The sequence below is a fragment of the Gossypium raimondii genome, chromosome 9 (assembly GCF_025698545.1).
Source record: "Gossypium raimondii isolate GPD5lz chromosome 9, ASM2569854v1, whole genome shotgun sequence".
Taxonomy (NCBI): domain Eukaryota; kingdom Viridiplantae; phylum Streptophyta; class Magnoliopsida; order Malvales; family Malvaceae; genus Gossypium; species Gossypium raimondii.
Genome location: NC_068573.1, coordinates 6216039 through 6355611, shown reverse-complemented (window position 1 = coordinate 6355611; position 139573 = coordinate 6216039). Strand labels below are relative to the sequence as shown.

Sequence of the window (139573 nt, the reverse complement as noted above, 5' to 3'; positions counted from 1 at the left end):
AAGTAAAAGCCTGAGTTCAAATAGATAAGGAACTGAAAGCTGGTGCGATGGGTATACGAATTCTGCAATATGTAGTATCATTCACAATAGTGGAATTCATAGCCCAAGAAATGGGAAAATGATATCTTCTCATTAATATTACATGATAAATGACTTAATTACTATTTGATAGTAATTGACTTTTCATGAAGGAAGATGTAATGATTACAATGAGATAAATATGATCATATTGGGAGAACGAATTTATCCCAAAGAGATTAAGGATATGCTATGAGGGTAACACACTTATAACAAGGTCATTGGACAAGCATGTTATAGTATGCCCAAAGACCAATCATGAGATGATTGTAATTACATACTTATTTTACCTTGTTTATTAATATAAAGCATTACCATTATTATTTCAGTTTTTTTTTGTGTATATAAATAAATTGAATTGTAATAAAGTCCTAAGAAAATATGTTTATTCTTAAAAGGTCCTTAGTCAAGTATTATTGTGGGTTTGGACAATAATAATGCATTGAGACTAATGTGTAGTTGATTGATGATAAAGTGTTGTCATTGACATAGGGATGTCAAAATCAATACATGAGTATGTGTTAGAGAACAACATATTGGATTGACCCATTATAAGTATGTTTCTTGGATTATTATGTAATAGTCACAACATTATTCAAAGTGATAACTATGTATATGATCCTCAGACTTGAGATCATCATTGTTCTAACATCGTGAGTTGTATATTTTGACACAGTCAAATGTCTATTGTCGAAACAAATTTTATTTTTGAAAAAAAAAATTAGTTGTCCTTTTTTAAAAAACAAAAATTGGGAGTCGCCACCAATCTTTTATTAAGGTGTGATTGGATCACTTGAAAAATAGCTTTGGTCTACGAGTTTTAGAAAAACGAATTCGGGAGTCAGTTACGTACGAGAAAGGATTAGCACCCTCGTAACGCCCAAAAATTGGTACCAAATTGATTAATTAATGTTTTGAAGTCGAGAGTTAAAAAAAATGCGATCCTTAATTAAATTAAATTATTTATTAAGACCTTCTCATTTTGAAAAAGGAAAAATATCACACCCAATGTGTTAGGGCACAATATTTTATTCTCTTCATGATGAGTTAGCCAAAAACTCATGTAATAAAATTTAAGAAAATATCTAAAATTTATGAAGCTCTCAACCTCTCCCCTCTCCTCTGGGCAACAGCCTAAGGCCTGGTCATCGGCCGGTCACCGGCCACCGCGCCGGCCGCCGATCTCCGTATTAGCCTTTCTATCCCTTTAAGCCCCAAATTTGGGTTCAAATCTTTTGAAATATGGCCGGAAAAGCCCCAAACTTCGAGAAACTTTTCTGCTTCCGATTGTATATCCTCGGAGACGAGCCTCGGCTGCCTCAACGACGTTTCAGAAGTAAATAAAGATAAGTTTTTTTACCTTTTATTTTGTTTTATTTTATTTTAATAACAAAAAAAGAAAGAAAATAACAAAACGAAAAAAAACCTTTTAATCTTGATTGATCTTTGCTCTTTGATATTCTGCTCTTTTTGCTGTAAAAGTATTTGTTTTTTTATTGATTTTTGAATCTGGCCTTTATTACAGTGTATCAATGGCTTTTTTACAGCCATAATAAAATAAAAATAAAGAAACAAATCGCTTCTGATTTGAAATCTTTGATTTCTTTCCTTTTTTGCTGCTTCTTGTTATGCAGGTGAAGATCGGGGACGCGGGTCGTGTGGATCTTGGCTACGGCACTGGAGGTTGCATGCTGCTAGGGTTTCGGCAGTTTGGTGTTGGGTTAGGGTTATTTGGGTTTTGGGTCATTAGCTTAGGTTTGGTACTACTGGGCTGATGTAATTTGGGCCGTTTTGGGTTTTAGGTTTAGTTGGGTTATCAATGGATTAACAGTTTGTAAATGAACTGGACACTTATTTGGTTTTATTTGGCCTTAATGGGCTGGGCGAAAATTGGGTATTACAGCTGCCCCTCTTTGCTCGTTGTCGTGAAACGAGAATTAATCAAAGACTTTAAAAATAACCAATTTTGCCCAGTCGTGCTGGACCTTGGTGCTCTTTTTAAAGTAGCCTCATTCCTTCCTACTGCATCTTCAGGGGTATAAGGCTTTGCTTACTTAGTCTGCTCCACTGTAACTTCAGGGAGATAAGACTAGATGCGATCTGCTCTCTGCAACTTCAGAGAGATAGGATCTAAGGTTTTAATCCGCTCTACTGCAACCTTAGAGAGATAGGATTATCGGCTTTAATCTGCTCCACTGCCACTTCAGGGAGATAAGATTTGCCATCTTTAGTCTGCCTCACTGCAACTTCAAGAGGATAAGACTTGCTTACTTAGTCTGCTCCACTGCAACTTCAGGGAGATAAGACTAGATGCGATCTGCTCTCTACAACTTCAGAGAGATAAGATCTAAGGTTTTAATCCGCTCCACTGCAACCTCAGGGAGATAGGATTATCGGTTTTAATCTGCTCTACTGCAACTTCAAGGAGATAAGATTTGCCATCTTTAGTCTGCCTAATTGCAACTTCAAGAGGATAAGACTTGCTTACTTTGTCTGCTCCACTGCAACTTCCGGGAGATAAGACTAGATGCAATCTGCTCTCTGCAACTTCAGAGAGATAAGATCCAAGGTTTTAATCCGCTCCACTGCAACTTTAAGGAGATAGGATTATCGGATTTAATCTGCTCCAATGCAACTTCAGGAAGATAAGACTTGCCATCTTCAGTCTGCCTTACTGCAACTTCAGGAGGATAAGACTTGCTTACTTAGTTTGCTCCACTACAACTTTCGGGAGATAAGACTAGATGCGATCTACTCTCTGCAACTTCAGAGAGATAAGATTCCAAGGTTTTAATTCGCTCCATTGCAACTTCAGGGAGATAGGATTATCGACTACCGATCTGTTCTCTAGGGAACATGACCTTTTAATCTATTCTATGAACTTAATTATGCTTAGTGATTAGGATGTTATGATCAAAATGAATTCAATGCTCCTAACTAGACATGTATGAATGACATTTGAATGAATGCAGAATGTCATTTTTTGAGATTTATCATTCAATTTATCATTTCTTAAAGTTTATTAAGGTTTTATCACTGACGCCTTCTACTTGGCTGACATCTCCAAAGAAACACTTAATCAAATTGACCCCCATTGTGAACTTCAAAGCTCAATCCACTAGGACGCAGAATTTGTACCATCTTTTTTCCACTGTGACCCAAGGGTTGGAAAATTTGAATCTTCTTAATCCTCTCCTATCGTAATTCAAGGATGCAGATCATGAAACTCCTTTACACCATTCCCAGGGTGTCCTACCAAATGCTCATGCCCAAATAAAGAGTTTTCTTTCCATAGGGGACTTCTTCCTACTCAATCAAGACTTCTTGCCATCTCATTTGATATTTAGACAACCAAATCTGTAAAAGCAGTCTTAATTTAGACTTTTTCCTTCTTAGGCTCTTAAAATTTTAAACTTGGTGCGTTCTAAACAATAGTCCTGTTTCAGGTTACTAAATTATTTAGAAATTCCCAGAGTAATATGCAAAACTCCTTTTGTGAAAGTTTATTAGTTCATCAATCATTATTCTAATGCGACATGTTTTCACAAAGATAAAAAAAACTGAGTAAGAGATGAATTAATTCAGGTCATAACTCGAATAATGGAAAATGAATTTATTGATAGCAAGTGTCTTGAAAAGAAAAACTATTCAAGAATAGCAAAGAATGAAGTATTTACAAGAATAAACAAACTCGGTACAAGTTATATGAAGACTAGGTGCATTGGATATCGCATCTTGAACTTCTCCGTGCAAACTAAGAACCATTTTGAATTTAACATGTGTTTAGGGGATCTACAGTACTTTGTCGATACCCCAAGACGTCGTATATCCTTTTCTTGTTGATTTAGGTGTAGCAGGATCACCACATGCCCCAATCTGACAGTGTTTGAGCTGTCCTTTTCGGGTTTTCAACTCAAGTCCCCTTTGGTCTCAAGGTGCCCTTTCCGGGTTTTCACCTTGGCCTCTCCTTATCTTTTTTTTTTGGAATCAAAGCGCCCTTTGCGGGTTTTCACTTTGACTCCTCCTTTTTCTTCAAGTGAAATATTTCTTGACTAAATCCGAATTTACAGGATTCAGTAAGTTGTTACCATCCATTTCACTCAAAATCAAAGCACCTCTAGAAAAAGACTTTTTTACAACATAAGGTCCTTCCCAGTTTGGCATCCGTTTCCCTCTGAAATCCTTTTGTAAAGGGAGGATTTTCTTCAGCACCAAGTTTCCTTCATGAAATTCTCTAGGACAGACCTTTTTGTTATATGCTCTCATCATTCGTTTCTAGTACATTTGACCGTGACGAATAGCTTTTAGTCCTTTTTCTTCTATCAGATTTAACTGATCATACCAAGATTGGATCATTCAGCCTCATCCAACTTTAGCTCAGCCAATACCCGGAGAGAAGGAATTTCAACTTTAATGGGTAAAATTGCCTCCATTCCATAAACCAAAGAAAAATGTGTTGCCCCAGTAGAAGTCCTGACAGATGTTCGGTAAGCAAGAAGAGCGAATGGTAACTTCTCATGCCAATCTTTGTAAGTTTCAGCCATTTTTGCCACAATTTTCTTGATATTTTTGTTGGCCGCCTCCACTGCACCATTCATTTTTGGGCGATACGGTGATGAATTATGATGTCTAATGTTGAACTGACTGCAGACTTCCGCTATTGTGCAGTTATTCAAAAACTTACTGACTGCTGACTTCGTGACATTAGCATATGAGGTTGCTTCTACCCATTTAGTGAAGTAGTCAATAACCACAAAAATGAAACGATGTCTGTTAGAAGCTTTTGGCGATATTGGCCCAATGACATCCATTCCTCACATGGAGAAATGCCATGGAGAAGTCATAACATGAAGAGGTGAGGGAGGCGCGTGCATTTTATCTCCGTAAATTTGGCATTTATGGCACTTCTTGGCATAATTGATGCAATCTCCTTCCATGGCAGACCAGTAATATCCGAATCTCATTATCTGTCTAGCCATGGTGAATCCATTGGCGTGTGTTCCACAAATACCCTCATGGACTTCTTCTAAAATTTCCTTAGCCTCCACAGCATTCACGCATCTCAACAGTACTCGATCCTTTCCCTTTTTGTATAGAATCTCTCCATCTAGGACATAGTCAATAGCTAATCTCCTCAATGTCCTCTTATCATTCTCCGTTGCCTGATCAGGATATTTGTGATTCTTCACATATAGCAATATATCTTGGTACCAGGGACGATCATCATTCTCCACTTCTTTAATACTGTAGCAGTGGGCCGGGATCTCATAAATACTAATTTGAATGGGCTTCATGTCCTCTAATCTGTTCACTTTAATCATGGAGGCTAAAGTGGAAGAGCATCAGCCATCTGATTTTCTTCCCGTGGGAGATAACAGAATGTAATGTTGTCAAATTCTTCGATCAATTCCAGAACAAATCTCCGGTAACGGATCAACTTAGGGTCTTTTGTCTCCCATTCCCCTCTTAGTTGGTATATTACCAATGCTGAGTCTCCGTATACTTCTAGTGTTTTAATTTTTCACTCTATGGCTACCCGGATACCCATGATGCAAGCTTCGTACTCAGCATTTGGAGATACCAAGATTGCCCCAATCCCATTGCCTAACGCATTCGATGCTCGGTCAAAATTTAATCTCCAAGAATAATTTTCTTGGGGATTGTCTTCAGCATTTGCCACATACATCAAATCTTCATTCGAGAAATCAAAGTCCAGAGCTCATAATCTTCTAAAGCTCTGCTAGCCAAGAAATCTGCTATCGCACTCCCCTTGATGGCCTTCTGACTTACATATACTATATCGAACTCAGAGAGCAAGATTTGCCATCTAGCCATTCCCCCATTCAATGCCGTTGACTCCATCATATACTTTAAAGGGTCTAATTTTGAAATTAGCCAAGTCATATGATAGAGTAAGTATTGCCTCCACCTCTTGGTCGTCCAAATCAAGGCGCAACATAATTTTTCGATAGGCGAATATCTCATTTCACAATCAGTGAACTTCTTACTGAGATAGTATATCGCCTTTTCCTTCTTTCCAGTCGCATCATGTTGACCTAACACACATCCCATGGAATTGTCGAACATCGTTAAATACAAAATCAAGGGTCTATTTGGGCTAGGTGGTGACAGCACCGGAGTATTGGATAAGTATTGCTTTATCTTCTCAAAAGCTTTCTGGAATTCTTCATTCCAAACCCCTGGATTATGTTTTTTCAAAAGACGAAATATGGGGTCACATTTCTCGGTCAACTATGAAATGAACCGAGCAATATAATTCAGTCTTCCTAAGAAACCTCGAACTTCTTTCTGAGTATGTGGTGGCAGTAAATCCCGTATTGCCTTAACCTTGTCTGGGTCAATCTCGATTCCTTTCACACTGACTACGAAGCCCAACAGCTTTCCTGACCTGGCTCTAAAAGTACATTTTGTTGGATTGAGTTTGAGCTGAAACTTTCTTAGTCTTAAGAACAATTTTCTTAGGACCTGCACATGTTTATCCTCTGTTCTGGATTTGGCAATCATATCATCAACATAAGCCTCAACCTTTTTATGCATCATGTCGTGGAACAAGGCTACCATGGCTCTCTGATATGTTGCTGCCGCATTCTTTAGTCCGAATGGCATTACTTTGTAGCAAAATGTTCCCCACAAAGTAATGAATGTAGTCTTTCCCATATCTTCAGGGTGAATCTTTATCTGATTGTACCCTGAGAAACCATCCATGAAGGAAAACAATGAATATCCCGCCATATTGTCAACCAAAGTATCGATATGCGGTAATGGGAAATTGTCTTTTGGGCTCGCTTTGTTCAAATATCCGTAATCCACGCACATTCGCACTTTTCCATCTTTTTTAGGAACTGGAACGATGTTGGCTACCCATTCAGAATATTTGACCTCCTGTAAAAACCCCACATCAAACTGTTTCTTGACTTCCTCTTTTATTTTAAGCACAATATCAGGCCTCATTCTTCTTAGTTTCTGCTGATTTGGCTTACAATCCTCTCTTATAGGTAGGCGATGTACTACAATGTCAGTACTCAATCCGGGCATATCCTGGTATGACCATGCAAAAACATCTTTGAATTCTTGGAGTAATTCAATGAAGTCTCGTCTTATCTTTACGGCAATCTCAGTTCCAGTTTTCACCTATTTTCCTTCTTCCAAGCTCACAATTTCTACTAATTCTTTGTGAGGTAGGATTTGTTTTTCTTCTTGTTCTACCATCCTCAACAAGTCCAAAGATAAATCACAATCTTCATCACCTTCAAAGTCGTGTGATCCCTCTAAACACATGTTTCGTTCAAAAGGACACTCCGAGTTCGTAGCGGCGTCATTCACGTCGTTGATATACAGGGATCTACTATGGTTACAAAAGAATGTATGAATTTATGTACAATTAATTGTTCAATATGATTATAAATGAAAGAATGTATTTACTTGTATGGAAAGAATAAAAGAATATTTACTCGAAAGAATTGAAAAGATGTATTTTATTGAAATAATGATATTTAAACATAAGCCTTTTTTACAAAAGAGTTCTTATTATTTCTAGGCTAAAACAACAAGTTTGTTCTGAATATTACTCTGAGACAGTTCTAAAGACTTTAGGTATTTCTTCCGCAGTCCAATTGTCTAGAACACTCCCAGGCTCATAAGGATGAATATCTAATAAACTTCCTTCTTTATTTGCGTCATCACTTATGGCGTTGATATGCATGTTTCCCAACGTCTCTTCGATGCTTTCCTCAACCGGTATCTTTCTCTCAGAATGAATAACCCCTCCAGATACGAAAGTTTTGGATACGTGGGGAATTATTATTGGCTCCCATTTAGTTTCCTCCCCACTTAGACGCGCCCTTCTACTTTTCTGCCTTTTTTCTAACTCATTCTTTCTCTGTCATCTGTCTGGCTTGTATCCTAAGCCAAAGTGATCTTACTTTTCTTTTAGCACTGGAACCTCAGTCCTCCCTTGAAGATGTCTCCCTAGCCCTTTTTCGGGTAAAACTTTTTTTCCTACCAACAACTGCAAACCCATCTCTGTAGTTTTGGATAATTTAGGCACCAAAATTTTGCTCCATTCATGAACAAATGTTGCATTTACAAACTCCAAAGATCGAAATGAGCATTCCATTGACTCGTCATTAGTCTCTACGTACGGCATCTCATCGGATACAGCTGCTATAATATCCTCTTCGGCGTTTATTGTCACTAGCCGACCTTCTGACACTAACTTTAGCTTCTGATGTAATGATGACGGTACTGCCTCCGCCGAATGTATACATGGTCTTCCTAATAAATAATTGTAGGAAGGTTTGATATCCATCACAATAAAATCTACCTCATAAACTGTTGGGTCAATCAGTAGGGGTATCTCAATTCTTCCCATGACCTTTCTTTCTGTACCGTCAAACGCCCTCACTATATTTTGGCATGTTTTCATGTGCGAACTGTCTATGGGAAGCCTGTTAAGTGTGAATAATGGCAACACGTTCAAAGCTGATCTATTGTCAATCAACACTATTGGAAAAATATGCCCCTTGCATCGTGTAGTGATATGCAAAGCCTTAGTAGATCCTATACCCCAGGAGGTATTTCATCATCATTAAAGAATATGAAATTATCAGCACTGATATTATTGACCAACCGATCTAATTTGCTGACAGAAATATCATTGGCCACATAGGTCTCGTTTAGCATCTTCATCAATGCATTTCGATGTACTTCTGAGTTCAAGAGTAAGGCTAGTACAGATATACGAGCCAGTTGTTTATGCAACTGCTCGACGACATTATACTTACTAAGCTTCAAAAATTTGAGGAATTCCACAGCTTCTTCCTCCTTCACCGGCTTATTGATAGATAGCACAGGCTCGACTATTTTCCCTTTTTGTTCTACTATTACGGCCCTTTTCACAGGTTCTAGATTGGCACTCACACCCTGGTCCTTTGTAGTTTCCTTTCCAGGGACAGTTGTATTGCACTCATAGTTCCACGGAACCTTCCTACTATCTTGGCAAGAAAAGGCTGCAGGTTTCTTTATTATGATTCTTGGCATTACTGGCATTCTCACATCATCATTCTTTGGTCGCGAAATGATGACCATAGGCTGCGCTACTCTTGGAACCTTCGTGGATTCAGATGTGCAGATACTCTCCTCCTCCTTAACTTCTTCATAAAACTCTATTTCCTTGTTATCCATCAGGCCTTGAACCAAGGCTCTGAATTCTATGCATTCTTGAATTTCATGTCTTTCCTCATGATGGAACTCACAGTAGTTTTCCACCATTTCAAAGCTTCTCTCTGAATCCAAAACAAACAACCCTCTTTCTATCATCTTCTTCCAGATCCATCTCAAAGGAATCTTCACTTCTGTAATATTTTCCTTGATTTTTCTACCCGTGTTCCCTCCTATCATGTTCACTCTATTTTCATTATGATTAGGTAACAGATTCTCTGTACTGGGCGAATCATCCAATTTAACAACGCTCATGCTTATGAGTCTTTCTACCAGCTTCTTGAACGCCGTACAATGTTCTATAGAATACTCCACAATTCCCGCGTGATAGTCGCATTGTGCGTTTGCATCGTACCACTTGGGGTATGGAGGCTGCAGAGGTTTCAAGTGGTAAGGGGAAACCACGTGTGCATTGAATAGATTCTGATATAGCTCCTTATACGACATTGGAATTGGCATAAATTGAAGCTTTTCCAAATTTTGTCTTGTGTCAGATCCCTGTTTTGATGATCCTTGCTGGTTAACAGCCATTTTTCCAAGTTGATTCACCGTAATTGTCTTTGAATATGAGCTTGTGTTGTTGACCTCATTCTCTTTCTTCTTCGAGGCCGACCTTCTGTTACTTTCTCTAGCATCTATTTTCTCGCTTTTGATAGCATTTTCTATCATTTCACCATTCATAATTATGTCGGAAAAGCTTTTAGTAGCACTTCCTAACATATGTGTAATAAATGGGGCCTTCAATGTGTTAACGAAAAGCATCGTCATCTCTCTTTCTAGAAGAGATGGCTGAACTTGGACGGCAACCTCCCTCCATCTTTGTGTGTATTGCCTAAAACTTTCACCAGACTTCTTTTCCATGTTCTGTAGAGTGATTCTATTAGGTACCATGTCAGTTACGTGATTATACTGATTTATGAATGCATGTGCTAGATCTCTCTATGAATTAATCTGGGTACGGCTCAATTGATTGTACCACTTGGATGCAGGCTCTCCTAGAAGCAATGTATTAGCAACTGGTCGTTATTAACATACCCAATTATCCTTCTGCAGAACATAGTAATATGGGCTTCGGGGCTACTAGTTCCGTTGTACTTCTCAAACTTTGACATTTTGAATTTGTGAGGGAGTACTAAACCCGAAACCAAGCTTAATTCTCTAGCGTCAATTCCATGGTAACTCTCAGTACTTTCTATCACTCTAAGTTTTTCCTCCAACCATTTATACTTTTCTTCAAGCTGTTTTGGCAATTCATCCTTCATTTTCTCAATTGTTTCGTCGAAGTCAGCGATAGCGGGATTAGCAAGGCTGTCTCCGAGGTTAGAGCCTGATCTAGCTTGAAAGTTCATTGGTGTTACAGCACCGTCCTGAGACTGCTGAGGCTTGATGGTGATGGAGGATTTGTGCGGATATACCTCCATTTGCTGAGGGGTAAGGTCTGTGGGATAAACAGGTCCCTCACTATCTCCTTCTTCAATATTGAGTACAGAGTCCTTCCCTTTATCAACTCCTCCAGTCAACAACTGAGTCAACTTAGCCATCATACTCCCCTGAGATTCTATCATTTTATCCATCATTTTTTGTTGAACCTTCTCAAGCTGCTCATTCATTTGTTGTTGAAGCTGATCTTGCATTTCCTTCTGGAACTGTTCTAGCTTTTGATCCATGTCTTTAGTTTTCGAACGAATACCGTAGCGGTGTTTGGTAGGTTGATTGGTTTCCAAATTAATTGAGGAGTGATTTAAATTAATTAGAATCTTTTGATAAATTTTTAATGCATATTAAGCAATGCAATGCATGAAATGAATGCAAAAAGACGTCAATTTTGATTCAATTCCATTTAAGAAAATTTTACTAGAAATTAAATTCCTTTACATAAAATGCATTACAAATAAGACTTTGCCCTAGTACCCAGAACTCTAATCTTTCTAAGTAACAAAACTAATTCTTGCCCCTGATCCGATTCTAATTCATACTTCATACTTCACACTCAGAATGTCAGTCTGTACTGCCAAAGTCTGTATATGATCAGCTACTTCTCGAATCTGGACCACAGCTTCCTCCATAAGATGATCTCTGCTCCTAACTTAACTCTGAAAGTAGTGGAGCTGTTCATTATTACGACTTTCATTTGCTTTCAAGTACTTGATCTGGATCTCACAATTTTGCAGCGCCGTTTCTAGCTCTTCGATTCTTTTCTTCATTTCTTCAATCTTGCTCAAGCTTGCTTTCAACTCTATCCTGAGATTTCGATTTCGATACTAACGAAGATATCCTTCCAACACGATCACCCTATCCTTTAACTCGCCTTTTTCCTTTTGCCTTTCTGACAAACTCTTTTCTAAAGCCTCGTTTCCCCTCTGCATCTCTTGGAATTTTTGTTCCCATCTATCAGCTTTGTCCTTTTCTTCTCGAATTTCTGCTCGCCACAGTTCTGAAGTTTTTCCCAGCCCGACAGTTCTCATTGACAGACGCAACTTTTTATAATCCGTCTTCAAACTACCCAGCTCCTCCTCAGCCTTGTTTTTCTACTTCTTTAATTTCTCAGTTTCAAACTTCTGAACGTCTATATCCAATCTCAATTTCGTCTTTTCTTCCTCCATTTGCTTTATCTTCTTTTCTAAATCTGCATTTTTTCTCTCAAAATCTTGTCTTATGATTTTCAACTTAGAAGGGATGACTCGCAAATGCTCTTCTATTGACTGGCGACTTTCTTGACTTACCTTGCATATATTGTCGTTGATTCTCCTGCTCCACCATCCATTATACTTAGGAGTTGTCATCGGACCCACAGCTAACCCCTTTATTCGGTGAGTCTGTTTCCACGCAGTAGACATCTCTTGAATTTTCTTTCTATAACCATTATCTCTGTACGAAAATTCACAATCAGCTATCCCTTGGGTCACAGGTATAAATTGCCTTAACCTATATTGCCTTAGCACCAATAATGGGGCATATCCAATAGCTCCCCAAACTCCAAGCAGTGGAACCCAATCGAAATTACCGCACCTATACAAGATCTCATCTGGTAACAACCAAGGGGCTCTCCACTCAACGTTCTCCTCCTGAAGATTCTGAAGAATGACCATCCATTTCTTTTCTGAAATGTCATCTCTCCTGGACGTAGCTGCTATTTCCTTTAGTGGTGAATAACTTTAAGAGAAAACCCGATACGAAACCTTATCCACCTTCCAAAAGTAACTGTGAAACCATGCGAGTAGAAGCTGTGCACATCCAATAAATCTACCCTCACCCGTTTTTCGGCATGCACTCAATGACCTAAAGGTTTCTGCCAAAATCGTAGAATTCGGCATAACCTTCTTATCAAGTCGGTCGAATAAATCGGTGACTGCTTCATCCACATACCCCAAGGCTTCGGGGAAGACAACCAAACCGTATATACTTAAAGCAAAGACATCTAACCTCTTTCTCACGTCTGGGTATGTTAGAATTGCATCTTTCAAACTTCTCCAAGGAACGCATTTACTATCCCCCTTTTCCTCAATCCGTGCAGCAACCCACTGCTCACTCATTCCTGTTATACTCATCAGCTTCTTTGAAAAGGTTGGCACATTTACCGCTCTTGAGTAGACCCTGTCCACTTGAAACTTTGAACATCGGAGTAAAGCCATATATTCCTCTATCGTAGGCACCAAATCGACCTTCCCAAATGTAAAGCAACTGTAAGCAGGATTCCAGAACTGGGCGAGAGCTTGAAACAATGCTTGTCTACCTTTACATAAGAAAATAAAGCAGATCCCCATAATTATTATAAAATAGCTGTCTAACCTCCTCACTCCACTGACCCCAAACTTCCTTCAATTCTTGCAAATTGTTTTGAGTTACACTGATGCGCGTAAAGTCCCATAATTCCGATACATGCCCGTCAGCCAAACTATCACCCTTTCCTTGATGTGTTGTTTCAGACCGAGTTCGAATAGCTGCATTATCCTCTACTTTATCAAGAAATCCTTTTTCCATGATAAGCTTTCTATCTAGCAACTGAATATGAACTGACGCCTTTTATGATGAAATGAAATGCCATGTCATGCAATCAAAATAAAACACAAAAAGTCAGTGTCATATAACAACATAAAATATAATAGTAAAACACCTAATCGGATATCTACTAGGGTTCAGTACAGTTCTACCTAGGGTGGATTTCTAAGTTTCATTATATGAAGTTCGACTTCTAGGGTAAAGGTACTCGAACTAGCAAATTCCTTGATCATCACCCATTATAGGCTCATATAGATCAAGTTCAGTTCAGGGGAATACATTTCCCTATGGCTGCACGGAGATGAAAATCTCACGAAGACATAGGCACGGATGTATCCCGAAGCGGTCTACTACCCTGCACGGAGGTGAAAACCTCACGAAGGACTAGTTTCTCGCTCCCACTTAAAAGGGTAAAATCATTCAACTCATGTAATGCGTAATGCAAACGATACTTAAATACATGAATGCAAAAAGATATCATGAATTTTTTAAAAAATACTTTCTCGACCATAAGACAAAAACAATCAACTTTGTGGCTCGACTTTCTTTTTTTTTGGAAAAAAAATGTTCCCCAGCGGAGTCGCCAAGCTTTCGAAACCAATTTTATTTTTGAAAACAAAACAAAAATCAGTTGTCGATTTTTAAAAAACAAAAATTGGGAGTCGCCACCAATCTTTTATTAAGGTGTGATTGGATCACCTGAAAAATAGCTTTGGTCTACGAGTTTTAGAAAAACGGATTCGGGAGTCAGTTACGTACGAGGAAGGATTAGCACCTTCGTAACGCCCAAAAATTGATACCAAATTGATTAATTAATGTTTTGAAGTCGAGAGTTAAAAAAAATGTGATCCTTAATTAAATTAAATTATTTATTAAGACCTTCTCATTTTCAAAAAGGAAAAATATCACACCCAATGCGTTAGGGCACAACATTTTATTCTCTTCATGATGAGTTAGCCAAAAACTCGTGTAATAAAATTTAAGAAAATATCTAAAATTTATGAAGAAATTGCAGCCCAATACGTTAGGGCACGATTTCTTAAAATTCCAAACATTCAATATTTCCTTTATTTTTTTAAAAAAAATCTCTATCTCGAGAAATCAACGTGTCACATCCAATACGTTAGGACACAACATATTGAATTCCCGATGGTAAATTTTATTTTTTTTGATTAAAGAGCAATCCTCGATTGTTAGATTTTACAAAAAAAATCGGAAGCCAATACGTTAGGGCTCAATTTTCTTGAAAATCCTAAATACAAGTATTATCCCTATTTTGAAAAGTTATATTTTTAAAATCGAGTAAAAAGATGATGTAATGTTATGTTGTATGTATAAATGTCACAATAACTAATACAACAATAATAAATACAATAATGGCATAGAAATAATATAAACAAATAAATAAACGAAACAAATATACATAAGGAAAAAAAAGAGTCAATGACATGCAAAGTATTAAATAAACGAGCAAGATAAAAAATAATATAAATGAAAACACAAATAAGTAAACAAATAAAAAATAAACAAAAAATATAAAAATAAAAGGTACATGACATATACATTAAAACTATGAAGAATACATATGAATTTATATATAAAATTCAGATTATAAAATTTATATAAACAAAATACATAATGCATTTGTGAAAATAAAGAAAAGTATGAAAAATATATATACATATAAATTATAATATATATTAAAATAAGTAGGTATTTAAGCATTTTCGAAAATAAAAAAAACATGGATATATACGTGTTTATAAATATAAAAGAATAATTTGTTTTTAAAATATATATATATAGAGAGAGATTTAAAAATAAATTAATACATTATCGAAAATAAATATCTATATATATATATATATATATATATAAGAAAAAATATTAGTTTGAAAAAATATGTACATAAAAATAAATATACATATATATATATAAATATAGATTTTAAAAAGAAATAATTACATGTAAAAGTTACAAAAATAAAAAATAGTGATTACATTATTAGAATTAATTAATTAAAAAAAGGACTAAATTAAACTCGAAATGGAAATCAAGGGAAAAATCGGTAAATAAATGAAGTTTAAAGAACTAAATTGAACGCACGAATTACATAGAGGGGCTGGAAGGGAAATTTTCTCTTCTCCTCTAAAACGGCGTTGTTCAATCTGGATCAAATTGAATTTTAAGATAAATAAAAGGGTAAAATTTAAAAATAAAAAACTTAATTGTAAAAATATTAAAAGGCGGAGTGGCTAAAAGCGCAATTTACCCCTCCGCTCAAAAACACGCGGATCCTAGGCCGGGTCGAGTTGGAGTCGGGTCGGTCTCCCCAAAACGACGCTGTTTTGGCACCTGGGGAGGCCAAGTGAAACGGCGCCGTTTCACTAGGCTATTTAAGCCAAACAACCTTCAAAAAATTTCATTTTCCCGTTTCTTTTAAAAAAAACCTAAAAAAAGCTTTCAACCTCTCCCCTCTCTTCTGGGCACCGGCCTAAGGCCTAGTCATTGGCCGGTCACCGGCCACCGCGCCGGCTGCCGATCTCCAGCACCAGCACCGCCATATGCGGTGGTCAGAAAAGGGGAAAATTCCCTTCTTGGCCCTTCTATCCCTTTAAACCCCAAATATGGGTTCAAATCTTTTGAAATATGACCGGAAAAGCCCCAAACTTCGAGAAACTCTTCGGTATCTGGTCGTCTATCCTCGGAGACGAGCCTCGGCCGCCTCAACAGCGTTTCAGAAGCAAATAAAGATAAGTTTTTTTACCTTTTATTTTGTTTTATTTTATTTTAATAACAAAAAAATAAAAGAAAGAAAATAACAAAACGAAAAAAAACCTTTTCATCTTGATTGATCTTTGCTCTTTGATATTCTGCTCTTTTTGCTGTAAAAGTATTTGTTTTTTTATTGGTTTCTGAATTCGGCCTTTATTACAGTGTATCAATGGCTTTTATATAGCCATAATAAAATAAAAATAAAGAAACAAATCGCTTCTGATTCGAAATCTTTGATTTCTTTCCTTTTTTGCTGCTTCTTGCTATGCAGGTGAAGATCGGAGATGCGGGTCGTGTGGATCTTGGCTGCGGCGCTGGAGGTTGCATGCTGCTAGGGTTTTGGCAGTTTGGTGTTGGGTTAGGGTTATTTGGGTTTTGGGTCATTAGCTTAGGTTTGGTATTACTGGGCTGATGTAATTTGGGCCGTTTTGGGTTTTAGGTTTAGTTGGGTTATCAATGGATTAACAGTTTGTAAATGGATTGGACACTTATTTGGTTTTATTTGGCCTTAATGGGCTGGGCGAAAATTGGATATTACATCTATCATAATAGGTGATGCGGAAACCCGGATCTAGACACAAGAGAAACACAAATTAGAAATAAAACGAGAATAAATAAAATTAGTTAAATAATAATAATAATAATAATAAAGAAAAAAAAAGATAGATTTGCCCTATGGAACCCTTGGTTAACTTGTAACAAAAAAGGCCAATGATTGAGCGGCTCCCTACGAAACCCTTAGAAGAACCTCTAGAAACACCGATGAACGGGAAAGAAATTTGAATACTTGTAACTCCGAAATACCCTCGAAAGTAACAAACTCCAAACTGAATAGAAAGAGAAGAATCACTCTACTCTCAAAAATTTGCCTCACACAAATTTGGAAGAAAACAAATACTCTCTTTTTATTCGACCTCCCTCAATGTGTAGAAAGCAAGCCTATTTATAGGAAAAATATAAGAGTAATTGAACCCTAATAAAACTCTTTAAAATTATCTAAGAAAATAAATAAATAATAACCTAACCAATAAAACTACTTAACTCATAAGTGATGTGTCCCAACCAATGAGAATTAAGTAAATAATAATAATAAGATACATAAAAGATTAATCCACCAATTTATGGGCTTTTACTATTCCAAGATTGGTCTAGTGAATTGCATTCCCGTATTTGTTAACGTCACGAACATGATGAATTAAATTTGTAGCAACAAAGTCTTGGGCAAAAACATTCATCTTTGATTTTAATTGTCGTGCCTTGCTTCGAGTGATTGGACCACTAGGAAAAACAACCCCTTGAGTGTCACCTCCTTGGCTCGTATCATTCTCCCCCTCTTCAAGAAGATTCGTCCTCAAATCTGAACCTACATCAAATTCAAAAGGAGAAAGATCAGAAACATTGAAAGTAGCACTAACACTATACTCACCAGGAAGATCAATGCGATAATCATTGTCATTTATTTTCTCGAGTACTTGGAATGGTCCATCTCCTCGTGCATCATTCTTTCTCTTAGAAGGAAATCGTTCCTTCCTCATATGCACCCATACCCAATCTCCAGGTTCAAACAAGACTTGCTTTCGCCCTTTATTAGCTCGATGTGCATTGGACTCATTCATTTTCTCAATGGCTTTACGTGTCTTCTCATGGATCTCTTTCACTAAATCAGCTTTCCTTTCACCATCTAAATTAGCAATCTCATTCAAAGGTAAAGGAAGCAAATCTAAAACAGTAAGTGGATTAAAGCCATATACAATCTCAAAAGGAGTAAAACCTGTGGAAGAATGAATAGAACAATTATAAACAAACTCAACATAGGGTATCCATTCTTCCCAAGATTTAACATTCTTACCTATTATGGCTCTAAGCAAAGATCCCAAAACTCGATTTACCACCTTGGTTTGACCATCAGTTTGAGGGTGGCATGTAGTAGAGTAAAGTAGTTTAGTACCTAACTTACCCCATAACACCTTCCAAAAGTGACTAAGAAATTTTGCATCTCTATCGAAAACGATAGTCCTTGGGATTCCATGTAATCTCACAACTTCACGGAAAAATAGATCGGAAACATGGGTTGCATCATCAGTCTTATGGCAAGGAATGAAATGAGCCATTTTAGAAAATCGATCCACAACCACAAAGATGTTATCTCGTCCATGCTTTTTCCTTGGTAAACCTCTTACAAAATCCATTGAAATGTCAGTCCAAGGTGAACTAGGAACAGGAAGAGGAGTATATAGACCATGAGGCATCACAGTGGATTTAGCTTGTTTACAAGTAATGCAAGTAGAGCAAATATTCTCAACAAGTTTTCGCATGTTAGGCCAATAAAAATGCTCATGTAAAACATCATAAGTCTTAGTAACTCCAAAATGACCCATAAGACCACCACTATGAGCCTTTCGAACCAACAATTCTCGCATTGAACACTTTGGTAAACATAGTCTATTATTTCGAAAAAGATAGCCATCATGCTTATAAAATTTGTGAAATGCACCATGTTCACATGCGTCATAAATGCGTGCAAAATCAGAATCAGTGGCATATAAATCTTTGAGATGCTCAAAACCTAATAACTTAGTATGCAAAGTACTAAGTAAAATGTACCTCCTTGATAGAGCATCAGCCACAATATTATCTTTACCTTTCTTATACCTTATAACATAAGGAAAAGATTCAATGAATTCAACCCACCTCGCATGTCACTTGTTCAACTTACCTTGTCCCTTTAAGTGCTTAAGTGATTCATGGTCAGTGTGAATCACAAACTCCTTTGGTAAAAGGTAATGTTGCCAAACTTCTAATGCCCTTACCAATGCATACAACTCTTTATCATAGGTCGAATAGTTCAAATGTGCTCCACCAAGTTTCTCACTAAAGTAGGCTAGTGGTTTACTATCTTGCATGAGGACGGCACCTATACCTACACCAGAAGCATCACATTCAATCTCAAAGGTTTTTTCAAAATTAGGTAAAACAAGAATAGGAGCATTACACAATTTATCTTTAAGTTCATTAAATGCTAATTCTTGCTTATCTGTCCAATGAAAAGATACATCCTTTTTAATAAGTGCAGTCAAAGGCGAAGCAATTGTGGAAAAGTTACGAACAAACCTGCGGTAGAAACCGGCTAACCCAAGGAAAGACCTTACCTCAGAAACAGTTTTAGGGATAGGCCATTCTTTAATTGCCTTTATCTTCTCCTTATCCACATGGATTCTTGTAGAACTTATCACAAAACCCAAAAAAATAAGCTTATCCATACAAAAGGTGCATTTTCCAAGATTAGCAAAGAGTCGTTCATGCCTTAACACATCCAATACTAATTTAACATGCCCAACATGATCATTCAAAGTTTTGCTATAAATCAGTATGTCATCAAAATACACAACGACAAATTTTCCTAAAAAAGGTCTAAGTATGTGGTTCATTAATCTCATGAATGTGCTAGGAGCATTAGTTAAGTCAAATAGCATGACTAACCACTCATACAGGCCATACTTAGTCTTAAAAGCAGTTTTCCATTCATCGCCTTGTTTCATTCTTATTTGATGGTAACCACTTTTTAAGTCAATTTTATAGAAAATGCATGCACCATTAAGCTTATCCAACATATCATCTAATCGAGGAATTGGATATCGATACTTTACCGTAATCTTGTTGACAGCACGACAATCAACGCACAAGGGCTTAGACTCTCACGAATCAACCCTTTCTCTAAGAGATCTTCAACTTGCCTTTGCAACTCCTTAGTTTCTTTAGGATTGCTTCGATAGACTGGTCTATTTGGAATACTCGAACCAGGTACAAAGTCAATTTGATGTTCAATCCCTCGTAAAGGAGGTAATCCCTTAGGCATTTCAGAAGGAAATACATCCTCAAAATCCTACAAAAGATCAACAAAACAACTAGGCAAATGTGTATTAGGGTTAGTCAAAACAAAGTTATCCCTAAACCTAATAATTACAAATGTTTGTTTTGTACAAAGAGCAAATTTGATATCTCGAAACCTAGCGAATAGGCTCACTCTCTCATCTCGTGACTTGTGTGTGCAATCACTCACCAATGTTGGGCCTTTAAGTTGGCTTTTAACACTAAGGGTCTTTTTACTCTCAGCCTTTTCAATGATTTTACCTCACTTCCCTTACCCATCTCACTAGCAAGTTTGAGTTGATCATTGTAGACTTCTTGAGGAGGAAGTGGAGCCAAAGTAAACTTCTTTCCAAGGAACATAAAGGTATATTGGTTAAGGAAACCATCATGATTTACTCGTCGATCAAACTGCCATGGCCGTCCAAGTAATATGTGTCCAGCTTGCATTGGAACAACATCACACAAAACTTTATCAGAGTATCTACCAATGGAAAATGAAACTAAGCATTGTTTAGATACTTTTACCTCCCCACTATCATTCAGCCATTGCAAGCGGTATGGCCTTGGATGCTTCACACAAGGTAGGCCAAGTTTCTCAACAAGGGAAGAACTCACCACATTGGTGCAACTTCCACTATCGATGATCAATGAACTAGGTTGTCCACCAATGTCAAATTGGTGGCAGAATGATCCTAATTCCTTTCTACATTGATATCTTTCTTTCTTGAGTTGTTTTTGTAATTTTAAATCTTGACAAATTTGTAATCCTTCTTTTTGGGTGAAGCTAATTAGTTCACCATATGTAAGCTTTTCATACGGAATAATACCTTTGTAATTTTCTCTTATTTGATTCCTAACTTTTTCTCCTAATAAAGTGTAATGTATTTACTGAATATTGGGTTTGTATTGGGGTATCAGGGGCAATTAATTCAGACTTGTAATTTTCTAAAGCATTAAGTCTATTTTGGATTTCTGTTAGGAAATCATTTTGGGATTTTTGGAAAGCTTTTGGAATCTCATAAGGTGTGAATATTGGTTCTTTGGAACTTTTTTCGATTATCTCTTTTACTGGTTCTTTCTTGATTGGTTGACATTCTACCAGATTCTCAATATAATCTAATTGTTTTCCTATTGTATGAAGGTTAATATTTGTATAATTGTTTTGTTCTACTATCATTTTGATATCTTTTGATGAGATTTGTTCTCCTGCATCAGGAGCTCTCATTCTTAAAGGGTTTGCTTTTATTCCAGTATTCTTATGAAGATATTGAACCTCCATTAAAGGGGGATGTCGAGATTCAACTTCTCCTTTATTAGTCTGCCATCTAGTATTATGTCTTATTGTATTAACAGATCCTAAATAATATTCTTCAAACCATTCAAAGAATTTTATATGGACTTTATGAGTATTCATAAATCCATAATATTCTTGAAGAATGCTTTCTTTTTTATCATTATAATTTTTAAAGTAATCTTCTCTTTTTTGCTTATTTTTGTTTGGAATAGAAGTGCTTTTTACATCATTCTTTATTTATTTCAAACAATTTTTCTAAAACAAATATTTTTGAATTTTCTCTTTGTCTTGCATTATTAGTCATTGATGAATAAGTTGGTGACATGTTAGGTGAATTTTGGGGACTCTCTTCCTGTCTGGCATAGAGAGGTTGAGCTATATTTGAGGAATTATCTATTCCTTGTAAATTGGTCCTAAATGTTGTTGGGACCAAGAAATTTTCATTTAATTTAATTTAATTTAATAATAATTTCGGTCAAAATATAAAGGACATGGAAAATTATATTCTTTTGGAAAAAATATAATTCTCTTGCATGAAATTTTCTTTAACTAAGAATTCTCATGTAGGAGGAAAAATATAGATACTCAAATTTGATTACGAACATTTTACCTTTTTCTTGAAATAAAAAAAATTATATTTCATAAATTTTATTACCAATCATATCTCTTCCGGAGCGACAACTATTGTTTAGAATAATTGTTGTTCAAAACAACTATTGTTCAAAGAATAATTAAGAACTTAAAAAATGGCAGAGATAACCTTAAGTAATTATGGTAGTTGAGCACCCCATAGTAGTGTCTATCTATCGCAGTTGCATCTAGTTACCCATTAGGCCTTCAAATACCACCAAAAGAAGCCGCAAAATTAGCCACTTTCCATTAATCTAATAGTTGATATGGGCAAAACCATGACAACATGTTTTATAGGGTGTCCCAAAATGAAAAGTCCAAACAACAACACTATCATATAGAAATTGAAATTAAAAGAAAAGGGAACCACTGACCTACCTTACGGGCCCTAAATCCTCCTCCATTTATGTTATTGCATGCAATGCAATACCCTTTAATCACCCTTTATTTCGATTGATGGAGTCAATCAGTCAGTGAGACAATAGGAGATGGAGCATTTTTTTTAGTTGAAGCTATCTCCCATCAGAGCCCATTTTGAAATAATATTGCACACACAAACTCCAAAGTAACCATCCCTCAACATTCCTTCCTACCTACAACTACAATTCAGTTTTCTTTTCTTTATATAAGAAAAAGCTCAATCCTTATCTTATTATTTCAACCCACCCAACAACAGGTAAAATCCACTAACATCTCCAATATGGCTTGCCTATTTTATTAATCTTATTCTTAAATATTTACGGAGTGAGGATTTTTAAAAAAAATTAAATTATAAATTTATATATTTTTATTAAAAAAACTTAAGAAGACCTCTCTGGTCCCTCTCAATTTTGATATTAAGCAAATTAGTCACTCTCAAAAACTTTAATCCCTGTCAATTTCGAAAGTGAGCAATTAAGGACAATTAATCATGGTGTTAATGCTTGCAAAATGAGCACCCATGTTATAAAGTTTGATCATTTTGATCATTCAGGTTAAAATTACAAACAAAAATCTTACATGGCATTCCAACATTTTTTTTATTTTCCACCTTGAATATTAATATCTACCTCATTATTTTACATTCAAATATCTACCAAGAAGATGGACATTGATATTGATGTTGTGCTACAAAAAAGCTAATACAGTCTGAAACTGCAACCTTACTCACAAGTTCTTCTTGGTGTGAGGCTAAACTTGGGGACGACCCATCATTATTTGCTATTAAACTCTCTGGACCATTCGAGTTAAGGCTTAGATCATGAGAGGGTTCAATGCTATTACCTTCTTCATGGGAATTTGTCTGCTTTGATTCATTGTCCCTGAAATAATCCATTGCAAGTGTTTATGATCCAATACAACATTTAAAGGAAAACAAAAAAACAAGGGAAGGAAGGGCAGGGAATGATACAAACATTGGTTTTGGTCTTGGTGTAAAACATTGAATTTTCATGTGCATATCAGAATTATAAGTGTAACATTCTTTAGAAAAACATTCTTTCATTTAAATTATAAAAAAAAGCCCACTTTAATTGAATTAGTTCATGTAATTAAATTTGCATTAAAAAGAAAATCCAAATTACTTAGGAGGTAACCATCTTCCTAAGATATCTCTTTCGCTTTTTTATTTGTTTCAACAAAACTTGAATACTCTAACAACTTGCAACTACTAAATCCATAGATAACTATTCTCTTCACTAAATCCAGTTACCAAAAGACCAAAAGAAGTTCAGCAGATAAACCAGTAGGAAGCAATATATACATCAGATTTTATATAGACCAATTAAACAAATTAAATTCATTGTCATCTTCTCCTTCATCAATCATACAAAAACATATACATCATATTTCATATGGATGAATTATATATAGCAAATGAAGAAATTGCCTCAAAACAAATTCGTCTTTCGCAGAGTGCGTTTGCAAAGATTTCCACTTTTATTTAACAAATTTAAAGAAAAAATAAAAAGAAAAGGAACTATTATTATTGAATGAACATAATTTCTAATTCAATTAGTTCAACCCTTTTGTTCAGACAAGTATATCAATCGGTTCCATAAATATATCTATTTTTTATAAAAAAATTCTTGGTAAAAAGATCTTTTTGGTCCCTCTTAATTTTGATATTAAGCAAATTGGTCCCTCTAAAAAACCTTAATCCCTGTCAATTTTGAATGTGAACAATTAAAGACAACTAATCATGGCGTTAATTCTCGCAAAATGAGCACCCATGTTACAAAGTTTGTTCATTTTGATCATCCCTGTTAAAATTGCAAACAAAAATCTTACATGCCATTTCAATTAATTTTTTTTTTGTTTTCCACTTGGATATTAATATTTACCTCATTATTTACATTCAAATAATTTATTTTCCTTTACTTTCAACCTAGCAATTCCTCCAACGTCGCCTCATCTAGAACAAAAATAACACACAACTCTGCTTTCTATGTTCTACATGTCTATCCATTGCAATTAACACTTTTTTCATTTTTTATTATTATTTTATTTTACCTTTATACACTTCAAGGAGTAAGTTATTTGAATGAATGAGGTGAATATTAATATCCAACTAGAAAATAACAATAATTAACTGGAATGGCAGGTAGGATTTCCGTTTGCAATTTTAACAAGAGCAATCAAAATGAACAAACTTCATAATATGAGTGCCCATTTTGTTAACTTTTTATGCTTAAAATGAATTTTTTGAAATACTACTTATCTAGTTTACCCTAGAATCTACACTATTTTATAGAAATTTCTTAAAATGAATTTTTGTGCCTTCCTTTCATGATATTTGTCCTTTTTTCTCTACATGAGAAGATGATGGTTAAATTTCAATTTTAATCCTCTACTTTTGTAAGATTATATAAGAAAGGTTAAATTCCATTTTTAACTCTATATTTCGCTCAAATTTAAAATTTTATCACTATACTTTAATTTTGACATAATTTGCTACCTCAAGTCTTATAATGTCATTAGTTAGTCTAAATATTTTATTTTGAGTAAAATATTTATGTGAATTTTAAGAAATTTTAACACCATTAAAATTCTCTATTAAATTTAGGCCCATTACAATGTCCACTTTTTGTTACATGGATATCAAGTGAGTACTTTTTTTAAATTTTAAAATGTCACACCAGCAAATTTAATGGAAAAACTATAACGGTGATAACAAAGGAACCTAAATTTTTAATTCAAAGAGTAAAGGATCTAAACTCTTGAAAATAAAAGTATGGAGATTAAATTTAACAATTTGTGAAAAGTATAAGAACTTTGAGCTTATTGTAACCTTTTAATTTTTATTCTATAATTTAACAAAAAATAAATAATGAACCCAACTCGAAGATTAGGTAAAAATAATATAATGTAACAAATTAAGGAAATTTTAGAATTTGCAGGGAAGAAAGAGATTTCTATAAACTTGCACCAAAAAGAAAAAAACTTAAGGCAATTTCTTTTCTGAGTAATGAACTATAAAAGTGAAAAGGGTACAAAGAAGGGGGATGTAGCTCAGATGGTAGAGCACTTGCTTAGCATGCGAGAGGTACGGGGATTGATACCTCGCATCTCCACTTTTTGTTTCCTTTAGCTTTTAAAACATGTTTCTATTCCCTATTTGCATTGGTGATGAAGTTTTAAAGTGATGTAGCAGAGTTTCTATGAAACACACCTCCTCTGCTAAATCAACTGTTTATGATAATCACCGACGCTTTATCAGGTACCCAATTAATGGAATTTTTGCTGTTACAAACTGTGCTTGCCATAATAGAGTACACCTTTTCTTTGCATTCCATTGTTGGGTTCTGATGGAGATAATAAGTGGATATTTCACCCCACCTCTGCTGGTTTGGTCTTCAACTCTTGAGTTTGCTACTTATATTCATATTCAAATTGTCATTAACTATCATATGCCTTGAACAAATTTAAAATTACAAGCTCTCAAGTTCCGGTTTTACTTGCTTTCCTCATTAAATTGATAGATATGGCTTTCCCAAGCTATGCGTATGAATAAAGAATAAAATAAAATTGATAGAGATCTTCCGGGAATTAAACATTTTCTGGACCTGGCACAACATCCCTTATAAGTTTGTTGCCATTAATGATCACTTTACTACTTGGTGTAGAAACTCCGACCACTTTGATTCTAAGTGTACAGTAAGAGTTAGTAGATTGATGGGGATCGCAATTATGGACCAAGTATAAGAAGAAGAGGAAATAACTGGTAGAAACTGCAGCACCAAACATAAAAACTTTATGCAATACATGAGACCCAAATAACCAAAGTAAACCATAACTATGAAACCCACTATGGGAAAGTCACCATGGGTGTAGGCCTGGTACATTGTGGAGATGCAACTGAATGTCAGATGGTTACGGTTATATCTAAAGGCACACTTCATATGAGCTTTCCCGAGTATCCCAGGAAATTCTAGATGGTTCAACGGGTATGAAAAGGAATGAAATGGTAAGTGTTCAAATGGAATGTATCATGAACTTATGAAAAGGAATTATGAACTAAATGATGAGATTATATGTGCAAATCTACTTGTTATTGGATGAATTCATTTGAACCATGTACAAGAGTACTAACTTGTGATTTTGATGATGTTGTATAGGCTTATGCCAATCTTATGGTTTTGGTTGATTTTATACTTAAGGCTTTATATTATGCAAATGAAATGGTAAGTTATGTTTTAGTTTATATGAGCTTACTAAGAATTCATTGCTTACGTAGTTGTTTTCCTTTGTTTTATAGATTATCGGAAGCTCGATTTGGTTGAAAGCGTATCGGAGATTTATCACACTATCCAGCAGTTAATTCGGTAGCTTTTGAACATTTTGGCCAAGGTTTATAATGGCATGTATAAGGTGTGTGTATTGGTATTTTGATGAATGAGTTAATTGTTTGGTATGAATAAGTTTTGAAAGTTATGTTGGTTTGGTACCATTTGATGCTTTGTCAAAATATGCCATTTTGGTTACCTTATTATGCATGTTTGCAAAGCTCTTTATGGTATGTTTGGAAAGGTTTGATAATGGACACTTTGTGGTATGTTTTGGTAACTAATTGAACTAGGTTATGATGCTTGAAATAAGGAATTGTTGATTTGTTTTGACATGTTATGTTTGGATGTTAATTGTGGTGCCTTTGAATGGCATATTGGTTAATTGAATTAGGATCTTGAAATGGCATTTTTATGTGTGTTTAGGTGGTGTTTAGGTCCCTTTAAAGTATGCTTAAATGGGTTGAAATGTTATGTATGAAGTGGTTTGAAATTCTTTGATTATAGGTAAATTTTTGGTTCACACGGTCTAAGACAAAGGCGTGTGACTTAGCAGTGTGAGGCGCACGACCTGGCGACACGGTCATGTGTCATTTGAGAATTTCAAAGGGTACAAGTTAGTGAGTTACACGGCCTAGCACATGGCCTAGCACACGAGCGTGAAGGGCAACTCAAAGAGTTACAAGGCCATGTGACCTTACTCAGAGAGTTACACGGGTAAGGACACGGGCTGGGACATAGTCGTGTGTCCATTGTTCAAAAGTTACACGGCCTGGGGTGATTCCACACGGCCTTGTGACCCCTGTTTCCAATTTTTGCAACTTTTTCCTAAACTTCCTGTTTTGTTTCAAATTAGTCCCAAATTGCTCCTAAGCTATTTTTAGGGCCTTGAGGGCTCGATTTAGAGACTATGTATGTAAATGGATGGTTTAGGATATTATTAACATGTTGAATGATATGATGCTTAAATGTTTTTGATTGTACAGTAATGCTTCGTAACCCTAATCCAGCGATAGAGACGGGTCAGGGGTGTTACACATTGATTTACTTACCAAATTGTTGCCAAGAACTAGAAACCAAGCTAACCCTAATGAGATCAGAAGGGTTAACCAATATCATGAGAATCTTCATTGAAATATCATGTCCAAGCAATTCTATAAAATCACCAAAATAATCCATTTTTGGATCCTTTGTATAGCTTTAGCAATAACTGTAAAATATCAGAAACCCCAATTCACAATTATCTATAATAAGAGAAAAAAGATTTAAAAAAATCTTTATTCTGGATTTTCATTGAAGATCAATACAAAATAGTTACCCTAAACTGAAAACATATTAAAAACTACTCAAAAGACAAATTAAGCGAGCATACGAAATACCCAATACTAAAATAAAAATATAGGGACTAGTTTTAACAAATGGAAAACATAGAAAAACTATATTAAAAGAAATGGGAAGAGAGGAAAATAGAGCGAGAAGCAAAAGATAATGGAAAATAAAGAAAAAAAGTTAAAAACATAAAAGAAAAAATTAAATTGCTCAAAACGAAAAAATATAGGGACTAATTGTATAATTTAACTTAAAATTTTCATTTAAAATGACGATTTAACGTGCCACATAGCTTACCGTTATACTATTAAAGACAATTAACAACTTAATGACTAAAATGTTACAATATGATAACGTAAGTGACTAAAACGTAAAATTTCAAACATAAGTGACTAAAATGTAACCTGATGTAAACAAAAGTGACTATTTTAGTAGTTTACCCTAAAAAATTTCTTGGTTAAAAGACCTTTTGGGTCCCTCTCAATTTTGATATTAAGCAAATTGGTTCCTCTCAAAAACCTTAATCTTTGTCAATTTTGAAAGTGAACAATTAAGGACAATTAATCATAGCGTTAATTCTCGCAAAATGAGCACCCACATTACAAAGTTTCTTCATTTTGATCATCCCGATTAATATTGCAAACAAAAATCTTAGCATTCCAACTAAATTTTTTTATTTTCCACCTTGGATATTAATATCTACCTCGTTAATTTACATTCAAATAATTTATTTTCCTTTGTTTTCAACCTAGCAATTCCTCTAATGCCACCTCATCTAGAACAGAAATAACATACAGCTCTGCTTTTTATGTTCTACATATCCATCCATTGAAACTAACACTTTCTTCATTTTTTTTTATTTTGCCTTTATACACTTTAAGGAGTAAGCTATTTAAATGCATGAGATGGATATTACTATCCAGCTGGAAAATAACAAAAATTAACTGGAATGGCAAGTAGGATTTTCGCTTGCAATTTTAACAAGAGCGATCAAAATGAACAAATTTCATAATATGAATGCCCATTTTGTTAACTTTTTTTGTACTTAAAATGAACATTTTTGAAAGTTGAGTGACTATTTGTCTAGTTTACCCTAGAATCTATACTACTTTATATAAATTTCTTAAAATGAAATTTTTGTGCCTTCCTTACATGATATTTGTCCTTTTCTTGTCTTTTTTTTACATGAGAAGATGATGGTTAAATTTCAGATTTAATCCATCTACTTTTGTGAGATTATATAAGAAAGGTTAAATTTCAATTTTGATCTTTATATTTCGCTCAAATTTAAAATCTTATCTTTATGCTTTAGTTTTGACATAATTTTCTACCTCAATTCTTAAAATGTCATTAGTTAGTTTAAATACTTTACTTTGAGTAAAATGTTTATATGAGTTTTAAGAAATTGTTACACCGTTAAAATTATCTATTAAATTTAGGTCCATTATAGTGTCATCTTTTTGTTACATAGATATCAAATGAGTAATTTTATTTAATTTAAAATGTTACACTAACAAATTTAACGGAAAAATTATAACATAAAAGTATAGAGATTAAATTTTAAACACAAAAAACTTATTGTAGCCTTTTAATTTTTACTCTATAATTTAACCAAAAATAAATAATTAACTAAACCCAAACCTCCGATAAACCCTAAAAACCATACTAGTATAATATAATGTAACAAATTAAGGAAAGTTTAGAATTCGAGGGGAGGAAAGCGATTTCTGGGCCAAAAAGGATAAAAACTTGAGGTAATTTCTATTTTGGGTAATGAACTATAAAAGTGAAAAGGGAACAAGGAAAGGGGATGTAGCTCAGATGGTAGAGCGCTCGCTTAGCATGCGAGAGGTACGGGGATCGATACCCCGCATCTCCACTTTTTGTTTCCAAGCTTTTAAAACATGTTTCTATTCCCCATTTGCATTGGTGATGAAGTTTTAAAGTGATGTAGTAGAGTTTCTATGAAACACACCTCCTCTGCTAAATAAGCTGTTAATGACAATCACCAACGCTTTATCAGGTTGGGTTATTCCCACGCCAAATGTGACCTTAAAAAGGTTGGGATAGACAGATTCTAAGGCAACCTTAAAAGGGTTGGGATAGACATGTCTAAGGTAATTTTTTTCTATTTTTTATTATTTCAATATTAATATATTTTCATAAACATTTCTAGTGAATAATGATATAAATTGTGCTTTAAATACAACTAAAAAAATATAAAATTAAAATAAATGTTGAATATTCACTACAAAAATTGATCCAACAATAAAAATACACTAACATTTAGTCGAAATGTATACCACCAACATTCAACCCAATGTACAAAAGTAAACAAATAAAAAAAGTACTTAAGACGATGGTCATTGATATTGATGTTGTACTGCATAAAAGCTAATACAGTCTGAAACTGCAACCTTACTCACAAGTTCTTCTTGGCATAGGGCTAAACTTGGGGACGACCCATCATTATTTGTTATTAAACTCTCTGGACCATTCGAGTTAAGGCTTAGATCATGAGAGTGTTCAGTGCTATTACCTTTTTCATGGGAATTTGTCTGCTTTGATTCATTGTCCCTAAAATAATCCATTGCAAGTGTTTATGATCCAATACAACATTTAAAGGAAAACAAAAAGCAAGGGAAGGAAGGGCAGGGAATGATACAAACATTGGTTTTGGTCTTGGTGTCCAGCATTGAATTTTCATGTGCATATCAGATTTTATATAGATGAATTAAACAAATTAAACTCATCGCCATTTTCTCCTTCACTAATCATACAAAAACATATACATCAGATTTCATATGGATGAATTATATATAGCAAATGAAGAAATTGCCTCAAAACAAATTCGTCTTTCGCAGAGTGCGTTTGCAAAGATTTCCACTTTTATTTAAGAAATTTAAAGAAAAAAAATAAAAAGGAAAGAAACTATTATTATTGAATGAACATAATTTCTAATTCAATTAGTTCAACCCTTTTGTTCAGACAGGTATATCAATCGATTCCATAAATATATCTATTTTTATAAAAAAATTCTTGGTAAAAAGACCTTTTTGGTCCCTCTCAATTTTGATATTAAGCAAATTGGTCCCTCTAAAAAACCTTAATTCCTGTCAATTTTGAAAGTGAACAATTAAGGACAATTAATCATGGCATTAATTCTCGCAAAATGAGCACCCATGTTACAAAGTTTATTCATTTTGATCATCCCTGCTAAATTTGCAAACAAAAATCTTACATGGCATTCCAATTAATGTTTTTTTATTTTCCACTTTGGATATTAATATTTACCTCATTATTTTACATTCAAATAATTTATTTTCCTTTGTTTTCAACCTAGCAATTCCTCCATCGTCGCCTCATCTAGAACAAAAATAACACATTCTTCATTTTCTTTTTATTATTATTATTTTATTTTACCTTTATACACTTCAAGGAGTAAGTTATTTGAATGAATAAGGTGAATATTAATATCCACTAGAAAATAACAATAATTAACTGGAATGGCAGGTAGTATTTCTTTGCAATTTTAACAAGGGCGATCAAAATGAACAAACTTCATAATATGAGTGCCCATTTTGTTAACTTTTTATGCTTAAAATGAAATTTTTGAAAGTTAAGTGACTACTTATCTAGTTTAGCCTAGAATCTATACTATTTTATATAAATTTCTTACAAATTTGTCGTTTTTTTTCTACATGAGAAAATGATGGTTAAATTTCAATTTTAATCCTCTACTTTTGTAAGATTATATAAGAAAGGTTAAATTCCATTTTGATCTCTATATTTCGCTCAAATTTAAAATTTTATCACTATGCTTTAGTTTTGACATAATTTGCTACCTCAATTCTTATAATGTCATTAGTTAGTCTAAATATTTTATTTTGAGTAAAATATTTATGTGAATTTTAAGAAAGTTTAACACCATTAAAATTCTCTATTAAATTTAGGTCCATTATAATGTCAACTTTTGTTACATGGATACCAAGTGAGTACTTTTTTTTAATTTCAAAATGTCACACCAAAGAAATTTAATGGAAAAACTATAACGGTGATAACAAAGGGACCTAAATTTTTTATTTCAAAAGTAAAGGAACTAGACTCTTGAAAATAAAAGTATGGAGAATAAATTTAAAAATTTATGAAAAGTATAAGAACTTTGAGCTTATTGTAGCCTTTTAATTTTTACTCTATAGTTTAACAAAAAATAAATAATGAACCCAACTCAAGATCAGGTAAAAATAATATAATGTAACAAATTAAGGAAAATTTAGAATTTGCAAGAAGGAAAGAGATTTCTATAAACTTGCACCAAAAGGAAAAAAACTTAAGGCAATTTTGTTTTTGAGTAATGAACTATAAAAGTGAAAATAGTACAAGCAAAGGGGATGTAGCTCAGATGGTAGAGTGCTCGCTTAGCATGTGAGAGGTATAGGGATTGATACCTTGCATCTCCAATTTTTGTTGGTTTTTTTTTCCATATGTTAATGAATAATAAACACCTAAATTTTATAATGTTTACTGAAAGAGATGCACCTAATAACTAAATTAAAATCAAATCCCAAATCACGGTTCATAATAAAAAGAAAACGGAAATAATTCAACTTCCTAAGTAAATAAAAATAGTAATCATTAATGAAATAAAAGAAAAAAAACCAAAGCCGAGACTCTCCCAGTGTCGTGTCTACGTCTTAGCCTAATGGATTGTTTTTAAAGATGGAAATTAGGGGGAGTGAGCTATGGAAACTCAATGTGACTCCCTTTACAATAAACCAAATCATACAGTTATACTATTAAAACATTAAACACACATCATATATCATTACCAAAAATAGCAATCGGTTATAAATATCTAGGAATTTCAAATACGGTAATTTAGTGCGGCTGCTTTAGTCAAGCAATAATAATATTTTCAAACATAGGCAATCAAACGAATCAATTTCAAAGTTATTCACGCTATTCATGCAAGATATATGCTCATAAATCATCTCAATTGTTTCATCAAGTAACTTATTCATGCATGCATAAATTGTCAAATATACCATACAAATATACCATCACTCCAATTTTGTGGACCTAATACCATATTTGAATTCGGGTAATTGCAGATAAAAGCTGCTAGTATAAGGCGTACCTTAATACTCGACAGTCTCCCTAAAGTACGGTTAATTTTTTTTCTGCCAAACCATTTTGTTGCAGAGTATAAGGCACGAAACACTCATGTACCACACCTTGTTCCTCACAAAATACATTAAATTCATTTAAAAAATATTCACCACCTCTATCACTACGAAGCACTTTGATTTTCTTATTAAACAAATTGTCAACCTCATTTTTAAAACGTTTAAACATATCAAACGCCTCGTCTTTACTTCTCATGAGATACATATAAGTAAATCTAGAGAAGTCATCTATAAAAGTGATAAAATATCATTTTCCACCTTTTGTTAGAGTTCCATTTAATTCACAAACATTTGAATGAATTAAATCTAACACTTGCGAATTCCTTTCACACTTATTAGGAAATGGCTTCTTGGTAATTTTTGATTGAATAAAAATTTCACATTTATCCACAAACCCATCATTACTTAGACATATATAACCATTCTTTTGCATATATTGTAAAGTTTAAAAATTAAAATATGCTAAACGCGCATGCCACAAAAGATAAAATTCAACAATATAAGTAGAAGAATTAAATTTATTCATATCAATGCTCAACTTGAACATACCCTCATTACAATATCCTTTTCCTACATATATATCACCCTTAAGAAAGACAAACTTATCAGATTCCAAGATAATCTTGAACCTCTTGTTACACAGAATACTTGCGGACACTAAATTCTTTCTTACATCGGGAACATGCAACATATTGGTGAAAGTCAATTTCTTCCCAGATGTGAAGTTGAGTTCCACCGTCCCTTGACCAAGCACCTTAGCCAATTGATAGTTGTCCATAAGCACTTCACAATTTGCCACTAGTTCATAACTCTTGAATTGTTGTTGGTCATTACACACATGGATAGTAGCTCCGGACTCGAGCCACCAATTATAAGACTTATCAGTCATGGCTATGTTGAGTTCAGCAATCATACCAATCTCCAAACTCTTTATCCCTTCCGTAACCATGGCCACTAAGTTCATGTCCTCCACCATATTAGCTTTAGAAGTTGTGGCATCTTGCTTCTTTTTGAGAAGTCTACAATTCTTAATATAGTATCCTTTCTTATTGAAATTATAACAATTGCGATGTTTTTTTTTCTTCTTTTCTTGCACGTCCTTAGTCTTGGATGTGACCTTTCGCTTACTATTTCGAGAGTTTTTGGACTCGCTCACATGGATCAGTTTAAAACTTTGGGGAAGATACATTGCATCACGCTCTCAAGTTTCCTCTTCAATACGCAAATGCCTAAGTATTTTCTCCATAGTGAAGTCCTCTACCATATGCAGAAGTTTCTTCTGATAATTGTTCCAAGACGAGGGCAACTTCGAGATGATAGCCTCGACTTGTAACAATTCTGGAATAACAACTTTCAAGTCATGAAGCCTACTTACAAGGACTTGTAATTCATGAACTTGATCCATGATCGGGATGCTATAGAGCATTTTGAATTTGAGATACTTCATCATTAAAAATTTATTAGTACCTTGTTGTTCGATATTGTATTTCTCTTCAAGAGCTTTCCATATTTCCACCGGGGATTGCATCGACATGTAGAGATCATACAATTGATTAGACAAGGTGTTGAGAATGTGTCCTCTTGACATGTGAAATTGTCTTCTTCATGCTTCTTCTTGAGTTCGACCATTTTTTTCAATTTTCTTAGGGTTTGCATTGGGGGCGGGATCCTCCACAGGTTGTAGGTTTGGATCCAGAACGTACGGCACATTTAAGACAGTAAGAAGGAACAACATCTTGTCCTTCTAATTATTGAAGTTTGAACCATCAAATCGGTCAAGTTCACAAACTCTTGGTTCATCGCTTTGAATGTGGTGGTAGCCTTCATTGCCATCTCCAAAATTAGTTCTCTTTGATCGTTGGAAATATAGAATGGAGAAGATAGATTCGAAGACGATATTGAAATAAACAGTAGACTTCGAGGTGCGGGTGATGCTTTCCAAAAAGAACTATTTACCCCCACAGTTGCTAGAAGGTTAAGACAAAGGTCCTCCTGGGATACAATAAAGCTTTTGAATTTCTTTTGATTAGCAAAATCAAGGAATTCGCTAACTCTTACTTTAATTTTTGAAAAATAGGATTGATTGTATTTGTGATTTGTGAGCACCATAGACCCTCTATTTATATACACTCAATAGACACTATTTTGAAGAGTCACAATCCTTTATGTTTGATTTCCATTGGACATACTTCTTAGAAAAACATGTCTCCTGGAATCAAATGTATCTTTTGAATAAATCATCACTTTCTAATAAGTGCTCATGAATAATTATGAATTTGCAATCTACAATTTCCAACAATTAACATTTTTTCTTTTTCTTTTTTCTTTTACCTTTACACACTTCAAGGAGTAAGTTATTTGAATGCATGAGGTGGATCAATATTAATATCTAGCTGGAAAATAACAAAATTAGTTGGAATGTCATGTAAGCTTTCCACTTGCAATTTTAACACGAGCAATAAAATGAACAAACTTTATAATATGAGTGCTCATTTTGTTAACTTCTTTAAAATTAAAATTTTTGAAAGTTAAGTGACTATTTGTCTAGTTTACCCTAAAATATATAGTATTATATATAAATTTCTTAAAATGATTTTTTGTGCCTTCCTTACATGGCACTTGTCCTTTTCTTTCTTTCTTTTTTCTACATGAGAAGATAATGGCTAATTTTCAATTTTGATCCCTCTACTTTTGTGAGATTATATAAGAAAGGCAAAATTTCAGTTTTGATCTCTATATTTCACAAATTTAAAAATTTATCTCTACGCTTTTAGTTTTGATTAAATGTAACGGAATATTATAATATTATTAACAAATAGACCTAAATTTTTAATTCAAAAGTAAAGGAATTAAACTCTTGAAAATAAAAGTATGGAGATTAAATTTAAAATTTACAAAAAGTATAAGAACTTTAAGCTTATTATAACCTTTTAATTTTTATTCTATAATTTAACAAAAACAAATAATTAACCCAACTCGAAGCTGAAGTAAAGTTAATATAACGTAACAAATTAAGGAAAGTTAAGAATTTACAGGGAGGAAAGAGATTTCTATAAACTTGCGCCAAAAGGAAAAAAGCTTGAGGCAATTTCTTTTCTACGTAATAAATCAGAAAAGTGAAAAGGTTACACTGAAGGGGGATGTAGCTCAGATGGTAGAGCGCTCGCTTAGCATGCGAGAGGTACGGGGATCGATACCCCGCATCTCCACTTTTTGTTTCCTTTAGCTTTTTTAACATGTTTCTATTCCCCATTTGCATTGGTGATGTAGCAGAGTTTCTATGAAACACACCTCTGCTAAATCAACTGTTTATGACAATCACCGACGCTTTATCAGGTACCCAATTAATGGAATTTTTGCTGTTACAAACTGTGCTTTCCATAACAGAGCACACCTCTTCTTTGCATTCCATTGTTGGGTCCTGATGGAGATAATAAGTGGATATTTGATATTTCACCCCACCTTTGCTGGTTTGGTCTTCAACTCTTGAGTTTGCTACTTATATTCATATTCAAATTGTCATTCACTAGCATATGCCTTGAACAACTTTAAAATTACAGGCTCTCAAGTTCAGGTTTTACTGGCTTTCCTCAACAAGCATCTTTCTTGTTCATTAAATTGATAGATATGGCTTTCCTAAGCTATGCGTATGAATAAAGAATAAAATAAAATTGATAGAGATCTTCCAGGAATTAAACATTTTCTGGACCTGGCACAACATCCCTTATAAGTTTGCTGCCATTGATGATCACTTTACTACTCGGAACAGAAACTCCGACCACTTTGATTCTAAGTGTGCAGCAAGAGTTAGCAGATTAATGGGGATCGCAATTAACGACCAAGTATAAGAAGAAGAGGAAATAACTGGTAGAAACTGCAGCACCAAACATAAAAACAGCTACAAGAGGGTGAACAAAGGTGGAGAATTGACGAGCAAAGCCGAAAAAGAGAACAGTGGCTAAAACCCATATGATAGATTTCAAGAAATCTTTCTTTGGTGAAGTGTGGGTTGGAGGTAAAGCTCGGAGTTGGTTTATGCAATACATGAGACCCAAATAACCAAAGTAAACCATAACTATGAAACCCACCATGGGAAAGTCACCATGGGTGTAGGCCTGGTACATTGTGGAGATGCAGCTGAATGTCAGATAATAGTCAGCTATGGCTGTTACATTTATGGGGATTTGTGGATTGGTTTTCATCACTGGTTGCCTTCATTGTTTTTGAATCGAAAAAGTTATATGAGCTTTGAGATTATGGTGGAAACTATATGCATAAAAAGCTGAGGTTCTTCAAGAATTGGCATGGTTTTGGAGTTTACAGCAAATATATATTCTTATGATCAAGTGATTGGTTCCCGGGAAACACAAAGAAAATGAAAGAGAAAATATTTGGAAGCTGCACTTTATTTGAAGTTTCTTGGAAGTGGGGGCACTTCTTTTCATTTTTTTTTTAGTTTGATTTGAACCCCTAAGAAAAAAATGAACTTTCCTAGAAATTTTTGAGCAATGTGGACTGAGGAGAATAAGGTCGGGCAAATTACCAAAAAAAGCCTTTTTTTTTTAAATTTACCGAAATGGGCCCTTTATGTAATTATTTACCGGAATGGTCTGTTTTCCGCGAAATTTCGTCCACGTCAGCGCGATGTCAAGGTACACGCCAGGAAATCGCGTCCACGTAAGTGCGATTTGCTAACGTGGACACAAATCGCACCCCTTAGGACGCGATTTGCTGACGTTTGTCAGCGCGTAGATCTCGAAATGTTATTCGAAATAAAAAAAATTCGTCTCAATCGGACAACCGAGCGAAAAGTTATGGCCTTTCAAAGTTTTCCAAGCTAAAAAACATAAACTGTTCATGCCACGTCAGCAAATCGCGTCCTAGGGGGCGCGATTTGTGTCCACGTCAGCAAATAGCGCTTACGTGGACGCGATTTCCTGGCGCGTACCTTGACATCGCGCCGACGTGGACGCGATTTCGCGGAAAACGGACCATTCTGGTAAATAATTACATAAAGGGCCCATTTCGGTAAATTTTAAAAAAAGGGCTTTTTTGGTAATTTACCCAATAAGTTCGTGGAAGAATAGTGATAATAATACCATTTCCAGTATATTTAATTAAAATTACATTTTAGTCATAAAGCTTCTAAAATATATTTTAGTCATGTAAATTCAATCATATTAAAATCACTTTATCTATATTAATTATTTAATTAATTTAGGAAATATTTTTCGATTATGATAAAATAAATTCACGAAAAGAATTATCATTTATTTAATCTCATTTATTATTTATTTTAATCCATTTCTAAAATAATCTTAGGGTAAACTATACTCATGGTCACTTTTGTTTACCTCATATTACATCGTATTCACTTATGTTATCGTGTTGTAATATTTTAGTCACTGAGTCGTTAATTGCTGTTAACGGTGTAAGCTCGAATTTGATACAAATTTATATTTTTTTGAGAATTAGTTGAACGTATTCTTATCTATTAATAGGTTTTTGGTTCACACAACTCGTTGTGGCAAACGCTTGTCAAAAAGTGTTTGTAACTAATCGGATAGGCAATTTTGGTTTATTATTAGTAATCTCAAGTTTTTTATTGGATAAAGGGAAGTTTCGAATTTCAAGATTTGTTCGAAATATTTAATAACTTGATTTATAGTAATGAGGTTCGTTTTTTATTTATTATTTTATGTGCCTCTTTATTATGATTTGGCACGTTAAATAATCATTTCAAACAAAAAATATAAGTTAAATTATACAATTGATCCTCATATTTTTTCGTTTGAGCACTTTAATTTTTTTCTTTTATGTTTTTTAAACTTTTCTCTCTTTTTTTTTCTTTATTTTCCATTCTCTTTTGCTTCTCTTTTTATTTTAAGATATCAAGAAGTCGAATTGGCAATGAAGAAAGAAGTAAGAAGTAAGAAGTCGAAAGCCATCAAAACCCATAAACCCATATCATCTGCTAACTATCAAAACCCTCCACCATCACCTATCATCTTCATTTCATCCGCTAACTCCTTCATTACTACCATGACATCATTCATGATAAACCCAACAATATCATCCTCTCACAACATAAACCACATTCAAACCAATCAATAATCCAACTAAACAACAATTAATAAGCCCCAAAAAATCACAGAAAGTCAAAGATTAGATAATGACCGGTGACAGAGAAGCACATATCAGAAAATTGAGCCAATTGAATGGCCGGTGACAGAGATTTGATCTTGAGTAGTCCAAAAGTTAGGGATTTTTTGAGATATTTTCGAAAGGAGGTCATGGTAATGGTGAATATGTTAGTGGATGAAACGTAGATATGGGTAGTGGTGAAGGGTTTTGATGATTAGCAGATATGATTGATTTATGAGTTCTGGTTATAGGCAATGATATCTTTCGATTTACTACTTTTTTTTTTCACTATCAATTTAACTTCTTGACATGTTAAAAGAAATGGAGAAGTAAGAAAACAGAGAGAATCAAAAGATAATGAAAAAAAAAAGAGGAAAAGTTTAAATACCATAAAAGAAAAACAATAAATTGCTCAAAACAAAACATCAACTTACTATTGCGCAATATCAAATATAAATAACTAAAATATAATTTCAACTAAACAAAAGTGAGAATATGTAGATTAGCCATAATCTTATTGCTTTGGAGAATAATACAGAATCACATGGATCTGGGCTTTGGTGAAGGAGACAAAAGGGTCTGATACGGAGGTAGGCGGAAGCGATAATGCGGCGGAAATGATAAATTCATTAGAGGGAAAACTAGGGCATGAGAAAGTAAAGAGCGAAGGGTCATCGAAGAAAATGCAAAAAGGAGAGGCTGAGGGTGGTGGAGTTGAATCAAACAAGATTGAACAAGGAAAATCATATTCATATAGCTACCTTTTTTTCCTCACAAATATCACAATACCTATCTCTAGTCTACTGCATTCATTTTCGAATTTGAATTGGTTTGGGTTTTATTATTGTGATGTTTGTGAGGAACAAAAGGTACTGATATGAAGCGAACGGCAATGACGAGGACGCCACTTCTGGAAATACAGCCACGGCCTGGTGCGTGCTTCTTTATTATCAATGCTATTTCAATTCTTGGGGGGATTTTATCATTAGTGATTAGGGTTGATAGGATTGAATTAGCTGTTTATGTGAGGTGGAGTTCCAGAATTTAGCTTAAACGGTGGCATAATGAAACTGCTATGGAGTTTTACCTTTACATGGATGGATGGATTTAACTCATCATTCCTACTTCTACTGAAATTCTTTCTTTTACTCTTTTATTTCACTTTTAATTACTTCAAAAATAAAAATTCATATTTATATGTAGTTATATAGTTGCAGTATGAAAAGGACTAATTCTATCATACGTATACAAACTCTTAACAACTCCTTTTCATTGTTGAATTATGAAAACAATGTACTATATCAATACATACCCTCTATACGTGTGTATCTTCTCTTCCATATACGCATCAAATCAGTACTATGGCAACTTCGAAAATCTTGTTGTTACTTCTTTTGATCCAATGCATTGTATTCATTGGCTCTTCTCGTCAGTTGAAGAACACCAACATAAATATCGACAATACATTTAATGTGATTAACTTTGGAGCTATTGGAGATGGACAGAAAGATGATTCTAAGGTTTTCTTTTCATTCTCTCTGCTCTCTGTGCTGCTAATTTTATCTAGACATTGTTTAGGATTGACGCTGCAGGCCTACTGATAATATATGCTTGGTCTAATGGTATGTATGTATTTTAGATGTTTAAGCATGCCTGGGATGCTGCTTGTGATTCTTCAGCTCCATCACCGACCTTTCTTGTACCTCGAGGGAAGACGTATCTGCTGCAACCTTTAACTTTCAATGGCAAACATTGCAACTCTAATAACATTACTTTGCAGGTATTTCTTTCTCTAATTTCGATTGTAAATTTATTTACATATATATTTAGTAATGGTGCTAGTAGTGTATAAAACCAAGGATACATAATACGAGGCCTATGTCTTTTGTGTTAGTTAGAAACTGCTTCCTTTACATTTGTTTTGTGAAAACTTTGCATATAAATTGGGGTGCAGGTTGATGGGAGAATCATAGCCCCAACCAAACCTTCTGCTTGGGAGTGTGAAACAAATTGTAACCATTGGATTGGCTTTGAAAATTTCGATGGTCTGCACATTCAAGGATCTGGTACCATCAATGGCCAGGGAGATAAATGGTGGAAACTTTCTTGCAAAGATAACGAAAAGGTAATTGTTTATATTCTATTATAAGCCCATAAGATTTCTACCTATGTATATAATATTTTCTGGTTAAACTTTCTTGTTGGGTTTTTACTGATGTATGCATGTTCATTGCTCTTTGTAACAGTCCTGTCAACATCGGAAACCAACGGTATGTGTTCGAATTTCTTGTTTTTGCATTTATAAAGATACCAAGATTTTTAGTATGGCAGAAAAACATTGACATAAATTGTGTATACCGTAATTGTATGAGAATTATGTGGCTTTTGTTTTAGGGATTCATGATAGGACACTCCAAGAATGTAGATATCAAAGGTTTAACCTTTGAAGACAGTCCACAAATGCACATTGCATTCGAAAGCTCTACTTTGATTCATGCCACTGAACTTACAATCCGAGCTCCGGGACACAGTCCCAACACTGACGGAATTCACATCCAACGTTCCACCAATGTCTCTATAGATAATTCAACCATTCAAACCGGTTTGTTTGTTTGCTTGTTTTATTTCTTTTTACATACAGCTTTATGTTCATTCTAATGTCCTATACGTATTTGTTTATTAATTCAGGTGATGATTGCATATCAATTGGCAATGAATCTAAATACATTAACATTAGTAACATCGAATGCGGTCCAGGTCACGGAATAAGGTACATTTTTCGGTTTTTTAATCTATTTTCGTACTTTATTGCAATGATCTTTCCTCTTGCTTCATGAAATTAAATCTCTATGTTAATTTATTTTTGAATATTTGATTGTCATGTGAAGCATTGGGAGCCTTGGAATTATGGGAAAAACTGAGGAAGTTGAATTTGTTCATGTAAGAAATGTTACATTCCATGGAACAACTAATGGAGTTAGAATCAAAACTTGGCAGGTATATATCACTACTCTGATTCATTTTTAAAAAAAATTATATTAATAATACTGTTACGTATTATCGTTGTTGTGCGCTTAGGGAGGACACGGTCATGCGAGGAACATTAAATTTGAAGATATAACTTCCCATTCTTCGACTCGACCTACTGTTATCGATCAGTATTATTGCCCCCATAAACAATGCAAGAACCAAGTAAGCGGTTAATTATTAGATTCCATTTTTATATTTGAAACAATGTAGCATTCTTAATTTTAATTACTATATATATATATATATGTTGCAGACATCAGCTGTGGAGATCAGCAATATAGCTTATGAAAATATCAACGGCACATCACCTAAAGAAATAGCAGTGCAGCTTTCATTCAGTGAGTCTGTTCCATGCAAAAATATCACCATGAAAGACATTAACTTGATATACGAGAAGCATAAAGACAAAACGTCATCGTATTGTCTTAATGCCCGTGGCTTGAGAAACGGGTCCATCCAAGTGTATCTTGTTTACAAGAAGAAGATAATTTTTAGGCTTTTTTTCTTTATTAATAAGTTCATAGTATATTGTTTATAACATGATAATTATTTTCAGGTTTTTTTTAATTAGTAAATAGTATTTTTAGGTTTAATGTATTATCTATTATCACATATAATAAAAATATTAGTATAGATGAAGTTTTCACTAATTTTCCATTTTTCAATTACAGGCTTTATAATTTCTATTTTTTTATAAAAGCCCTTTTTTAAATTCCTTTCTTATTTTTAAAATTATTTCCAAAATATTTTATTACGTATTAAATAAAATGGAATTATTTTAGAATCGTTTGTGTAGTTATTTTAGTCCAATGTATAGAATAATAAATCATAAAGTTCTAATCCATGATTGTTTCAAGAAAATTTTAAACTCCTAAAGACTTAAACTAGAATTGATAAAAGAAAAGAAAACTAAAATCTAAAATTATACAATCTTTTTATTTTTGAAGATGTAAACTAAAACAAAAATTATTTTAGGTTAAAATAGGCTATATGTAACTAGGGGTGTGCAAAATTCGTGCAAAACCGAAAAAATTCGGTTAACCGACCGAATTAAATCGGTCGGTTAACCGAGTTTTTTCGGTCGGGGGTCGGTTAATTATTTTTTAATTTTTCGGTTAACGGTTAATTTGGCTTGAAACCGGTCGGTTAACCGAATTTTTTAGGTTTAACCGAAAAAATTAATAAATAAAATTATAATATATAAATAGGCACACTATTCACCTAAACTCAATCCAAACCCAAGTATCCAACCCAATTCAATCATAAAAATTATAAATAATTTAATAAATAAAATAAATTTTATTCTTGTTAACTTATAATCTATTCGTTTGTTTATATTATTTGATTTTTTTAATTCAGTATATTTCTATTATATGCTAAATTTTTGCACATTTTTTTAGGTTTAATGCAAATGGAGATCTTTTGGAGAGAGAAGAAATGGATACAAATGGAGAATATTAAATACTTACATTTCAATTATGTGTTAATCTCAAGACTTATGTAATGTTAGTGATTCAAAGACTTATGTAATGTTTTTAATTATGTAGTGATTCAATTCGGTTAATTCGGGTAATTCGGGTAATTTTTAACCAAAAATAAAAAATATATAATTTTCGGTTAATTCGGTTAACTGACTGAATTAACCGAAAAATTTCGGTTCGGTTAACTGTTAAAATTTTTGAAAGATCGATTAATTCGGTTAATATTATTTCGGATCGGTTAACCGACTGAACACCCCTATATGTAACTGCATTTTTATTTTAAAAATTTAAACTTTTTATTTTGAAATGTCAAAATTCAGGTTCAGTTGTTAAATTTGTTAAGGCTATATTACTAAATTCAGATTCATTACAATATTTTTTTAATTATATTGTTACCAAAAAAATTAATCGTGCTAATAATTGAACATAAATTTCAAAATTTAAAAAGTAATAAATTAAATTCTTGAAAATAAAAATAAAAATTTAAAATTTATAAAAAATACTACAAAATTTAACCATTTATTTAATCTCAGTTACTAACCTTATTTATTTACTAGATTGGACAGTAATACAACAAAATGGCATGTGGATCTGGGCTTGGGTGCCTATAAATTCTTTAGGGGAAAAATTAGGGCATCAGAGGGTATAGCCGAATATGCAAAAAGGCGAGGGTGGAGTTTGAATCAAACAAGAAAATCATTTTCTTACCTTCTTTTCTTCACAAATATCACAATAAAACATGGATGAAACTATGGATGCCCTAAGCTGCGTCTTGTATCGATGATAGAGTTCTATTATTGTGATATTAGTGAGGAACAAAAGGTACTGATATGAGGCCGACGGCCATGACCAGATTCTATCGGAAATACACTCACCGTCTGCTGCGTGCTGCTTTATAATCTTTGCCTCCTTTTTTTTACTGTTGATTTCATTAGTGCTATTTCAATTCGGGGGGGGGGGGTTGTTATTGAGAGAGAAATTTTGATAGAAAAGAAAGGAAGAAGAAGAAGAGAGAATCGAGAGGAAGGAATGACAGACTGAACAGTTAGTTGGCCCTTCTCACAGCTCAGACCGTGAGTCCCCTTAGAACGCAGTTTCATTAGACTATCCCTATACACACTGTTTTAACTAATCAACACGTACCGTTTTACAATAATGTTTTGAACTCCTAAACGCATCGTTTACTATTTACTTTATTTCTTTAATTTTAAATTTGTTCATAACAAATACTGTCTCCCAGAAAAGATTATTGTCCTCAAGTAGGGAAAATTTGCACACAGCTGCTGCTGTGGCTCAAGTAGCATTTTCAGGAAACATATTGGCCACTCCCCTAACACTCCACTGACCCCAAACTTGTCAGAAAAGAAGTCGGAACCGTTAGCAGCCCAGAAGAAAACAACAGTCATGCAAGCAAGGTAGGTATTGAGGACCATGCTAGTGGCAAATATCTCCTTGAGCTTCCATAAGATAGGCATAAGAGATGGCTCTTTGGAAATGGTCATAATGGTTTCATAGCTCAGTATGGCAATCCTCAAATCCATGAAAGGCGAGAAATCGAATTTCCAAATAAGAGCAAGAAACATACATCCCAACACAAATTGGATAGTACTGGACTAAGCATATAGTTTTTCATTCTTTGAAAAATGGCTCGGCTTGTTAGAACAGCACTAACAATGACACTAAGCCCTGGTTCTGTTAGCACTATATCCGATGCACCACTAGCTACATTAGTTGCATCATCCATTGCAATTCCAATGCCTGCCTTCTTAAGCGCAGGTGCATCATTCACACCATCTCCAGTTATGCCACAAATATGAGTCATTTGTTGTAACCTCATTACAATCTCATATTTGTGCTCATAGGAACCATCGAGCCTGTGACCAGTTTCTTTGCCAATGGTTAGTTGATCACTAGAGATCACCTTGACATTGACACCGAGATTTAGAACCGGATGAATTGTCTCTGCACTAAAAGCCTTGAAGGATCGAGCAAAGGGAGTATACCCACAAACTCCCATGCTTCTCCTTGAGCAACCTTGTGTTTTTCTTGCACAGTTTGTCTAACCACAGCAAGAGAGCCAAGTCCTCAATCTGCTCTGGCCTCTTTTGGATCACCTAGCATTCCAACAACACAGGCAAACAATAGCATCTTGATTCCCAACCCAACTAAGCATATACAAAAGTTTCCAATGGCTGCCAACACCTGTTACAAGTGCTCTACGTTATTGGCATTGTCAACAAGGTGAGCAATTTTTCTGAAGGTGTGCACATCAGTGACAATAACAACAGCCTCAATCTCACCTTGTTTGTCAGTAGAATCAGAGAATACCTCGTCCCCTGCATTCTTGTTTACAGGTATCTGCTTGGCAATTTCAAGAAGCACTTTGTTTGGCAAGAAGTAATTGGTCCTTTCATCCTCTGTGCGGGCAATAATGTCTCGCCGTTCACAAAGCGCATCAACAAGTTCTAGCTAGCTGCTCGGTATTGAAACCAGCTCCCTGCAACCCATATATATGGAGATACGAATTCTCCATCCGTAGCTTTTTCTCGTACAGTTGCATATATACAGCAGAACTTCGCTTATAGACCTCTACCAAAGGAGCATCAAAATGTACGAGTTCCTTGAGCATCAATAGCAGTTTGATTCTCATAAAATCATAAATATACAACAAATAATGTGCGTCTTCTCTGGCATATCTGAGCATTTCATCAAGAAGAGGACGCAATCTCCAATCTGCATTTTGGTACTCTTTGTTGACAGTAACTCCACAATAGTGTTGCAGAAGATGCTCCAAGTTATTTCATTCCAATTTCAAGACCCTTGAGGCCTGTTCAGTGTCGAGGAGATTGCACAAGTATATGCCTTCCTTGTTAGCCTTGCAAGTTGAATCAACATCTGTAGATTTGGGCATAAACACTCGCAAACCACCATCCCTTAAAGGATCTGGGTCAAAAACATCAAATGTGGTACAAGGGCTCCCAGAAGATGCTACAAGTTGCTTGCTTGAATCATCAGAGTTTATAATTTTTAATTTTTTTAATAAAAAACCCATTTTTTAAAATTCCTTTCTTATTTTTAAAATTATTTCCAAAATATTTTATTACCTATTAAACAAAAATAGCATCATTTTAGATTCGTTTGTGTAGTTCTTTTAGTCTAATGTATAGAATAATAAATCATAATTTTTAATCCATAATTGTTTGAAGAAAATTTTAATTGCATTTATCTTCTTATTTCAAAATGTGACGCCAAAAAATTTAATAGTGCTAACAATTGAATATGAATTTTGAAATTTGAAAAGTAATAGACTAAATTCTTGAAAATAAAAGTATAGAGATTAAATTTCAAATTTATAAAGAGTACAAGGACTATGACAAATTTTAACCATTTATTTAATCTCAGTTATTAAGCTTATTTGTTTATACTGGATTGGACAGTAATAGAGAATGGCATGTGGATCTGGGCTTGGGTGCCTATAAATTCTTTAGAGGAAAAATTAGGGCATCAGAGGGTGTGGCCGAATGTGCAAAAAGGCAAGGGTGATGGTGATGGTAATGGTGAGGGTGGAGTTTGAATCAAACAAGATTGGACAAGGAAAACATTTTCTTACCTTCTTTTTTTCACAAATATCACAATAAAACATGGATGAAACTATCGATTGATGATAGAGTTCTATTATTGTGATATTAGTGAAAAACAAAAGGTACAGATATGAGGCCGACGGCGATGACCAGATTCTGACGGAAATACACTCACCGTCTGCTGCGTGCTTCTTTATTATCTTTGCCTCTATTTATTTATTTTTACTGTTGATTTTATTAGTGCCATTTCAATTATTGGGGGGTGGATTTTTATCATTAGTGGCGGAAAATAGTGATTTGATTCATTACACTGTGTTGGCTGAATCTTATTATCAGTGGAAGATTGATGGCTATGGCGACAATAGATCTGATGCCATTAACTTTGGATCTATCGGAGATTGGACTGAATGCTGATTCTAAGGTTTTCGTTTTTTTCGTTGTAAGGTTGATTGTGTTTGCTCTGTAAGCTTCTAATTTTGTGATGTTCGAAGCAGACATTGGTTAGGACTGGTGTTGTATGCCTACTGATATGCTTTGTTTTATGGCGTGTTAGAAGCTTTTAGAAACCAACCTATTTAAGTGTATATAATATGAATAATATATAAGGGTTTAAGCTTGCTTGTGGTTCTTCAGCTTCGTCACCAACTGTTATTGTACCTCAAGGAAGGACTTCTCTACTGCAACCCTTTACTTTCAACTCAATGATATTAGTTTCCATGTAATTCTACGTTTCTCTTCCGTCCTAAATTCAATTATATATTTAGCAACAGTATTGTATGAAACTAAGGATATATAACAATGATGTCTTTTGTATGATTTAGAAGCTGTTTTTAATTAGTTTTGTGAAAACTTTGCATATAAATTGTGCTACAGATTGATGGGAAAATCATAGCCCCAAACAAACCTTCTGCATGGGAATGCAAAAGGAATTGTCACCATCAATGACCAGGGAGATAAGTGGTGAAACTTTCTTGCAAACATAAGGAAAAGGTAGTTACTGATAAACACATACACATATATATATGTTCTTTACTCTCTTGTAACAGGCCTGTCAACCTTGGAAATCAATGTTTTAAGTGCTTGAATTTCGAGTTCTTGAGTTTCTAAAGATGTGTTATATAAAGATAGATGATATGGCAGAAAAATTGTCAACATAAAACGATAATTACTTTTATTGCATGAGACTCCTCTTGGTTTTGTTTTTAGGGTTTTATCATAGCATGCTCCAAGAATGTATAGAGATTAAAGGGTTAACATTTGAAGATAGTCCAAAAATGCAATGTTCTACTTTGATTCATGCCACTAAACTTAGAATCAATAAATTTGAATGCAAAACTTCTCATGCTTCAATTGACTTACGGTTATCGTAATATGACTACTTATTCCCCTTTAGGGTTAATAATCTTTCTTTTCATTCCTATATTAAAATTAATCACTCTTATTTTATTTTGTATATATATTTTGCCAATATCAATTAATTACTATATATCTTTTGCAGACATCAGCTGTGAAGATCAGTAGTATAGCTTATCAAGATATCAATAGGGAACATCATATAGTGAAATAGCAGTACAGTTATATCCATACTATTTGGTGTGAAAGGAATGAGAGGCTTTTTTGGGAAGACTCCTACCATGGCAGATACACTGGTTTTGAAGATTAAAGAAACAGTTAAGATTAGACTGATGGGTAAATGTGTTAATATGAGGGATACTGTATTTTGAATCATTGTGGTTAGGTTGAATTTGTATAGCATTTGACTTTGTTTTGTTGTTCTTTTGTAGCAACTTTTGCTGCTTCTTGGGTAATAAAATAGCAAAGTTTTCATTTTTTTTGGATGAAAAATCTTCTCTTTAACTACCTAATGTGCGTATATATGATATATGATATATATGAAAATGTCGATCTTTAACTCGAATATGAGATTTTCGAAGTTCTGTTTTAAAGAATCTTTCGATGAATTTATACACTTGACAATGACATCACTTTTCCATGAATTTACACACGCATATATTAAAAAATAATGCAAAGAAGTTTCCCAATTCCTAGTTCCTAGAAACTCCAAACAGACTTGCCCCCGCCCCCCACCCTTTTTCTGTTCCTCGGTCAACTTCCAGGTATTTTCTCTTCAGTTTCTTTGATTTTGCCCACGAACCAATCACTTCATCATCATCATAAGCATACACACACAACTATATATATATATAGCATTTTTTGCGTATGGTTCCCACCATAATCTCAAAACTCATATAACTTTTTCGATCCAAAAACAATGAAGGCAATTGGTGATGAAAACCAAACCACAAATCTGCCATCAACCAATCCAGAAATCCCCATAAATCTAACAGCCATAGCTGACTATTATCTGACATTCAACTGCATCTCCACAATGTACCAGGCCTACACCCATGGTGACTTTCCCATGGTGGGTTTCATAGTTATGGTTTACTTTGGTTATTTGGGTCTCACGTATTGCATAAACCAACTCCGAGCTTTACCTCCAACCCACGCTTCACCAAAGAAAGATTTCTTGCAATCTATCATATGGGTTTTAGCCACTGCTATCTTAGTCGGCTTTGCTCTTCAATTCTCCACCTTTGTTCACCCTCTTGTAGCTGTTTTTGTGTTTGCTGCTGCAGTTTCTACAAGTTATTTCCTCTTCTTCTTATATTTCGTCCATGATTGCGATCCCCATCAATCTGCTAACTCTTGCTGCATATTTAGAATCAAAGTGTCTAGGGGATGTTGTGCCAATTATAAAGTGACCAACAATGGCAGCAAAATTACACGGGATGTTGTTCCAGGTCCAGAAAATGTGTAATTCCTGGAAGATCTCTAGATTTAGGAGTTAATAGAATAGGGCTTGTGGTGAGAGTGATCTAAGTTTATTTTTTTTATTTCTTTATTCATAGGTAAAGCTTGTTGTTCCTTGATATCATTCAATCAAGTCAAAAGCTTTAAAAGCTGATGGAAATTCTTTGGTAAAGCTAAACCATATCAATCAATTTAATGAACAAGAAAGATGTTTCTTAAGAAAAAAAACAAGTTAATGACAATTTGAATATTGAATACCATATCGTGATAAGTAGCAAACTCAAGAATTGAAGACCAATCTTTGATTATGTTTCTACTAAACAAAAACAACAAAGGTGAGGGTGATTTTGGAACTATATCCATTTACCATCTCAATCAGGACCCAATAATGGAATGCAAAGCAAAGGTGTTGTGGCAGAAAAAAAAAGCTTGGGTTTTCTTCTACTGCTCATTGTTTATGCTTTCTAAGAACAGTCTACAAACAGAAGATCTTCCAATGGGTAGTTAATTAAAAGTGCGTGTGAATGTGATAAGCAGTGGAGGTGTGTTCATAGAAACTCATGGGCAAAAACAGTCCTAAGGAATCCATTTGTCTGTACTTCACTTTAAAACCAATACAAATGGGAATAGAAATATGTTTTAAAAGCTAGGGGAAACAGAGTCTCACTCAACTATTTGAAGAGAATATTCTCATCGCACTGAGCAGAGGCTGCAAGCTTGTTTGAAAATGAAAAGATAAACAAAAAGTGGAGATGCGGGGTATCGATCTCCGTACCTCTCGCATGCTAAGCGAGCGCTCTACTATCTGAGCTACATCCCGACGGACACGCTAGTTTTCATTTTTATTAATCATTAGAACAAAATTGGCCCAAGTTTATAGAAATCGCTTTTATCCCGGCATATTCTAAACTTTCATTAATTTGTTATTATTATTATATTTTAGGTTAAACTTTCAAAAAATTTTATTTTAAACATAAAAAATTTAGCAAAATGGTATACATTTTTGATAACTCATGTTAAAATTGCAAACGAAAATTTTATATAGCATTTTATCTAATTTTGTTATTATTTTCAGGCGCGTAAAGATAAAAAAAAAAAAAAAAAAGAATGAAAGAAAGTGTTAATGGCAATGGATGGATATGTAGAGAATAGAAAGCGGAATCCTGTGTTATTTCGATTTTGATGAGAATAAATTATTTGAATGTAAAATAACTAGGTGGATATTAATATCCAAGGAGGAAAATGAAAATAATAATAATCGAAATGTCTCGTAAGATTTTTGTTTGCAATTTCAATCGGAGTGATTAAAATGAGCAAACTTTGTAAACATTTTTTAGTGTTTAAAATGAAAATTTTTGAAAGTTGAGTGGCTATCTATGTAACTTACTCTATATTATATGTCGAAACCGTTTTTTGATAACAAAAATTTTAGTTGTCGACTTAAAAAACAAAAACTGGAATTGGAGTCACCACCGATCCTTTATTAAGGTGTGATCGGCGCACCTTAAAAATAATTTTGGTCTGCGAAATTTGAGAAAGCAGGTTCGGGAGTCAGTTACGCACGAGGAAGGATTAGCACCCTCGTAACGCCCAAAATTGGTACCAAATTGATTTTATTTATGCCTTGGTGTCGAAAACTTGAAAAGATTTTAAAAGGAAACTTTTTTATTTCATGAATGAATTAAAACGATAAGACATTCGTATTTCAAAGAAATAAAACACCACACCCAGTGAGTTAGGGCACAATGTTTTTAAATTCTCAAAATACCTGAATATTGCCTTTTGCTTTTGAAAATTCTTATTTCGAGAAGAAAATGTCATGACCAGTAAGTTAGGACCCAACATTTTTGAATTCCCGAGAATAAGCTTTTATTTGAAATTTGCGGATTTATTGCAAAACAAATACTTAGCTTTCTAAATTCGTCGAAAAATAACCGCAATCCAGTAAGTTAAGACACGATCTTTCTCGAGAATCACGAATGCCAAATATTTTGAAAATTCATAAAATATGATGATTTTCATGCTTTAATGAAAACATACATTTTCTTTAAAAGCAAGATAAAATGTTAATACACAACATGAAACACATACTTTAATTTAAATTATAAATGTGTATGTATTTACAAAATATAAATGTATGGGTATATCATGAAAATATGTGTGTATGTAAATATATGTATATATGTACAATATGCATATAAAATAATAGAATGTGTAAAAAATGTTTACAATGATTTTTTAAAACGTGTACATAAATATATTTAAAAAATATGAGAAATATTACATAAAAATGGACTAAACGTACATACTTATTCATAACAAAATATAAAGAATACATATATTTTAAAAAATGTCCGTATGTGTCAAATTCATGCATGGCTTTATATATGCATATATATTATAAGAATGCATGTATATATGCATGGCTTTATATATATGCATATATATTTTAAAAGTTTAAATATGCATATATATATATATATATATATATATATATATATAAGAATGCATGTATATATTAAAATGTAGAAAAGTATATTTACAACAATTTTCAGATAGTGTACGCGCACATATATATGCATAAAACTATGAAAATAAATAATAACAAAATATGTAACATATGTATATAAAATGCATATGCGTATATAGGTAAATATAATAATAATAAATAATACAATAATAACGATCTTAAAAAAAAGTCAAAAGAGAGGAAAAAAACAAAAGAATGCAATTAAAACGGAATGAAGGACCAAATTGTGAAGCACGCCTTGTCTTCGGGGGGTTAGAATGGAAATAACCCGCCTCCTAAAACGGTGCGCAGCAATCGTGGACCAATATGCAATTGCATAAAATGCACAGCAAAATTTAAAAGAAATAGGAAATGTAATTTAAATGTGCTGCAAAAACAAAGGGCCTGATTGCGCAAATTGACCATTGAAATAAAACACGCGGATCCTGAGGAAACGGGTCGGGTTGTCGGGTTTCGGCCTATACGACGCCGTTTTGAGGCCACTGAAGCAGGCCTTAAACGGCGTCGTTTCGCAGCCATTATAAAAACCAAAGTTCCCTAAAAAAACTTCATTTTTCTCTTTGATTTTTTTAAAAAAATAGCAGAGAAACCCTAGGTTTCTTTTGCGCTGCCGCCGCCGCCTCTGGAGATGGAGCCTCCAACTCCGATGACGACGAAGTGAAGATCCTCTGACTACTCAACGCCGGTAAGTCTCTTTTCTCTCCCTCTTCATTTATTTGTTTTAAAAAACAAAGAAGAACATCAAAAAAAGACAGTAAAAGTAAAAAGAAAAACAAAATAATCACCTTCAAAGAAACTTTTTGTTTTTTCTGATTTTCTTTTTATTTTCCTTAATTTCGTTGGTACAAAATTTGTCTCCCCCCTTTTGTTACAGATTTCATGGCTTTAAATAGCCGAAATGGAAAAGAAAAGGAAAAAATAAAAAAAAAAAATCTACTATGTTTCCCTTTGCCATTCTGTTTCGTTAGCGTTTGTTGCTATGTTCTCGCAGGTTTGGTGGCCGTTGAAGAGGCGCGCTCGCACGGAGGGCCGTGCTGCGACAATCGCGGAGGCGTGGGAGGGTGAGGCTGTTGCGGCGCCAAGTTCGCTGCTGTTGTTTTAGGTGTATTGGGCTAGGGTTTAGGTTGGGTAGTGTATTGGGTCAATTGGGCTGTTAATTTGGTTTTTTTAGTGGGCCGGACATTATTGGGCTTGAACATTATATTTTGTGAAAGAATTTAAGTAAAAATAACTCTCCGGTCCTTCTCAATTTTAAAATTGAACACTTGGTCCTTTTAAAAAGACAGAGCAATTTAACCCATATATATTTTTCAAAGTGAGCAACTAAGGAAAATTAATTACGACGTTAATGTCTTTCATAAATTATACATAATTTTAATTGGTATAACGATAAATTTAGCTCTCTATGTTTAAATATTTTGTCAATTTTGTCTTGATTCTAAAAAGTTTAACAAATTTAATATGCAACATTTGGCTGAATTAAAATTTAAAGGCTAAATCTATTTTTGTATCAATCAAAATTATGTACAATTAACTAAAATATTAATGCTATGATTAATTGTCATTAATCGCTCACTTTCAAATTGATTAATTTTCATTAATCGCTGAATTTCAAATTGATAGGATTAAGATTTTGAGAGAAACCAATTTGTTTAATATCAAGTTAAAGAGAATTTTCATAAAGAAATTATTTTTTTATAAAAAATAAACAAATATATTTATAACTTTATTTATATATATAAAAAAAATCCTCATTCCCCAAATATTTAAGAAAAAGAAAAATAAAGTAGGCAAGCAAGCGTGGAAATGTTGGTGGATTCTACTCGTTGTTGGGTTGATTCAAATAATAGGATCAGGATGGAGAGCTTTTCTTATATCAGGGAAACAAAACTGAATTGTAGTTGCAAACAAGAAGGGATGGTGAGTGTTCGTGTGTAGTAATATTTCAAAATGAGCTCTGATGGGAGGTGGCTTCATCTCCCACTGTCTCACTGCCTGATTGGCTTCATCAATCGAAATAAAGAGTATTGCATTTGCATGCAAGGACATACATGGAGGAGGTTTTAGGGCCCGTAAGCTAGACACTGTCATGGTTTTGCTCATATAAACTATTGGATTAATGGCATCAGACAGATCCGAAGTTAAAAGCCGTCTAATCTCCGACAGATCCGAAGTTAATGGCATCAGATCTATTGTCGCCATAACCATCAATCTTCCACTGATAACAAGATTCAGTCAATACAGTGTATTGAATCAAATCACTATTTTCCGCCACTAATGATAAAAATCCCCAGCCCCCAAGAATTGAAATAGCACTAATAAAATCAACAGTAAAAAGAGAGAGAGAGAGAGGCAAATATAGTAAAGAAGCACGCAGCAGACGGTGAGCGTATTTCCGTCAGAATCTGGTCATCGCCGTCGGCCTCATATCTGTACCTTTTGTTTTTCACTAATATCACAATAATAGAACTCTATCATCAATCGATAGTTTCATCCATGTTTTATTGTGATATTTGTGAAAAAAAGAAGGTAAGAAAATGATTTCCTTGTCCAATCTTGTTTGATTCAAACTCCACCCTCACCATTACCATCACCATCACCATCACCCTTGCCTTTTTGCACATTCGGCCACACCTCTGATGCCCTAATTTTTCCTCTAAAGAATTTATAGGCACCCAAGCCAGATCCACATTCCATTCTCTATTATAAATGGTTAAAATTTGTCATAGGTCCTTGTACTTTTATAAATTTGAAATTTAATCTCTATACTTTTATTTTTAAGAATTTAGTCCCTTACTTTTCAAGAGCACGTTTGGTTCGCTGTATTGGAATAGAGGCGCAATGGAATAGAGGCGTAATGGAATAGAGGTGTAATAGCAAATCAATTGTTTGGTTGAATGTAATGGAATAGAGGCGTAATAGTAATCTTGTGTTTGGTTGAATGGAATAGAGGTGTAATAGCATAATGGAAAAAACTAAAATGACTAGAATACTCTTAGCATAAATTTGTTTTGGTAAATGATTATTGTTATTGTTATTTAAATTTTAATAAGATTATTATTATCAATAATAAATAATTTAATCATATTTAAACATAATTATTATTAAATAAATTATAATTAAAATATATAATTTAATAAAATTCTTAATAATCAATATTCTTATATGAATTTACTCAAATCATAATATATGATACTATAAAATATAAATTAACATAATTATTATTAAATATATTATAATTAAAATATATAATTTAATAAAATTCTTAATAATTAATATTCTTATATGAATTTACTCAAATCATAATATATTATATTATAAAAGATAATTTTAAATAATTAATATTAAATATATTTTAATTAAAATATCTGATTTAATAAAATTTAAAATAATTATAACTAATAAATTATCTTATATGAATTTGTATAATTTAATAATAATATATAATTTCATAAAATCCTTGATAATAAATTTTCTTATATGAATTTATACAATTTAAAATAATTAATATTAAATTTAATTTAATAATGATATATAATTTCATAAAATTACTCAAATCAAAATATAACTTGAAAATTATATTCTGGATAAACATAATTAACTTATATTAAGAAAAGATTAGATGAAAATGAAATTCTACATCATAATCCATATGTTATATAGTTTTACAACATCAAAAAGTTTGAACATTGATTTTTAATGGTGAGAAAGAAATCTTCTAACCCATTCCAATCGCGCAACAGAAGGTAAACTAAAGAAAACGATCATTTGAGTTGGATGATCTGGAATTTTACTCAAAGCGTCATACCGCTGATCGTCGGTTAAACCTTCAATTTCCGGTAAGGATGAATATAAATTTGAAGCTTTCAATTCCATCTTTGATATTCTTCGACTTCTGTTGAACTACCACCCTGAGGCAATACTCCTCATCGATTTGATCGCCAACGGCCTTGATGTTTTCAGCCAATAAAGTGGCAGCCTCATCAAATGAAGAATACATATTATCACGAGCATTAGATTTCTTCTTTCTCTTGTTTGAAGATGAGGAACCCCTTGGTCTCTATCTCTTGGCGGCTGCATGCGTAAACATCCATGTCGTCCAAAGAGACGTCGACTTCGCATCATAGAATGTGTTTCTCTTCATTCATATCTGTAGTAGGTACATCCTCAAGATTTATTTCTTCAAGAACATCGGTAAATTGCTTATGATCTTTCCCAAATGCCGATCTCTTGCGATATGGCGAAGAAGTGGTTGTAGTAAGGGAAAGTACGATGTCTGAATTGAGCGGCTTCTTTGTGACTCTAAAAAAAATGAGGAAATCATATTAGTTATAAGTTTGGTAAAAAAAAACAAATAAAGACATGAAATACATTTTACCTTTACATAGGAGTCCCAGACTGCATCTTCAGCAACAACGAGCTGCCTATGCTCGTCCCAACCAAAACCGCTATTGTTTTGACCATTAAGCATGTCATAGACAATTGACCATTCCCTTTTTAGTAATCTAATCCTCGATTCAATATTTGGTTTCGCCTTCAACATTGCATTTGGTAAAGCCTTTTCTAGCATTTTTTCCAACTCGTTCAAATAACCGGCTTTGAACCCGTTATCAGCATTAAATGTTCCAACATTGTGCAAGTCCACCATGCAAGAAACTAAGGCTGCATCTTCTTCTGGAACCCATTTTCTTTTGGTTCCTCGAGAAGCTTGAGAAGAAGCATGTGATTGTGGAACACCTGACATAATTATCTTAAGAAAAAAAAAACAAAAACACATTATGATAGAATTTTTAATATTATGAATCAAAAGGTGAACAATTTATAAAATTATATCGTTTGTTCAATATCATGAATCAAAATTATAACACATACTGAATGAAAAGAAATTAAATTATAATTCAACAAGTTTAGTACAGTACAAAATTTTATTCAAACACCACCAAAGTTTCATAAACTAGATACATAAAATAACATCAACAAATTAAGTCAAACTCAATTTGTCCCTAAACCTAACTAATTTCTAGATGCTTGCCATTCATCGAACATTTGGTTGGCTAGTTCCATCCTCCAAGTAGCCCAAGCATCCGATGGATGAATATTTGTGATATTCGGTTCATCGTCATCCACCACATTACTAGGTAATCCCGTTTTGCATAAAAATCTAAGGTATAGGAGGTAATCCTTGATCTATAAGTCTGTAGGCTAAGGCTGGCACCCATTCTAAATAAGAACCAAATCGCAATTCTACAGATTTCCAACCATATTGTCAATGCAATACCAATTCTTTTACGCCTCACACTTTGTGCAATTAAAGGTAGACGAGCCATTACTGCAACATATTAAAATTAGAATACACTATCAAAGAATTGAAGTTGCAATTACACATTATCAAATAAAAATAAACAATATTAATTTAGAACACACGAAGCAAAAAAGTATCTATTCTATTTTGATATCGTTGCAACTTTAATTTCATTTCTTTATCAATCACCCAAACAGGAAAGAAATTATGGAGCATGTATAATTGACCTAAAATTAATTGTTGGTATATGTATAATTGACCTAAAATTATAATGCATGTTCAAAGTTTGAACATTGACCTAAAATTAGGTTATATTTTTAAAGCTATATATAAAGTTTACTTGTTATGTTCCTATAAAATAATCTTATATACAATCAATGTATCAAATATAAATTTTATAAAAATAATTGAGAGACAAACAAATTAAAAATGAGAGCAACTAGGTTTTATGTATATATATATATGTACGTAGTCCATGTTAAGGGCTAGAGAATTAAGAGGCAAAGAGCTATATTGGTTTTGGAATGAAAAATTTGGTACAAACTGTAATAAAAGCTGAAATTAGGGGAAGAAAAAGCTAAAGTCCACAATGTAGGTAAAGGAATTGATTAATACAACAAACATAGATGTTTGTGGGAACCCATGGTTTATTTTTCAGCATCTGCTTATAATTTTGTGTCATTGAATTTATGATATAAAATTTCTTTTAATTCTTTTTTCATCAATTAATTTGGGGGTACCATTCTAGGCCAATGCCCACACGCCTTCATTTATTGCTATTATTTTGCTCTTTCATCATTTGTGGTTCTCTTGGTTACTTCCCCATCTTTTTAGGTACCATGAATATACCATTCCTTCATGCAAATTTTTATTTGAGCTTAAAGTTAGCACAATTTATTTTAATAATGTTTAAATTTGAACGAGATCTTTGAAAGTATCAAAATCGTTAAATAAAGATCATAATTGATATTAATACAAGAATTGGTACTAAAGTTTGATGTCCTTTTAAATTATAACGATCTCATCATTTTTTGATCCATGTAGTACTCACATTTTTGATATTAATACAAGAATTGGTACACCATTATCTTTAAGTATCAAAATATTTATCAAATACAAATAATAGATTAAAAAAGAAAAACACAAGTACCAAATTATATATTGCTCCTTTTATAACAATATTCTCGTCCATGAATTTGTAATGTACAAGTACTTTACCTACAAGATTGAAATCATAAGGTCTTTGATATCTATGTAACCCACCATGTGTATGTTTAATTATTTTAGAAAAATGGAATACTTGAAAGATATTGAAGTATCAAGATCTTCATACATATATCCAAACATACGCTACACATACATATTTCAAAAAGAGTGAAATGTAAAAGCAACATATAGGAAAAAACTCCCTTAGTTTCATAATTCCACACCAACTTGGAGATCAAATTAGCAGTAAATGTACTTGGGTGTTAATTCATTTCAAACTAGTCGTATTAACACACATTCAATATTTATATATATTAAAACATAATTTAGAGAATAGAGGATCATTCACGAAATTAATCTGTCTCCATTCATTTATCAGTGAGCAAACATTTCAAAGCATTCAAAGTTGAAGTAGTCAAGTCAGTTTTAAAGACGATTAACAAACCTGCTCCCTTTATACTTTTCAGTAAAAAGATCGAAAAAGGTAAATTTCATAAATAAATAAAAATACATTAACAGATAATGTATGCATTTCTCAGTATTATAGAAGGAATTACAGTTACCCATTTAGGCTCTAATTAACCTGCTAGTGCATCACTAATGAAGGTATCTCAACTTTGATTAATTACTTGTTTTCTATGTTATCAAGATACTGATGCAGTGATCTTGGTTTTCAAATTTCAACATCCTAATAACATGGTATTACCCAAGTTTATTCTGGTTTATCAGGTTTAGGTAAGATCAGAACGGAGACTCCATTGCACTCACCAAAGCAAGAAGGCAGGTAAAGGATAATCTACAAGATCTCTCATATTCCCTATTCACTCGCTAGATACTTGTCCTAATAACAGTTACTTTCTGTGTCATATTGTTTCCATGAACTGCATACTTCATGAATCTATTTTCCATTTAAAATGGTACTTTTATTTGCAAGCAGCAATTAATTGATTCTCTAAATTCAAATTTGTGGTTTACCTACATCATAAAAGAAGGGAATATGAGATTTCAAAAGAAAATAAATATGTTTATCACCAACCTAGAATTCTTTTTGATAGGTATGATATGATGTGTAAGAAAATCTGGTTACACTCCAAAGTTAATTGTTTGTTGAGGTATGGACTGGTAAAGTGCGACATTACTTATATAACTGATATGAGACATTTAACTGGTTTAAGATGTATTTGAGATGTGCCTGAGAATAATCCTTCTATCATTCTTACAAATTTCTATCATTCTTACCACAATATGCATTTCTTAAGCCTAACCAACAACACAAAACACATCAACAAACAACAGACAACAGTATCAACAATATGCATAATAACACTATAATTCAATAGCCCCATCCATCCATATTAAAGCAAGCAACACTATCAACAAACAACAATATGCATTTCTTAAGCCTAACCAACAACAGAAAACACATCAACAAACAACAGACAACATTCATCAATTCTTAAGCCAAGGCACCTTATCAACAAACAACAGTCATCAATTCTTAAGCCTAATCCGAAAATTGTTTCTCCGAACTAATGTCATCCTATGCGTAAGAGTATACATGCAATCGTGAAAACTACATTTCAATCGGACATGCAATACAAACAAAATAACTATGGAAAACTAACCTGTAAATGAGCAAATTGGGGCACAGTGAGATGAAGAAGAACCTGTAATGAGAAAAGGGAAAACCGATTACATGCAGTTACCGATTAATGAGAAAAGGGCACTAACAAGGCAAGGATTCGAATCGCTTACATGCGAAAAAAACAAAAGACAAGAATAAGGTTGACAGAGAGTTAGAAACCTACCTTTCAGCCAGCAAGAATCAAAATCGCAGAAACCGCAAATCGACGAAAAGAAAAGAAAAGAAACAAAGGAGCAAATCGGCAGAAAAGAAAAGAAAAGAAACGGAGGGAGCAAATCGGCAGAAAAGAAAAGAAAATAAACAGAGGGCAGAAAAGAAAAGAAAAGAAACGGAGGGAGCAAATCGGCAGAGGCTAGAAGGAACAGAAGAGAAACAAAGGGGAAGCTGATGGGAGGGTAAAACAGGGACGGTTTACTGAAGCGGCGCCTAATCTGGGCAAAAGGGGTGGATTACAAATCGGTGAATTTCAACGATTAAGTCAGTAATGGATTACAATGGTATTAGCAATACCATGAACCAAACATAGGAATAAGGGGGGATTAGGTGGGGCCACCGATTAGCCAATACACCCAACCAAACATAATGCAAATTTCAAAATTCATATTCAATTGTTAACACTGTTAACTTTTTTAGTTTGATATTTTAAAATAAAAAATACACACTTGGCAACAATGCAATTAAAAAAATGTTGTAATGAATCTAAATTTAGTAAAATAATATTATTAATTTTAACAATTGGACTCGAATTGTAAATTTTAAAAATAGAAGGATTAAATTACTAGAAATAAAAATACAGAGACTTATGGCATATTTTAACCTAAAATCAATTTTCATTTAGTTTACATCTTCCAAAAATAAAAAGTTTGTATAAATTTTTTTCTTTTATCAATTCTAGTTTAAAATTTTGTCGATGATATTCGTAGTTTAAGATGTTTATACATGAAACAATCATGGATTAAAAAATTATGATTTATTATTCTATACATTGGACAAAATAACACTACACAAATTAATCTAAAATAATTCCATTTTTATTTAATACGTAATAAAATATTTTGGAAATAATTTTAAAAATAAGAAAGGAATTTTAAAAAAGGGCTTTTATAAAAAAAAATAGAAATTATAAAGCCTGTAATTGAAAAATGGAAAATTAGTGAAAACTTCATCTATACTAATATTTTTATTATATGTGATAATAGATGATACATTAAACCTAAAAATACTATTTACTAATTAAAAAAAAACCTAAAAATAATTATCATGTTATAAACAATATACTATGAACTCATTAAAAAAGAAAAAAAGCCTAAAAATTATCTTCTTCTTGCAAACAAGATACACTTGGATGGACCCTTCCGTTTCTCAAGCCACGGGCATTAAGACAATACGATGACGTTTTGTCTTTATGCTTCTCGTATATCAAGTTAATGTCTTTCATGGTGATATTTTTGCATGGAACAGACTCACTGCATGAAAGCTGCACTGCTATTTCTTTAGGTGATGTGCCGTTGATATTTTCATAAGCTATATTGCTGATCTCCACAGCTGATGTCTGCAACATATATATATATATATAGTAATTAAAATTAAGAATGCTACATTGTTTCAAATATAAAAATGGAATCTAATAATTAACCGCTTACTTGGTTCTTGCATTGTTTATGGGGGCAATAATACTGATCGATAACAATAGGTCGAGTCGAAGAATGGGAAGTTATATCTTCAAATTTAATGTTCCTCGCATGACCGTGTCCTCCCTAAGCGCACAACAACGATAATACGTAACAGTATTATTAATATAATTTTTTTTAAAAATGAATCAGAGTAGTGATATATACCTGCCAAGTTTTGATTCTAACTCCATTAGTTGTTCCATGGAATGTAACATTTCTTACATGAACAAATTCAACTTCCTCAGTTTTTCCCATAATTCCAAGGCTCCCAATGCTTCACATGACAATCAAATATTCAAAAATAAATTAACATAGAGATTTAATTTCATGAAGCAAGAGGAAAGATCATTGCAATAAAGTACGAAAATAGATTAAAAAACCGAAAAATGTACCTTATTCCGTGACCTGGACCGCATTCGATGTTACTAATGTTAATGTATTTAGATTCATTGCCAATTGATATGCAATCATCACCTGAATGAATAAACAAATACGTATAGGATATTAGAATGAACATAAAGCTGTATGTAAAAAGAAATAAAACAAGCAAACAAACAAACCGGTTTGAATGGTTGAATTATCTATAGAGACATTGGTGGAACGTTGGATGTGAATTCCGTCAGTGTTGGGACTGTGTCCCGGAGCTCGGATTGTAAGTTCAGTGGCATGAATCAAAGTAGAGCTTTCGAATGCAATGTGCATTTGTGGACTGTCTTCAAAGGTTAAACCTTTGATATCTACATTCTTGGAGTGTCCTATCATGAATCCCTAAAACAAAAGCCACATAATTCTCATACAATTACGGTATACACAATTTATGTCAATGTTTTTCTGCCATACTAAAAATCTTGGTATCTTTATAAATGCAAAAACATGAAATTCGAACACATACCGTTGGTTTCCGATGTTGACAGGACTGTTACAAAGAGCAATGAACATGTATACATCAGTAAAAACCCAACAAGAAAGTTTAACCAGAAAATATTATATACATAGGTAGAAATCTTATGGGATTATAATAGGATATAAACAATTACCTTTTCGTTATCTTTGCAAGAAAGTTTCCACCATTTATCTCCCTGGCCATTGATGGTACCAGATCCTTGAATGTGCAGACCATCGAAATTTTCAAAGCCAATCCAATGGTTACAATTTGTTTCACAGTCCCATGCAGAAGGTTTGGTTGGGGCTATGATTCTCCCATCAATCTGCACCCCAATTTATATGCAAAGTTTTCACAAAACAAATGTAAAGGAAGCAGTTTCTAACTAACACAAAAGACATAGGCCTCGTATTATGTATCCTTGGTTTTATACACTACTAGCACCATTACTAAATATATATGTAAATAAATTTACAATCGAAATTAGAGAAAGAAATACCTGCAAAGTAATGTTATTAGAGTTGCAATGTTTGCCATTGAAAGTTAAAGGTTGCAGCAGATACGTCTTCCCTCGAGGCACAAGAAAGGTTGGTGATGGAGCTGAAGAATCACAAGCAGCATCCCAGGCATGCTTAAACATCTAAAATACATACACACCATTAGACCAAGCACATATTATCAGTAGGCCTGCAACATCAATCCTAAACAATGTCTAGTTAAAATTAGCAGCACAGAGAGCAGAGAGAATGAAAAGAAAACCTTAGAATCATCTTTCTGTCCATCTCCAATAGCTCCAAAGTTAATCACATTAAATGTATTGTCGATATTTATGTTGTTCTTCAACTGACGAGAAGAGCCAATGAATACAATGCATTGGATCAAAAGAAGTAACAACAAGATTTTCGAAGTTGCCATAGTATTGATTTGATGCGTATATGGAAGAGAAGATACATACGTATAGAGGGTATGTATTGATATAGTACATTGTTTTCATAATTCAACAATGAAAAGGAGTTGTTAAGAGTTTGTATACGTATGATAGAATTAGTCCTTTTCATACTGCAACTATATAACTACATATAAATATGAACTTTTATTATTGAAGTAATTAAAAGTGAAATAAAAGATTAAAAGAAAGAAGTTCAGTAGAAGTAGGAATGATGAGTTAAATGCATTCATCCATGTAAAGATAAAACTCCATAGCAGTTTCATTATGCCACCATTTAAGCTAAATTCTGGAACTCCACCTCACATAAACAGCTAATTCAATCCTATCAACCCTAATCACTAATGATAAAATCCCCCCAAGAATTGAAATAGCATTGATAATAAAGAAGCACGCACCAGGCCGTGGCTGTATTTCCAGAAGTGGCGTCCTCGTCATCGCCGTTCGCTTCATATCAGTACCTTTTGTTCCTCACAAACATCACAATAATAAAACCCAAGCCAATTCAAATTCGAAAATGAATGCAGTAGACTAGAGATAGGTATTGTGATGTTTGTGAAGAAAAACAGGTCGCTATATGAATATGATTTTCCTTGTTCAATCTTGTTTGATTCAACTCCACCACGGACACCACCCTCAGCCTCTCCTTTTTGCATTTTCTTCGATGACCCTTCGCTCTTTACTTTCTCATGCCCTAGTTTTCCCTCTAATGAATTTATCATTTCAGCCCCATTATCGCTTCCGCCTACGTCCATATCAGACCCTTTTGTCTCCTTCACCAAAGCCCAGATCCATGTGACTCTGTAGTACTCTCCAAAGTAATAAGATTATGGCTAATCTACTTCAGTTTTGTTTAGCTCACATAACATTTTAGTTATTTATATTTAAATATTACATTTTAATCAGTTATGTTATTGTTTTGTAATTTTTAATTATTAACCCGTTATTTACTATTAACAATAAGCTGTTATTTTGTTTTGAACAATTTATTGTTTTTCTTTTATGGTATTTAAATTTTTTTTTATTATCTTTTGCTTCTCTCTCTGTTTTCTTACTTCTGCATTTCTTTTAACATATCAAGAAGTTAAATTGATAGTAAAAAAAAGTAGGAAATTGAAAGAAATCACCTATAACCAAAACTCATAAATCAATCATATCTGCTAATCATCAAAACCCTTCACCACTACCCATCATCTACATTTCATCCACGAACACCTTCACCATTACCATGACCTCCTTTCAAAAATATCTCAAAAAATCTCCATCTTTTGGACTATCTAGGATTGAATATCTGTTGTCGGCCATTAGATCAGCTCGATTTTCTAATATGTGCTTCTCTGTCACCGGTCATTGTCTAATCTTTGACTCTCTGTGATTATTTGGGGATTATTAATTGTTGTTTACTTGGATTATTGATTGGTTTGAAGGTGGTTTATTTTGTGAGAAGATAATATTGTTGAGTTTGTCATGAATGATGTCATGGTAGTAGTGAAGGTGTTAGTCAATCCCCATAAATCTAACAGCCATAGCTGATTATTATCTGACATTCAGCTGCATCTCCACAATGTACCAGGCCTACACCCATGGTGACTTTCCCCTGGTGGGTTTCATAGTTATGGTTTAGTTTGGTTATTTGGGTCTCATGTATTGCATAAACCAACTCCGAGCTTTACCTCCAACCCACACTTCACCAAAGAAAGATTTCTTGAAATCTATCATATGGGTTTTAGCCACTGTTCTCTTTTTCGGCTTTGCTCGTCAATTCTCCACCTTTGTTCACCCTCTTGTAGCTGTTTTTATGTTTGGCGCTGCAGTTTCTACCAGTTATTTTCTCTTCTTCTTATACTTGGTCCATAATTGCGATCCCCATCAATTTGCTAACTCTTGCTGCACACTTAGAATCAAAGTGGTCGGAGTTTCTGCACCAAGTAGCAAAGTGATCATCAATGGCAGCAAACTTATAAGGGATGTTGTGCCAGGTCCAGAAAATGTTTAATTCCTGGAAGATCTCTATCAATTTTATTTTATTCTTTATTCATACGCATAGCTTGGGAAAGCCATATCTATGAATTTAATGAACAAGAAAGATGTTTGTTGAGGAAAGCAAGTAAAACCGGAACTTGAGAGCTTGTAATTTTAAAGTTGTTCAAGGCAGATGATAGTGAATGACAATTTGAATATGAATATAAGTGGCAAACTCAAGAGTTGAAGACCAAACCTGCAAAGGTGGGGTGAAATATCAAAGATCCACTTATTATCTCCATCAGGACCCAACAATGGAATGCAAAGAAAAGGTGTACTCTGTTCTGGCAAGCACAGTTTGTAACAGCAAAAATTCCATTAATTGGGTACCTGATAAAGCGTCGGTGATTGTCATAAACAGTTGATTTAGCAGAGGAGGTGTGTTTCATAGAAACTCTGCTACATCACTTTAAAACTTTATCACCCATGCAAATGGGGAATAGAAACATGTTTTAAAAACTAATTGAAACAGTAGTAAGTGGAGATGCGGGGTATCGATCCCCGTACCTCTCGCATGCTAAGCGAGCGCTCTACCATCTGAGCTACATCCCCCTTCCTTGTACCCTTTTCACTTTTATATTTCATTACTCAGAAAAGAAATTGCCTCAAGTTTTTTTCCTTTTTGGCCCAGGAATCGCTTTCCTCCCCCTCGAATTCTAAATTTTCCTTAATTTGTTACATTATATTATACTAGTATGGTTTTTAGGGTTCATCGGAGGTTTGGGTTTAGTTAATTATTTATTTTGGTTAAATTATAGAGTAAAAATTAAAAGGCTACAATAAGTTCTTTGTATGTTTACAATTTAATGTCTATACTTTTATGTTATAATTTTTCCGTTAAATTTGTTAGTATGACATTTTTAAATTAAAAATTACTCATTTGATATCTATTTAACAAAAGATGACACTATAATGGACTTAAATTTAATAGAGAATTTTAACAGTGTTAAAATTTCTTAAAACTCATATAGACATTTTACTCAAAATAAAGTATTTAGACTAACTAATGACATTATAAGAATTAAGGTAGCAAATTATGTCAAAATTAAAGCATAGAGATAAAATTTTAAATTTGAGCGAAATATAAAGATCAAAATTGAAATACCTTTCTTATATAATCTCACAAAAGTAGATGGATTAAAACTGAAATTTAACCATCATCTTCTCATGTAAAAAAAAAACAAGAAAAAGGACAAATGTCATGTAAGGAAGGCACAAAAAATTCATTTTTAAGAAATTTATATAAAGTAGTATAGATTCTAGGGTAAACTAGACAAATAGTCACTCAACTTTCAAAAATGTTCATTTTAAGCATAATGTAACACTCTTAATCCGTATCCGTCGCTGGATTGGGGTTGCGAAGTATTACTTAATATTAAGCTTATTTCAAAAATAAATAACAAATAAGATAATTTAATTCAATTATCCAAACTAATTAAACGAACAAAAAAAAATAAAATAAAATAATGTACATTTTAACATTTCCAAATTCAATAGCCTAAACAATTTAACCTTTCATAATTTCATAGTCTCCATAATTTTATTTTTTTACATAAACAAACTCAGTCATTGTACATAAATTATTTAATCAATAGCACTTTATGTTAATATAACCAAGCCTATTTCAATTAAATACTATAACTAAATATGCTATATAATTAAGTCATATAATTAACTAATTTAATGACTCACCTATTCGAAAAAAAAAAGGAAAAAAATACAAACACATAATAGCCAATTTGATACTTACCTATAAAGCCGATTATAAATGCATATAATTTGAAATTATGTTTAGCCAAATATAATTTGGTCATTGATTACATATATGTTATATATATAAAACAAGCTATAGTCTAATTCTTAACTAACTAAAATATGCACATATACAAGAAAAGAAACTTATGCCATAGCCAAACTTATAATTTACCAAAACCGAATTATACAATAAAAGTACCTTATACGTACTAATGTTGATTCACACATATATCTCTTTTAACAACATCCAAAATATTTTAACAGTGTTCGTAATTAGCTCATCTTGTAACCAAATCAACTCACTCCCAAATGTAAAACAAATATACATGTTCTAATTATACAACTGAATTACATATGTCCTATTATATGTATATAAGTTATCACTATTACATTGTACGCCCAAAACAAACCTATTCTTATTAATCAAATTATCTATCAAAAACCAATGTTTAAACAACAATTCATATACCAGTTTAAATGCATATAACCGAATTAACCATTTTCATGCATGTTCATAAATGCTCAAACATAATTCACTTCCCAATTCCACATTCCATTTCATTACCACTTTAATCTAAGATGCAAAACAAATATCACTTTTATAACACTCGGTAATCTCATTAACCTATCAAACAAAATAAACAACCACAAACATGTACATAGGCATTAACATTTTAAATATACATCTCAATGAATTATACAAACCCTTTAAAATTTTATAATCACACCTCAAACCAAATCAATATACAACCGAACACTTAACATTCTTTTACTCTTCAACATTTACAAATATACTTCTATTTATAGATCATATCATATATTCATTTTGATGCCAACCAAATAAACCACACATAATATTCGCATGTAAAATACTATCCATAAAATACTAACTATTATCAAGTCATGTATAATTCATAATTCAATCCAAAACCAAACATAACAAGATGTTAAGCCATTTTCGCATGGCTTTAATATATACATCTTCGAATTAAACAACCTTCAAAGGTCTATACATGCCATAGTTTCAAAAGAAATTTCAGTTTAAAATACCGTAGTTATTTGATAGTGTGATGAGCTTTTCTGACGAATCCCTGAGCTCGTAACAACCTCAAAATCTATAAAACAAAAGCAACCAAAACAAATACACCGTAAGTTATTTAAAGCTTAGTAAGTCATAAGCTTAAGCATATTTATTATTCATAACATATAACATTTAACTAATACTACCTATATTATATACCATACCATATATAAATACATCATCCATTATAATTTCATACCTTGATTTCAAACTCAAGCTATATAATCGAAAATAAACTTATATATATATATAATTATAACCTTTCCATTGAACAACATTTAATTCAACAAGGGCCGAATCAACAGCTTATATACATATATATGGATTTAGTTAATTCAAATGCCATTTTTACATACTTTCCATAATTATAAATAACAACTTAACCTATTTGTAAACATACATTTAACAAACACATACTTGAATATGCAATTCAATTTCATATCCGATCTTCATTTATCATTGCCCGTTGAACCGTTCGAAATTAAATAGGATACTCGAATAATCAAGAGATTTATACAACGCCAACATCCCAAACGTGGTCTTACATGTAATCACTGATCGATGCCGCTGTCCCGGACAGGGTCTTACACGAAAACACAAGTCGATGCTAACGTCCCAGATGTGGTCTTACACGAAAACATTTATCAGAAAAATCTCATGCATTTCTAGGGTTCGTACGGGCTTGCAGATGTTAAATACTATTTGAATTGAACTCAATTACTTACCTATTTTAACAAATACATTCTGCCAAAGACTAACATTATCTATAATAATTCTATTTATCACATATATATACTATATACCAATTGAATTTAACAGAATTTAAATGCTTATCGACTTACCTCGGATATCGACGGACACGATCGACTACTCGACTACTTTCATTTTCCCCCGATCCAATTCCGTTTTCTTCGTTTCTTGATCTAAACATATTCAAATTTAGCCTTTTTATTCATTAATTCATTCAATTTAATCCAAAAACACATAAATGGGAAAATTACCATTTTGCCCCTTACATTTTACACTTTTTGCAATTTAGTCCCTATTACATAAAACACAAAATTCACACATACCATGCTTAGGCCGAATTTTACCCTAGTCCATGCAAGTCCATATTTTCATTTATTTGTCATTTTAGTCCCTCAAAAATTTATTTTCACAATTTAACCCTAATTACTCGATTTCACCAAAAATTCAAAGACAAAACATATTAATCTTTCACATATCTTTAATATTTCACCATCAAACAACAAAAATCACAAGCTATCATCAATGGCAAAACACAAAATCATCATAAATTTCAAAAATTGAAACATGGGCTTTGAAGATAACTTAGCAACGATTTCAAAAACGTAAAAATTATTAAAAACCGAACAAATTACATACCTTAATTGAGCAAGACAAAGGCCGAATGTAGATTTTCTTTTCTTTTATTTTCCTTAGACTAAAGATGAACATGCATGTGATGTTTTTATTTTATGTTTTATTATATTATCATAATTAATATAATTACCAAAATAACCTTTATAATTCAATATACACATTTTATATACAATATACATAACCGTCCATCAATATAACTCATGGTATAATTACAACATAAACACCTACCACTAAAAGAACAAATCAATTTAGCACTTTAACAATTAGTTAGCAACTTTTACTATTTACGCGATTAAGTCCTTTTTCTTTAATCGGTCACTTAAACGATAAAATTAAGACACAAAAATTTCACACAATCAAATTTACACATAATAAACACACAAAATAATATTAAAATATTTTTTTGACTCAGATTTGTGGTTCCGAAACCACTATGTCCGATTAGGGTCGAAATCAGGCTGTTACACACAAAAAAAGTTAATAAAATGGGCATTCATATTATGAAATTTGTTCATTTTGATCACTCTTGTTAAAATTGTAAGCGAAAATCATACCTGCCATTCTGGTTAATTTTTGTTATTTTCCAGCTAGATAGTAATATCCATCTCATGCATTTAAATAACTTACTCCTTAGAGTGTATAAAGGTAAAATAAAAAAAATGAAGAAAGTGTTAGTTGCAATGGATGGATATGTAGAACATAGAAAGCAGAGTTGTGTGTTATTTCTGTTCTAGATGAGGCGGCATTAGAGGAATTACTAGGTTGAAAACAAAGGAAAGTAAATTATTTGAATGTAAATTAATGAGGTAGATATTAATATCCAAGGTGGAAAATAATAAAAAAATTACTTGGAATGCTAAGATTTTTGTTTGCAATTTTAACTAGGATGACCAAAATGAACAAACTTTGTAACGTGGGTGCTCATTTTGCGAGAATTAACGCCATGATTAATTGTCGTTAATTGCTCACTTTCAAAATTGACAAAGATTAAGGTTTTTGAGAGGAACCAATTTGCTTAATATCAAAATTGAGAGGGACCCAAAAGGTCTTTTTACCAAGAAATTTTTTAGGGTAAACTACTAAAATAGTCACTTTTGTTTACATCAGGTTACATTTTAGTCACTTATTTTTGAAATGTTATGTTTTAGTCACTTACGTTATCGTATTGTAACATTTTAGTCATTAAGCCGTTAATTGTCGTTAATAGTATAACGGTAAGCTGATGTGGCACGTTAAATCATCATTTTAAATGAAAATTTTAAGTTAAATTATACAATTAGTCCCTATATTTTTTCGTTTTGAGCAATTTAATTTTTTCTTTTATGTTTTTAACTTTTTTTCTTTATTTCCCATTATCTTTTGCTTCTCCCTTTATTTTCCTATCTTCTCCATTTCTTTTAACATAGTTTTTCTATGTTTTCCATTTGTTAAAACTAGTCCCTATATTTTTATTTTAGTATTGGGTATTTCGTATGCTCGCTTAACTCTGTCTTTTGATTAGTCTTTAATATGTTTTCAGTTTAGGGTAACAAATTTGTATTGATCTTCAATGAAAACCCAGAATAAAGATTTTTTTAAATCTCTTTTTTCTTATTATAGACAATTGTGAATTGGGGTTTTTGATATTTTACAGTTATTGCTAAAGCTATACAAAGGATCCAAAATTGGATTATTTTGGTGATTTTATAGAATTGCTTGGACATGATATTTCAATGAAGATTCTCATGATATTGGTTAACCCTTCTGATCTCATTAGGGTTAGCTTGGTTTCTAGTTCTTGGCAACAATTTGGTAAGTAAATCATTGTGTAACACCCCTAACCCGTCTCTATCGTTGGATTAGGGTTACGAAATATTACTGTACAATCAGAAACATTTAAACATCATACCATTCAACATGTTAATAATATACTCAACCATCCATTTACATGCATACTGTCTCTAAATCGAGCCCTCAAGGCCCTAAAATTAGCTTAGGTGCAATTTAAGACTAATTTGAAACAAAACAGGAAGTTTAGGAAAAAGTTGCAAAAATTGAAAACAAGGGTCACACGGCCGTGTGGAATAACCCTAGGCTGTGTAACTTTAGAACAAGGGACACACGACTGTGTCCCAGCCTGTGTCCTCACCTGTGTAACTCTCTGAGTCACCCTACACACTTGTGTCCTAGGCCATGTGCTAGGTTGTGTAACTCACTGACTTGTACCCTTTGAAATTTTCAGATGACACACGGTCAAGTTTCCAGGTCGTGCGCCTCACACGGCTGAGACACGCCTGTGTCTCAGACTGTGTGAACCCAAAATTTACCTATAATCAAGGAATTTCAAACCACTTCATGTATAACCTTTTAACCCATTTAAGCACACTTTAAAGGGACCTAAACACTACTTAAGCACACATCAAAATGCCATTTCAAGATCTTAATTCAATTAACCAATATGACATTCAAAGGCACCACAATTAACATCCAAACATAACATGTCAAAACAAATCAACAATTCATTATTCAAGCATCATAACCTAGTTCAATTAGTTACCAAAACATACCACAAAGTGTCCATTATCAAGCCTTTCCAAACATTTCATAAGGAGCTTTACAAACATGCATAATAAGGTAACCAAAATGACATATTTTGACAAAGCATCAAATGGTACCAAACCAACATAACTTTCAAAACTTATACATGCCAAACAATTAACTCATTCATCAAAATACCAATACACACACCCTATACATGCCATTATAAACCTTGGCCAAAATGTTCAAAAGCTACCAAATTAACTGCTGGATAGTGTGATAAATCTCCGATGAGCTTCCAACCAAATCGAGCTTTCGATAATCTATAAAACAGAGGAAAACAACTACGTAAGCAATGAATGCTTAGTAAGCTCGTATAAACCAAAACATAACTTACCATTTCATTTGCATAATATAAAGTATAAGTATAAAATCAACCAAAACCATAAGATTGCCATAAACCTATACAACATCATCAAAATCACAAGTTAATACTCTTGTACATGGTGCAAATGAATTCATCCAATAACAAGTAGATTTGCACATATAATTTCATCATTTAGTTCATAATTCCTTTTCATAAGTTCATGATACATTCCAGTTGAACGCTTACCATTTCATTCCTTTTCATACCCTTTGAACCATCTAGAATTTCCTCGGATGCTCGGGAAAGATCACACGAAGTGCGCCTTTAGATATAACCGTAACATTTCCTTTACATCATTGCTCATATGAGCTGTGAAATGGGTCTGCTCACACGAGCTATGGAGAATCTGCAACAAATGTAGGACCTCAGCCATCAGTAGGACAATCAAGACCAACACCCGAAACATGAAATCCCTAATGACATGTCATTTGTATCCTAAGAATTCCTAAGGTTCAATCGGGACTCAATATCCGTCAATTCATCATAGCATTGTCACATTTATATATCGATCCATTTACATTAAACATAGCATAATAAACATTCAATTTAAATAAAATTAACACAATTACAATTCATACGAACTTACCTCGACAATTAGGGGCGTAGTGATATAATCGAACTAGTCTGAAGCTTTAGCTTTTCCTCGATCTAAGTTCAAATGTGGTTTATCTTGATCTAAATAGGTAATTTCAATCAATTAAATACTTCTAGTATTCAATTTAATCCATATTTCATGTTTATAAAAAATTACCAATTTGCCCCTAACATTTTAATTTTTTCACAATTTAGTCCTTAAGCTTATAACTTAAAGTCCAACCATTTTAATCTAAATCCGTATTAACCATAGATGAAAGGGACTTGAAAAAACCCATTTTACCATTATTTCACAATAAAACCCTAGAATTTATACATTTTACAAATTAATCCCTATTTCCAAAATTCATCAAAAATCACTTAACAAAACTTGTTTATTTTTCAATAAGGACTCATAATCTATCAATTAAAATCAAAATTAATTCAAAAGCATTCATGGTGAGTCCCACAACCTTTAATATTTTTTCAAATTAACCCCTAGGCTAGCTAGATTAAGCTAATATGATCACAAAAACATAAAAATCATTAAAGATGGGATGCTTCTTCGCCTAATGCTTCTTTGCCTTGTCTACTTAGCTCTTCTGGACGTTGGAGCTTCCACTCTCCTGGCAGCTAAGCAAGACAACCAATTCATGGGTTAAGCTTAGTAATCTCAGTTTAAAACTCATTTTTTTAGAAACACGCAGAATCTTTAAAATGTTTTTTGAAGCCTTTAACCTTGGTTCTTAAATCTTACATACACTAAAGGACTTAGAACATTAGCAGCTTACTGGATCCTCTATTTTTCCCGACTCAAGACTCACGATCACTGCTCTATGTAGAGTTTCCATTCCATGGCCATCTTTCCTTTGGAGTAGCCAAGAAGGAAGATGAAGGAAAGGAAATGAAACAGATTGGAGAATAAGTCTCCTAGGAAGTCACTCTCTAGCTATTTATAGCCCTTCATGTGTGATTTCTCACCGTATATCAACCATTCATCCTTAATCTTTTTGTCCCCCACTAAGGAACCGTATTTGAAGCTCAACTATGCTCAAACTAGCCTCTATATTTCTCAAATTTTCTAGTAGAGACCGTCAGCTTACGGTCTCTTTTAATTTAACCCCTAAAGGTTTGAAATTTTCAAATTTTGAGGGAAACCGGTGTGCCAACTCAAATCTCTCTAATGGGTTTCACCACTCGATCTCTTAAATGGGTTGGTCATTATATCATGGTGATCGGTATTTGGCCCTTAGTCGAATCATTTTCTACAGCCATGGGGTTTGAGGGTCTTGATATTATGAAGGATTGAATGGTTTGTTGATGGGGGTTAAGAGTTGATGGTCACGAGCACTAGCTTTCCTAGCTTGGGGGAGTATTTAAGTAAGCTATCCCGCTAATGCAATTCGATGCTTCTTGCGTCGAAGGTCAACCAACCGTCCTTTAAAGCCCCTTCTCGAGACACTCTTTTTTAGTGCCTTTTCCTTCTCCTTTTCGATACCATATCTTATTTCCCCTTAGATGTCACTTCTTCTATCAAATCAAAGAGCGACTATTCCCTACCAGGAAAGACAATAAGCCAAGGAAAGAGATTTATTTGCAAAATATCATAAATTCTCAAAACATGATCTCCTTTAACGTGAAAAAGAAACCCTCGGTGGAAATAAAATCGATAAAAATCCAAGTTGAACACATCCAACTCAAATAGAAAACAACTAATAAAAGCTCTTGTAAGACAAATAAATGAAGCAAGAGATGAACCATAGTGCAAGCAAAGGAAATTGAGCAAATTTATAGAGATATTCGAAATTTGAGAAAGGATTTTTTTAATTTATCATTTATATATATATTTAGATTTTAAAATTTTAAAAAAATTAAATTATGATATTTAAATTTTTATTGATTTTAATATATTTTTAAATTATGACATCATGATGATGTCATTAATGACATGTGTTGTGTTGTCTGAATTGCCATTTGTCCCAGACTTAACGGTGTTAAAAAAATATCAAACTAGGGAACAAAAAAATTCAAGTACCTGTCTAAAACAAAAGAAAATTTTAAATATTAATCTAAGAAAATAGAGGAATTCAAATACCACTTTTATATTTAACCCAATTTTTTTTCATCTATTATGGCTGAAAAACGAAAATTAATTTTTCTAAGCACAAGCTTTAACAGAAAATATTCCAATGGGTGAGGAAAACTAAATAATAACGCAAAATGGAGATGCGGGGTATCGATCCCCGTACCTCTCGCATGCTAAGCGAGCGCTCTACCATCTGAGCTACATCCCCATACCTCTATTTGCGAGACAGAACTGTAAATTATTAGTTATAATGTAATAAAATTAACATGGAAACATGCAGCGCAGTATCAAGTTTACAAAAATCACATCTTATTTGTTCAGAAATTTGTCAATTTATTTGTAATTTTATTTATGGTTATAATTTAAAATTTTAAAAAATATATATTTAAATTTGATTGGTATTAAAGATCTGTTATATAATTATAATAAAATATATAATAACTCGATGCGAGATCCAACCCAAAATACTTATTTATCCAATCCAAAAAAATTCATGGTTATAACACCAAACAATGCATTTGAGAGGTGGGGGACGGTACTAAAAATAGTTTGAATAGATAAATGTTGTGTTCAGTTAATTAAAAGGGCCAATGTAGGATGCATAAATATTTTTCTTCCATGCTGCATTAAGTTGAAAAGATGTTTTTAGAGATACTTGTAGGCTAGGCATTTCCTTCTGCGATGAATTTAAAACACACTGTTTATAAACATAGTTTGAAATGGAACTATTCTTCCTAGAGTAGCTTTGCTGAAACACTAAGCTTATTGCATCCCATCTTAGACACTTCTTTCCCTTTTTCTTTTTACTTGGTTTTTTCTTGTTTGTAATGTCAAATCTATTGAAATGCTGGGATTGATATGTCATTATGCAAAGGACTGCGAGGCTTTCATTTGGAAGCCAAGTCACCCTAAATAGACTGTCAAATTTTAATCAAATGTTCTAACTGCTATGCTATTTTTTAAGGCACCATTTGGACGAAGAAATAGTAAAGTGGTACATGAGCCTGCATTAAAATGCCTGTAAATCACAAGGCAATGCTATTGGTTGATAAGTCATTCATTTGCACATACAAGAGCCAAGACCAAGAGGAATATTTTCTGCTTAGGGCAGAAATAGAACATTAATAACACCTAATTTCACAGTTTCTTTGTTTGTCAGTGAAATGAGGCTACTGAATGGCAAAATTAATCAAGTACAAGCTCTCTCTTGGAGCCTTTATACATGATGAACTCTAAATCTGATAAGTCATTTTGGTTTTTTCCCCTAAGAGACCAAAATCACAAGACAAAAGGATTTGGTGGATTGCATCAGTACCTGATGCTGCTTCTGCCTAACTGTCGCATTTTCTAATGAAGTGGGGTAAGGTAATGCATGTAAAGAGGTACAGTGGAAACGTACTGCAGCCATAGGTATGCATCTTTCTGCCTTCTGTTCAATCATATTATCTGATAAAAAAAATGGGATATATAAGCTTGTTATCAGTATCAATCATTTTAAGCTTGTGTTATTCTCCATGATCATCTTTCCTTTTATCTAATACATAAATGTTGTAGTTGTTTAATTTGCCACTGGTCTTGAATTAAATTTCACAATCAACCATTTTTCTTTTTACTTCTGTCAAATTTTTTTCTACAAAGAACCATTACTTTGATAGTTCATTACTTTTGATATAAGATTATTAAAATCAAATAAGACTTAAACTATCGAATATAAAATTAAACCAATTTGATTAGATGCAATTAATATTCATACACATCAATATTTAATTTAATTATTTTTTTGAATTTTTACGTATAAATTAAGAATAAACATTATTGATTATATTACCAATATATTAGTATTATCTTTATATATATATAATGTTAATCTCACATATTTAAATTTTATTAATTATAAAAATTGATTTTAAAATTATTAATTATTATCGTATAAAATAAAAATTATATTTATTAATTAAAATAATTTGATTTTTTTATTTTAATTTATCTAATTATGTTCAATTATATTATGTTATTTTTAAAGTGGAATTTTAAAAGATATAACCAAATGAATTAATTTAAAATTAGTACACTATCCTATTAATTAATATTACTTTTATTATTATCATATTATAATAATAAAAATTATTATTCTAATGTCAATTTAGAAGAAAAAATATAATAAAAAATAAATGAAAAGAGAAATAGCGTGATAGAAAAAAATAAAAGAATTTAGAAAATGTTTTTAAAAGTTTATAGTGACGTGGTACTCTATTATTTGAATTTCCTTTTAGTTTAGATAATAAATTTAAATTTTTTGATAGTTTCAAGTATTAAAAATAATAACTTAAAAAAGTATAAATAAAATAAAGTAAAAACAGATTTAAGTTTTGTGGAACTATTTTTTAGGGTAAATTGTAAAAAGAATTATCTAATTATTAATATATTTCAGTTTTAATTATCAGAGTTTGGAATTTTTATTTTAACCACTAAGGTCAAAATATCTAAATTTCGAATTCACAAAAGAAAAACATTTGGAACATAAAATTAGGTAAACTTAAAAGAAAAAAAAATCAAACTGGAACATATAATAACAAAGATGTAAATTTTGTTTCCAGCAATAGCCAAAATGTTGAATTAAGCTGATCATAATCATGTCAATGAATTCATTTTTACATACTTGTAGTAAATTTAAAGAGAAGACCACAAAATAATTAGTGAATAGTGGGCTTTAACCATCATCCACTATGCTTCCAACTCATGATTCCTACTTTTACTACACTTCTTCGATTACATATTTATATAGCTATTATAGTTATAGTAGGAAAAGGACACAAACTCACGTCAATATTAACACAAAAACCAACTCCTTTTCATTGTTGGATTATGAAAACAATTTACTATATATATATATGTATGCATGCAAGCATGCATGAATGTATCTTCCATTCCACATACGCATCAAATTAAGAAATCATCCGTACTATGGCAACTTTGAAAATCTTCTTCTTTGTCCTTTTGATCCAATGCACTGTATTCACTGGCTCTTCTCGTCAGTTGAAGAAGAGCAACATAAATATTGATAGCTATGGTGACAATACATTCAATGTCATTAGCTTTGGAGCTATTGGGGATGGAAAGAAGGATGATTCTAAGGTTTTCTTTTTCTTTTTTTTTTTCCTTTTAATTTTATCTGCTGTGTGTGGTGCTAATTTTAAGGACTGGTGTTGTATGCCTACTGATAATAAATGCTTGGCTTAATGTCGTGTATAATGTAATATGTATGTACTGTAGGGGTTTAAGCGTGCATGGGATGCTGCTTGCGATTCATCAACTCCGTCACCAACCTTTCTTGTACCTCAAGGGAAGACGTTTCTGCTGCAACCTTTAACTTTCAACGGCAAACATTGCAACTCTAATAACATTACTTTCCAGGTATTTCAATCTATCTTTCTCTACTTCCATTGTAAATTCAGTTATATATATTTAGCAATAGTACCAGTAGTGTATAAAACTAAGGATATATAATATTGTATTAATCAGAAACTTTGCATATAAACTGGGGTGCAGATTGATGGGAGAATCATAGCCCCAACCAAACCTTCTACATGGGAATGCAATACAAATTGTCACCATTGGATTGGCTTTCAGAATTTCGATGGTCTCCACATTCAAGGATCTGGTATCATCAATGGCCAGGGAGATAATTGGTGGAAACTTTCTTGCAAAGATAACCAAAAGGTAATTGTTTATATTGTAGTTCAAGCACATAAGATTTTACATTATGGTAAAACTTTCTTGTTGGGTTTTACTGATATATACATGTCCATTGCTCTTTGTAACAGTCGTGCCAACTTCGGAAACCAACGGTATGTGTTCAAATTTCAAGTTTTTCAGTTTCTAAAGATATTTTTACAAAGATATACTAAGAAGAAACATTGACATAAATTGTGTATACTGTAATTGTATGAGAATTATGTGGCTTTTGGTTTTAGGGTTTTATGATAGGACACTCCAAGAATGTAGATATGAAAGGTTTAACCTTTGAAGACAGTCCCAAAATGCACATTGCATTTGAAGACTCTACTTCGATTCATGCCACTCAACTTACAATCAAAGCTCCGGGAAACAGCCCCAACACTGATGGCATTCACATCCAACGTTCCACCAATGTCTCTATCCACAATACAACCATTCAAACTGGTTTCTTTCTTTCTTTCTTTCTTTGCTGCTTTCATTTCATTATACTTTCCATATTACTTTGTATATATGTTTGTTTTAATATTTTATATATACTTATTCATTAATTCAGGTGATGATTGTATATCAGTTGGAGATGGCTCCAAATATATCAGTATCACTAACATCGAATGCGGTCCGGGTCACGGAATAAGGTATGCTCTTTACAATCATCTTCCTTTCATTGTTTTATGATATTAACTTTCTGTATTAATATCACTTTTAATATTTGATTGCCATATGAAGCATTGGGAGCCTTGGAATTATGGGGAAAACTGAGGAAGTTGAATTTGTTCATGTAAGAAATGTTTCTTTCCATGGAACAACTAATGGAGTTAGAATCAAAACTTGGCAGGTATATATAATGCATTTCTTTAAAACATATATATTAATAACTATTATATAATCCATAATTAGCATTGTTGTGTGTTTAGGGGGGACATGGTCATGCGAGGAACATTAGATTTGAAGATATAACTTCTCATGCTTCAACTCGACCTATTGTTATCGATCAATATTATTGCCCTCATAAACAATGCAAGAATCAAGTAAGACGTTAGTTTAATTTACTGATATGGAACTCAACTAGTAGGACAACGTGACTTCTTATTCCCTTATAGGATTGTTAATGGTTTTTCGTCCATATTTAAAAATATGAAGTGGTCTTAATGTTAACTAGTACCATATATATTTTGCAGACAACAGCTGTGGAGATTAGCAACATAGCTTATGAGAACATCAATGGCACATCACATAAAGAAACAGCAGTGCAACTTTCGTGCAGTGAATCCAGTCCTTGTAGAAACATTACCATGAAAAATATTAACTTGAGAAATGAGAAGCAAAAAGGCAAAACTTCATCATATTGCCTCAATGCTCATGGCTTGAGAAATGGAAGGGTCCATCCTAATGTACCTTGTTTGGACAAACATGATAATTTCTAGACTATTTTTTTTTTAATTAACACATAGCAGATGGTAAATTTTATGAATTTGATTATGTTTTAGTGTAAATGTATTTTTGAGGATTATTTTATAAAGTAAATATTTGTTTAAGATGGATGATTGATTCTCCCCTTTAATGAAAAATATGATTTACAAGTAATGAGAAATTGCATATATATGAATGAGCATTGAACAAAACTAAGAACGATGAGCTGATTGTTTTTCATTGAAACTATATATATATATATATACCTATTATGGCTGAAGAAAGAACTTAAAAAACTTGAGAGAAAAACATTAAATGGAGATGCGGGGTATCGATCCCGTACCTCTCGCATGCTAAGCGAGCGCTCTACCATCTGAGCTACATCCCCTTGATGCTTCCATTTTTAATTTCACACTCATAATGAAAATCCAAATTGCCCAAAGTTTATAGAAATCGCTTTCCTCTTGCAATGTTCTGAACTTTCTTGGCCTGCTTGGAATACTCATATTTTTCAAATATCTACAATTAAAATTAGGTAATTTATTAATGAATTAAAAATAATAATAACTAGTGATAAATATTTAATATTCATATGTAATTCCATAAAATGTTTAAGTTAGTCTAATTCAATTAAATTTTTATGTCTAATCGCATTAATACACAACATGTAAATCATTTACTAAAACTTACCATTTGGTACCAGTTGTACCACTTATTCAATAGCATAAAATACATATAAACTTACTATAACATAGTACCAAATCACACCAAGTTATAAAACATACCTCATATGCATTTTCAACTACTATTTTGTCTTTCATTATTCCACACATCAACATTATAAGGCAAATTAAGCACATACTAAAATTCCAAAACATAAACCAAATATATGACTAATATCAACAAAACACATATAGACCAACATTTAACCAAAATAACATATACATGTCATTATAACAAAATCAAAACATTCAAAAGTACCGATAGAACCAATGGATAGTGTGATATAACTCTGACAAGCTTCCAACCCAATCGAGCTTCCAATAATCTGTGAAATAAAGGATAAACAACTAGGTAAGCAATGAATGCTTAGTAAGCTCGTACAAACTTTAAACATAATATTTCAATTCAATAATAAATTTTATATATTCAATATAAAGCTATACCAATGCCTCAAGATTTATCAACTACATAACCACTAGCTCATAAATGAGTAAGTCTATCAACATCATATATATATATATATATATATATATATATATATTCATTTCTAATTTAATAGGATTTTATAAACATTATACACCATCATTAACCTTTTCATAAAACTACAAATAACTTCCTCTACTTATTTTTCATTCTATTTATTAAACATAAACTTAAATAACAACATCAATTAACTAATTAATATATTTATTCATAACATAGGTAAGTTCAACCATAACATACGTAATTTCTCATATATGTAAGTACATTAATCAACTCATCAATCCCTTTTTCATCATATCACATTTCAATTATGAACTTACCGTTTCATTTGTATAATACTAGACATAAGTATATACATCAATCATCATATCAAGCTTGATATAAGCCTAATCACCATCATCAATACACAAGTTAGTACATTTATGTATATAACTCATTTTCATGTTTCAAATCACTATCCCATTTTCAATTCTCTTACAATATCATCCAACATCAATCATAGTACTGTTTTATTTAATTATCCCTATTAACACGACTCTGACTCGGACGAATACACGGATCTAACCAAACACATCAGTTTGGCACCTACTGCCTCATTAGATAATTCGAAGTAGTAAACTGACATCCAGTGTCTCATTGGTTAAACCGAAGTAAGTTGGCACCCAGTGCCTCATCAAATAAATCCGAAGTAATAAATTGACACCTAGTGTCTCATCGACTCGAAGTCGAAGAAATCCCTGAACTCTTCCAATCCTATGGCATGTCATCTATATCCGACTCAGCACGATACAGTTAATAAGGTTCCAATTCATTTTTCAAATACAACCAATATTCATTTCAATTCAAATAATCAATACATTCAATATATATATCAATTTCAATCCATTCGACCAACTTGAATTCAATTTAATAACAAAGTGTCAAATACTCAAATTGCACATGCTAACATCTTTTATTTGATTAACAATGTCCCAATTCACACAATTGCTATATAAATAGTTATTCACATATCAAACCACAATTGTTTATACATTGGCATTAGCCATTCAATACTCAATTCATGAGTACATAACTCATGTATCTCATTTAGTCACAACATATCTTATTTTCACTTATGTTCGGGTTAATATTCAACAATTAACAAATCTTTCAAATTCCTTTAATAATTTACCTTATCGAGATTTTTCATACGAAGAACGACTTACGGATAAGAGTACATCATCAACAGAAGCTTATAGAGCTAGTCCACCAGAACACACCAATAGAAGCTCATAAGAGTCGAATGCGAAGCTCGTGAGAGTTGATCCACCCAAATCACTCCAAACAGAAAGTAAAACACGAGAGTTCGCAATAGATGTTGAACCCCGGTTTACTTGGGTAATATTCTGATGTCTCCCTCGAATACCACCATACACCAATTTACGAATGTACTCGAATCCCGCATTCAATCCAAACTGAATATTAAATACGATAATATATTTCCAATAATAATTCAATTCCAACAATAGAACACACACATATATATATAATATCCATCACCAAATAACATTCACTTTAAGCAAAATTATATGAATATAGTTCATACGAACTTACTAGGCTAAATTGTAGAAATACCAAGATTCAGGGGCATTTTGGTAATTTTCCATTTCTCTCGATTTTCCACCCAATCTTGATCTAAATTAATAATTTCATTAAATTTATTAATTTAAATAACAAAATAATTCATTTCATGCGTTTGTTTTTGACATTTGTCGAAACCATTTTTTGATAAAACAAAAATTTAGTTGTCGACTTTAAAAACAAAAACTGGAGTTGCCACCAATCCTTTATCGAGGTGTGATCGGTTCACCTAAAAAATAGTTTTGGCCTACGAAATTTGAGAAAATAGGTTCGGGAGTCAGTTACGCACGAGGAAGGGTTAGCACCCTCGTAACGCCCAAAAATCGGTACCAAATTGATTATTTAATGTCTTAGTGTCGAGGATTTAAAAAGATCTTTAAAAAAAACTCAAATGATGAAACTTGAAAAGGATAATCAATTGTTCAAGCTAGATAAAGAAATCGAGACCCAATACGTTAGGGTACAATTTCTCAAAACCCCCGAACTTTGAATATCACTTTTTAGTTTTTTAAAGAAAATCTTCATTTCGAGAAAGCAAAATGTCATGCGCAATACATTAGGACACCACAAATTAAGTTCCCGAAAATTATTTTTAAACTTATGCGTTTTGAATAACGAATATTCTCGGTTATTTGGAATTAACAAAGAAAATCGGAACCCAAGACGTTAGGGCTCAATTTTCTCAAAAATCCCTAACTTTGAATATCGTTTATATTTTAAAAGCCTTTGAATAAAAATAAAAATAAAAATAAAAATAAAAAAATGATTTTAATGTTTTGACAAAATCAAAATACATTTTAAAAGATATGTTAAAAATGTGAATGCAATATGAAACAAAAATTTAAATTTAAATTATATGTACACATAAGTATGATATATAAATGAATTTTGCAAATATGTATATGGATATGAGAGAAAAAAATGCATAAGCATTATAAAATGTTAATGTATATATCTATATGAATACATAAGTCATAAGAATAAAACAATAATAAAACACATATAAAATATATTCATACATTTAAAAAAAGTATAAATATAATATATTAGTAAATATAAAAACATGGAAAATATTTATAATAGCTTTGAATAGAGTATAAAATATATATGTACACATTATAAAAAAACATATATAAATTATAAAATATGGGAAACGATAAATATTATGAAATAAAATGTGTATATTTATATATAAAAAACTATAAAATAATAATAATAATAATAAAATATGTATATAGAATATATATTTAAAACGTTTTAAAAATATATATGTATTAATATGCATATGCGCATATAAATAAGTATAATAATAATAATATATCATATAATAATAAACTAATAACAATACAGTAATAATAATATAAACAGTATTAAAAATAATAATAAATAAATAAAACTAAAATAACAAACTAAAGGTTAAGTAAAAAAAAAGGCAGAATTTAAAGGTTAAATTCCTAAAAAAAAAAAAAACAAGAAAGGGAGCAAATTAAAACATGCGTAAGTGGAGGAGGCCCAAAAAACAATTTACCCAAACCACCCAAAGCATTGCGCAACATTGGATTAAATCAAAACATTAATAATGTTTCATGAAAAAAATTTGAAAATAATAAAAAGAAGCGATTTGAAAATAATAAAAACATGAAGGGCCAGAATTATAAATAACCCATCAACTTAAAACATGTGGATCTAATCGGGTTTTGGGTCAGGTCATACGGGCATTCAGGTACACCAAATACAGCGCCGTTTTTTAAATCAAATAAAAACCCCTTTTCCAACCCTAAAAACCATTTTCTTTCTTTCTTTGAAGTTGCGCCGTATCTCTGCCCTCAAAACCCTTCCCCTGCTCCAATGGCAACGAAATGAAGGAGCTTCAACGACGCCACACCGGTAAGTTTCCCTCTACTCCCTTTCTTTATTCTTTCTTTTTTTGTTTTTATAAACGAAAAAAAAACAAAAACAAAGTAAAAACAGTAAAAAACAAAAGGAAAAACAAAATCTATCACCTTCAAAAAACGTTTTTCTCCTGTAATTTCTTTTTTAATTTTCAATACAAAATTTTGCTAACCCCTATTACAGATTCGATTTCCCTTTTTATACCCTCCCCCCAAATCTTTTCCATTTGCTGCATATCTCCTCTTAATGTTGTTCGTGGTTCCTTTGTTGCCAGTATGTGGAAACTGCCCGGTGTGCTGATCGTGACTTGTTTCAAGAAGACTAGAGGAAACGTGCACAATGTGCAAGGCTGCTGAAAGTGGGAGAGGCAACGTGGGGCGACATTCGTGGAGGCGAGCGAGGGAGTCGTGAGGCACGTCCTAGGGTTTCTGACTCCTTTGCCAAAAACATGTTGTAGGCCAATTGGGCCGATTTCTGCTGTTTGGGTTTCTGATTCCCTTATAGGATTGTTAATGGTTTTTCGTCCATATTTAAAAATGAAGTGGTCTTAATGTTAACTAGTACTATATATACTTTGCAGACATCAGCTGTGGAGATTAGCAACATAGCTTATGAAAACATCAATGGCACATCACATAAAGAAACAGCAGTGCAACTTTCGTGCAGTGAATCCAGTCCTTGTAGAAACATTACCATGAAAAATATTAACTTGAGAAATGAGAAGCAAAAAGGCAAAACTTCATCGTATTGCCTCAATGCTCATGGCTTGAGAAATGGAAGGGTCCATCCTAATGTACCTTGTTTGGACAAACATGATAATTTCTAGACTTTTTTTTTTAATTAACACATAGCAGATGGTAAATTTTATGAATTTGATTAAGTTATAGTGTACATGTATTTTTGAGGATTATTATATAAAGTAAATATTTGTTTAAGATGGATGATTGATTCTCCCTTTAATGAAAAATATGATACTAGTAATGAGAAATTGAATATGAATGAGCATTGAACAAAACTAAGAACATGAGCTGAGTGATTTTGACCTATATATATCCTCTTACTATGTTCTGAACTTTCTTGGCCTGCTTGGAATACTCATATTTTTCAAATATCTAAAATTAAAATTCGGTAATTTATTAATGAATTAAAATACTAATAAATATTTAATATTCATATGTAATTCCATAAAATGTTTAAGTTAGACTAATTCAATTAAATAATAAATTTTTGTGTTCAAGTCTTTAGTTAACACTAAATTAAAATTAAAACGAATGAATACTCATACTTTTAAAATATATATAATTCAAATTAAGTGATTTATTAATGAATTAAAATTACTAATAACTAACTACAAATATTTAATATTCATATGTACTTCCATAAAAAGTCTAACTCAAAAAAATTATTTAATTAAATCGCAAGTGGAGTGAAAAGAATTATGATTGATATTGATTGTAGATTCTATTGTGGGCGAATCTAAAGGGTAAGTCAAGGCTTGATCGTTCAAATAGAAAAGTTACGTTTTCGTCTTTTGTATAAATGATAAAATTTAAAATTAATATATGGTAAAATTATATTTTGGATCTTCTAAAATAAAGATTTTTTATCTAATCCCTTCAAGAAATGATGAAATTGTAAATTAATATAAGATAAATTTACATTTTGACCATACAAAATATTTGTAATTTAGTTTCGACTCTCTATGTAACAGCCCGTTTTCAGTGAAATCGGAACAGTAATTTCGGGACCACAAATCTGAAGTTAAAAATTTTATTTTAATATTATTTTAATATCTAAAGTATGATAGGATTATAGTATAAAATTTCATTAAGAAATTTTACCGTTTGTATGCTCAATTTGTGAAAAAAGACTAAATCGCGTAAAGTACAAAAGTTGTGTTCTATTAACTAAAAGTGTTAAATAGCTATAGAAATTTAAAGTAGAGGTCCTTATATGGTAATTAGACCATTAAAAGTGATAGTGAATGTACATGGCTTGGTAATTATGAAAATTTTAAAGTTAGGTAAGGTTAAAATGGTAAATAGGTAATAAATGAGTAAATTAAATAAAACAAAATAGGCCATCATCTTTAATTCATCTACCACCGAAATTTTCAGCAAAAATAGACTTGGGAGAGCTTGAAATTTTCAGCCAAGGAAACTCTTGCATGTAAGTGATTTTGGTGTTTGTTTTTGTTGATTTTTATATTTTTGGAATTGTTGTAGCTTAACCTAGCTAATCAGGGGACTGATTTGCAAAATGGTTGAAAGTATAGGGTTTTACCATGAGAGAGTTTTGATTTTTTAAAATTTTAATGGAAGAAAATGAATCTTTGTTGTTAGTTAAACAACTTTTGTTAAGTGATTTTTAATGAAATGTGGATTAGGGGTTAAATTGAGAAATATGAAAATTTATGTGTTAAATGTGTCAAATTGTGAAATGTATGGGCTGCTATAATCACATATATAATTCGTCTAGGCTTAGGTGTGGATGAAATTGCATGAATTTCATTTTACGAGCCTAGGGACTAAATTGTAAAAAAGTCAAATGTATAGGGGTAAAATGGTAATTTTTCCATAACATGAATTTTGGATTGAATTGAATAGAATAAAGATTAAATTAGTTAAATTTGATTATATAGATCAAGAAAAGCAACGTATGGATTTAGATTGGGAGAAAGATAAAGGTTTGGATTGAATGATTGTTTTTTGTCGTACAAGTTTGAGGTAAGTTCGTTTAATTAAATTGCGTATTTATATGCTTTAATTGGAATATATGCATGTGAATGGATTAATTATTATGTATAATTATCAAGCGCATAACCGACGCCATACGAAGAATACCGAGCCCCGTTTGAACCTTAAGAATTCGTAGGATACAAATGACATGTCATTAGGGTTACTGATTCTAGCTCTTATGAGCTTATCGATACTCAGCTCGTATGAGCTTACCGATTTTTAGCTCGGAGGAGCTTATCGTTTATCGCTTGTATGAGCATACATGTACAAGAATTGACGGATTACAGTTCAATACACCTCGTGTGTACTACTCGCGTATCTAACGATATTCTGAGTGGTTCAATGGGCATAGTGTTATTACGGGATTATACAAGTTTGATATAAAATAGTACAGGTATTTACATGGAAATGATTTATATATGATATACGGATACACAATATAGATGATACATGTATATGAAATTTTATAATTGTTGAATTCATACATGATTCTCGGTTTTTATATGAATACATGGCCAACTTGTTAAATGGTTATGTGATAGGCTTTGGCCAAATTGAATTGTATTATGCTTTGGGTTACTTACCTAAATTTGTGGTTAAATGGTAAGTTTAATTCTGTAATATACGAACTTATTAAGCTTAATTGCTTACTCTGTTTATTTTTCCGTGTTTTATAGTGTCTCAAAAGCTCGTTCGGATTGAAAGTTGTCGAGATTGCATCACACTATCAAACGTTATTTTGGTACTTTTGACTTGATATTTTGGGTTAAATGGCATGAATAGGTCTTGTTGTCTAATGGTAGCCCATGTGTTTTGGCATGTATTTAGCCATTTAAGTTGGCTTGATTTTGATATATTTTGTTATGTAAATTTGTAAATAGTTCTATTATATGTGATATATGGTTTCCATGTAAATGCCTTGATTGTGAATTGGTATTTTGAGTGCCAAATAGTTGTGATTGATAAGTGGCATATATGTTAAGTTTTAGGCACAAAGATGCATATATATATATATATTTTACCATTTAGGTAGATTTTGAAGACATATTTGGTATGTTTTGAATGGCATATTGAGGTGCCTAGGAGTATCATGGTTGTATGTGATGTTATAACATGTTATAAGCTTGATATTGGTTGGTTTTGAGTGTTTAATTATACCATGGATATATGCAAATTGTGGTGTTTAAGTTGGTACCAATTGGGGTGAGAAATATGACTTGGAAAATTGCTTATTTTTTTCCATACTGGCAGAGACAAGGGCGTGTGTCTCAGCCGTGTGTGACACACGGACAAGGACATGGGCGTGTAGCCCCATTTAGAATGCCCACACGGCCTGGCCACATGGGCATGTGTCCCCTGTACCTTTGAAAATTTTACATGTTTTTCTAAAAATTTCTGGAGTACTCGGTTTAATCCCGAACTATTTTTAATGTTTATTTTGAGCCTCAAGGGCTCGTATTAAGGACCATATGAATGTTTATGAATGTTTTTTTTTATTTAAATGAGAAGTGTGTATGAAATGTTTGATTGATTGAGTTATAAGTTCAGTAATACTCTGTAACCCTATTCCAGCATCAGATACGGGTTAGGAGTGTTACATTCTACAAAATTTATATGGCTTCACCCAAATTCTATCTCTAATCAATCACTACTTCTAAAAGAATAAAGGGTAAATTACATCCATAGTTACTCTAAAATATGATTTGTCCTATTTTGATGACTCTAATTTTTTTTAATTTAGTTACTTTAATTAAGATAATTGTCTAAATTAACCACTATCGTTAAAAATTTTATTAACCCATGATAGATTATTGACGTGACACATTAACCCATTGAATAACTAACACGTAATATTTATTTTGACTAAAACTAAAAACCTCTTTATAATTAACCCAAATCATTTTATTTTATTATTTCTTTTCTTTCTTTCTCTTCTCTAGCTTTTGTTTCTATAAAAGCCACAATACCACTAAACCAAGCAAACTTTTCAATTTTGAAAGCATCTTAGCTATCCTTCAAAAAAAGGCAAAATGGTACAATTTACTCAATACAAGGTTTAATTTCACTTATAACTTTAAGGTTTAACTTTATTTTTCTAATTTTTTTAATTTTAAATTATGCCATTAGCAGTGAAATTAACAGTTTTTAATAGCAGAAGAACTTGATTAATATAACCTCCAAAGTTTAAAAATGTAAGTAGAACATTTTAAAATTTAGAGACCAATTTAGAATATCAGTCATAGTTTGAGGACGTTTGGTGCAATTTACTTGAGATTCCTACAGAGGAAATCCGACAAAAACCCAAACTACCTGCCAAGGAACATTATTGCCTTCATTTCCTTGGTTTGACCTTTGCGGGAAGAAAAAAAATGGGTTCTGCTCTTTCAAGCTTGTTAGGCTCTTCCGGTTCACCATCAGAGGATCCACCATCTTCATCTGAGTCTTCAAGGGTCTCAACCTTCCATTCAGCTCCAAGATGGCAACTTCACTTCAATTCTGTCAAAGAAACCCCAAAGCTTGTATCTTTCTCTCAACCCCAAATCTCAATTTTCTTCTTCTTTTTTTAATGATTATTATTTGGGGTTTTTCTTTATTATATGAAAGATCTGACTTTGGGTTTTTGTTACTTTTTATTGAACCAAAAATAAAAAAAAATTTATATTAGATGGTTATAGATTTCTCAGCTTCCTGGTGTGGACCATGCAAGTTCATGGAACCTTTTCTGAATGCAATGGCTGCTAAATTCACCGATGTTGAATTTGTAAAACTTGATGTTGATGAGCTGCCTGTAAGTATTTCTGTCCTTTGTTTTTCTCTTCACGATATAAACTTTTTATGTAATTCTTCAATTGTGCTTTTAGCATACAAAATTTTAATAAATTTTTTTGTTTATTTATTGATTTTCTTGGTGTTTTTAGGACGTGGCACAGGAATTTGGAGTGCAGGCAATGCCAACATTTGTGTTGGTGAAGCAAGGGAAGGAAGTGGATAGGGTTGTTGGAGCTCGAAAGGATGAGCTTGAGAAGAAGGTTGAGAAGAATAAATGCTAAAAAGACTATATACAATATCTGCAATTTGAAATTTCAGTTTGAATACTTCCATTAGTAAATATGTCAAATGGAGTTTCTTGAGTATGATAATGCTAAATAATGCTTTTAACTCTTTATTGTGGAATAATGATGGTTTTATGTATGTAAATTTGATAAATCTATGGTCATAAGCTTTTAATTCACTTGTTTTACTATGTGTTTCTTGCTGACGTAATATATTAAATTTGTGGGTAAAAGTTACCATGAAAGATTTTGTACTAGGCATTAGATTGTACTTTGTCTTGTTTACTCAAAAATAGATAAATTAGTCTTTATACAATAGATTCAAGAGTAAATTGATCATTTCTTTTAAAATTCATACAGTTAAAAATTAGCATGAGTGATAAAATAACCTAACAATGACACATGGCATGCCATGTGTATCTCCTGCTGACGTACGAGATCAATTTTTAACAATAAAAAATAGATAATTTTTTTAATAAAAGGATCACTTTACCCTTTGATTTAATGTATAAAGACTAATTTATTTCCTTTTGTAGAATAAAGGTTAAAATGCAATCTGATTACTAGTACATTTGATTTAACAGAAGGGATGTCGGTATGCTTCATCTTTAATCAATGCCCTCTAGAATCACAGCTTCTTCATATTAACAACATAGGTTTCTTGATAGGGCACTAACCTAGAGGTGTTCACTCTTTTCATCATCTTTATGCTAGTTTGAGTTGGACTTTACAATGATTGAGTTGAATTTGAATAGTTTGTGAGCAAAAATATCTAGTTTATACACTAAGAGGGAGCATTGAAATGAAGTTGTATGGAAAGGAGATAGATAGAACAGTATGCAAAAATTACATTGAAGCCATGACAAACAGGAGTCTATGAAGAAGATGAAGGATTTAAGCGTATAAGAAAGCAGTTACTGCATTAAGATGACATATTATAGGTCATTACTCCCAGCAGTATATGTACAATAAGTAGAGCCGAAATGTATTATGTCTTTTTCAGACAGTGTACGCTTGCTGAATTGTGTCTATGTCAAGACCCTTCAGTCTAACTACTGATTCGACGTGCCCTTTTAGCGTAGTCAGTTCCCTCAACCTGCAAATAGAATTGTCATCGGTTTCACATTCTGTATGAATTAACTGGACTAAATTCGAGTTTGAAGCTCTTTGATGGCAAAGTTTAGTGTTAGCTTATGGTTAATGGATGCATACCTTGCAATTTCAGCTCGTCTCTTTGCCTCTTCAGCCATTTGATTAAGTTCATTGTAACTAGTTCGGTCGCCAAACATCTTGGTGTCTGGTGGCTGCAATCCATGGAGTGTCCTCTGAGCATGCGCCCATTTCAGTTCACGTTCTTCTTTCCCGAAGTCTTTCTTCCTTGTGAAAGCGATCTGCGAAACAATCACCCGTAAATGAAATATCCGACAAGTTTCTCGGTCTAAAACAATGAAAGATATTCAATCAGTTGAAAAGAATACATACCCTTTGTTCGATGACGAGATCCCAAGCTTTTCCACTGAGGGCGTATCGGATGAAGAACTTGATAAAATCGAGCGGAATGTAAAAGATAAGGTTGTAAAGCCATATCACACCTGCCCAACCCCATCCAATACCTTCAATTGCAGCAAAACCCCAGTTTGCATATACTGCTATTAATGTAGCAATCTGTTCATCAAACAAAACCAAAAGTTCAATACCAGTTTGGTTTTTTTAGGTTATTTTTGGTTTAACTTGGTTGATTCACATGCAACATCTAGTAAGACTGCATTCGGTTCCCTGCGCTTCAAGCAAACTAAACCAGAATATTACTACTAACCAGCTGAGCTACGACAAAAGCCAAAACCAGTAAAAAACCGGGACGCTCAAGGAAAGACCAACTTCTTGCTCGTGTTACAAATATGAGAGCTTGACTGATAATGCTCACTTGCAGGTATACTGCCGAAGCAAGCATTTTTATGTCCTTGCGGTCGGTCTTCTGAAGGCTTTTAACCCCAAATGTACTCTGAAACAAAGAACACATTATCATATTGATTAAAATTAAACATACAAGTCATTGTAATGTAATTATAATCTCTTACAGGGAAGAAGTCTGTCTTGTATGCTGCCCAAAAGAAAATGACAGTCATCATGGCTAAGTAACCACCAAGAATGATTCCAGTTGCAAAGATTTCTGCTAACTTCCAACTGTCTGGCAGTGGAGATGGTTTCACTCTATCCTTGGATATTGTCATAATGGTACCTGCAGACCAATGATTTCGTTAGCAACTCCTCATGTTCGGCACTTGGACTGAGGCCGAGTTTCATTTAAGCATGCTAAATGGAACCAGAAAATTGCAGTTTGGGCATATTAAGACAAGCAAATACAAACCATCATTAAGGATAGCAATAATGAGGACCATGAATGGAGGGAAATCAAACTTCCATATCAATGCCAATAACATGAAACCGAGCTGTCAAGCAAGAATGCGGAATATCAAGTTAGAAATCCATCAATGTATTCATATGAAGGCAATATTTTAGATCCGATGCCAAAACTTACCACAATACGGATTGTAATGGAGACTGCATATATCTGTGAATATGAAAGAAACCAATGACTTAATTAGACAACAATGTCGATTCAAGTTTCAATTGAATGGCATAGGCCATGGTTTAGACTCACTGTGTAGTTTTTCATCCTCTGGAATATGGCTCGACTGGTTAGTACAGCACTGATGATGACACTAAGACCAGGTTCGGTCAAGACAATGTCAGAAGCACTACGAGCTGCATCGGTTGCATCAGCCACAGCTATGCCGATGTCTGCTTTCTTAAGAGCAGGAGCATCATTGACCCCATCACCAGTCATTCCACATATATGTTTCCTGGCTTGTAAGCGCTTCACAATCTCATACTTGTGCTCTGCATTGACAATTATACAAAAAGCCATATAAGCGAACAACAAGGATGGGAAGAAGCATATTCTAGAACCAAAATCGAGCACCACATTATAGATAAACTGCATCCAAACATCACAAGTCAAGATGGGAAAGCAAAAGGTTAAGATACCAGGGAAAACGCCAGCAAAACCGTCAGCTTTCTCAATCAACTCATCAACTGGCAAAGCAGCAATAGACTCTTCTTTGTTTTGTCCTAACAAGGCTGATGAGGGATACATATTGGTTCCCATTCCGAGACGGCGTCCTGTTTCCTTTGCTATCGCCAGTTGATCACCTAATGGTCATCAGAGAGATCAGTAGAAGGAAATATACTCGAGCAATTTCTTACAAAAGAGAAATGCTCAACTCAAAACCGAATTGATATTAGGACATAAACCTGTGATCATTTTCACGTTCACTCCGAGATTCAACGCCCTTCGTATTGTATCTGCACTGTCATGTCTAGGTGGATCGAACAAAGGCATCAGGCCAATAAATTGCCATGGACCTCCTGAGCTCTCCTTTCGTCCTTCAGGAACTTCCTGAAAATTGATTGATAAGAATGTTATCAGTGTCATATCAAACATAAAAGGGATACACTTGATGAAATTTCAGACTACATGATATGTTCACCTGATATGCTACTGCCAGTGACCGCAATCCGCGCTCTGCAAACTTATCAATTACAGCATGAACTCGACGTTCCAACTCTGATTTATTGTGTGCAAGATTCAGAATCTGATAATCACATCACAGCAATGAATTACTTTAGAACGGATTTGCCCTACTATCAAAATATTTTAAGTACTAGACAACATATGAGCCTACCTGTTCAGGTGCACCTTTGCTGACTCGGTGCATTCGACCTTGATTATCGATATATGTAAGAGCCGTTCGCTTATCGGTTGGATTGAATGGAAGGAAGTGAACTTCTTGAATACCGGCTCGTGCCTAGGTAGTTTTTTTGAGGCAGTAGCAAAGAAACCAAATTAAGATGAGAAGTACTAGATTGAATCATGTTTGAGACATTAACGATGAGGGGCATACCTCCTTTGGATCAGCCAACATCCCTACTATAGCAGCATCAATGGCATCCTGGTTTTCCAGCCGAGCTGCACGAGCTGCCATCAGAACTACAGTATCGGGATCTACTCCTTTCGCAAAAATCTATTCCACAACATCCATACAAGTGTTGGAACTGGAAATAAAATCCGAAAGCTAGAAATAAAACAGAAGCAACTGTCAATCTACCTCGATAAGATTTTTGTCAACTGATAACTTGTTCAATGTCAAAGTTCCAGTTTTATCACTGCAAAGGACATCCATGCCTGCCATTTCTTCTATTGCTGTCATTCTTTTTGTTATAGCTCCCTGCAGTGACATATTTATATCATCACGATCAAGCAATGATTGTTGAAACAAGCAAAGTGGCACGATGAATTAGTGCAAACCTGAAGAGATAAGCGATGAGACCCAATTGCCATTGTAACAGATAGAACTGTGGGCATGGCAATAGGAATTCCTCCAATGAGTAGTACCAGCAAATTGTCGATTCCAGGACGATAATCACGGTCCTGAATCGGGTACATAACGATGATTTCTGTTATCATTCCGACCGCGATGGAACATATACAGAAATTACCAATGGCAGTCAACACCTGTTTAACAAAATCCAAAACCAAAGCATTTCATCAATAAAACAAATGCAAAAGAACTTGGAAATAAACATCAAGGTATTGTGCAGCTAATGTTATAGACCTTTTGAAAGTGACCTTGTTGATTTGTGGAATCAACAAGGTGAGCAGCTTTGCCGAAGAACGTATGAACACCTGTGGCGATCACGACGGCTTCAATCTCTCCTTGTTTGCATGTAGAACCCGAGTAAATACTGTCACCGGGGCCTTTCGTTACCGGAAGAGACTCACCGGTTAACGAAGACTGCAACACGAGAAAACCCAATATGAAAGTTAAACTGATACAATCTCACTTCATCCAGTACAATGAGTCCATTGTTGTTTTCGAACTTAACCTGATCGATTTTGAGTGGATCACCATCGAGGAGTCGAGCATCTGCCGGAATAATGTCCCCGAGTTTAATGCTGATGATATCACCTGGAACAAGAATAGAGGCCTCTTCTTCAGACCACTTCCCATCTCGAAAAACCTGAAAATGATTCAATTTTTTTTAAGTCAAGCAATTTCTTGTGAAAGATCATTCAAAAGGGTAGCTTGTTCTTGCATACTACCTTAGCTTTAGGAGCAAGACGAGCCATTAAAGCAGCAGCTGCATTGCCAGCATTGTTCTCTTCTATGAAACTTATTGTTGAATTAATAGTAAGAAGAGTAATAATCCCAACAAAATCTTGCCAGTCAGGTGGTTTCCCCTGCAAGACCAAACATCATTCAAGGGAATCCTTAAAACTTTAAGTTACTAAACATATATATATATATATATATATACTCACTCCTCCATTGGCAAGAGCAATAGCCATGATAGCAGCAGCTTCCATAACCCACGAGAGAGGGTTCCACATAAACCCCAAAAACTTCAAAATTTTACTCTCCTGCAAAAACCCAGAAAAAAGAAGCTCTTGTTTACTTGAAAAAACTTAATTAACTAAGATAATTAGTCCTTTTTCTCAGAAAGAAAAAACACACCTGTTTTTCCTCAAGCTTATTATAGCCAAAAATAGAAAGCCTTTGCTCTGCAGCTTCAGTGGTTAAACCATCTCTGTTACACCTCAAAGTTTGAAAAACTTCTTCAAGTGGCACATTTTCCTACACTCAAAACAAGCCTCAAATTCATCAAATATCAAAACAAAACCAAAAAAAAAAAAAAAATCCCAGAATTTATTCTTTAAAGAGAAATGGAAGCAAAAGGGTTATTATACCAAATCAACAGCTTCCTTAAGCACAGCATCCATAGTTTCATCCTTGTTTTCCATATCAATAAAGTTGGTGTTTTTCAAACCTTAGACACCACAAGACTTAAACAAAAGGAGAGAATTTGAAAGACTTGAAACACAAAGAAAATCAGAAATTGAGGAGACAGAAAACAGACTCCATCATTTCCTCTGCAAATACTCTGCTTTTTCTGTCTTTCTGGTTAATATTGTTTGTTTTGTCTCATAAGAATATCAATAATAAATGAGCCAAATTACTTTTTTTTTTTAAGGGTAGGATTGTTCTAAAGTAGGGATAATTTTGATAACCATGGACAAAGTTAGATTATGTACTTGGCCGGTACCCTCTCTGTTGCTATCATCTTCTCTATATTTTTTGTCTTCTCTTTTTTATTTTTTGTTGTTCTTCATGATTCTATTTTGGAAAACAATTTTAATTTATTTTTTTACATTGAGAAATATATACAACACTAACTGAAATTATTAATTTCACTCTCTTCAAATACTCATGATTAAATTGTAAATTGAATATTAAATTAAATTAAATTAAATAATTATCACATCTGATGGTACGATGGTTAAGTTTGAATCACACTAATTGTATTAATTCATCAGACTTTTACCTTATTATTATAATTTGCTAAAATATTTATTTTATTTGAATTAAAAAATTCTTTTGCGTTTAAGTTAGGTGCACCTTTTACCATTTTCACCCATTAACTCACTTTATTTCTTTTCTATTTTTACTAATTAAAATAAATATCTCATTCACTTTTGCATTTAATGCATTATTAAAATTCTGGGATGATATTATTTAATATTAATTAAGGTACTTAATTGCGTTATGGTTGCGTTAGTAAATCAGAACAATAAATTTTGAGTTTTGTTCTGATACAAATTTCGGTTGATATCGTTCGTACCGATTTATTTTACCCGTAGAGGTGAAGTCAAAAGTGTTCTTTTTAGGGGTGAAAAATGAAATTTATTTGATTTAAATTTATAATATATAAAGATTTATCGTTACCCGAAATCAAAATTTTATTATTTTAAGGGGGTCAAGTGTAATTTTACATTTACTAATTTAAAAATTAAAAATATAAATATAAATTTAATAATATTGGATTTGTTAAATTATGGTTTGTTGTTATATGTATAGTGTGGGATGATATTGTTTTTAATTTATAAAATAAGTATTTTGAGTTTGTTTAACCATAAATTATATTTGTGAATATTTTATATAATTGATGAGTATTTTATATTTAAGATTTATTTAATTTTATTATTTGATATTTGTCAATATTTTACATACATATTTTAAATTTTTAAAGTTAATAAATTGAAATAATACACTAAAATAAATTAATACCAATATATATCAGTACTAATAAAAAATAATTCGTCCATCGTTACGATATTAACTACCTTATTATTAACATTAAAGTTATGATGGATAGGAATGTAAAATTAAAAGGTTTTTTTAATTTAATTTTAACTTTTCAATGACATTGACTAAAGGTTGTTCTGTTTTTTTGCATGTAAAAGGTGTCTTTTAAGCAACTTTAAATAAATTTTATGGGTTTTGTTTTTATGTTTTAGAATTTCAAAACCCACTTTATATATTTGATAACAAATGGTTAGGTGAAAGTATTTTCTTCAAACTATTGCAAAATTTTGCTTTTAAGTCCTTATACTTTTATTACATTTAAAATTTTGTTAAAGTTCCTTTATTAAATATATGTTTTGATGAAACAATTTTTTATTTCAAAATGTTATATTAATAAATTTAATGGGATTAATAATTAGACATGAATTTTGGAAATCTGAAAATATAATAAAAATATATTTTAATTGTATATTACATAAAGAAAGGTATACAAATAAATTAAGAAGAAATCTTATATTTCATTGTAGATTTATGATAGATGGGGACTTCTTGACTTGGCAACTCATATATTCTATCAATATAATTATTGGATATTACAATATATAATACTTTCTTTAATTTTAAAATAAATATAAATAGGATGATAATACGTTTTAGTGCACTCGAACTCATATCTTATTACATTAATGATAATATTTATGTCAATCGAGTTAAAATTCAATCGAAAAATATATTTAAATTATTAAATACAATAAACCCATGCGCCACACCACATGATTTATTGCTTCCAAAAAGTAAAAGCACCAACCGAGTATGCTGAATTTCATTACCCTCTAATAAAAATTTTCGTTAGAAGAAAAAAGAAAAAAAAGGATGGTTTTCAAGTCTTAGTTGGGGTATTTGTTCCCCATCTCACACGACACCCCCATTTGAAAATTAGGCAAGAGATGATTACATTATGTACAAGTAATTATAATAATAATAATAATAAAGTTTGTCCATGGTAGGAAGGCCCTAGATGGGTTGAATTTCAACCCTTTTGCTCATTTTTTTTTAAAATTTTTATTATTATAATTTTATTTACAATTTTCAGGTGTATAATTATTTTATAAAATAAGGTTCAATAAATTTAATATTCAAATTTCTAATTATGGGATGAACCACTCCAAGATTAGATGAAGAAAGACGTGGTTAAGTTGAAAAATAATTCCATAAATCATTCAAAGTTTGGTGAATAAACCTACCAAAGAATGCAATTAAGTAGATATGAACATCTATAGGTTTTAATATTTTAAGGTTTCCCATTTTTACTAAAACTTTATTTAATATGATTGCTTAGCTACCAAAAAAGGACCAATTTGTAATTATATTTTCTTCATATGCATTAATTGTTAAGTGACAATTAGTTTTCATTGTAAGATTCCTTAAAAAGGAAACCTTCCTTCAACAAAATATTGAAGTTGTAACCAAGGTTAGCAGCTGAGTGTTTCACTGAGTCATGTAAAAATATTTTGAGTTAATTGAGTTGATGAGTCTTATTTTATTATCTTAACTCGATTTGAATTTTTTCGAATAGAGCCGAGTGACATGAAATTTAAGTCTAGTTGAATCGAGTGAAGTTAAAAAATTAAATATGTCAAATTAAAATTTTGTTACAATATAAGTGATTTTATATTAGAGCATTTAAATTTAAAACTATATATATTTTAAAAATATTTCAAACAAAAATAAGAAAAAAAGATATTTTAATATGATAAACTTGAATTATTAATTAACTTATTTAGGTCTCAAAATTATTATTTTAGGAATTTTTAAAAAATTAACTTTTTTATATATTCTTTAGATATTTTATGATTTTTATAACTTTTAAAAAAATTGTAATCTTTGTTGAGAGAGAGACCAATTTGCTCATTTTCAAAATTGATAGGGACCAAAGGGATATTTACACCAATCTGTTATTCAAATTATTCGAGTTATTCAAATTGTAAAATTCAACTCGACTCAAATTCGAGTTGACTCAAAAAAATCAAATAATTTCAATAACTCAGTTTGGTTAACTCAAAATTCGAATTTTTTATTTTTTATTTTTTAAATCAAATCAAGTTTTGATCACTCTTAGCCAATGTTATTTGATTCAAATTAGATTGATTGGTTAAAGTACCCGTTGAGATATACAAGTTGAACAAATCTTTGATTGGACCGCTCAAAATCAATAAAATAATAAAAAAATCAAGAAAAAAAATAAGCGATTGAGCCGGTCTTATAAATTTATAATATATATATATATTTATTTTTGTGATAGTTTAAATAAACTTTTTATTTTTATACCATAAATAAAAGATAAATTATCTTGAATCCCATGTGATGGTTTGATGGTCAAAGGTTGGAGTTCCGCACTTTGTAAAATTCAAAAACTTGTGATGTTAAATAATGAAAGTTGTGAAACACATAAGAGGTAAGTGTAGAAATTGGAACTCTAAAAAGTCCTTCAAAGCCTTGGAGTAATTTCAACTAATTTGACTCACACACGCCACAACAGTCCTCCCTTTCTTTTTATAATATTATTTGAGTAATTAGTTTCTTTAAAACCAAATATATATAATACAATAAAATAGGTTTCGATGTGTCCAAGGAAGGTTTATATTTCCTTTATTTTATTTTGTTTGGTTGATCAAATTAGTTGGGGACACGTTTTTGGGTCAATTTCTTCTTCTTCTTCCAAACTACTACTCTGGAAAATGAAAATTGGTATTCTTAATTCTAGTTATTTGGTCACCTCAGAGGAAATCTCTTATTCAATTATTTATGATATTTTTAAAAAAATTATTTTAGATTTAGGTTTGGATATGTTTTGCTTTCTAACTTAGTTGATTATAGTTATAGTTATTTCAATATATATATTATTTTACATGTACTTTGTACTTGTAATTGTACTTATAAACTTTTTCAAATAAAAGAAAATCTGCAAATGGAATTTAACACCGTATGCTTATAACTTATACCTTAGAATATAAATATAAAATATAAATATATATATATAAAAATAACTTATGTAACAAAAAAAATGTATGTTAAGTGTAAAAAAAAAAAAAGTGAATTTTTGTCTTACAAACTCTATGCTATGTATTGAGGAGAGACCGACTCTTTCATAAGAAGTTTTTGAAGTATCATTCATTAAGATGAAAGTTGGCTTGTTTGAAACCCCACATTGACGTGAGATACTCGCACCTTGTATATAAGAACACTTAGAGCCTTCACTTAAAGGCATCCCAACTTTGTTCTCCCTTTTTATGTGTATACATTAGTATACTTGGGGAAATCCTTTAAGTAAGGATTCATTAATTTGTAAACTTTTTTTTTATATTAGTGAAGTTATCATCTGAAGCTGGTGCCCAAGGGTTTGTCATTGGGTAATTTCAATATGGTATCGGTGTTCTCAATTCAACTTTGGTGTTCAGTATTGAAGCTACACTTGTGTAAGATATCACCTGATGTCCCCAACAATTGTTATTAGAGTCATGGTGAAGCAATGTTAGTTTTTTAGTATGCTCTGTGGTTGCAGCATTGTTTGATCTTTCACATCAAAAAAGAATTTTCACTATTGAATATTATTTGTGGTTACTCGATTACTGGATAAAAATTTTAGTTGTATGAAAGTGCATGTCTAGGAAAAGCTCTAGCCAGGAAAGAATTGGTATTTAAGAGTGTCTGTATGACCCATCACTCTTTCCTGGGGACTGACTTAGTGCACTATTCTTAAACTACACTCACTATATTACTATCAAGTGATTTTTATTGAATACTATTAGTTGGTGTTAAAATGACGTTGAGGCCTTCATCAACCTCGTCACCCATACGAATGGTGATGTTAAATGCAAAGTTTTCAATGAAGTTGTTTAACAAAACTGATCATTTTGGCATGTAGCAAGGCGAGGTACTAGATGCTTTGTTTCAACATGGTCTAGAATTGTTATTGAAGAAGAAAAACTTGAAGATATGGAAGAGAAAGAATAAAATACATGTTGGGAAATATGCCCATATTGTGGTAAACATGTAACTGATTTCTATTTATTTAAACAATGAATAAATAAAGTTAATTTCACATTTCACTATTATGTCTTCTGTATTTTTATCTTTTATATTTTGCATGCATAACAAAATTGTGACAAGCAAATATTAGCTCATTGATTGTCTAAGTTCAAACTGAAGATAAGTGGCATTGTAAGAACGTTCACATTGCGAGAAAGATAACTTACTTCATAGATAATTTAAATAAGTTCATAATCCCGTAAAATAATCGAAGTGAGCATTTGATTCAAATACTGAGAAGGATTATTATGTTGTCTACAATTCCAATTGGGGAGATGTCTAGTCTTGGCTATCAGAGCAATTGGCTCCACGGGTAGAGACATAGATGTATTCGTTGGTAGAATGATACATTAGATTAGACCCAAGATGAATTAATTCTGAATCTGTTTGTGAATTAATTCACTTGTGACGTTCATGGTGTGATTTACCTAAATCCGGAGTTAGTCAATAACCATACGTATGCAATTGATGTGCTTTGATTTAAGTGGAGGCTTATGCTCTAAAGATGATCGAGCCCATAGCTAGTATATTGGGTACATGACTTGTGTATGTCATGGCATTACTAGCAATAGTGGAATTCATAGCTAATTAAAGAGCTAATAATATCATCTAATTGGTATTGTGTGGATTGATAACTATGGAACATGACCCCGGGTTGCTTGTTCTCGAACGAGCAATTTATCACAACCATTTGTTGACAGTGATCATATTAATCATTAAGAAGACACAATGGTGAAAATGGGATAAAATATGATTGTATTCAGTGAATGAATTTAACTCAAAGGAATCAAGGATATCATATAAGGGTAACACACACATGACGAGGTCATTGAACAAAACAGTTGGATAAATTTTTTTCGTAAAGAGTATACAATAAGGAGTTTTCATCATGGTACTTCTTGTGGACTGACTCCATGATTAAGTAATTGCGAATTATCAGAACGATGCTTCTGAACATATTTGCAATCACTAGAGCCTAATTGTATATGTTTGATTGGTCATTCTGCTAGTCAACAAAAGCTCGATCAGACTGCATTTGAATCATAAGAAAATTTCTACAATTTTGGAAATAATTTAAGCTAGTCGATTTATTCAACATGGAATTAAATTAGGTGGTCGTGAGGATTGTTCAACTAGAGAATTTGATTAAAGAATTTCTTAAAAAATTAATTTGAAAAATCTAAGTGATTATTAGGAAAATTAATTTTGATAAAGTAAAATTAAATTAATTAAAATTAATATGATATTTTTGGAAATTAATTTTCAAGTTAGACAATTGGCCCAATAGGGAATTGAACTTGAAAATTGGGCTCGGAAGCCCAAAACTGAGACAAAACTCAAAAACTAGTCGAACTGGGCCCAGTATGTGAAATTGGGCCGACGATCTAACCGATGGCTAGACCAGATTGGTCAGGTCGTTACTGACTCGGATTGAACTGACAGTAACCAAACCGGCTCGGGGTGTTGTAAAGGTGTCGCACCTGCACCACCAGACAGGACGATGCCGGCGACTACGGCGATGGCTTTTCGATAGTCGGCGGTGGTTGAGTAGTGGAAAAGTTACACTCCTACTGGGACTGTACCAGAGAATTTGATTTCAGATTAACTATTCACAAAATAATGGTACTTTAATTTTTTAATATTAAATTAATATAATATTTTATTATATTAATTTAATATCAATGTGATTAAGTTTAATCATAGTTGAACTCTCTAAACTCTCCCTATATAAAGAGAGCCTTGGGTCATTATTTTACATACACTTGAATTTAAGAGAAAGTTGTAGAGAGAAAATTCTCTAAAGAGGTTATTTCAGAAAATTTCTAAAGACATTTTTTCTGATTTACAACTTGACCCAAAAGTTTAGAAAAATTTTAAAATTACCCAACAGGTAATTTTTGTGAAATTTTTTTTGATTCGAAGCCAGCCCACACTCGGAAGACGTGAGTTTGAAGATAGCGGAGAAGACTACTCGGTCGAAGTGCTTATCCTAGACGAATCAAAAAGGTACAATTTTGATTAAATGTTTATTACTTTAGATATCACAACCAAGACCTTGTTTGGGAAAAAAAATTTAAAACTCTAGTTTTTCCCTAAATTTGTTTTCAGTTGCGTTTTCCAAATCCGTTTTTTCTAACAATTGGTATCATGAGCCAGGTTGTGTTCTACCTATAAGTATAAACAGATAATCAAAATAAATTTCTCTTCTTCTTAAATGGTTTGATTACATAGAAAGTGACATTGTTTAAATCTTATGCATGTTTTAAGTTATATATGGGAATGAACGTGATGTTATATATTTTTTATATAATTATTTTTTATTGTCGAGGTTGTGATTCTTAGGAAATAGATTGTGGACTATCATCTCGACGTAAGATTATTTTTTTTAAATTCATAAAATTCTTGTGAGTCAGAAATGAACATAGGACTTAAATGTAATTTTTCCAAAAGGAGTCCATGACGAGAAAAAAATGTGATGGTGGTTGAAGACCCAAGGAATGCCTTGTGGCAAAAAATCATGTAATTTTATTTCTAAAAATAGAACCATGGAAACCTTAGCTGACAATTTTATTTTAATTACCTATCTCATTATATATTTGTTTTATAATTGTTTATAATATTTATATCATGTAATGTTATAGTTGTGATATATATATATATATATATATATGAGATGATCCACAGTTCATCATTTAAAAAATAAGAAGTGTAGTAATGGAATAATCGTTTGTGAATCTATGTCAAAATACATTTAGGTGTGTGACTATAACCTAAAACGTCGATTAGAACTCAAAAAGACCCAAAAATATAGAGGTTGTTTTTGAAACTACTGTGCGTCACACGATCGTGTGGCTGGCCGTGTGCACCACACGGGAATCTGGTCGACCATGTGCCAGGTCGTTTGGAGCACACGGGCGTGTGCGATTACATGAGCTGGACAGGTAAGGCTTGTGGGCCACATGGTTTGGCCTATTAAGTCGTGTGGGCCCATTTTGGCCAATTTGTAGGCCCAATTTGGGGGTTGATTAAGGGACTCTGAAATCGGATATATGACTATTTTGTGAGATCATAAAATCATATATTTGGTATGTTATGTGTTAGTACGATATAAAGCATGTTTGGTATGTGATAATCATGTGTAAGCAATATGATAGGATATGATATGATATGTAAAAAGATGTTTAATTATGCATGTTATACATCAAATTTATATGAATATATGTTAGATTGATTATACATGTGCATCGGGGTGAGATTTGATATGTGATGGAGAAAGTGTATTCTAGCAATATTACTGCAATTTTGGTGGTGAAACTACAATATCAGTCTGGCAGTTCAGTTGCAAAATTCTCTAAGTGGCATACCACCATATACTAGTGTGATTGGTTGTATGAACTCTATTATTCCTCTTTGGTGTGATTGGTTTGACGAAGTTGGTGTGTAGCGAATGGAGGTAGGATTTATTTTGTTTTGATATATGCTTCTGATGTGTGGAATTTATGTTCTGTCTGATCCGATAATTGCATATGAGCATGTTCATAATAAATTTCGTATGTGGGCCAAGTCACACATTGGACTTCTAGCTCACTTCATTTGTTTTCAATTTTCAGGTGATCCTCAAACTTAGAGTTTGGCGGTGATTCCGGAGCTCAATTTAGACATTTTATCTTTACGTATGATTGGATTTATTTCGAACTTTCAAACTTTTTAATTTGTTTTTGGGGCATTTATTTTTTATTTTGGTTTTTATTTTGCAAACATATAATTTTAATTGGTATTTTTAACAAAGACGGCATAACCGATGAAACACTATGTTTTTCAAAAATTAAAAACTCCAAAGTATTTTTCTGCTGCAAAGTTTTGAAATAAAAAATGTTATTTTATGAGTCGAGTTAAAGCGAATGGGCTTGTTTTTAAATAATGGATAAAACAAGGTTTTCATCAAAGCGATCTCATACGGAATTATAGTATATTTGTTTCTCGTTAAATTAATTAAATTTACTTACTCTCAACTGAAACTTAAGTTTGCACAAAAACACACGGTCAAGGTTTTACATATCGATGTAACCTTCGTAATTCGGCCGTAATGTCTAGGTCGGGTTTGGGGTGTTACAAAAACACTACTTCTAACTTTTTTTGATGAATTTTCTAGAAGAGTTTGGATGTATGCTATGAAAAATAAGGATGCAGTGCTTGAAATTTCCTTAATCGGAAAAATATGATAAAAAACGAAATCGATAGGAAAATTAAGTGGCTGAGGATGGGCAATGGAGGGGAATATAAAAGTGATTAGTTCTTTGGCATTTTCTAGAAGTATGATATTGTTTGACACTTCACAGTCAAGGATACACCGTATTAGACTAGGGTGGCAGAGGGTATGAATCAATCACTGTTGGAGAATGTTCAATGTATGTTGTCTACTACTAGGTTTGGCAAGCAATTTTGAGTTGATGCTGTGACATATGCTAGTCATCTCATTAATCATTTTTCGCCATCTACAATTGAGGAAAAAAAACCTATCGAGGTATGGTCTACAAAACTTGCTAATGATTATGATTCTTTACATGTGTTTGGATCCACTATTTATTACCACGTGAATGAGTTAAAATTAAATCCGAGAGCAAATAAATCTTTTTTAATAGGAATCATCTGTAGAGTAAAGGGATTTGGACTTCGATGTGTAGACACAAAAAAAAAATCTGCAGCAAAGATGTTACCTTTGATTAGTCTCCCACGTTGAAAAAGGTAATAAATGAAGATGTTCAAACAAATGGTACTTCATAGTAAGTGGAGTGTACTCCAAAATAGGTAAAGTTTTTGTAGATGGTGATTAACCCAATTAAAGAGTTTGATTCTCCAACCATAGTAGAGGAATCAAAAGCTAAGAGGTTCCAACCCAAAAATTGTTAAATACATCAGAACCATTTGTAGTTACAAGATCTAAGAGAGAAATTCATAGACCTACACGTTTTGTTGTACACTCCTAGTTGTAGAAGATGATATTTCTATCACTTATTGTGAAGCACTATAGAGCTTAGAAAGTGGCAATTGAAAAAGCGCCACGGATGAAGAAGTATGGTCTTTACGGAATAATAATACTTGGAAGTTAGTACAATTGTTGAATGGTAAGAAGACAATTGGATGCAAGTGGGTATATGCAAAGAAAGAGGATTTCGTAGCAAGAAATGTGTTCACTATAAAGCAGGTTGGTAGCTAAAAGCTACGTTCAAAATGAAGGAACTGACTATAATGAAGTATTTTTCCCCTTTTGTGAAGCATTTCTCTATTAAAATTTTCTTAACTTTAGTGGTACAGTTGAATTTGGGTTTAGCTCAACTTGATGTGAAGATGACTTTCTTGCATGGTGATTTAGAATAGGGAATCTATATAACTCAACTAGAAGGATATAAGGTTTCTAGTGGAGAAGTTAGGTTTGTAAGCTAAATAAATCGTTGTATGGGTTGAAGCAATCCCTAGGAAATGGTACAAGCGATTTGATAGCTTTGTGAGAAAGCAAAAGCACAACCGAAGCAAACATGACCATTGTGTGCATTTGAAAAACCTACAATATGGATATTTTATTTATCTCTTATTGTATATTGATGATATGTTAATCGCTAGAAAAAGTCAAAGAGAAATAGATGAATTGAAGGCTCAATTGATTCGAAATTTTGAGATAAAATATCTAGGTAAGGCCAAGAAAATTCTCGACATAAAGATACGTAGAGACAAAAGGAAAGGCGAGCTTTGTTTGACTTAAAAGTAATATTTGAGAAACGCATGGTCTAAATGAAAATACAAAACATGTAAGTACCCCACTTACTTCTCATTTGAAACTTAGTGCCCAATTATCTCCTAAAAGTGATGAAGAACGATAATATATGTCAAAGGTTCCATAAGCTAATGCAGTTGGGCACTTGATGTATGCGCTAGTGTCACAGGCAATGGATCAAAGCCCATGACCGTTGCACACAGAACTTCCCATGGAAGTCAACTAATTAAATGAGGCTCATCTGACCCATTTGAACTGACATGAATTGTGGTACATATGGTGAAGCCCATCTACTTGAAACCTTGGTGGCCCAGTGTAACACTAGTAAAACTAGAGTTACCAAGGTCAATGATGTATAAAGTTTAAATCCCTTAAGACTCTCATCTTGTAGATATGCACTAATCTTAGTCCTTGGTGTAATTTAATTTGTACCATTGGATTTGGGGGAGTTCATTTATAAATAGAGGCCCTCTCCCTTATGTGTATTCATCCTATTGAATCTCATTTTATTCATTTGTTCTTGAGTTAAATAATATATAGAGAGCATTTACTCAAACATTTGATGTGCATTACTTTTTTGTGGATTTTCATTTCTTTCGTTGCTCTTTCCTTTCGAGTTAGCTTCCGTTATATTTTTCAGTGCCTTAGAGAATTCCTAGGAGAATTCTCACTTTTCAAGTGTTAGGATGACCTAGGTAGATTTGAAGTAAAGTAATCTCCTAAGGCCACGCGGTTTGCTAACCTTAAGTTCTAGCCCCGTGATAGTTGGTATCAAAGCTAGTGTTCGATGGTGTTGGTTGAGATGTCGAAAGGAATAGACAAGTAGATTGAGCCAATAGAGACCCGTGGGTGGGCCAGAAAAGCTAGTTGATCAAGGGATATGTTGTTAGCTTTAGATGGTAGGGTGGCTAAACTTGAGGGTTCCACAGGTGATATGAAGGAAACTCACGAGGAAGTTGATGGGCGTACTATAGTGAAGAAATCGAGGCAAGACCAGCTCAAGGAAAAAATGACAGAGACTCTCAGTGATATGGATTCAAGGCAATAGGTCCTCAACACTGCTGTGGGTGAGTTGACTGAGAAAGAGGATGCTCTTAAGGCTATGATCTTGATTTGGAAGGAACAGATTGAGGAGCTTGAGGAGGAGCTCAATATTTGCAAAGTTTCTTTAGGAAATGGGGTATTAGTTATGGCATCCTAGCCTAAAATAGACGTCCTGAGGTTGAACGAGTCAAATGGGACAAGGTCTGCAAATGACGTAGATAACTTTTTGTGAGAAATAGAGCAATAATTCTGTGCCAAAGGCATCTGAATGATATTACCAGGGTAAATACTACTACCATGTATTCTACTGATGTCACTTTGTTATGGTGTCGTTGTAGGTCTACGGATAAAAAACGAGGTGGTACCATTATTGAGACTTGAGAAAAGTTCCATCGAGAATTCAAGGGGCAGTTTTACCTGAAATATGTCGAGGATAAGACTCGAGCTATCTTGCAAGGACTTACACAACATTAGATAGGTAAGGAGTATGTGAAGAAGTTCAGTGAGCTGATGCTTCAGACTTTCGATTTAGGTGAGAATAAGGCATTTTTCTCCTTCACGGATAGGTTGAAGCCTTGGGTGAAGCAAGAGCTGCAATGTTGAGGAGTAAAGGAACTTTCCAAAGTAATGACTATAGCAGAGTCTTTAATCAAGCTTGTTTCGAAGAAAAACAAGTTCAAGTCTTCTAAGCCCAATAAGAATGGAAATGGTAGGGGAGATGGAAAAGGACAGGTTAAAAATGAAAATGACGATAGTGGTAATGGAAAACCACATAATGGGAAGTGGAATCTCGATAACAAACCAAAAGGGCAAATGCGATGCTTCCTTTGTGATGAAGTGGAATCTCGATAACAAACCAAAAGGGCAAATGCGATGCTTCCTTTGTGATGATCCACATATTGTAAAAGACTGTTCGAAATTATCCGTGCTTTCTGCTATAAAAGAGGATGATGAGCCAAAAAAGCAATGATGAGGCTTTGTTCAGTAGTGTGTTCTGTCGAATCTAAGAGGACTAGAGAAAGTGAGAAGAAGCCAGTGAAGTGCTTCTTGTGTTGTGGTTTGCATAGGATGCGAGATTGTCCAAAGCGATCCAAGATATCTGCAAGAAATAAAGATGAAGCGAAGCCTATTGAGAATAAGGTACTGAATCTTGGATCAATAGTACTCAATTATGCTAAGGCGAAGAGGGATTGCAAGCAGAAAGGTTGACATTTGTGGACATTAACATCATAGGCCGAAGAAGTGCTCTAGTTGATACTGGGGAACAAATTTGTTCATATCGGATAATGTTGTAGGAAAATTTGGCCTCAAAGTTAGTAAATAGATTAAGAGGATCAAGACAATTAATTCCAAATATGTCCCAATTGTGGGAGTAACACAAAAGGTTGAGCTACAAATCGGCGAATGGAAAGGCAATGAAGACTTTGAGGTAATCCACTTAGATGATTACATATTTTTTCTTGGCTTAAATTTCCTTGATTGGATTAATGCTCTATTGGTTCCCTTTGCCAATTACGTATGTATCTTGGATACTCAATGATAATGCATAGTGCTGGTGAGTTGTGATGAGAAGGGTAGAACTAAGGTATTGCACGCAATCTAGCTAGCCAAGGATGTTCTGGGTAGCGGGAATATTAACTTGGTAGATCATAATGTTAAGGAGACCCCCTTGGAAATTCTAGAGGTACGACAAACTGATAGGAAACCTGTTGAGTTTTCAGTGGGACTACCACCTTTAAGAGAGGTAGGTTGTACATCAGACTTTGGGGAAAAAATTGTGATGCAAACTGGGCAGGTGCAATGAGTAAACGTAAAGAGCGAGGTACATCTCAAACACATATCTAGTATTTTACAATTTGACTTACCGTTGGCTTGGCAAAGACACAGTGTCCTTTTCAAAGTTTTGAAATAGGTAAGCCAAAAGGCTTACAAACCAGAGTTAGCGGTAATACTCAAGGTTAACCCAATGTTCAATGTGGGTGTGTCAAAGCCTATTTGATCAGATTAAGAGGATACTGATTAAGGCAAGTCACAATAGGGAAGTAAGAGCAGTGGCCTTTTATGATCGAAGATGTAAGAGAGAAATACAATTCAAGTTAGACGATGCAAAGATGCAAGCCGAGGCAAATGTTTCAAGGGCTGATAGTGAGGCAAGTTGGTAATCAACCAAGGCATCGAGACCGTTTCGAGATGAGTCAAGCTAGTGGCATTTTAACGGTGCAACAAAGGCGTTGTGAGTATAGGTGGGGGAGAATGTAATGGGCCATGGATTAAAACTCATAACCATTGAGTACAGAACGTCCCATAGTGGTCAACTGATTAAATGATGCTCATTTGACTCGCTTGAATTGGCCCAACTCGTGGTACATATGGAAAAGCCTATCTACTTGAAGCCTTGGTGGCCCAGTGAAACACTCCAGTAAAACTATAGGTACCAAGGTAATTATGTGAATCCTAAGGGATAAAGATGTATAAAGTTTAAATCCCTTAGGATTCTCATCTTGTAGATAGAGACTAATCTCAGTCATTGATGTAATTCAATCTGTACTATTGGATCTAGGGGAGCTCAACTAAAAATAGAGACATTCCCCCTTATTTGTATTTACTCATTGCATTTACTCATTTTACTAAGTTATTCTTGAGTTAAAGAATATATTAGGAGCATTTACTCAAACACTTGGTGTAAATTACTTTCTTGTGGCTTTTCAATTCTCTCGTCGCTCTTTCCTTTCGAGTTCCTGTCCTCTATATTTTTCAGTGCCTTAGAGAATTTCCAGGAGAATTCTCACTTTTTGAATGCTAGTCTGACTTAAGCTGATATGAAGAAAAGAAATCACCTAAGGCTGCGCGTTTTTCCAGACTTAAGTTCTAGCCCCATGACACTAGTGTGTACTTGGCCAAACAACTTACAAGCAGTCAGAGTTGTATGCAAGTATACACATAAGCAGTCAGACTTAAGTTCTTGACAATAGTGTGTACTAGGCTAAACAACTTACAAACAGTTAGAGTTGTATGCAAGTATACACATAATCTCGATAAAAGACATTCGCAAGTTGTGAAATGGGTTCTACGATATCTTCTGAAAACTATAAATGTTGGTTTAATCTTTGAGTAGAATAAAATGCTTGGTGAGTGTTTAGTCGGGTATGTTGATTTCGATTATGCAGGTGATCTGGATAAACGTTGATCTACTACTGGGTATATATTTACTCTTGCTAAAGCCCTAGTAAGTTGGAAGTCTACCTTACGATCTACAGTAGCCTTGTCAACGATAGAGGTAAAGTATATGACAATTTCAAAAGCTGTTAAAGAGGATGTATATAATTGTAATATACGTACTTGAATTATGAAATTGTATTGTGTGAAATTATTTTTAATTATTTACAAATTGGTACCTAAGGTGAGTAATGCATTGAATTGTAAAGGGAAAAAATGTACGTGTTAAAAGTGCTTGAATGAACGAAAGGAAACAATAGGATACAATTGGCATACCAATAGGGTTCATTGTGCGTTGTGCGGGATATCTATAAAAGATGATACAAAATATACAATTTTACAAATATATCACTAATTGTACTGAAATCCAACATTTGTTGCGAATTATCGAGTTATGTCTCTATGGAGACCTTGGTGTGGTGAAGGGATCTACTGTTATATGATATAGATATATGTGCCTATAGGCCTTGCACTTTAGTGCCTTGGTGTGGTGTACTTACTGCTCTTATGAGCAATCTGTTGTGGTGTAGTTACCTGTGTATCCATTGATTATAGTTTATCGGGTTATAAAACTAAAGAAAAGGGAAATGACTAAATGATAATATGTTTTTTGATGTGATATGTTCATACGATGATGGATTAATGTTAATGGTATATAGTTGACTACTCTATTGTATGGTACTGAATCGAAAGAGCATGTAAATGTGAAATGATATATGATTTGAATGTCTGATGAGCTTACCTTATTACTGTGATATGTTATAAAAGAAAAATTATATAGTATCGAATTCAATATGTTAATTGTGAATTGAGGTGAGCTTTATGTTTTAAAACCTCTAAACTTACTAAGCACTCGTAATGCTTACTCTTTTATGTTTTATTGTCTTGTAGTTGTCTTTTGCGAAATGTGACGATAAGATCATCTCATATCTCACACTATCCAGCCTTCAATTCAATAGTCTTTTAATCGTTTTGGACTCGATTATGTGGCATGTATATAGGCATTGTTATTTATATGTGTTTATCTTGAATGATGATGATTTTGGACCCTAAATGGTGCTTAACTTGAATGGTTATATGTTGTGTATGAAAGTGTGCACTTTAGCAACATGTTTAGCTATAGTTGAAGCATATAAATGATCACATTGATAGTGAAATGGTTGACTTGGATGATGTAATTAAGTAGTATCACAAGTTTGAATAGTTGATAATTTCATAGGTTGAAATGTTCGGTAAGGTACCTATTTGATGTCCAATGGATTGGTTGGCTTGTGAATGGTCAATTATGTGTTTGGTTGGTAGATGAAATTGTCATGTATTGAAAATGTGCATAATTCACTTGGTATGAATTGTTAGGTAAAAGTTTAATTGTTGTGATATAAATGCTAAAATGAAACATGCTGGAATTGTTGATTGAGGAATGGTGAAATGTAGCTTTTTGTATTAATGCCAATTTGGTATCGATACCAGTATAAAGCATCGATAGTTATTCCCAAGTATCGATACTTTATAAAGGTATCGATACAAATTGACTTGTGTCTAAAATTTTGAAAATGGCATAATACCAAAACAGTATTGATACCCAATTTGGTATCGATACTTCCTAATAAGAGTATCGATACCTTATTCCAAGTACCGATACTTGTGTATTTTACTTGAATTTTGAAATACCAAAGCTGGAAACGGTATCGTTACCTAATATTTGTATCAATACCTATTCTCAAACTTTGAAAAGTTTTCAAATTGGTTCTTTTTCATGCTCGGGTCAATTTAAGAGCTTTCGTAAGTTCGAATGAGTTTCGGTTTTGATTATATACTATGTTGTTCATGCATTTATGATAAGAATTGATGATTGAATAAATTATTGTTGAGAATTATATGTGATTGCTCTGGTAATAGTAGTAGTATCTCGTAGCTTAGGTCTTACGATCGGACCGGGTGAAGGATGTTGTAGTTTCTACTTCAAAAGATTGCAAAAACTGAAAATCCTGTAGATATGATGACCAGGGTGATAATAACAACCAAATTCAGTTATTGTTTGAACTTGATTAACATACTACAAGTTTGAGCATCTTTGGGTGTATGACATTCGACAACGCATTTGAAGGCACTGTTGAAGATGACTTCATCAAATTTGAGGAGTGGAAGACATTGGAAGTTGAGTGAGATAGACAAACTCGCCAAATGTAGAGATTTATTAAAAGTTAGCTTGTTTGAAATCTCATATTAGCGCGGGATAAAATTAAACTGCTTCTCACCCTATATATATAAGAAGACTTAAAGCCTTCACTTAAAAGGCATCCCAAATTTATTCTCCCTCTTTATGTGTATACACTAGTATACTTTGAAAAATCCTTTAATTAGGGATTTCATTAATCTGTACACTTTCTTTGGTATTAGTGAAATTATCATCTGATGTTGGTTCTAAAGGGTTTATTCGTTCTGCTTGGTATTTTTAATTTGATATTGGTATTCCCAGTTCGATTTTAGTGTTCATTATTGAAGTTACATTTGTGTAAGATATTACCCAGTTCCCCAAACAAGCAGACCCCTCAACGGTTAGCATTCAGGCTCTCACTAAGTTGAGGGATGAACCTCCATCAGGGACAATACCAACCCGTCGAGAGATCCTTTTAAATTTAAATATATTTCTTCTATCTATTTCCCATCAACATTATATTTGTGATCCCAATATTTCAAACAAAAATTTAATTCGGTAAGTGACTTTGACGTCTAATTAAAATGAAAAACGTGAACCTAATTTGAATTTTTATTGAGAAGGATAGTAAAAGTAGAAGAAGTTGATTTGGGAAGATTTGACACCCAATTCCAAATAAATGAGTATTATAAAGCTAGAAATATATGTACGTTGTCTCTTTGTTCTGGAATTTTACATATTTTAAAGGCGCCTATGAAAGCTATGTTTAGATTAAAACTAAAATATTAATTTTTTGACATAAAATATTAGAATGATGGTAGAATGGGTCCATTGTTGAAAAATCTAGAGTAGGTGTCAAAACCTACCATTTAACAAGTCTAATTAAATTCTAATTTAAAGTATATATATTTATATATTTATATAAATATAGAAAATTAATTAAAATAAATGCTATGTAATTTTAATTTTATAATTTTATATATTTACATATTATATCATTGACATTTAAAATTAAATAAATATAACTTTTTTTATTTTTCAATTTAATAAAATATATAATTTTGTAGATAAAGTTCAAGTGAAGTTTATATTTATTGATGTGAATAATCTTATTTTTAATAAGTGGAATTATTATTTATAAAGGTGATAAATAGTAAATGTTATTAATAATAAAAATATTTAAAATCACAAGCATATTAGTACAATTAAAAATTAAGTATTTTCACTGGTTTAAAATATTTTCCACATTTATGATCTCTACAAATTTTATAGGTTATTATTTAATAATCTAGTCCTCATATTTTATATTTTATTCAAATAAATTATACATGTCAAGTTTTGAGTAAATTAAAATTGTTTAACTATTTATTTTATACTGAAAAAATTTTCAACCGTTAAATCTATAATAATAAAGATTGTATATTGGATCAATATGATAAAATATATGATTGATTTAAAATTTTACATGCACGATAAGTACAATTATGCCGATTGTCAAAATATTTAAAATTTACATGTATAATAAGTACAAAGCTTTGTTGGGTTAGTTAAAAATGACAAATGATGTCATTTTATATCTAGAAGATAAATAGAGGGTTTATTTGCAAAACATAATCCCTCTGAGTTCTTTTATTTTTTTATAAAACCTTTCATCTTTTTTATTTACTACATTTCTTTTAGTTATTTTCAATTCAAAAATAACTTAATAATATTATCTACCTATATTTTTTAATTACTTATGAAAAAGATGTCTTACTTTTTCCATTTATTCACAAAATCTTACTTTCATGAAATTAACATAAACATTTTAATATCTATGATCTTAGTATAAGTTCATATTTATGCTCGATTGGCATAGGTATTGTTGTCAATGCAGGAGTACGTGAGTTCAAGTGTGCTGAAGCGTATTATCCTGGAAGGGACTATGGACAATCTTAAGTATTATGTCAAAGAGGGCAAATATAATTAGAAAAATTATATAATTACGATGGTACCTTTGTCCTTTTATTTTTTTAAATAAAACCATTAAAAATTTTAGATGTGATAAGATTTATAATTAAACTCGGGATAAAAACTAATATATATATATATATATATATATATATATTGAAATGTTTATAGTGGGAACACACTAACAATAACTCTTGGCAAGATTTTCCACTTTGAAGTCTTAAACAACATAAAAATTTTGTCATAATCTTTTGCTTCTTCAATATAAAGAGTATGAAATGAGATATATATAATACGAAAAAGTATAAAATCATTTAAGTTTTATATTGGTGTAAATGGATTCCTCTCTTTATATATAATTTTAAACCTTATATATGCATGGAGAGAAATTCGCTACACCGTGTAAATTTTAAGTGGTTTTATATTTTTTCAGAAATTTTACACGATTAATATTTTAATAATCTAACTGTCATATTCCATACTCTATTCATATAGATTATGCATGTTAAGTTTAGCGTAAATTAAAAATTCCTAAATATTTATTTTATGTAAAAAATTTAACCATTAAATATGTATTAATATAGACAATATTTTAGATTGATATGACCGAGATATCGAACGATTAAAAATTTACATGTATGACAAATATAAATATTTTAATAAATTAAACAGTTAAATTATTAAAATTATGAGAGGATGTAAAACTTAAATAGACCCCACTCTATATATCCCTATCTTCTTAATTCCAAATTATTGTGTGTGACCCATATTCTAGATTTTAACCCTCCTTGTTCTAGAAACATGACCAATGAGGAAGGATAAACAATTTCCAATTTCTTTTTATTGATAAAAAGAGCAGAAAAGATTGTTGAAGCACTTAATTAAGTGTCAACTAAGAGATATACTAAAAAATGTATGAAATTAATTGGGATTTTTTTGACTATGTTGATGGATAGTCAAATAATTAAGGGACCATTTGGACCACCAAAAAAATTCAAACTTTTCCTCGTATAATTGCGACAATTTTTGAAGTATCCATTTGTGTGTAAATCGAATTACTCACAAGAAATAAATAAATACAATTTACAAATTGAAAAGGGATTGTCATCTCGATATCAATAAAAATAATATGGAGTGTCCTATATTAAGAATCAAATTACGTTTTGTTTCTTTTATTCAAAACTAGAAAAATTAGTTCCTATATGTTAAATCAAAGAGCAAATTGATTATTTCTATTAAAAATTAATCCATTTATATTATTAAAAACTAACACGATTGATGGGATAACAAGACAATAACACATGGTGTGTCACATGTACCTCATGTTGATATACATAGACCAATTTTTAACAATAGAAATAGATGAAATTTTTAACTGAATGATTAATTTACTCTTTAATCTAACATATAAGGACTAATTTGCCCTTTTTTTAGTAAAGAGGACAAAACACAATCGGACTCCTAATATAAGGGCTTCTATAGTACTTTTACCTACCAATATCTCACAAAATGTCATTATATAACTGTAAACTAAATATTTTTATATTATAATTTAGGGTTAATTGAACAAGAGGTACCTAAACTATTGGGTTTGTTTGAGTTAAGTACCTAAACTAATTTTTGATCAATTTGGATACTTAAACTTTGAGTCCGTTACTGAAGTTGGTATCTTTCGTTGGTACCATAAAAAAAAAGTTTCAGCCAATGAAATTGTGTCATGTCACCATCCATTAAAAATAATTTAATATTAATATTAAATAAAACAATTATATTAATATTTAAAAAATAAAAAGAATTTACCCCTCCCCACCCACCGTTCCTCTCATTTTCCCTCATGTTCATTTATTTTCTTTTTCATTTAGCTTAACTGCAACGCAACATATCTCTCTGGTGATTCTTTGCTTTCTTGCAAAGATGGGAGAGCTAAAGAACCTGATGGAAGAAGGAAAGATAAAATACATCAGATTATAAAAACCTAGCGTTGATACAATAAAAAGAGCACATAAAGTTCATCCCATCATTGCTTTACAAATGGCGTATTTACTCTAGACTCGTGAAATCGAAGATGAAATTATCCCACTTTGCCTGTAAGTTCATGGAACATGATTACAAGATACCTATGTTAGCATAAATAACGGTTTACAGTATAGTGCAACTGAAAAGATCGAACATAAATACCTCCAGCCATTGCCTGAACCAAATGCAAAAATCCAAATATTACGACTCCACTGCCGAGCATGTCAAACCATCAATGAGGTCATCGAATTTAGTAGTACGAAAGACTAAAAATTGCCAAAGTCTTCTAAGCACTCAAAAACTTCATTAGATGGAATTTTTTTTTGTTTGTTTTTAGTGCTTAAGGACATTATACTAATTGGTATTTATAGTGGTGGTTCCCCATCAAAAACCACCAACATACATTGGCAAAATATATCAAAATGGATGATTTCTAATATGGTCGAAGTCCTCTTGGCACCTTTCTTTGACTTGTTAGTCTGGTTGCCCTTAATGCAGTCTATACAAGTATTGAAATCGGTAAAATCTAAACTATTGAGTACCCCATCATTCACTAATCTCTTAATCCTTTCAATGGAGATGTATCCTAATCTCTAGTGCCAACAATAGAGGAATATTCATTTATAACACAACGTTTAGTATCAGTTTGTGTAACGACCAGTTTTTTAGTGGTGATGAAACAGTGGTTTCGGAACCACAAATTTCTGTCGTGTCGACTCGTAAATTTTATATATAGAATTTTTATGAGCTTATTAGAGTTTTATTAATTTGTGGTTAAGAAATTTTATCTTTTCGATAGCTAATTAAAGAAAAAGGACTAACTTGTAAAATGTGCAAAACTTAGTAATTAATACATTTAAGTGATTTACTAGTTTAATTTAAGTGAGGGAGGACTTATTTTGTAATTAGACCATCACTATTTATAATGGACGGTATTGGGTAGTAAATTAGCTTCAATGAAAGATTTAAAGGACAAAAAGGTAAATTAATAAATACAACTTAAAAAACTAATAAAAATAATGCTATCATCTTCCTTAGTGCATTTTTTCACCGAAAATTAAAGGGAGAACCACCATTTTTATCAAGCTTAAAGTTTGGTTATATTTAAAGCTTGCACGTAAGTAATTTCCAACTTATTTCTTGTGATTTTTATGTTTTTGGAATTGTTGCAACTAGGTCTAGCTAACTCATAGTTTTGTTTTTGAAACTGTTAAAATTTTGAATGTTATCATTGTTGAATTTTGATATTTTTATGATAATGATGAGTGTGAAGTCTTGCTTGTGATTTTGGATTGTTTTGTAATGTCAATTTTTTGTTAGTTTTGATTAAAGGGTTGAATTGGTTAAATACTAGAATTCATGGGTAGTTGTGTGGAATTTGGAGTATATTTGGACTAGGAATAAGGATATATATATTTGGTTAACAAGATTGAATTACAAATTTTGTTAAAACTTGATATTTTAAATTTAGGGACTAAATTATGAAAATTTAAAGGTTTAGGGAAAATGTGTAATTAGAAAAAGTTAAGGGTCATATACATTGAATAGAATGTGAAATATGTATGAGATTAATATATTGTATTTAATTATTATATAGATAAAAAGATAATAACCGAGAAAAAGGGGAAATGACGAATTAGTCCCTACGTGTTGATTAACATTAAATAGTAGGTAAGTTCATGGTCTTTCAATACATAAATGAATTTCTACTTGTGTTCTTATATTATGATTCATTAATTAGTATGTTTATAGAAAATTATTATATGATTGTACATACGTGTCCTTGTTTATACTTCGGTACCCTTGATTGCACATACGTGTCCCTGTTTGTACTTTGGTACCCTTGATTGCACATAAGTGATCCTGTTTGTACTTCAGTGCCCTTGATTGCACATGCGTGCCCCTGTTTGTACTTCGGTACCCCTGATTGCACATACATGCCCCTATTTGTACTTCGGTACTCTTTATGGCACATACGTGCCCCTGTTCGTACTTTGGTAGCCTTGATTTCACATATGTGCCCCTATTTGTACTTTGGTACACTTGAATGCACTTTCGTGCACCCGTTTATGCTCCAGTAACTTTCAATCGAATAAAAAATGAATTGTATTTAATTGTATTTAGATTAAATATTGTACTATGTCCTTAGCTTTATAAGCTTATCAGATCTTATGGATTATTTTGTAGATAAATGTTACTGACAGTTTGGAGGGATCATTCAACCAGCTCATAATATCCATCTAAGTTGGTAGTTTTTGTATCTCCTAGGGTAGTGGCATGTATACAGATATATATATATATATATAGTTAAATATGTTAGTTTGGTACACTTTGAGACTTTACCAAATTATGTCACTTGGTTGTTTTTAACATACTTGTAATTAAGGTTCTTATGGCATGTTTTGAATGGTTTGGAGATGGTTAACTGTAGTATGTTTTGGTACCTAAATGGTCTAGGTTTTTATGCATGAAACGAAGTATGTGAATATGTTTAGGTAAGTGATGTTTGGTTGATATTTTTAGTGCTTTTGAATAGCATATTGGTTAGTTGAATTAGGGTCTTGGAAATGGCAAAATATGTATGCTTTGGTTATGGTTTAGGTCCCTTTAAGGTGTGTACAAATGGATTGAATGTTTATGAGTGAATTGGTTTTGAAAAGGTTTTATTTTAGGTAAATTTTGGGTTCACACAGCCTGGGACACGGGCGTGTGACTCAGTCGTATGAGGCACACGGCCTGGTGCCACGACCATGTGTCATCTGATGATTTTCTTAGGGTGCAAGTCAGTAGGTTACATGGCCTAACACACAGCCTGGCACATGGGCGTGTGACACGGCCGTGTGACCCTGCTCAGTAAGTTACACAGGTGAGGACATAGGCCGGGACATGGCTGTGTGTCCCTAGTTCGAAAGTTACATGGTCTAGAGCTATGTCACACGGCCTGGCCACACGGTCGTGTGACCCCTGTTTTGCAAATTTTTCATCTTTTTCTTAAACTTTCTAATCTATTTCAAATTAGTCCTGAATTGTTTCTAAGCTATTTTTAAGGCCCCGAGGGCTCGACTTAGGGATATTATGCATGTGTATGAATTAGTTTATGATGTCATTTAAATTATTGAATGATATAATGTTTAAATGTTTTCAATTGTATGATAATGCTTCATAACCCTAATCTGGCAACAGAGATGGGTTAGGGATGTTGCATTTAGTGGTATTAGAGCTCCGGTTTAGCCAGTTCTAGGACTAACATAGCAGAGTAGAGTTTAGTATATACATGCCACATATACCTTGTGATAGTGTGATGCTTATGATCTGCTCTAATATTGTATTTTTTTATAGATTCAAGATGTCAACTGAGTAGAATCGAGTTGGAGTTAACGAAGCTAAAAGTAATGTTCAAGCGTCGAACCCTGAAGAAAGTAATAATGCGTTGATTCCATAACTCATTGGTGACGAAATGAAAAGTGTGTTTCTCGGAATGATGAACCAATAGTTCAATGAATTCAAACAAGAAAATATTATAACTCCACCATCTTTACCCCTTCAGGCACCTTATTTTGCCTCCTTAAACACCCCTGGGTCCTCAAAATCCTGTACCCCTGATAGTTACTCGAGTATCTATAGATAAAATCCAGAAATGTAGAGCAGAAGAATTCAGAGGCAAGGTGGATGATGATCCTGCAAAAGTCGAGTATTGGTTAATGAATACAAAGAGAGTCTTCACAGAATTGATGTGTGCTGCTGAAGATTGTTTGAGATGTGCAGAGTGGTTACTTAAAGACGAAGCATACTTATAGTGGGACACTTTGAGCTAAAAGTATCAACTGGGATTTCTTTCAGGCTGAATTTAAGAAGAAGTATGTTAGTCAGATATTTATTGATAAGAAAAAGAAAGAATTTCTTGAGTTAAAACAAGAGAATCGAAATGTAGCTGAGTATGAACAGAAATTTGTGCATTTAAGCAAGTATGCCCATAATATAGTGTCAAATGAAGAGGAAATATGTATTAGATTTAAAGATAGGTTGAATGATGATATTCGTATGTTTGTAGCAGCATTAAAGCTACGAGAATTTGAAGAACTTTCAAAATGAGCCCAAAAAATTAAAAAATTTTGCAAGAGTAAACGGCAGTCAGATTCGAAATTTTAAGATTTTAACAAAAAGGGTCATTTAAGCATGCTCAAACGTCTCCATAAAAGAAATTTAGAAATGAAACAAGTCGATCTGCTGCCCCTTCAGAGTTCACTGGTAGAGAGAAACTGGGGCAAAATAATTTCCAGTCTATTAATTCTCCAGTGGCTAGTGTTGGAAGTGTAAAAAATGTTGAGAGAACCGTTCATGTTTGTGATGATTGCTATAAAAGGCATTTTGGTGAGAGTCGATCAAAGTCGGGAGCTTGTTTTCATTATGGATCTACTGACCACTTCCTTCGTGATTACCTGAAAAGGTAGAATGATTTTGGCAATCAAACAAACAAGCCTAAAACAACCTCACAAATAGGTAGACAGCCTGGAAACGCTAGAAACACTACTTCTAGTCGTGGGAAGAATAGTAAGATGAATGGATGATATGAAGCGAGAACACCAGCTAGAGCCTATGCAATCAAAGCTCGTGAGGAAGCTACTACCCCAGACATGATTGCGGGTACTTTTTCTCTCTTTGATATTAACGTATATGCATTGATTGATCCTGGATCAACTTACTCGTATATATGCACTGCATTAGTAGAAAAAAAAGAAATTACCTGTTTAGTTCACTGAATATACTGTTAAAGTTACGAATCCACTAGGTCAGTGTGTGTTAGTTAATCAGATATGTAAATCGTGTCCACTGAAAGTTAGAGGTTACACCTTTCCTACTAGTTTGATGTTGTTACCTTTTGATCATTTTGATATCATTCTGGGAATGGATTGGTTGTCTGAGCATGATTCAATGGTGAGTTGTTGAAGGAAGCAAGTTAGTTTGAAACGTCTGAATGGTGAAATTGTTTGTGTTAGGGCAAATGGGGTTGATTGTGTTTCAAATATAGTTTCAGCATTATCAGCTCTAAAATTGATTAGAAAGGGCTGTGAAGCTTATTTAGACTACGTTATTGATTCAAAAATGGCTGAATCAAAAATCGAGCAAGTGCCAATAGTCAAGGAGTATGCTGATGTTTTTCTTAAAGAACTGTCTAGGTTGCCACAAACACGAGAAGTAGAATTTGTGATCAAACGTGTGCCTGGAACAACTCCAATTTTAATAATGTCGTACACAATGGCCCTTGCAGAATAGAAAGAGTTAAAAGTGCAGCTGCAAGAGTTGTTAGATCGCAGATTTATTCGACCGAGCGTATCACCTTGGGGTGCTCCAATTTTGTTCATGAAGTAGAAAGATGGGTCAATGAGGCTATGTATAAATTATCGACAGCTAAATAGAGCCACCATTAAGAATAAATACCCATTACCTCATATTGATTATTGTTTCGATCAATTAAAAGGAGCTACATTGTTTTCGAAGATCGACCTGGGATTCAAATATTATCAGTTGCGAGTTACTGAGCAAGATGTACTAAAAACTACATTTAGAACTAGATATAGTCACTATGAATTTTTGGTGATGCCATTTGGTTTGACTAATGCCCCTACGACATTCATGGACTTGATGAATCGTGTGTTTCAGCCATATTTAGATCGATTTGTTGTGGTATTTATTGATGCCATTTTGATTTATTCACTGAACGAGTCAGATCATGTCGAACATTTAAGAGTTGTGATGCAAACCTTGCGTGAAAAACGATTATATGCATAATTTAGTAAATGTGAATTCTGGCTACAAGGGGTTGATTTTCTGGGTCATGTTATATCTACTGATGGAATCAGGGTTGATCCGAATAAAGTATGAGTGATTGTTGATTGGAAAGTTATGAAGAATGTTTCTAACGTTCGAAGCTTTTTGAGATTAGCCAGATACTATAACCAATTCATTAAAAACTTCTCAATCATTACTTCACATACAACCAGGTTACTACAGAAAAATGTCAAATTTGTTTGGTCTGATAAATGTCAACATAGTTTTGATCAGCTGAAAAACATGTTAACAAAAACTCCAGTGTTAACTCAGCTTGAATCTAGAATAGCATATGTTGTTTACGGTGTTGCGTCTCTCAATGGTTTTGGTTGTGTGTTAATGCAGTCAGAGAAGGTGGTAGATTATGCTTATCGACAATTAAAGTCCCATGAAAGAAATTACCCTACTCACGATCTTAAACTGGCTGCGATTGTCTTTGCTTTGAAGATATGGAGACATTATTTATACATCGAGAAATGTCATGTGTATACTGATCACAAAAGATTAAAATATTTAATGACCCAGAATGAGTTAAATCTGAGACAACAATGTTGGTTGGAGCTGCTGAAAAATTATGATTTGATTATTGATTATCATCCAAGACAGGCTAATATGGTTGCATATGCACTCAGCAAAAAGTCAACATTATTTGCACTTCGAACGTTAAATGCTCATTTGGCTTTAAATGTCGATGGTTCTGTATTGGCGAAATTGAAGACGAAACCTTTGTTTCTACAACGAATTCAAGAGTTGCAAAATGATGATCCAAAGTTGATAATGAAATGAAACTTGGTTCGAGATAATTTTACTATTGAATACAATATTGGTGATTATGGTATATTGTATTACCATAATAGTATTTGTGTTCCAAATAGTTCAAATTTGAAACGTGATATTCTATCAGAGGCTCATGGTAGTACATATTCCATCCATCCGGGTAGCACGAAGATGTATTGTGATTTGAAACAGATATACTGGTGGTCGAGTATGAAACGTGAGATTTGTGAGTTCGTAGCTAAATGTTTGATTTGTTAGCAGGTAAAAGTAGAGCATCAGGTGCCATCGAGATTATTACAGTCTGTTATGATTCCTGAGTGGAAGTGGAGCGAGTCACAATAGATTTCATATATTGATTGTCTATAACTCCAAGAAAAAAAGATTCGATCTGGGTGATTGTTGATAGAATGACTAAGTCGGCCTATTTTATTCTAGATAGAACAAATTACTCACTTGAGAGGCTAGTGGAATTATAAGTGTTAAAGATTGTGAGATTATACGAAGTTCCAACATTTATTATTTCTAATCATGATTCACAAGTTACATCGAGATTTTGGAGTAAACTTCACGAGGCTTTGGGCACTAAACTCAACTTCAGTATCGTGTTTCATCCTTAGACGAACGGGCAATCAGAACGAGTGATACAAATCTTGGAAGACATGCTAAGATGTTGTATGCTCGAGTTTGAGTGTAGCTGGGAAAAATATCTATCGTTAATGGGGTTCACTTATAATAACAATTATCAATCCTGTATTAAAATGGCACCATTTTAAGCTTTGTACGGAAAGAAGTGTAAAATGTTGTTGTATTAGTCTGAATTGAGTGAATCCAAAATGGTGGGAATTGATTTGATTCGGGAAACTGAAGACAATGTTTGAATTATTTGAGATTATTTGAAAGCTGCATCTGATCGTCAGAAGTCATACACGGATTTGAATAGAAAAGATATAGAATTTGTTGTTGGCGGTTGAGTATTTCTAAAAGTTTCTCCGAGGAAGAAAGTGTTACGATTAGGCAAGAAAGGAAAGTTAAGTCCGAGATTTATCGGGCCATACGAGATTACCGAAAGAATCGGTCATGTAGCTTACAGGTTAGCTTTACCTCCTGAGCTCGAGAAAATTCATAACGTGTTTCACATTTCTATGCTAAGATGGTAAAAATCTAATCCATCCTACGTGATTCCTCATAGTGAAATAGAATTACAGCCAGATTTGACGTATTATGAAGAACCAATGAAAATTTTAGCTTGGGAAGTCAAAGAACTTTAGAATAAATGAGTACCATTGGTGACAGTCTTGTGGCATCAATATGGTCTTAAGGAGACTACTTGCGAAACTGAGGAATCGATAAAATCACAATACCCGAATCTATTCTCAGGTAACAATTTCGAGGATGAAATTTCCTAAGGGAAGAGAGTTGTAACAACTCGTTTTTCACTGATGATAGAATAGTGGTTTCGAAACCACAAATTTTTTCGTGTCGACTCGTAAATGTTATATATAGAATATTTATGAGCTCATTAGAGTCGTATTAATTTTTGGTTAAGAAATTTTATCATTTAGATAGCTAATTAAAGAAAAATGACTAAATTGTAAAAGATGCAAAACTTAGTAATTATTGTATTTAAGTGATTTACTAGTTTAATTTAAATAAGGGAGGACGTATTTGGTAATTAGACCATCCTTATTTATAATGGACGGTATTGGATAGTAAATTAGCTTAAATGAAAGATTTATTAAATGATAAAAGGTAAATTAATAAATATAACTTAAGAAAATGATAAAATAATGCTATCATCTTCCTTAGTGCATTGTTTCACCAAAATTAAAGGAGAACCACCATTGCTATCAAGCTTAAAGTTTGGTTATATTCAAAGCTTGCATGTAAGTAATTTCCAACTTATTTCTTATGATTTTTATGCTTTTAGAATCGTTGCAAATGTCTAATTAATGAAAAGTTAAAGGTCATATACATTAAATAGAATGTGAAATATGTATGAGATTAATATATTGTATTTGATTATTATATAGATCAAAAAGATAACAACCGGGGAAAAGGAAAAATAACAGATTAGTCCCTACGTGTTGATCGGCATTAAATAGTAGGTAAGTTCATGGTATTTCAATACGTAAATGAATTTCTACTTGTTCTCTTATATTATGATTCATTAATTAGTAAGTTTATAGAAGATTATTGTATGATTGCACATACGTGTCCCTGTTTGTACTTCGGTACACCTGATTGCACATATGTGTCCCTATTTGTACTTTAGTACCCCTGATTGCACATACGTGCCCCTGTTTGTACTTCAGTACCCCTAATTGCACATATATGCCCCTATTTGTACTTCGGTACTCCTGATTGCACATATGTCCCCCTATTCGTACTTCGGTACCCCTAATTGCACATATGTGCCCCTATTTGTACTTCGGTACCCTTAAATGCACTTTCATGCCCCCGTTTATGTTTTGATAACTTTAAATCGAATAAAATCTGAATTGTATTTAATTGTACTTAGATTAAATGTTGTACTATGTCCCTACTAAGCTTTATAAGCTTATTAGTTCTTATGGATTGTTTTGTAGATAAATGTTGTTGACAGTTCAGAGGGATCATTCAACTGGCTCACCCTATCCATCTAAATTGGTAGTTTTTGTATCTCTTAGGGTAATGGCATGTATACATATATATAGTTAAATATGTTAGTTTGGTACACTTTGAGACTTTACCAAATTATGTCACTTGGCAGTTTTTAACATACTTGTAATTAAGGTTCTTATGGTATGTTTTGAATGGTTTGGAGATGGTTAACTGTAGCATATTTTGGTACCTAAATGGACTAGGTTTTTATGCATGAAATGAAGTATGTGAACATGTTTAGGTAAGTGATGTTTAGTTGCTATTTGTGGTGCTTTTGAATAGCATATCGGTTAGTTGAATTAGGGTCTTGGAAATGGAAAAAATATATATGCTTTGATGATGTTTTAGGTTCCTTTAAGGTGTGTACAAATCGATTGAATGTTTATGCATGAATTTGTTTTTGAAAAAGTTTGATTTTAGGTAAATTTTGGGTTCACACGGCCTGGTGACACAGTCATGTGTCATCTGATGATTTTCTTAGGGTGCAAGTTAGTGAGTTACATGGCCTAACACACGACCTGGCACACGGGTGTGTGACATGACCGTGTGACCCTACTCAGTGAGTTGCACGGATGAGGACACGGGCTGGGACACAGCCGTGTGTCCCTAGTTCAAAAGTTACACGGCCGTGTGACCCCTATTTTGTAAATTTTGCATCTTTTTCTTAAACTTTCTAATCTATTTCAATTAGCCCCGAATTGTTTCTAAGCTATTTTTAGGGCCTCGAGGGCTCCATTTAGAAACAGTATGCATGTGTATAAATAGTTTATGATGTCATTTAAATTATTGAACGATATAATGTTTAAATGTTTCCAATTGTACGGTAATGCTCCGTAACTCTAATTCAGCAACAGAGACGGGTTAAGGGTGTTACAGTTTGAACGTGCATAACATTATGAGTGACATTATTTTACAGATTAAGAGAATAAAGACCATCAGATAAAACATCATTCCTAACAAGTTTATATTTATAAAATAAACTGTACCCAGTGTTTGAAAAATTAAAACAATACCCGAATGGTGCAAGTCTTGAAATAGAAACTAAATTTCTAGAAAAACTGATAATATAAAAAATCTTTTCTAAAACTAAAACAAAACCACTCATAAGCACTAATTCACATGTTCCAATTGCTTTCACATGCAAATCCATCTTATTTCCTAAATAGATGTGTTGCTCAGCTCCTATTGGTTCCCTCAGGTTTCTTAATCCCTATAAGGAATTTGAGATATGGATTGTAGAACCAAATCAATCCACTGTATGCTATAACTAACATCAACCATATTTGACTCAAATCAAACAAGTAAGATTGAATTATCTTTCTTTTCAAGTCAGCTCTTAAACTTGACATAGTCTTTCTTTAAGTGTCCCTTATTTTTACAAAAAAAAAAAAACACTTGGACTCTTTCTTTATGTCAATTTGGGGTTGCATTTTGGCCTTATCCTTTTTCTTAACTTGGACCATCTTATTTCCCTGAGCAACCGTAAGTGCACTCTCTCCCATCTCCAATATGAGTCTAGCCTCTTTCTGATCACATATGGTCAAAAGCTCATCAATAGTCCATTTATCCTTATGTGTGTTATAAGAGATCTTAAATGACCCATACTGAGGTGAAAGGGTGTTCAATATAAAGTGCACCCAGAAAGATTCAGACGTTTCAACCTCGAGTGCTCTCAGTCGAGTTGTTAAATCTCTAATCTTGTTGATGTGATCACATACACCTTTCACAGTAGTGAGCTTTACTGATGTGAACTTTATGATTAAGGTGTTGACTAATAACTTTTGAGAAGTTTTGAACTGTTTTTCAATAGCCGTTAATAAATCTTGGATATTCTCATAATGCTCAATTGAGCCACTAACATCAACAGGAACCTTACTCTTTATGAACATGATACTTAAGCGATTAGATCGCTCTCATTTTTCATACACAAAAAGATCATCTTGAGTGCTAGTTTTGGTAATATGTGGCTTAGATTTCCTTATGGCATAATCAATATCCAAACACTCCAATTGGAGAAGAACACTCTCCTTCCAGAACTTAAAGTTCTCACTAGTTAATTCAGGGATATCTACTTTATTATCAGACATATTCACAGGTTGTAAAACTGCAAAATGAATGAACATACATGCTTAACAAAAAATTGGAGGCAAATAATCATAATTTACCAATGCAAATTATGTAAATAATGAATCTAGTGTCATAAAAATTGCCTGGGATAAATTTTTAATTCAATTAGATCCATTTTATGATAGAATTATTTACTATCCTTTTTTATAAAAATTATTAAATTCATTTTCATAACTCCTGTGGGTGACTATGAAAAGTCATTTAATAATTTTATCCTAATAAATTATATAATGGGATTTAATACTCATGCTTTTCATATGTGATTTTAACTTTAATAATTTTATTTAACTAAAGATGTTGTGGCTAGTCTTTAACTAAATAAAATTATGAAAATCACTTAGCTAGATATTAATCCTTAAACTTTATTCAAGATTGTTGTTAAGTCGCGACATCTAATGTCTATAAACATTATGAAATCCTTACTACAATAAATGATTTCATTTAATTAAAGTTGTTGTAGCTAATTCTCTAATTAAATAAAATTATTTGGATACCTAGAAATATAATCTAAAGTTTTATTACTAAATACCTTATGCGATAAGTCTAAAACTTTTATGCACCTAAAATGTATGTAATTTTTCAACGGCACTAACAGTAATTACCAACTTTAGTAACTGAATCTACGTTTAGGTACCTAAATTGACCAAAAATAGTTTAGCTACTTTACTCAAACAAATCCAATAGTTTAGTTACCTCCTATTCTATTAAGCCTATAATTTATAAGCTTAAATCACAAAATGGTACCTAAATAACTTTTCTCAAGTTAGTACTTTTTTTGTCACAAATGATATTTAAACCATTCTCCATTACTCAAAGCAGTACTTAAACTATTCTTCATTATCTAAATTGTCTCATTCATTAGAAAAACCTCTTGACAAATATTTTTGTGACACATGATGCTTTTAAGTTAAAATTAAATTGAATTATAAAAATAAAATATAAATAAATTAAACTATTTCAATTTTTACCTCACATTCTTCTCTTTCAATGCACCTTTTTAACTATTAGATAACTTTTATTAGCAATTCTCTTACTATTTTTTTCTACTCAACTTCTTTTTAGTATTTGGATTTCATGTTTTTTTTTTCATTATAGAGATTCACCCAACATTAATTATTTTATGCAAAATATATAGAAAAGAACGAAGAAGTCATTTTTAAGAAAAATAATACATGAATTTTGGATAGGGTGAAAATGGAATTGAAATTGAGGTTTAAAAAAAAAAGCTCACTAGAACCTGGGTTCTGTCACCAAAAATGGGGTTTTGATGAGTTTTTTTGACAAATTCTTAAATTTTTCGTTACCGAAATCTTGGGTAAAAAACAAAAGAGATGAATATGTTTATAAAAAAATTAAGAAAATAATATTTTTTTTTTAAAAATTTTTTAATTAAAAATTATCACGTCACAAAATGATTGACTAAAAGATTCTTTTAACGAATGGAAATAATTTGAATAACGTAGTATAGTTTAAGTACCATTTAAGTAATGAAGTATAATTTAGGTACTACTTAAGACAAAAAAATACCTAACTTAAGAAAGAAATGTAATTTAGATACTATTTTATATTTTAAGTCTAAATTATATAATATCTTCTTTTTTTATAAAAGTAATATAAAGTTTTTTTTTCTTAAAAGAAAAAGTATGAAAAGCCGATTCACAGTAGTACTAGTAGTTTCTTCTTTGCATGCAAACATAGAAACATAAAATCGTGGACAAAGGGAAATTATTTTATGCTAAGATGAAGAAAAGTGAGATAAAAGGGCAAGAAATTCGTATAAAGAGAGATCTTATAATAATATATAGCACAACTTTATGTTAGAAACACATTATCTTTAGAAATTCGGAATCAAAGTATTCCAGATCTTCACGTTTCTTCTTTTTTCTTTTAATTATTTTTTAATGTAAAAAGAATTTCTAAAGTTTGATTGAGTCTTATCTCGATTGGTATAAATATTGTTACTAATACAGGAGGACGTGGGTTCAAATGCGCTAAAACGCATTATTCTCCTACTTATGGGTTGGGAATGAGCTATGGGTAGTTCTAAACTGTGTCAAAAAGAATAGATATGAACAGAACCTATAATGATATTATTCAAAAAAAAAGTTTAAGATTTGTGATTACAAATATAATATAATTAGAAGTATCGTATAATTATAAATTCAATATAATTACAATTATGAATATTGTATAAATATAAATATATGTTTGATGCTATAATGTAGAACTAAAATAGTACAAATCACAACAAATGAAGAATCGAAAATAACCAGATCAAATTAAAAAGAATTGGACAAAACTCACATTTGATACACGCAAAAGGTGGTACGAAGACTCATACATCGCAATTGAGTAAATTTTGATAAAAATATTTACTAAATTCTCGATTTTAAAATTAAGTTAATTGATCCTTTAAAATTATAATAATTTAATCATTGTTAATTTCAAAATAAACAATGATGCTGATGATTTTCCGTTCCCATCATATTTATACTACGCAATGATAAGAAAAAAAAAAAGAAAAGGAATATTAATTTTAAACAAAGAAAACAAGTGTCAAATGTTTTTGGTGCATGCCACTTAAAAGTACTATGAAAGGTCGAGTTGAATTATATTTTACTTCCTCTTCTTAAAAGGATAAATTAGCCCCTTCACGTTAGAAAAATACTCTAAATTAATCTTTTTATTAAAAATTTATTGTTAAACGATGACATGAAAGCTAATATTTAAGGTGGAATTAATTTTTTATTTAAACAAAAAGAGTAAAAGTACCATATAAGCCCATGTACTAGGAGTCAAATTGCATTTTACCCCTTCTACTCAAAAAATGGGCAATTAGTCCATGTATGCTTGATCAAAGAGCAAATTGGTCCTTGTGTTAAAAATTACATCCATTTCAACTATTAAGTGCCGACGTGGTTGTCGAAGCAACCGAATAGTGACATGTGACATACCATGTGTGCATCATGCTTGTATAGTAATATTTAAAAAAAATTAAAATAAATATTTTCATAATTATTTTAAAAAAAACCACTTCAGGATGAAACTAGACAAATGGTTGTTCATGTTCAAATAAACCTGGACAACTATCTATTCAAGTTCATCCTAAACATGATTTTTTAAATAAATATAAAAATATATAAAATTATTCAAAATTTATTAAGAATTATAAGAAATTATAAACAATCATTAATTTTTTTAAAAATTATTAAAACTATATATATATATATATACCCGTATAGATTTTTTTGAACAATCTCATTATATGTTCTGATCATATCTGTTCTTTTTGACACAATGCCTAGAACTACCCATAACCCTCCTCAACCCATAACTAGGAGGATAATGTGCTTCAGCGCACTCAAACCCATGTCCTTCTGCATTGGCAACAATGCCCATGCTAATTAAGTTAAGACTCAATCGACAATTAAGTTTATATTTTTAGTTAATCAAGTTGGTGAGTCTTATTTTATTAATTTCTTATAATTTAAATATATACAAGGTTGTCTAGGTTCATCCTAAACGTGGTTTTTTAAATAATTATTAGAAAATTTTATTTATTTGTTTTGGATTTTTAATTTTTTAAATATTTGCAAACATGAAAAGGTACATATGGAACACCACATATGATTGTTTGGTTGTGCCGTCAACCACATCATCACTTATCTACAAAAATGGATGAAATTTTTAACAAAATGAAAAATTTGTTCTTTAATCTAGCCTACAATAACTAATTTATCCATTTTTTGAGTAGAGGAGGTAAAATGCAAACAAACTCCTACATCACCTAATTCTACGCCACTTACCTAAAAGAAATTGAAAAAGCCAAATAATCACTTAACACAAATGGAGGGAAAAGTATTATGAAGGTTCCTATAGTAGAAGTCGGATTGCCTTTTACCCCTTTTACCAAAAACTGGAAAATTAGTCCAAGTATGCTAGATTAAAGAGCAAACTGGTCATTCGGTTACAAAATCTATCAATTTTCACTGTTAAAAAATGATCCATATACATAAGCATAAGGTATACGTGGCATACCACGTGTTACTGTTTGATTATTTTATCAGCCACACTAATTTTTAGCAATATAAATGATCAGTTTGCTCGTTACTCTAATGTAAAAGGATTAATTTGCTCATTTTTTAGTAGATGGGACAAAATGCAATCTAATTCTTAATATAAGGGCCTTCATGATACTTTTATCTACAAATGAATAAAACTTTTAACAAAAAATCAATATATCGAAAATCCCATCAATCAATAATAAAAAGATGAGAATTATATGTATCAAATTGAAAACTCAACCACTTTATTATCTTCTTCTCTTTTTTTTTAGTTTCATTGTGTTGCAGGGTGACCTTCAAGGGTGGGGAGGCTAATCAAAAAAATGGGCCTTTTGCTATTTACCTTTTTTTATTAATAATTTGATTATATGTTTTGATTATCTCTATTTTTTTGATATAATACCTAGAACTATTTATGGTCTCTTCCTAACCTATAAATAGGAAGATAATGCGCTTCAGCGCACTTGCATCCACATCTTCCTACATTGACAACAATGCTCATATCAATCGAGCTAATACTCAATCAACTACCCTTTAGTTTTTAAATGAAAATAGATGCAGCTATTATGGAATAATTCTAAATATTCATCACAATATATGTATTGGAGGATGAAAAATGAAGGATTAACACTTTAATAGCACAAGTTGGAATTATAGATAAATTGAGGTGTGAACAATTATCATTCACTTCCATCTCATATGGGAACATGAAATCCCATCATAACAAAAATAAAGGGAAAGAATTTATGCTTTAGAATTTCATGAGAACTTGGAATTGTATAGGAAGTGATGATGATCTAAGAAATTTGGCCATTGATTAAAGGGTGAAAAGCAAATGAAACTTGGATTCTCAAATCTCAAGGGTACTATTTCCAACTTCCAAACCCTTTATTCATATATTGTCCAATTCTTCAATACCAGCCTTACCCTGCCTACATTGCAGACTTAGTTTTGGTTTGCTTAATTTCTGTTATTAGTTCCTATACTTTGCAAAAGTTATGGATTTAGTCCTTGTACTTTTTGAATTGGTTAATTTAGTCATTAAACTTTTTTTAATTGGTCAATTTTGGTCCCTATACTTTTTGAATTTTGAATTTTGGTCCTGATTCAAACAATAGTTCTTAAATATGTTGTTTAAATTTAATTACTAGTTTTGTACTATACGTACAATTGTAGATTTAGTCCATATTTTTAATTAGATCATTCGAGTCGAGAATTTTGAAATTTCAATTTTGATGCAAATAACAAGTTGATATGGCATTACATGTATTATAATACGTTTGACGCATCAATTTTTGGGAATAACAAAATCAACTTATGAATTTAATAGTTACCATTTGATGAGGATTGAAAATTCTAAAATTTGAAATGTACAGGGACTAAAATGACTAAATTAAAGTATAAAGACTAAATCCATAACTTTCAAAGTATAGAGACTAATAGCATAATTTAACCTTTTGCTTTTATCTCTCCATAGTTCAGGGTTATAAGAGGGTGAAGATGAGGGTTTCTCAGGGGTTAGATTATGGGTTAAATTAAAACTTTTTTTTTCTTTGGACTAGGTGGAAATCAAGTGTAAAAAGTAAGTCATGTTTATCAATAAACATTTTAAACGTGTTTTTATTTAAAATTAACTTTTTTTTCCTTATTACCATGTGAGTAAATCTGACGAAAATTAATAACTGCATTATTAATTGTCCGTACTTGCTCAGTTTTGAAATTTACAGAAATTAAATTACTCATCCTTCTTTGATAGAGATTAATTTACTAAAATTTAAAATTAACGGGACTTAAGAAGTCTTGTTGCCTTAAATTTTATGATTAATATATCAAAAATATCATATTATTAAATAATATTTAAATAAGGTGTTGTCTGATAAACTGAAAATTAAATACTGAAACAATAAGAGTTGAAAAATTAAGCATTGAAATTTTAAGTACTAAATTTAAGTTATAAAATGTTTGATATTATATTACTTAAAATTAATTACGAAATATGATTATATTTTTGATAAATATAGATATTAAATTATAAAAATTAAATTTTACATTTTCCTTAATTTGTAGGCATTTCACTTTGTTCTAAACAAAATGAAATTTTAAACATAAAATTTTATAGGATAATATATTATTAAATAAATAAAATTAATTGAAAGCTCTTATTTAACTATTTTCCACATCTTTTATAAAAAATATCAAATTATTTTATTTTGAATTATCAAACATATATAAAATATTAAATCATCCAAAATATCAATTTTCAATAAATTTAAAATTTTAAATACTCTATCAATCAAGTACAAAGTTGTTATACTTTGTAAGTTAATCTATTACTTTTACCCTCTACAACTCAATTGGAGTAATTTTTCTTAAAATTTCTGTATCATGTTGTAATTTTATTAATTGCAAAGATTTAATTTAATTTATTTACTAAACACTCAAATTCAAATATATAAGATTAAAACTTTTTTAATTTTCATATTTAACGGGTAAAAATAATAAATTAGATGTTTAAATAGGAGATAGTAGTCGATGATTTTTTATATATTAACTAATTTATCCCAGCTATTCACGGAACGTGAGAATCGGATGAATAATCATTTATTTTTAGAAAAAATAAAAAAGAAATGGGAATCTTACAAGATCCATTCATTCTTTTTTCTATAATAGATGGTCAGAACTTTATCAGAGTTCGAATCCTACTGAGAGATTCACTAAAGATCAGAATTTGTTGAAGAAAGAACAAGACGTTTCTTTTGTACCTTCTAGGTGATCGGAAAATATAGAAATAGTTAATATATTCAAGATAATTACATATTTACAAAATACTATCTCAACTCATCCTATTTCATCAAATCCGGGATGTGATATGGTATATATATATTATTTTTACTTCTTTTTATATAGTGTAGCATCATGACTTTTGGTTTTTATTTTTTGATACAATGCTTAGAATTACTTATAACCCCTCCCCAGTTCTTAAATAGGAGAATAATGTATTTCAGCGCACTCAAACTTATGTACTCTGTACGAGTAATAATATCGATGCCAACTGAACTATGACTCAATCGGTTTATATATATTATTTTTGAAATTATTAAACATTCATATATTTGTATGAGATTTAAAGGGATTAAAGTGATCCAACTTCACATAATGGAGATAAGATTGTTGAGGATTAATGATGAGGAGGACGTGGATAACAACAATCTGATGTTTGCCCACTAATAAATATTTAAATTATATTGCTTTTAAAGTTTGAGTTTGGAACACAAGCTTTTTATTTAAATTTATTAAACTAATATGAAACTATGTGTCACTATATGATGATAAGAGTTGCGGCACATCTAATAAAACAACAATCAAAATAATTGTACCAATACAAATTATAATTTAAATTCAACTTTGTTCACTGGGGATGTCAGAAAATATGTTGAGGGGTAATTTTTATAAATATAATTTTTAAAGGATTAAATCAAAATTTTATTATTTTTAAGGGGAGTCAAAGTGTAATTTTATCTTTACTAATTTAAAATTTTAAAAGACCAAAATGGATTTTTTTTTCATTTTAGGGGGGCACGGACCTGCCAACCCCCTAAATTCGCCCTTGCTTAAATTGCAATTTATTTTTGCTATCTATTTTTTATTATTACTTAGTAACTGTATTTAAATAGTTCAATAATCACATTCTCAAAATAAAACAACTCTAAAAATAAATAATTTTTTCTAATTTCCCAATTCTATAATCCTCTCTCAAGAAGCTATCTACAGTATGTTGTTGGTTAAATAACAAGTTTGAATGTGGATTGAGTTTTAGTTCGATTGGCATGGGCACTATTGTTAATACAGAAATATGTGAGTTTGAGTGCGCTGAAGCACATTATCCTCCTATTTATGGGTTGGAGAGGGGCTGTGGATAGTTTTAGATATCGTGTCAAAAAGAACAAATATGATTAGAGCCTATAAATTAGTTTAATGGTAAAAATAAACTTTGACCCCTCAGAGATGAAAAAAGTTTCAATTTAATCCTTTTAAAATTCTAAACTAACAAGCATATATAAAGAAAAATTGTACTTTAACATCTTTAAATTTCATAATTTAATTTGACCCTGAAAGATAAACTTATGGCTTCATCCCTACTCTAAAAATAACCACAAAACAGAATTTTAAAAATTAAAAATCATCCCCAACCACAACTACTCCCCTTTTGGAAAAAAAAATAAAAGACAATTGTAGACGATTTTTTCAAATCAATTACAAAATAACACGTGTCACATACTATGTCATAATTATTTTAAATTAATTTTGAGGTAAATAATAAAATTTATATTTTCACTAATTAAAAGTAAATTAATTAAATGATAATATTAAATTATTATTTTATTTCTAATTAATTAAATTAATGTGATACAAATAATAAATAAAAGAGTTTACATTTTGTGGATCACTGCAATGAAGAGTGTACATTCCACAAATTCTCTTTTATTCAAATTGAGTGACACTATATAAAAGAGGTCGCCTCCAAACTATTCTACACATTCATAAGTTTAAATATTCAAAAGTTCTTTGAAGGAAAGATTTTTTAGACTCAGATCTCTCTTCAAAATCTCAAGAAATTTCTAAAGAACTTGAAGAACAACATATCAGGTTTGAAGAAATCCACCTTCTTATCTTGTTCAGCCAAAGAAAGCAAGTCAAAAATTGATTTCAAGAGCGAGTTACCACGACATGTGAAGCAAATCACATCCTTTCAAGATCAAGCCTAAATAAAAATTGGATTGAAA

The 139573-nt window shown here is 32.3% G+C and overlaps 5 protein-coding genes, 1 long non-coding RNA gene, 4 other non-coding genes and 1 pseudogene across 13 annotated transcripts; 6 read left to right on the top strand and 5 right to left on the bottom strand.

The window, feature by feature from the left end:
- The first annotated feature begins 29784 nt into the window (after positions 1-29784).
- Positions 29785-29857, top strand: TRNAA-AGC (transfer RNA alanine (anticodon AGC)). The gene has a single exon. It is a non-coding gene; the product is annotated as a tRNA-Ala (tRNA).
- A 6443-nt stretch (positions 29858-36300) lies between these two features.
- Positions 36301-36373, top strand: TRNAA-AGC (transfer RNA alanine (anticodon AGC)). Its single transcript has one exon. It is a non-coding gene; the product is annotated as a tRNA-Ala (tRNA).
- Positions 36374-39836: 3463 nt separating this feature from the next.
- On the top strand, positions 39837-42988 carry LOC105798253 (probable polygalacturonase At1g80170). Of its 2 annotated transcripts, none has more exons than XM_012628249.2 (9): positions 39837-40828; positions 40948-41088; positions 41263-41433; positions 41555-41578; positions 41703-41910; positions 41997-42078; positions 42197-42305; positions 42387-42500; positions 42592-42988. In XM_012628249.2, exons 1-9 carry the CDS (start codon positions 40670-40672, stop codon positions 42874-42876), a joined length of 1293 nt encoding a protein of 430 aa, XP_012483703.2. In that variant the 5' UTR covers positions 39837-40669; the 3' UTR covers positions 42877-42988. The 2 variants fall into 2 exon arrangements, with proteins under 2 accessions (XP_012483703.2, XP_012483706.2); XM_012628252.2 differs by having other exon boundaries at positions 39840-40240.
- Positions 42989-45036: 2048 nt separating this feature from the next.
- Positions 45037-45979, bottom strand: LOC128032536 (ATPase 9, plasma membrane-type-like; annotated as a pseudogene).
- A 1322-nt stretch (positions 45980-47301) lies between these two features.
- Positions 47302-49245, top strand: LOC105798256 (uncharacterized). Its single transcript, XR_001134989.2, has 3 exons — positions 47302-48118; positions 48274-48390; positions 48899-49245. It is a non-coding gene; the product is annotated as an uncharacterized LOC105798256 (long non-coding RNA).
- A 12802-nt stretch (positions 49246-62047) lies between these two features.
- On the bottom strand, positions 62048-65181 carry LOC105798254 (probable polygalacturonase At1g80170). Of its 2 annotated transcripts, none has more exons than XM_052620714.1 (9): positions 64798-65181; positions 63953-64296; positions 63608-63778; positions 63463-63486; positions 63131-63338; positions 62963-63044; positions 62736-62844; positions 62541-62654; positions 62048-62449 (listed from the first exon to the last, which is right to left on the bottom strand). In XM_052620714.1, exons 2-9 carry the CDS (start codon positions 64091-64093, stop codon positions 62204-62206), a joined length of 1095 nt encoding a protein of 364 aa, XP_052476674.1. In that variant the 5' UTR covers positions 64094-64296; positions 64798-65181; the 3' UTR covers positions 62048-62203. The 2 variants fall into 2 exon arrangements, with proteins under 2 accessions (XP_052476674.1, XP_052476673.1); XM_052620713.1 differs by having other exon boundaries at positions 63953-64093; positions 64798-65180.
- A 1719-nt stretch (positions 65182-66900) lies between these two features.
- On the bottom strand, positions 66901-66973 carry TRNAA-AGC (transfer RNA alanine (anticodon AGC)). Its single transcript has one exon. It is a non-coding gene; the product is annotated as a tRNA-Ala (tRNA).
- Positions 66974-76378: 9405 nt separating this feature from the next.
- TRNAA-AGC (transfer RNA alanine (anticodon AGC)) lies at positions 76379-76451 on the bottom strand. The gene has a single exon. It is a non-coding gene; the product is annotated as a tRNA-Ala (tRNA).
- A 2756-nt stretch (positions 76452-79207) lies between these two features.
- LOC105797424 (probable polygalacturonase At1g80170) lies at positions 79208-81405 on the top strand. The gene is made up of 9 exons (XM_052621141.1): positions 79208-79378; positions 79517-79657; positions 79793-79963; positions 80068-80091; positions 80218-80425; positions 80535-80616; positions 80708-80816; positions 80896-81009; positions 81160-81405. The coding sequence occupies exons 1-9, from the start codon at positions 79208-79210 to the stop codon at positions 81403-81405; spliced, it is 1266 nt and encodes a 421-aa protein (XP_052477101.1).
- A 9762-nt stretch (positions 81406-91167) lies between these two features.
- Positions 91168-92080, top strand: LOC105798252 (thioredoxin H2). Its single transcript, XM_012628248.2, has 3 exons — positions 91168-91367; positions 91514-91636; positions 91767-92080. The coding sequence occupies exons 1-3, from the start codon at positions 91218-91220 to the stop codon at positions 91896-91898; spliced, it is 405 nt and encodes a 134-aa protein (XP_012483702.1). The 5' UTR covers positions 91168-91217; the 3' UTR covers positions 91899-92080.
- A 629-nt stretch (positions 92081-92709) lies between these two features.
- LOC105798251 (plasma membrane ATPase 1) lies at positions 92710-98009 on the bottom strand. Of its 2 annotated transcripts, XM_012628246.2 has the most exons (21): positions 97711-98006; positions 97478-97597; positions 97285-97383; positions 97066-97203; positions 96849-96983; positions 96578-96757; positions 96271-96477; positions 96071-96190; positions 95867-95986; positions 95648-95770; positions 95453-95557; positions 95217-95361; positions 94950-95114; positions 94564-94802; positions 94441-94473; positions 94270-94351; positions 93980-94140; positions 93718-93903; positions 93384-93566; positions 93114-93292; positions 92710-92997 (listed from the first exon to the last, which is right to left on the bottom strand). In XM_012628246.2, exons 1-21 carry the CDS (start codon positions 97762-97764, stop codon positions 92901-92903), a joined length of 2871 nt encoding a protein of 956 aa, XP_012483700.1. In that variant the 5' UTR covers positions 97765-98006; the 3' UTR covers positions 92710-92900. The 2 variants fall into 2 exon arrangements, with proteins under 2 accessions (XP_012483700.1, XP_052477435.1); XM_052621475.1 differs by having other exon boundaries at positions 94564-95114; positions 97711-98009.
- Between the last annotated feature and the right edge of the window lie 41564 nt (positions 98010-139573).

Coding starts and splice junctions, on each gene's coding strand:
- LOC105798253 (XM_012628249.2), top strand. CDS start 40,670: ATGGCAACTTCGAAAATCTTGTTGTTACTTCTTTTGATCCAATGCATT. Junction 40,829..40,947: donor GACAGAAAGATGATTCTAAG/GTTTTCTTTTCA, acceptor TATGTATTTTAG/ATGTTTAAGCATGCCTGGGA. Junction 41,089..41,262: donor CTAATAACATTACTTTGCAG/GTATTTCTTTCT, acceptor ATTGGGGTGCAG/GTTGATGGGAGAATCATAGC.
- LOC105798252 (XM_012628248.2), top strand. CDS start 91,218: ATGGGTTCTGCTCTTTCAAGCTTGTTAGGCTCTTCCGGTTCACCATCA. Junction 91,368..91,513: donor TCAAAGAAACCCCAAAGCTT/GTATCTTTCTCT, acceptor AATTTATATTAG/ATGGTTATAGATTTCTCAGC. Junction 91,637..91,766: donor TTGATGTTGATGAGCTGCCT/GTAAGTATTTCT, acceptor TGGTGTTTTTAG/GACGTGGCACAGGAATTTGG.
- LOC105798254 (XM_052620714.1), bottom strand. CDS start 64,093: ATGTTTAAGCATGCCTGGGATGCTGCTTGTGATTCTTCAGCTCCATCA. Junction 63,487..63,607: donor CTTGCAAAGATAACGAAAAG/GTAATTGTTTAT, acceptor TCTTTGTAACAG/TCCTGTCAACATCGGAAACC. Junction 63,045..63,130: donor TAATTCAACCATTCAAACCG/GTTTGTTTGTTT, acceptor TTATTCATTCAG/GTGATGATTGCATATCAATT.
- LOC105798251 (XM_052621475.1), bottom strand. CDS start 97,764: ATGGAAAACAAGGATGAAACTATGGATGCTGTGCTTAAGGAAGCTGTT. Junction 97,598..97,710: donor TTAAGGAAGCTGTTGATTTG/GTATAATAACCC, acceptor TTTTGAGTGTAG/GAAAATGTGCCACTTGAAGA. Junction 96,191..96,270: donor CTCATCGCTTATCTCTTCAG/GTTTGCACTAAT, acceptor ATGTCACTGCAG/GGAGCTATAACAAAAAGAAT.
- LOC105797424 (XM_052621141.1), top strand. CDS start 79,208: ATGGCAACTTTGAAAATCTTCTTCTTTGTCCTTTTGATCCAATGCACT. Junction 80,092..80,217: donor GCCAACTTCGGAAACCAACG/GTATGTGTTCAA, acceptor TTTTGGTTTTAG/GGTTTTATGATAGGACACTC. Junction 80,617..80,707: donor GGTCCGGGTCACGGAATAAG/GTATGCTCTTTA, acceptor TGCCATATGAAG/CATTGGGAGCCTTGGAATTA.